At 30.3% G+C, this 144,179-nt stretch overlaps 9 protein-coding genes, 4 non-coding genes and 1 pseudogene across 13 annotated transcripts in view; 3 read left to right on the top strand and 11 right to left on the bottom strand.

Annotated features, from left to right (window-relative positions):
* Positions 1-8,695, top strand: part of LOC124912631 (protein transport protein Sec24-like At3g07100) — an 8,955-nt gene extending 260 nt beyond the window's left edge. Inside the window, exons 1-14 of the mRNA XM_047453274.1 lie at positions 1-91; positions 1,266-2,318; positions 2,390-2,528; positions 3,565-3,755; positions 4,189-4,296; positions 4,388-4,591; positions 4,729-4,960; positions 5,852-6,001; positions 6,079-6,235; positions 6,334-6,461; positions 6,652-6,974; positions 7,058-7,240; positions 7,828-8,075; positions 8,158-8,695. The exon at positions 1-91 is cut by the window's left edge and continues 260 nt beyond it. Coding sequence (XP_047309230.1) covers positions 1,314-2,318; positions 2,390-2,528; positions 3,565-3,755; positions 4,189-4,296; positions 4,388-4,591; positions 4,729-4,960; positions 5,852-6,001; positions 6,079-6,235; positions 6,334-6,461; positions 6,652-6,974; positions 7,058-7,240; positions 7,828-8,052 — 3,045 coding nt within the window. The 5' untranslated portion in view covers positions 1-91; positions 1,266-1,313 and the 3' untranslated portion in view covers positions 8,053-8,075; positions 8,158-8,695. The remainder of the gene's footprint in view (positions 92-1,265; positions 2,319-2,389; positions 2,529-3,564; positions 3,756-4,188; positions 4,297-4,387; positions 4,592-4,728; positions 4,961-5,851; positions 6,002-6,078; positions 6,236-6,333; positions 6,462-6,651; positions 6,975-7,057; positions 7,241-7,827; positions 8,076-8,157) is intronic.
* A 27,135-nt stretch (positions 8,696-35,830) lies between these two features.
* Positions 35,831-39,550, bottom strand: LOC124912854 (annotated as a pseudogene).
* Positions 39,551-45,696: 6,146 nt separating this feature from the next.
* On the top strand, positions 45,697-48,131 carry LOC124911404 (purple acid phosphatase 23). The gene is made up of 8 exons (XM_047451880.1): positions 45,697-45,994; positions 46,087-46,278; positions 46,366-46,702; positions 46,779-46,996; positions 47,085-47,275; positions 47,358-47,639; positions 47,725-47,847; positions 47,948-48,131. Exons 1-8 carry the CDS (start codon positions 45,733-45,735, stop codon positions 47,966-47,968), a joined length of 1,626 nt encoding a protein of 541 aa, XP_047307836.1. The 5' UTR covers positions 45,697-45,732; the 3' UTR covers positions 47,969-48,131.
* A 4,064-nt stretch (positions 48,132-52,195) lies between these two features.
* LOC124912669 lies at positions 52,196-57,071 on the top strand. Its single transcript, XM_047453314.1, has 9 exons — positions 52,196-52,349; positions 52,430-54,884; positions 54,955-55,041; positions 55,217-55,369; positions 55,777-55,940; positions 56,039-56,186; positions 56,256-56,378; positions 56,457-56,544; positions 56,768-57,071. The coding sequence occupies exons 2-9, from the start codon at positions 52,641-52,643 to the stop codon at positions 56,944-56,946; spliced, it is 3,186 nt and encodes a 1,061-aa protein (XP_047309270.1). The 5' UTR covers positions 52,196-52,349; positions 52,430-52,640; the 3' UTR covers positions 56,947-57,071.
* Positions 57,072-57,425: 354 nt separating this feature from the next.
* Positions 57,426-58,662, bottom strand: LOC124912446 (sm-like protein LSM5). Its single transcript, XM_047453066.1, has 4 exons — positions 58,556-58,662; positions 58,208-58,331; positions 57,742-57,814; positions 57,426-57,649 (listed from the first exon to the last, which is right to left on the bottom strand). Exons 1-4 carry the CDS (start codon positions 58,593-58,595, stop codon positions 57,617-57,619), a joined length of 270 nt encoding a protein of 89 aa, XP_047309022.1. The 5' UTR covers positions 58,596-58,662; the 3' UTR covers positions 57,426-57,616.
* Positions 58,663-62,394: 3,732 nt separating this feature from the next.
* Positions 62,395-62,466, bottom strand: TRNAD-GUC. Its single transcript has one exon. It is a non-coding gene; the product is annotated as a tRNA-Asp (tRNA).
* Positions 62,467-65,955: 3,489 nt separating this feature from the next.
* Positions 65,956-66,037, bottom strand: TRNAS-AGA. Its single transcript has one exon. It is a non-coding gene; the product is annotated as a tRNA-Ser (tRNA).
* A 16,936-nt stretch (positions 66,038-82,973) lies between these two features.
* TRNAS-AGA lies at positions 82,974-83,055 on the bottom strand. Its single transcript has one exon. It is a non-coding gene; the product is annotated as a tRNA-Ser (tRNA).
* Positions 83,056-90,167: 7,112 nt separating this feature from the next.
* TRNAS-AGA lies at positions 90,168-90,249 on the bottom strand. The gene has a single exon. It is a non-coding gene; the product is annotated as a tRNA-Ser (tRNA).
* A 1,880-nt stretch (positions 90,250-92,129) lies between these two features.
* On the bottom strand, positions 92,130-94,585 carry LOC124912252 (integrin-linked protein kinase 1-like). Its single transcript, XM_047452820.1, has 9 exons — positions 94,083-94,585; positions 93,890-93,964; positions 93,718-93,822; positions 93,547-93,632; positions 93,312-93,432; positions 93,021-93,100; positions 92,824-92,886; positions 92,602-92,726; positions 92,130-92,442 (listed from the first exon to the last, which is right to left on the bottom strand). The coding sequence occupies exons 1-9, from the start codon at positions 94,497-94,499 to the stop codon at positions 92,204-92,206; spliced, it is 1,311 nt and encodes a 436-aa protein (XP_047308776.1). The 5' UTR covers positions 94,500-94,585; the 3' UTR covers positions 92,130-92,203.
* Positions 94,586-95,475: 890 nt separating this feature from the next.
* Positions 95,476-97,491, bottom strand: LOC124912235 (2-alkenal reductase (NADP(+)-dependent)-like). The gene is made up of 4 exons (XM_047452801.1): positions 97,143-97,491; positions 96,715-97,062; positions 96,095-96,177; positions 95,476-96,013 (listed from the first exon to the last, which is right to left on the bottom strand). The coding sequence occupies exons 1-4, from the start codon at positions 97,371-97,373 to the stop codon at positions 95,635-95,637; spliced, it is 1,041 nt and encodes a 346-aa protein (XP_047308757.1). The 5' UTR covers positions 97,374-97,491; the 3' UTR covers positions 95,476-95,634.
* A 4,996-nt stretch (positions 97,492-102,487) lies between these two features.
* LOC124912853 (type I inositol polyphosphate 5-phosphatase 12-like) lies at positions 102,488-107,393 on the bottom strand. The gene is made up of 11 exons (XM_047453495.1): positions 106,571-107,393; positions 106,240-106,492; positions 105,323-106,163; positions 104,568-104,692; positions 104,421-104,505; positions 104,154-104,338; positions 104,053-104,059; positions 103,714-103,981; positions 103,444-103,567; positions 103,007-103,367; positions 102,488-102,835 (listed from the first exon to the last, which is right to left on the bottom strand). Exons 1-11 carry the CDS (start codon positions 107,391-107,393, stop codon positions 102,488-102,490), a joined length of 3,420 nt encoding a protein of 1,139 aa, XP_047309451.1.
* Positions 107,394-108,578: 1,185 nt separating this feature from the next.
* Positions 108,579-111,079, bottom strand: LOC124912166 (selenium-binding protein 1-like). Its single transcript, XM_047452727.1, has 6 exons — positions 111,016-111,079; positions 110,128-110,323; positions 109,596-110,055; positions 109,389-109,496; positions 108,936-109,208; positions 108,579-108,860 (listed from the first exon to the last, which is right to left on the bottom strand). The coding sequence occupies exons 1-6, from the start codon at positions 111,062-111,064 to the stop codon at positions 108,579-108,581; spliced, it is 1,368 nt and encodes a 455-aa protein (XP_047308683.1). The 5' UTR covers positions 111,065-111,079.
* Positions 111,080-136,304: 25,225 nt separating this feature from the next.
* Positions 136,305-138,465, bottom strand: LOC124912011 (selenium-binding protein 1-like). The gene is made up of 6 exons (XM_047452565.1): positions 138,238-138,465; positions 137,911-138,106; positions 137,382-137,841; positions 137,197-137,304; positions 136,812-137,084; positions 136,305-136,718 (listed from the first exon to the last, which is right to left on the bottom strand). The coding sequence occupies exons 1-6, from the start codon at positions 138,392-138,394 to the stop codon at positions 136,437-136,439; spliced, it is 1,476 nt and encodes a 491-aa protein (XP_047308521.1). The 5' UTR covers positions 138,395-138,465; the 3' UTR covers positions 136,305-136,436.
* Positions 138,466-144,179: the final 5,714 nt, after the last annotated feature.

Below are 144,179 nucleotides of genomic sequence, written 5' to 3'. Positions count from 1 at the left end.
TCATTTTACGGATCGATCGCTCCGCTGAGTGCACCTCGAAGTATATCGCATCGGGGTTCAGCGGCAGCTGTTGCGCGATTTTGATCTTGTGGTGAGTTTTTTGTTTTATTATACACAAGAAGATTTGATCTATGTCGTCAAGATTGTGTCTTTGGATAGCAAATTGGTTTTGTTTTTTTAAGTGTTTTATACCATCAATTTCTGGTTGAAAATTCAACGGTTACTGTAGTAAGATCATCATGCCTCTTGTTATGTAGATGTAATTGGTATACATGAAGCAATAACTTGACTATGCTTGATTCTCTCAATTTTGTTGTGATGATTTTGATCTATGCAGTCAGAGAGGAAATCCTTTAGACAATTCTGGCTATAGTTGCTTAGTAAAATTTGTACAAATTGATTGTATAAAGTGAGAGACTTTGACCATTTGGTAAACTTCACTGGAACCATGTTTTTCTGGGAGTTGTTTGACATATTTCGGGTCTAGCAATGCTCCAGTTTTGCTATATGTGAGGCATCTGACCTATGGTTCATTCATAAAGAAAATTGACTGCTCTCTTAGGAAAGACCAAATGCATATAAAGGTAGTTCAAAACATCCCAAAGTTTTTTGTAGACTTTGCAATGAACAAAGAGGTTAATTACTAGTTCTTTATCACTATTGTGAAATGTTTATATGTGAGGCTATTGGGCTATAGTTACATTTTTAGGTACCTTTTGGGTTTGGGTTGTGGTGGCCATGTTGCATTTTTCCTAAGGTACATATAGTCAATATTCTGACATGCATAGAGGATCTGCATGTCCAGGCATTAGTGTATCCACTATAAACATGCCTTTTAAGTAATCTTATTTTAAGGTTTGAAACCTGATATTTGTCACTAAGGTTTCCAAGATTAGGAACCATATTTTGGTATCAAGGCTATCAAAATCATAAGAAATCCTTTGTTGGAGCAACCATGTTACACGTTTTTAAAGTTTTTTTTCTCATTTCAATGTGCAGCTTTGATTTCTTTATTTGTTTTTGACATAATAAATCAATGTTCACATGGAATAATGTTGCAAACTCATTTAATTGGTTCTCCACATTGTAGCATCTTTGATGTATCGTTTTTGTTACTGTGCCGTATAAATCTTTCCAATAATATAACCTGATATGCTTTTCCTTTATGTCAATCTTATATTTCTATCAGTGGATCTGCATTTTAAGTATTTGTACGAAGACATAATACATATCTTGATATAATTCTTAATCGCATGATCTAACAGGAGATTTTCATGGAAGAATAGACCTCACAAAGAGATCAATTGTGAAGTATGGAGTCTACGGGAGCCGAAAATCCTAACCGTGTTAACTTCTCACAAAGACCTGTCCCTCCAGGCATGAGACCTTTTACCCCTTCTAGTCCAATGGTTGGATCAGAGCCCCCGGTGAGCAATCCTCTTGCACATACTATTCCCCAAACTTTCATGCCCCCGTTATCTTCTGGACCTGCTGCTTCTCAAGCTGCACCACCAGGTGGTATGTATCCATACACATCGATGCCTCCTATGTCCTCAGTACCATATGGAAATCCAAGGCCTGCAGGAACCCCATTTCAGCGGTTTCCAACTCCACAATTTCCTCCAATTGCTCAAGCATCTCAAGCAAGTACTCTGCCTACACCTACACCCAGTTCTTTTCATCCTCAGCCTCAGGCACCATTTGTATCCATGGGTTCTCCACCACAAAACATAAATCATGCACCATCTTTCGCAAACATTCCTCCACCTTCAAGTTCGCCTTTTTCAGGTCCTTGGACAACATCACAACCAGCACGACCATCCTTTTCTGGATACCCCTCCAAGGAACCTAATATGGTTGCACCTACTCCTCCTGTACAAACTACTCCTTTTAATCAAGGAGGCTTTATACCCAACCGTCCACCTGTAACTTCTGCTCCTTTTCCTTCATATCAAGGAAGCCATATGGGTCCTCCACCAATTGCTGCTTCATCAGGGCCCTACTCAAGGGACCAAATGCATCATCAATCATATGGTCCTCCTTCAGGAACTCTTCAGGGCTTACTAGAGGATTTCAACTCTCTTACAATTGGCTCAGTTCCTGGATCACTTGATCCAGGCCTTGATACTAAGTCACTGCCCAGGCCTTTGGATGGTGACGTGGAACCAAAGGCATTTGCCGAGATGTATCCCATGAATTGCCATTCTCGATATCTAAGACTTTCAACCAATTGTCTACCAACTTCCCAATCCCTGGTATCTAGATGGCATTTACCTCTTGGAGCAGTTGTCTGTCCACTTGCTGAAGCTCCTGTTGGGGTGAGTATTTTGTTTTCCATTTGGAATATGCATTTTGTGATCGTCTCCTGAAATTTTTTTCCTCACTTCAGGAGGAGGTTCCCATACAAAACTATGTATCAACTGGAATTATTAGATGCAGAAAATGTCGTACTTATGTGAATCCGTATGTGACATTCACTGATAGTGGAAGAAAGTGGCGATGCAACATATGCGCTCTGCTGAATGATGGTAATCAGTGGTGTATACTTAAATAATTGGGTTGCTAATTGCATCAGTTAACATGTTCTTTACCTTACCGACTTCATATGTGTATTCTATTCCCTTGAATGTGAGCCCATAATTATTTGACTCATCATACAATACCCATAGGGCCTTGTTTGATCCAGGGTTATTTGGGTAAAAGGTATTAACGGTATAAATATGTAATGAATTATTATTTTTTTATTTTAAATAATAGAGGGTATTTTCAATTAATAATTTGAATGATGTGATTGATGAATAGATAACTGATTGGATAGTGGGTTTTTGAAATTAATCTCAAATAACCCACATCAAACAAGGCCTACTTTGACTGATCATGACATTTAGAGCTATAAGCAAAGTTACAAGGATATCTAACTTCTTGTTCAATTGATTTAAACTGTCTCTATTTTGTAGTACAATGTTCAGATTATGTTCATGTTTCGAGGAGAAAAATGTCTGATTCATTAACATGGGAGAACTCCCATCACTAATAAATATATGTGCTCACTTTTAGTCAAAAGGTTATCGCATTTTTTTAACAGTGTGAACTTAAATTGTAAAGGTGTAAGTATTGTTTTCTCCTAGGCCTTGTTTGATGAACCTTATCTCATTGTCAAACACTTCATGAATCAAATTAATTCAAATCCTTAACCAAAATATAAAATTACCCTTACATTATTTTCTATATCATTTTTTATATTAAATACAAAGATATTTTTAGTCATTTAACCCAAATAATCCACATTTTCATCAAACAAGATTTTTCCTAATACCAAATCAGATTCTTTAGACATATTGATTTCACTATATGCTTTATTTTTTAGTATCTTATGGCCCTTTTATAGTTTTGATAGTTTTCAATTAGATTAGGACCATGAATTTTTTGTCACCCCAAAGTCTTATGATGAGCATGGACCATAGTTGCCATGCTTCTTGGATATCTCTCAATTGTACTTCTATACAAATAGCATTACCACATGCTGTTGACATGTGTAAACTGATATCTTTTTATCATATCCAGTCCCAGGTGAGTATTTTGCTCAGTTAGATGCTAGCGGAAGGAGGATCGATTTAAATGAAAGGCCCGAGCTAACTAAGGGTAGTGTGGAGTTTGTGGCTCCAACTGAGTACATGGTGCGACCTCCAATGCCACCAGTATACTTCTTCTTGATTGATGTATCAATTTCTGCTGTGCAAAGTGGGATGCTTGAGGTATGCACTCTCTCAGCAATCATCTTACATCTGTAGAATTGCTGTGCATCGATCCGATTTCTCAGTTTAGATCTCTCACTATGAATATATATGTCTGATTGTCTCATTTATGCATCTTAGGCCTTGTTTAATCCAAGTAACCCCTTTTCTCGTCATCAATCACTTCATCATTAAATCATCAACTAAAATAGTAAAAACCCTTATTTTATTTTTTTATAACATTCTAAAGTATTAAATACAAAGGATATTTTAGTTGTGTAACTCAAATAATCCATTTTTCGTCAAATAAGTTTTTTTCCCCAAAAGAATCTGATTATGTAATTAAAAAAACTACATCAAATGTGCTCTTACTCGTTCTTATGAAGAAAAGGTTATATCTTAAGATATGGTATAACTTGATTTTTTTTATCTTTATTTTCAAAAAATTTTGCAGGTTGTGGCTGAAACTATTAAGTCTTGTTTGGATAATTTCCCCGGTTCTTCTAGAACACAAATTGGGTTCATAACATTTGACAGCACTATACATTTCTACAACATGAAGGTGACGAATTTAATCTTTCTTTCAACTAATGGAGTTTCTCAATTCATTTAGACTTGTTGCTAATAAATTTTTGTTTTGGTTGTTGTCTCAGTCAAGCTTGACACAGCCCCAAATGCTGGCAGTTTCTGATCTTGATGACATATTTGTTCCATTGCCGGATGATCTTCTTGTAAACTTGTCTGAGTCAAGAGCAGTACTCGATGCTTTTCTAGATAGCTTACCCTCTATGTTTCAGAATAATTATAATGTGGAGTCTGCTTTTGGCCCTGCTCTTAAATCCGCTTTTATGGTTATGGTATGCTGATAGAACTTTTTTGATTTATTTATTTTGTAAATTTTAGATCGTTGCAATTATCCAAGTGGTTGCAGAATGTTGTCAGTTATTTTTCCTTGTCTACAAACTTGGTCTTATTTTGATCTCTCGTTTTACAGAGCCGATTAGGTGGTAAATTGTTGATATTCCAAAGCACTCTTCCATCACTTGGTGTTGGCCGTTTAAGATTGCGTGGAGATGATGTACGTGTTTACGGGACAGACAAGGAGCATTCGTTGAGAATATCAGAAGATCCTTTCTATAAACAGATGGCTGCGGATTGTACCAAGTACCAGATAGCTATTAATGTATATGCTATGAGTGATAAGTACACCGATATTGCCTCTTTAGGTATGGTTACGAGTTCTTCAACATATGTTCACTCGAGCCCAAACATGAATTTTGGCTCATCTTTTTTTCCCTTAGTTGATTATTGAACGAATTCAAGATTAAAATTCTACAATAAACAATCTTAATATGGTAGAAAGTAAGTCTAGAATATTGGTACCCACCTTGGATAGCTAGTGGCAAGAGTCTTGGACTAAGGAACTTACTACCCTCATGTCTCATTGAAAGCACCATATTGAAATGGGAGGTCATTATGGTAGGTTGTTGTGCTAGCTTTACCCACGGATTTGTCAAGGTGGGTGAAAAGTTGACTCAGAGATCCTGATTACAAATTAAAAAAAAAGTATTGGGTGCAAAATTTTCACTACCACAGATATCATGCCTGTGGCGGTGGTCAAGTCATATTTTGTGTGAGACTACAAGTGATAATTAAGTTTATTTGACCATTGTTATTTAAAACCACTTAATTATTTAGATTAACTCAAATTATTTAAAATAAAAAGTTAAAGTCTAGCTTGCTTTGATAAGCTATGGAGGAATTAACTGTAATATAGTATGAGTTCCCAAAACACAACTTTAACCCTTGGAAAATAATCAAACTATGTCACTATAAGGGTTAAATAGTTTTTAATGATTTTTCCATATTAACTCCACATTTTTCAAATAAATTTACATATTAGTTCATTTAACAATTCATCACTTATTTTTCACACTTAGCTCATTTAACACTTAAAACTTAGCATCAGCATTAACAATTAATTTTCAGTTTTATCAATCAAACCCAAATCGTTTTCTTACATCAATGTTTCCTTCTTGAGTTATTTGTTGCTTTCATCAAGCTTCCCATCTATTGAAGATCACTAAGAGCATTATATTATTTCTTTTGGTGTTTAGGAACCTTGGCTAAGTATACTGGTGGTCAAGTATATTACTATCCAGGTTTCCAATCAGCCATTCATAAGGAGAAATTGAAGCATGAGTTGGCCAGAGATCTTACAAGAGAAACTGCATGGGAAGCTGTCATGCGCATAAGATGTGGAAAAGGTTAGTAGTCTGTTTGATATGTTTGGTCAATTTTTGAGAAATTTGATATACTCTATGCTAATTGTTTTTTGTGGCAGGCGTTAGGTTCACATCTTATCATGGAAATTTTATGCTAAGATCAACTGATTTATTAGCACTTCCGGCTGTAGACTGTGATAAAGCTTATGCAGTTCAACTTTCCCTCGAGGAGGCATTGTTAACTACTCAAACAGTATATTTCCAAATCGCATTGCTGTATCCTATCTTTTGTGTGTAGAAATTTATTATAATATTTAGTAGTGTATCCTATCTTTTGTGTAAGCAAATGGATTTTTCTTTAACAAATCAAAAAGATATACTTCATCGAGTGGTGAAAGAAGGATCAGAGTGCATACGGCGGCGGCACCTGTTGTTTCGGATCTAGGAGAGATGTATCGTCAGGCAGATACGGGCGCTATTGTTTCTATATTTTGTCGGTTAGGTAAAAGTCAACCATCTCCCTCTGTTCATTTCTTTTTCAAAAAAAAACAGAATTATTTCAGAGTTTTGCGTCTGAAATAATTTGCTTACATTTTCTAAAAGCATGTCCTTAGTACAACCACAACGACAATCTGTTCATTTCTTGTACTATATATCGTAACTAATTTTTCTTTTTATTGAGTAATCTGCAGCAATAGAGAAAACATTATCCTATAAATTGGAGGAGGCTCGAAACTCCGTTCAACAAAGGATAGTCAAAGCACTGAAAGAGTACAGAAGTCTCTATTCAGTTCAGCATCGATTGGGAGGCAGGATGATATACCCGGAATCACTAAGATTCTTGTTGATATACGGTTTGGCATTGTGCAAGTCAATACCTCTTCGTGGAGGGTATGCCGATGCCCAACTGGATGAACGATGTGCAGCAGGACATACCATGATGACTTCACCAGTTACGAGTTTGTTAAAGATTCTTTACCCAGATTTGATTCGAATTGATGAATATCTTGTGAAGGTACTAAAAACCCTGAATTTCCTTTCTCCATTTATGTATATTTGTCCTGTTAAGAGCTTTTCAGTTGCATTTTTTATTTGCAGTCATCTCCTCATGAGGTGAATTTCAACTTTTCAAGGCTACCACTTACGGCTGATAGCTTGGACTCGAGAGGGGTTTATATATATGATGATGGTTGTCGTTTCATTTTGTGGTTTGGAAGAATGGTTTCGCCCGACATAGCTATGAACTTACTTGGAGATGACTTCGCCACCGACCTTTCTAAGGTATCTATATTTTTTCTATGGATGTATTAATAATTTTTTTAGAGGGTGAAACGCATCAATAGGGATCGAACCCTCGAATTTCGCTTAAGAAGTCACTTTAACCACTGAGTTACACTACATTGGCCGGATGTATTAATAATTTACTTTTAATGAATGAAAATTTCATTAAAACTTTGGTCAACGCGAAAGTCGCATTGTCTATTGAAAAAAAACAATGTACAAGTCATGTGGTCATGAATTCATGAAAATACATCAAAAGGTTTGATGAAACTCGCTTTTAACAGAAGCTCTCACGATGTCTCTTATAACGTCATAGTTGACAGAGAAAAAAATAGTTTATACTTTCTTTCCGATTGCGTAATCTCCTTTTTCTTTGATCTAATTTTATCCTTTTTGTTCTGTATTAGTTGATCGTATTAATATTTTGAAAACCAGTTGCTGACATTTGGACTTCTGAAGGCATTACTGTCTAGTTATGATGCTTGGGGCTTATCTATACTTTCTTGATTCAAAGAAAATATTTTGAAATATTATGAAATAAGTTTTAAAATTTACTAAGCATTTTTTTTATGCTAATGGTAAAACAGGTTGCCATTCATGAGCGTGATAATCCGATGTCGAAGAAGCTAACAAAGATACTTGAGAAGTTAAGGGGCTCTGACAATTCATACTACCAGCTATGTCATCTCGTGAGGCAAGGGGAACAACCCCGAGAAAGTTTCCTTCTCCTCTCGAACTTGGTTGAGGATCAAGTCAGCGGTATGAATAGCTATGCTGATTGGATTATGCAAATACAACGACAACTGCAGTAAAAGAAATGTTATTGTTAAAAAAGGTAAGATTTTAGCCTTTTTTTAAGGAAGGTTAGTTTGGTAGCACACTTTATATGTTATTCATTTCTCTTGTCTTGTTTTTAGGCAATATTAGATGGCTCAAACCGAACTGGGATTATGACTTTGGAGCATTGTGTTGGGACAAGTACAAGAAAAATGCACGATACAGGATGAATTCAGAGATTTTATTTTTTTGTGGAGATGTTTCTAAAATGGCTGACTTTTGAAGTGAAATTGGGTAAACAGTTCTGAGAGGGTGATTTGGTTTTGTTTTTGCTACTTCCAGGTGATATTTATTTATTCCTTTGAAGAAATAAAGATGCAGCTGATCCTCCCCTTAAAACACCTGGATGTTGAAGTTGTTCTGAGACTCGAATTTGTAGAATAGATTTCGGGAGATGGATTTAGTCAAGTTTTGCGTCTCATTTGAAACAATCTTTTGTTGTTGTCTTTGCAATTGAAAGGATTTTTTTTTTTTTTTTGGCTTTTCTTGTTTGATTTGGTGGTATGATTGGATCTAAGTGTGTTTCATAAACTTGATCATAGATCATCAGTTAGAACTTCTTTTGGAGGTTGTTTCCAAATAACTATTTTTTCATAGTAAACATCTATGAAGTTTTCACTAATTTTCTAATTTTTTTTCTTTCTAAATTCATTGTTTTTTGTCATTCTAATTCATTTCACATAAATTTGACCTCAAAATAGTGCATTTATTGCTTTGAAGATTGAACACATTTATTCATTCGATATCATCATCGAGAATTCATGTTTGAAAATATTCGGTAGAAAATCTTACATAATTAACTACGAAAACAAACACTTCCCTATTTTCAAAACGAAATTATTATTCTGATTCCCAATCAGCAACTTTGGTATAACTTCCCTTATGATCATATTGAAGAAACAACCCATCATCTTTTGCCTTCCATAATAGGCTGAACTTGTTGGCATCCCTCTTGGGGTCAAACGAGGTGATGCCGCTAAACATCGGTCCCCGTGTTAGCGTGCATGTGTACTCGCGATGAACATCGGTCACCACCCATTTGAATGTTTCTCCGACCTTGATGGACCTATTGACTGTGATCTCGGGGCCCTTAGTGATCCTGCAGTACAGGCTCACTGACTCCTTATTTGACACATCGTTGATAATGCTAACCGTAGGAGATAAGGCAGCCCCGAGAGTCGTGAGGGAGAGGAGAACGACGAGACAAAGAGAGGACATCTTGGCAAATAAATGTACATTATGTACTTAGCATTGGCAAGTATAAATAGGCATGTTGAAGAATTGAGAGATTGTTACTTCTTTGTTTGAACAGGGATAATTATAAAACAAAGATTTCATTAATTTGTAGATCATATCTTCTTTTACAAGTTTAATTTCTTTAGGTAATTTTCCTACTAGAATATTGATGTATTCGGATTTGATGGATATGTTAAAGTTAGGGAAAGTGTCAAATATTAATTTATTTGTATGTTTTGTGATATTTTTTAAGATGGCTAGAATCATTCAAATCAGGGAGTCCTTATTTCACTTGAACTATTATGGATTGGAATGAAGTAATCCTTCCTGTGACTTTAAAGAACTAATTACCTGCATTTTAAGTGGCTGTTTTTTTTTTAGTTAATTTTTGTTTTTTTAAGAATATTGTGGATTAATTTATGTGATCCCACCAAGGTAGCACAGTGTTAAGAGTCGGCTTAAGAGATTAAAAAGTTACGAGTTCGATTTCAACTGAAAGCGCTTTGAGTTAAAGCGGAGGCGGTGGATGTCAAGTTCTTAGTCAAAAAAATAAAAAATAAATAACTTTAGTTAATTTGCAATCCTTCTTATGATTCTATGCATATTTCTAATGCTTTTTTAGACAATTTTTGTTTTAGAATATATTGGTGTAATCTGGATTCTATGCATATTTCTAATGCTTTTTTAGACAATTTTTGTTTTAGAATATATTGGTGTAATCTGGATTGGAATGGCCTTAATTAACGTGTAATCCTTCTTTTTATTTTAAGCATATTTGTAATGCTTTTTTTTAATTAGTCTTTGTTCCAAAAGTTTTTTTTTAAAAATTTAATAGTCGATTTAATTATGCTAGTTTTGAGTTTGTTTAGTCGCTACGTAAACCTAAAATAAAAAAATTGTTTTTGCGTGAAACACATCTTTTAAATTATGTTTCTTAAATCGATGTTTGTTACCGTCTCTACTTTAATTTTTTTTCTTCTCATTTTTTAAAATATTGATTTTACACTTTTTATTTATAATTATCAAAATGCTATTTAATCATTTAAAATATTTAAATTCGATTAATTTAAACACACTTTTAAGGTAATGGGTCGAGCTTGTACCTGAAAAAATACCAATAATAAAGTTAATTTTCAAATAATCATAGGTTTTCATTTGAAAGTATGAGAGTTTTTTTTTTTGTGGATATATTTAAATGTCACGTGAAAATAAATAAAAGGAGCAAAAAAAGACATAAAATATTTTTTTTGTTTCTGTTTTAAAATTATTTGAAGGCATTTTATATATTTTTAATGATTTTTAAAAATCAAAAAAACGTTAAAAAATTAAATGGTAAGCTGGAAAGGAAAAAGGGCCATTAGGCCATTTGGATCGGGCATGTCAGTTTGCGGGTTTCATGCGGGCTGATCAGGAGTCATTGGGCCAGTCATCTCGCGAAAGGCATCGATCGTGAAGATGATCGAGACACGCAGGAGCTATGGCCGCTAAGTGGGCGCTTCGGTCAGATTGTAGGTTGAAAGGCTAGATCGATGCACGAGCCATCATTCAACGTGAAAAGGGTCGTCGACGAAAAATCGAGTTTTGCAATTTTCGAACCCCAATTGGATTTGGAGCTTATAGAATCCTTCCTTATACCGGTACAAAATAAAATAGACCCAACCACATTGCACAAACTAACCATAAACTAAACACCAAATTGAAAATAGAGAATTTTAATGATTTTTTTGAATTCGAGTAAAACTTAATGAAATCAATGGGGGATTTTTTCGAAAGGAGCGAATATAATTATTCTTGAAATTTGACGAAATGACCCTCATAATAGGGGTAAATGAGCTGGTGACCAACACATAATTTTAAATGTCCTGGTGATCACTTCATATTTTTTGATGAAATTATCCATGTCGCGAGACGCAACCAGATGCCATGTGAAAAGTCCACAATCGCGAGACGCACCCCAGTTGCAAGAAGCAACCGGCATTCGCGAGACGCAACCGGCATTCGCGAGACGCAACCGGCATTCGCGAGACGCAACCGACATTCGCGAGACGCAACCGGCATTCGCGAGACGCAAACGAAAATCGCGAGACGCAAACGAAAATCGCGAGACGCAACCGGCATTCGCGAGACGCAACCAGCAATCGCGAGACGCAACCGACAATCCGATTGTGGACTTTTCACATGACATCCGGTTGCGTTCCGCGAAAGGGACAATTTCGTCAAAAAAATATGAAGTGGCCACTAACACATTTAAAATTATACGCTGGTCACTCGCTCATTTACTCCCCTTTTTAGGGTCATTTCATCAAATTTCCCCTTCTTGAGCTAAAGTTGAAGAACAACAACTCAATTATTTTAAGTTTTAAAATTCAAATTTAGTTTTTTATTTATTTAAGGTGAATGGATTAATTCCGACTAGACAAAAAAAAAAGTTCTAATACGGAATATAATCAATTCTCAATCACCAATTTAAGGAATTTAAGGAAGAACTCAGCATATAAGAACACACAAACTCAGATGTGTAAAATTTTAAATTGTTTATAATATATATTACAAGGTGATTGGAAGCTTAGAATAGACTAAAAACAACTTCTATGAACTTTATAAAGCTTTTGACTTGATCATAATAACTTTTGATATCCTCTTTTGAAAATTCATACAAATCTAAAACTTTTGAAGGTGACCTTCAATTGAAGTTCGTCCGTTGTCTGAATTGCTCCCATGCGTTATGATGATGATCTTCTTTTAAAGAGGTCTTGTGATAGAGATTAATCCCCTCGTTATTATTGATAAACAATGTTACAATATATACTAGTCAAAAGACTCTTAATAAGGTAAACCACTAATCTAGGAATCTAAACAAGGTAACCCACTAATCTAGGAATCTAAACAAGGTAACAAGATATATACAATATACTAATACACCCCCGCAGTCGAAACGGGAGATTCTCGGACGCTGAGACTGTCTCTGAAATCTTCAAATAGTATGCGCGGAAGTCCTTTGGTGAATATGTCAGCGATTTGAAAACGAGAAGGCATATGAAGAATGCGAACTTTACCTCTATCTACTTTTTCCCTTACAAAGTGTATGTCCATTTCGATGTGTTTGGTACGTTGATGTTGGACCGGATTTTGGGAGAGATAAATCGCACTTATGTTGTCGCAGTAGACCAGTGTGGCTTTGTCCAATGAGATACGAAGTTCTAACAATAAATTGCGAAGCCAACAGGATTCGGAGACAACATTGGCAACTCCTCTATATTCAGCTTCAGCACTAGAACGAGAAAGTGTGGATTGCCGTTTTGACGACCAAGACAGAAGATTATCGCCTAGGAAGACGCAATAGCCAGATGTAGAGCGACGGGTATCTGGACATCCTCCCCAGTCTGCATCAGTATATGAAACGAGTGTAGACAGTGAGGATTTGTAAAGATGAAGGCCATAGTGCTTTGTACCCTGTAAGTATCGAATGATTCTGTGTAAGGCAGCCAAGTGAGCCTCTTTCGGATCATGCATGTGGAGGCAAATTTGCTGGACTGCATATGAAATATCAGGACGTGTGAAAGTAAGATACTGTAGTGCTCCGGCTAAACTTCTGTAATGAGTGGGGTCAGAGACTGGTGGACTAGTTGATTTTCCAAGTTTGCCATTTGTATCGACCGGCGTTTGTGTTGATTTGCAAGTAGACATTCCAGCACGATCAATAATTTCTTCAGCATATTTCTTCTGACTAAGACAAAGTCCATCCTTAGTATACGATACAGCAACTCCCAAGAAATAGCTTAATTTACCTAAATCCTTCATAGCAAATTCTGCGCCTAAGCTTTTCATGAGAGTCTGACGTAACTGATCAGACGAAGCCGTAATGATAATGTCATCAACATACAAGAGTAGATAGGCAATTTCGGACCCATGTTGATAGATAAAAAGCGAATGATCAGTCGTGCTGTGTGTAAAACCGATTGTAGAGACAAAATCTGCAAACCTTTGATACCAAGCACGAGGAGCTTGTTTTAAGCCGTATAAAGATTTGCGCAATAAACAAACATGGTCGGGAAAGATTTTGTCTCTAAAACCGAAAGGCTGATGCATGTAAACTGTTTCGTTGAGATTACCATGTAAAAATGCATTCTTGACGTCCATTTGGTGAATGGACCAAGACTTCGATAAAGCAATGCTCAGAACAGTTCGTATGGTGGCTGGTTTGACAACAGGACTAAAGGTTTCTTCACAATTGATTCCAATCTGCTGAGACCTGCCATCACCAACAAGACGGGCTTTATGCCTCTCAAAAGAGCCGTCAGAGTTAGTTTTATGCTTAAAAATCCACATGCATCGTATAATATCAACACCCTGAGGACGCGGAACCAAGTCCCAAGTCTTATTACTAATTAAAGCGTTAAACTCATCGTCCATGGCGGCTTTCCAATTCGGGTCTGATAAAGCTAACTTTGGGTTTTTGGGAATAGGCGATGGAGATGTGAGTGTGTTTAGATTGAAAATGCGTTTTGGACAGACAATCCCATCCATTGCGCGGGTTCGTATTGTCCGTGTTGGATTGATGATGGTTGGTGAATGATTTGGACGGTTTGGTCTTGTGGACGGGCTGGTCGTGTTTGGGTTTGGGCCTGGTGAAGTGGTGATGGGTGATGGTGGGTTTGGTGGAGTGTGTTGAGTTGATAATGGGCTCGGTAATGGAGTGTTGTTTGGTGGGGAAATGGACTCGGTGATGGGCGGGGTTTGGATGTGTATTGGGATGGTTATTGGTTCGGATTGAGATGGGTGAGTTGAGTTTGGGTTTTGGACAAGAGAAAAGGGAAATTTTGTTTCGTCAAAAATGACGTGACGAGAGATGATAAATCTTTTTGAGGCTGGGTCGTAGCATTTGTAGCCGCGATGATTAGAGGGGTATCCTAAAAAGACACAAGGGGTAGAGCGTTTATGAAGTTTGTGAATAGTGGTTGGAGGAAGAAGAGGATAGCAAAGACAACCGAAAATTTTTAGGTGAGAGTAAGAAGGAGTTCGGTTATATAGAAGTTGAGTGGGTGAGAAATTTCGAATTTGTTTATTTGGAAGAATATTTAGGAGATAAGTGGTCATTTCGAGGGCGTGATGCCAAAAATTTAACGGGAGAGAAGCATGAGTAAGCAATGTTCGAATCATGTTATTTATGGTGCGTATTTTTCTTTCTGCTTTACCATTTTGAGGAGAAGTATAGGGGCAAGAGAGGCGAAATTGTAGACCATTTTTGTCACAAAATGTACGAAATTGACTGTTGTTATATTCAGTTCCGTTGTCACATTGGATTGTTTTAATGGGCTTTTGAAATTGTGTTTGAATTTGATTTTGAAGTGTAGAGAAGACGGAGAATACTTGGGATTTGTTTCCAATTGGAAAAGTCCAAAGGAAATTTGTGTAATCATCAAGAAACAGAATATAGTATTTATGTCCATTTGTACTTAGCACAGGCGACGTCCACAAATCACTATGAATAATATCGAATGGGGAAGTAGTATAAGAGACAGAATTGGTAAATGGTAACTTAACTTGTTTACCAAAGATGCAAGACTCACAGAGTTTAGACCCTAAAACGGGCTTACAAGAAATAGAATTTGATTTATTGAGAGAATGCAAAATATCGACACCGGGGTGTCCTAATCTATTATGCCATAAATTTGACGAAATTGCAGTAAACGAAGAATTAGTTGGGGGTTTTTGGCTTTGGCTCGACAGAGAGAGTGGGTAGAGATCCCCCGAGCTATTGTTCCTCATGATAACCTTCCCCGTCTGGAAATCCTTTACAGAAAAACCAAGTGAGTCAAATTCTACAGAGACGTTGTTATCACGAGTAAACCGACGAATAGATATAAGATTTTTAATGAGTTTGGGAGCATGTAGAACATTGTTCAGAAGTAAGGGTGGTAAGGGTGGTTTTAAGTTAGTTTTACCAATACCGCGAATCGGGATTTCCTGTCCACTCCCAACAATGATATTTTTAACACAATTTAAATTAGAATAAGGCGAGAGACTACCTGAGTTGGGTGTCATGTGTGAAGTTGCTCCCGAATCCATGTACCAAGTATCGTCAGGCGGAGTAAGGGATAAAGTGTGCATCGCCTGATTGATATCGGTTGCAACGTAACTTTGGGGCTGCTGCTGGCTCGTCTCAGCCATGTAGGCCTGCTGTGGCCGAGAACCGAGTACGCCTGCTCCTGCTGTCCGAGTGTGTTGCTGCTGATAGCCAGAACCGCGCCAGGAGGCGCCTTGTTGCTGTTGACCAGATGCGTGCCAGGGGGCGCTTTGCTGCTGCGGCCAGATCTGTTGTGTCGGGTAGGGACAAGGGGGTGCTGTCCAGCCCGCAGGCGCCCACTGTGCCCATTGCTGTTGGCCAGGAGGTGCCCAGAATTGCTGCTGCTGGTGGTATGTGCGGCTGGTGTTGCGACCGCGTCCTCTGCCGCGCTGGCTGCGTCCTCGGCCCTGGCCGGCCTGTTCCTGCGCGCTAGAGGTGCCCTGCTGCTGCTGCTGGCCGGTAGCACGGGCTGATTGGCTAGAGTTGTTTCCGCGGCCTTGGCTACGATCGTCCGAGGCAATAAAAGAGGTGTTTGTGTGGACGAATTCATCCTTCCTTGTTTCAACAAGGAGCAAATCAGATCTAGCATCGTAGAAAGATGGGAGAGGCTTCTTTTGACCTATTATGGTGGCGATTGTTTCGTAGTTTTCATTCAAACCCCCAAGTAGACGCAACACCAGTCGATTTTCAGAAACGGGGCAATCAACATTAGCAAGTTGATCCGCAATCATCTTCAATTCAGTGCAATAAGCACTCATGTTTGGGAAATCATTGAGACGAATTTGAGAAAACCTATTTTCAAGATACATAGCGCGAGAACCTGTGTTATCTTGAAATATATTCGCTAAACGTTCCCAAGCCTGAGCAGCCGTCATACCAGGTTTTTGGATCGTGTTTAGTAGATCCTTGGATATTGTTCCAAATATCCATTGCTTGACAAGGGCGTCAAGGCGTTTCCACAGAAGAGAGTCGGTCTCGGAAGATGTTGAAGGTGTTTCGGAGGCGTTGGGAGTTTTTGGTTTGAGATGTTCGTAAACATTGTGAATCAAGCAGTGGTTTTCGAGAAGGTCTGCCCAAGAGAGATATTCCTCGCTACCCATCTCTAGGGTGATAGGAATTATGGAGCGGAGATTGTTAACAGAGAAAGCAGAGTGGTATTGAGAAACAGACATGGTGGTGGGCGTCTGACTTTGATTGGAGGAGGAGTCTGAATTAGTAGGTGGGACAGACATTAGAAGTTTGTGCGTGAGGCAGCAAGGTGGGAGGAAGAGAAAAAAAAAAAAAATTCGATTGATGATCTTGAGAGGATCTTTACTCTGATACCATGATAGAGATTAATCCCCTCGTTATTATTGATAAACAATGTTACAATATATACTAGTCAAAAGACTCTTAATAAGGTAAACCACTAATCTAGGAATCTAAACAAGGTAACCCACTAATCTAGGAATCTAAACAAGGTAACAAGATATATACAATATACTAATATCTTGGCCTCAATATTTCCAACCTACGTCCGTCCATTCAGTCGAAAACAGTTTGTAACATTATCTCTTCTAGCGCTGAATTCCTTTTTGTCGATAATTGTGACGTCTCTTAGGGATGGTGACATGATCACATCGTGTTTGTGACCATTTTCATTTTTGAATAATGTAATTTGGTGCTCTATCCAATAAAATATGATTTATGTTTTTTTAAATGATCGACGTCAACAACGCGTCGTGAAGAAGAATATAACCTCTCAAACGAAATATTATCGGTTTTGACTCAGTCAGAGGATAAGGCAACCTATACAAATAAATAGGACCTACATTTTAAGGGCCCAAAATTTCTCAAAAATATAGTATTATTAATTAATTAATATAATTTTATATATTATAATTTTTTTATATAATGGATATTTTATTTTTTAAAAAGGTTAATGTAAATTAAAAATGAAAAAAATTGTTTAAGCAAAATAACAAAAAATTACAATAAAGAGAAAATTAAAAATAAAAAATAGAAAAATGTACTAAATAAGTTATCGAGCTCGTAAATTCTCGAGAAGAACGATTATCTCTCCAACAGACTCTACCGACTTACCTGAACAAATCTAAAAAAATGTCAAAATAATAGCATTATGAATGATATGCATCGAACTACTACGATCATTGAAAGTTCGACGATTTTTCTCCAACCAGATTGTCTACCAAAAAATAATTGGGATGGTGGCCCAAATATATAGTCTTGTCATATCAGTCGCATCAATTCAAACTTTACAACACCTATCTACAAACTCGGGCATCACCCAATGAATCTCGATAATACTATATAAAAGACTCAAAATACTAGTCATCACTCGACAATACAAAAGTAAGTGAGTTGTAGATTCAACCTCTTCGTGACACATACAACAACTACTAACCATAATACAACATTTTTTCATGCACATATCATCCGTAAAATTTTACCATGAATAACGCTCCATACAAAGAATGAGGATGAACAAATCTAAAAAAACGTCAAAATAATAGCATTATGAATGATATGCATCGAACTACTACGATCATTGAAAGTTCGACGATTTTTCTCCAACCAGATTGTCTACCAAAAAATAATTGGGATGATGGCCCAAATATTTAATCTTGTCATATCAGTCGCATCAATTCAAACTTTACAACAACTATCTAAAAACTCGGACATCACCCAATGAATCTCGATAATACTATATAAAAGACTCAAAATACTAGTCATCACTCGACAATACAAAAGTAAGTGAGTTGTAGATTCAACCTCTTCGTGACACATACAACAACTACTAACCATAATACAACATTTTTTCATGCACATATCATCCGTAAAATTTTACCATGAATAACGCTCCATACAAAGAATGAGGATGAAATCTTTGACTCACGAAGTTTTTCTCAACAAAAAGGTATATGAAATTAACATTAGTGAACAATTTATAGCAATACCCTGTATAGAATCTATTCATATATTGTCAACACAAAACATCTTGTTCAGACGGGAACACTTGATTGCGTCATACCAAAAACAAAACTCTTATATGGGGCAAAACTCAATAATGTTTAATTTCCTTCTATATCTAATCCGGTTAGCGAATTACTAGACTGGTGATCAAACATGTCCTTAACTGTGACATTTCTACTTATAACAATGGAAACAAGCTTAGGATACGCCGTAGCTAGAGTCTTGATACTACACTAAATATCGTCCCAAAAACTAATCGAATAACCATCCCCCACAATGAATCTAGACTGCTTAGAAAAACTTTTCAATAAAGAATAAATTCCCTTAAATGCTACACGCCGTTGGATAATTAGACATTTTGGTGAACCATTTAGACCAATCATGACCATACATACATATGATTATCAATGCCCAAAGACTATTTGGTTCCATTGTAAATCTACTATACTATTTAGAAGAATCTTATTAAAAGAAATAAGATTTCGAATATCCAGACTTTCTCGATCTTTACAACATTTAACTTTATCCCAAATTAGATGACAAACGATGAGTTAAAAGATCCTCATAAAAATTTACACGTTATTCTCTCTATTTTCACCGTCACACTCTTAGGGAGAATAAATAACAACATCATATATGTGGGCATAGCTGACAACACATTCTTAATGATAATCGGGTTTCAAGAGACATTGGATTGTATTTTAGCACTCAATGACATAAGATATGTTGACGGAAGACCACAAATTCTGAACTCACCATTTTATCCTTCCATTACGGGATAAAAGAGATGTTATTTTTAAAAAAGGTAAGATTTTAGCCTTTTTTTAAGGAGGGTTAGTTTGGTAGCACACTTTATATGTTATTCATTTCTCTTGTCTTGTTTTTAGGCAATATTAGATGGCTCAAACCGAACTGGGATTATGACTTTGGAGCATTGTGTTGGGACAAGTACAAGAAAAATGCACGATACAGGATGAATTCAGAGATTTTATTTTTTTGTGGAGATGTTTCTAAAATGGCTGACTTTTGAAGTGAAATTGGGTAAACAGTTCTGAGAGGGTGATTTGGTTTTGTTTTTGCTACTTCCAGGTGATATTTATTTATTCCTTTGAAGAAATAAAGATGCAGCTGATCCTCCCCTTAAAACACCTGGATGTTGAAGTTGTTCCGAGACTCGAATTTGTAGAATAGATTTCGGGAGATGGATTTAGTCAAGTTTTGCGTCTCATTTGATACAATCTTTTGTTGTTGTCTTTGCAATTGAAAGGATTTTTGTTTTTTTTGGCTTTTCTTGTTTGATTTGGTGGCATGATTGGATCTAAGTGTGTTTCATAAACTTGATCATAGATCATCAGTTAGAACTTCTTTTGGAGGTTGTTTCCAAATAACTATTTTTTCATAGTAAACATCTATGAAGTTTTCACTAATTTTCTAATTTTTTTCTTTCTAAATTCATTGTTTTTCGTCATTCTAATTCATTTCACATAAATTTGACCTCAAAATAGTGCATTTATTGCTTTGAAGATTGAACACATTTATTCATTCGATATCATCATCGAGAATTCATGTTTGAAAATATTCGGTAGAAAATCTTACATAATTAACTACGAAAACAAACACTTCTCCTATTTTCAAAACGAAATTATTATTCTGATTCCCAATCAGCAACTTTGGTATAACTTCCCTTATGATCATATTGAAGAAACAACCCATCATCTTTTGCCTTCCATAATAGGCTGAACTTGTTGGCATCCCTCTTGGGGTCAAACGAGGTGATGCCGCTAAACATCGGTCCCCGTGTTAGCGTGCATGTGTACTCGCGATGAACATTGGTCACCACCCATTTGAATGTTTCTCCGACCTTGATGGACCTATTGACTGTGATCTCGGGGCCCTTAGTGATCCTGCAGTACAGGCTCACTGACTCCTTATTTGACACATCGTTGATAATGCTAACCGTAGGAGATAAGGCAGCCCCGAGAGTCGTGAGGGAGAGGAGAACGACGAGACAAAGAGAGGACATCTTGGCAAATAAATGTACATTATGTACTTAGCATTGGCAAGTATAAATAGGCATGTTGAAGAATTGAGAGATTGTTACTTCTTTGTTTGAATAAGGATAATTACAAAACAAAGATTTCATTAATTTGTAGTTCATATCTTCTTTTACAAGTTTAATTTCTTTAGGTAATTTTCCTACTAGAATATTGATGTATTCGGATTTGATGGATATGTTAAAGTTAGGGAAAGTGTCGAATATTAATTTATTTGTATGTTTTGTGATATTTTTTAAGATGGCTAGAATCATTCAAATCAGGGAGTCCTTATTTCACTTGAACTATTATGGATTGGAATGAAGTAATCCTTCCTGTGACTTTAAAGAACTAATTACCTGCATTTTAAGTGGCTGTTTTTTTTTAGTTAATTTTTGTTTTTTTAAGAATATTGTGGATTAATTTATGTGATCCCACCAAGGTAGCACAGTGTTAAGAGTCGGCTTAAGAGATTAAAAAATTACGAGTTCGATTTCAACTGAAAGCGTTTTGAGTTGAAGCGGAGACGGTGAATGTCAAGTTCTTAATTAAAAAAAAAAATAACTTTAGTTAATGTGTAACCCTTCTTATGATTTTATGCATATTTCTAATGCTTTTTTTAGATAATTTTTGTTTTAGAATATATTGGTGTAATCTGGATTGGAATGGCCTTAATTAACGTGTAATCCTTCTTTTTATTTTAAGCATATTTGTAATGCTTTTTTTAATTAGTCTTTGTTCCAAAAGTTGTTTTTAAAAATTTAATAGTCGATTTAATTATGCTAGTTTTGAGTTTGTTTAGTCGCTACCTAAATCTAAAATAAAAAATTGTTTTTGCGTGAAACACATCTTTTAAATTTTGTTTTTTAAATCATGTTTGTTACCTTCTCTACTTTAATTTTTTTTCTTCTCATTTTTTAAATATTGTTTTTACACTTTTTATTTAAAATTATCAAAATGCTATTTAATCATTTAAAATATTTAAATTCGATTAATTTAAACACACTTTTAAGGTAATGGGTCGAGCTTGTACCTGAAAAAATACCAATAATAAAGTTAATTTTCAAATAATCATAGTTTTCATTTGAAAGTATGAGAGTTTTTTTTTTGGATATTTAAATGCAAATTGTATTTAAATGTCATGTGAAATTAAATAAAAGGAGCCAAAAAGACATAAAATATTTTTTTTGGTTCTGTTTTAAAATTATTTGAAGGCATTTTATATATTTTTAATGATTTTTAAAAATCAAACAAACGTTAAAAAATTAAATGGTAAGTTGGAAAGGAAAAAGGGCCATTAGGCCATTTGGATCGGGCATGTCAGTTTGCGGGTTTCATGCGGGCTGATCAGGAGTCATTGGGCCAGTCATCTCGCGAAAGGCATCGATCGTGAAGATGATTGAGACACGCAGGAGCTATGGCCGCTAAGTGGGCGCTTCGGTCAGATTGTAGGTTGAAAGGCTAGATCGATGCACGAGCCATCATTCAACGTGAAAAGGGTCGTCGACGAAAAATCGAGTTTTGCGATTTTCGAACCCCAATTGGATTTGGAGCTTATAGAATCCTTCCTTATACCGGTACAAAATAAAATAGACCCAACCACATTGCACAAACTAACCATAAACTAAACACCAAATTGAAAATAGAGATTTTTAATGAATTTTTTGAATTCGAGTAAAACTTAATGGATTTTTTTCGAAAGGAGCAAATATAATTATTCTTGGGGAAATTTGACGAGATGACCCTCCTAACAGGGGTAAATAAGTCGGTGACCAGCACATAATTTTAAATGCGCTAATGATCACTTCATATTTTTTGACGAAATTGTCCCTGTCGCGAGACGCAACCAGATGTCATGTGAAAAGTCCACAATCGCGAGACGCACCCCCAATTGCGAGAAAGCATTCGTGAGACGCAACCGGCATTCACGAGATGCAATCCAATCGCGAGATGCAACCGGCAATTCGATTGTGGACTTTTCTCATGGCATCCGGTTACGGTCCGCGACAGGGGCAATTTCGTCAAAAAAATATGAAGTGTCCATTAGCGCATTTAAAATTATGCGCTGGTCACCAACTCATTTACTACCATTTTTAGGGTCATTTCATCAAATTTTCACCTTCTTGAGCTAGAGTTCAAGAACAACAACTCAATTATTTTAAGTTTTAAAATTCAAAATTAGTTTTTTATTTATTTAAGGTGAATGGATTAATTCTGACTAGACAAAAAAAAAGTTCTAATAGAGAATATAATCAATTCTCAATCACCAATTTAAGGAATTTAAGAAATTTAAGGTGATTTTATGTAATCCTTCATGTGATTTCATTAATATGTAATCCTTCATGTGATTTTAAAGATTAGTATGACCTGCATTTTAATCTTTAAAATCACATGAAGTATTACATATTAATGAAATCACATGAAGGATTACATCAATATTCTAGTAGGAAAATTACCTAAAGAAATTAAACTTGTAAAAGAAGATCTCAACTACAAATTAATGAAATCTTTGTTTTATAATTATCCTTATTCAAACAAAGAAGTAACAATCTCTCAATTTTTCAACCATGCCTATTTATACTTGCCAATGCTAAGCACATAATGTACATTTATTTGCCAAGATGTCCTCTCTTTGTCTCGTCGTTCTCCTCTCCCTCACGACTCTCGGGGCAGCCTTATCTCCTACGGTTAGCATTATCAACGATGTGTCAAATAAGGAGTCAGTGAGCCTGTACTGCAGGATCACTAAGGGCCCCAAGATCACAGTCAATAGGTCCATCAAGGTCGGAGAAACATTCAAATGGGTGGTGACCGATGTTCATCGCGAGTACACATGCACGCTAACACGGGGACCGATGTTTAGCGGCATCACCTCGTTTGACCCCAAGAGGGATGCCAACAAGTTCAGCCTATTATGGAAAGCAAAAGATGATGGGTTGTTTCTTCAATATGATCATAAGGGAAGTTATACCAAGGTTGCTGATTGGGAATCAATAATTTTGTTTTGAAAATCTAGGAGTGTTTGTTTTCGTAGTTAATTATGTAAGATTTTCTACCGAATTTTTTCAAACATGAATTCTCGATGATGATATCGAATGAATAAATGTGTTCAATTTTCAAAGCAATAAATGCACTATTTTGAGGTCTATTTTATGAGAAATGAATTAGAACAACGAAAAACAATGTATTTAGAAAGAAAAAAAATTAGAAAAATAGTGAAGAGTTCATAGATGTTAACTATGAAAAAATAGTTATTTGGAAACAAATAACAAAAAGAAGTTCTAACTAATGATCTATGATCAAGTTTATGAAACACACTTAGATCCAATCATACCACCAAATCAAACAAGAAAAGCCAAAAAAAAACAAAAATCCTTTCAATTGCAAAGACAACGATACGCAAAACTTGACTAAGTCCATCTCCTGAAATCTATTCTACAAATTCGAGTCTCGGAACAACTTCAACAAGATTGTTAAAAAAGGTAAGATTCAGGAGATGTCAATATAGCTTCAAACCATTCCGGTTAGCAACTCAAACGTATGTGACCGTTCGGACCGAAATTCACCCAAAATTGAGTTGCTCACCGGAACGATTTTTTTATCATTAGTTATAACTAATTATTGATTTAGAGACAATTTTAAAGTGGATACAATAACACTATATATTGAAAATGTTCTACATAATTATTATTGTTTATTAATTACTGCAATATTATTTTATTTATTTTTTAATAAGATGAAATTTGTGATAACCAAGTAAAATTACAAAAAAAAATAAATACAAAATTAAAATCTCAAGCAAGTAAAAACAAATCAAATTAAACATGTAATGAAAACTAAATTGATATTAATCATAACATGGCAAAATTTGCTTTTACAAATAAACAAACATCATTAAGATAGTTCACATAATTAATATAAACCTTCTATGTTTTTATTTAGATTTAAACTTATTCTAGGTCTTTAATCAATTTTATTTATTTATCTACTATACACATGTTTATTGCCATTATTACTTATAAGTGGATTTGTTTTAATTTATATTAGAAAGATTGGAGCATGTAGTTAAATATTAATGGACATAGAGAGATTTTCTCCGACTTATATGCAATTTATTATATACTATTTTCTCACTTTCTAAATTTTAACTTTTTACCCTAACCAACAAAACTAACCTCAACAGTAAAATCAAATATTTAGAATCAAAAGTATTCCAAAGAGAAAAAATTTAACCACAACAATCATGAAAGCATTCAAAGTTACATCAAAATTCCCCAAATCCATTGAGGCTGCCCGAAAGGCTAATTGCCATAGGGCTTTAGTCTCGGCTTCAAATTTAAAATCTATCGAGGCTGCCCGAAAGGCTAATGGTAGGGCATTTGTCTCGCCTTCCCATCCTAAATTTAAAGGTAATTTTCCTACTAGAATATTGATGTATTCGGATTTGATGGATATGTTAAAGTTAGGGAAAGTGTCAAATATTAATTTATTTGTATGTTTTGTGATATTTTTTAAGATGGCTAGAATCATTCAAATCTGGGAGTCCTTATTTCACTTGAAGTATTATGGATTGGAATGACTATAATTAATGTTTAATCCTCCCTGTGATTTTAAAGAATAGGATGACCTGCATTTTAAGTGACTGTTTGACTTTTTTTTTTTTTTAGTTAATTTTTGTTTTTTTTAGAATATTGTAGCACAGTGTTAAGAGTCGGCTTAATAGATTAAAAAGTTATGGGCTCAATTTCAACTGAAAGCGCTTTGAGTTGAAGCGGAGACATAGCGGTGGATGTCAAGTTCTTAGTTAAAAAAAAAAAATAATAGACTTTAGTTAATGCTTAATTCTTCTTATGATTTTATGCATATTTCTAATGCTTTTTTAGATAATTTTTGTTTTAGAATATATTGGTGTAATCTGGATTGGAATGGCCTTAATTAACGTGTAATCCTTCTTTTTATTTTAAGCATATTTGTAATGCTTTTTTTAATTAGTCTTTGTTCCAAAAGTTTTTTTTTAAAAATTTAATAGTCGATTTAATTATGCTAGTTTTGAGTTTGTTTAGTCGCTACCTAAATCTAAAGTAAAAAAAATTGTTTTTGCGTGAAACATATCTTTTAAATTATGTTTTTTAAATCGATGTTTGTTACCGTCTCTACTTTAATTTTTTTTCTTCTCATTTTTTAAAATATTGATTTTACACTTTTTATTTAAAATTATCAAAATGCTATTTAATCATTTAAAATATTTAAATTCGATTAATTTAAACACACTTTTAAGGTAATGGGTCGAGCTTGTACCTGAAAAAATCATATCAGATCTTCTGCTACCGAATAGGGTGTTCCTCTGTTGCGGACCAATCAAAACTCAGCATTATTATTATATTAATAAATTAAAATTGGGTTGAAAGGAAGAAAAAAAACCCGGAACACGTATTTTATTCCGGGTTCAGCAGAAATGGAAATGAGTGAAGCTTCCTTCGCTTCACTCTGTTTTACATGACCATTGAAGAGACAATCTACACTGTTTTACATAAGGTTGTCCATGTAAAACTGATTGATATATATTCACTGTTGAATGAAGCGAACTTCAATTGACTCTGATTTATAAATTATGTTTATATTTATTTGTGATGTATTTAAATGATTAAATAATAATTCATATAATTTTATTTTTGATATATATAAAATAATAATTATGAATTAATATAATTTTATTTAAAGATCAGTTTAAAATAATAATCATAAATTATGTGATTTAAGATATTTAAATTAATTTTTATGAATGATTATAATTATATTTTATAATTGTGATATATTCAAATGAATTTGTACAAATTATTTCATAATGTATATATTTAATATGCACAAATTTCTTTATAATGTATTGAAATATATTTTGACAAATTATTTAAAAATTTATAAATTATATAATTATATATAAAATATATACATATAAAAACATATTTTTAATTATTTTTGAAAGATATTTAAATTATTTTGTAAATATATTTAAATGAATTTGTAAAACAAAAATATTTTTTTTGTAATATATTTAAATAAATTAAAATATTTAAAAATTTATTTTTAAGATATTTGAAAAATATATTTTAATTATTTTATATTGTATATAATTATATATTAAATATAAATAAATGTTCATGTAAAACCACTAACACATTTATGTAAAAACATTTATACGTTAATGTAAAACCACTAACACATTTATGTAAAAACATTTACATTTATACAATAATTAAAATAAATTAATTTAAATATCTTACAAATGTATATATCAAGTGAAGTTTGCTTCACTTCTATCAGCGCTGTAAATATTAAGTGAAGCAAGCTTCACCTGGTAGTGCTTGTTTCACTCATTTGAGCGCTGTAAATACCCAGCTTCACCTGGTAGCGCTTGTTTTTTTTTATTCTTTTGTAGACTTACATGAAAACATAAATGTTTTTACATGAACATATAAATGTTTTTACATAAATGTATTAATGATTTTACATGAAAATTTATATATATTTAATATATAATTATATAAAATATAAAATAATTTAAATAATTTTTTTTTAAATATCTTACAAATAAATTTAAAAATATTTTGTTTTACAAATCTATTTAAATATATTACAAAAATTTTTGAACATGTTGTTATATATATATTTAATATATAATCATATAAAATAAATAAATAAATTAATTTAAATATCTTACCAATTAAAATATCAATTGAAGTTTGATTCACTTCTATCAGCGCTTTAACTATTGAGTGAAACAAGCTTCACCTGGTAGTGCTTGTTTCACTCATTTGAGTGCTGTAAATACCCAGGTGAAGCAAGCTTCACCTGGTAGCGCTTGTTTTTTTTTTTTTATTCTTTTGTATACTTAAGTTAAAGCATAAATATTTTACATGAACATATAAATGTTTTTACATAAATGTGTTAATGGTTTTACATGAACATTTATATATATTTAATATATAATTATATAAAATATAAAATAATTTAAATAATTTTTTTTAAATATCTTACAAATAAATTTAAAAATATTGTTTAACAAATTTATTTAAATATATTACAAAAATTTTTGAAAATGTTGTTATATATATATATTTAATATATAATCATATAAAATAATTAAAATAAATTAATTTAAATATCTTACAAATGTAAATATCAAGTGAAGTTTGTTTCACTTCTATTAGTGCTGTAAATATTGAGTGAAGCAAGCTTCACCTGGTAGTGTTTGTTTCACTCATTTAAGCGCTGTAAATACCCAGGTGAAGCAAGCTTCACCTGGTAGCGCTTGTTTTTTTTTTATTCTTTTGTAGACTTACATGAAAGCATAAATGTTTTTACATGAATATATAAATGTTTTTACATAAATGTGTTAATGGTTTTACATGAACATTTATATATATTTAATATATAATTAAATAAAATATAAAATAATTTAAATATTTTTTTATAAATATCTTACAAATAAATTTAAAAATATTTTGTTTTACAAATTTAATTAAATATATTACAATTTTTTTTTAACATGTTGTTATATATATATTTAATATATAATCATATAAATAACTAAAATAAATTAATTTAAATATCTTACCAATTAAAATATCAAGTAAAGTTTGATTCACTTCTATCAGCGCTGTAACTATTGAGTGAAGCAAGCTTCACCTGGTAGTGTTTGTTTCACTCATTTGAGCGCTGTAAATACCCAGGTGAAGCAAGCTTCACCTGGTAGCTTGTTTTTTTTTTATTCTTTTGTAGACTTACATTAAAGCATAAATGTTTTTACATGAATATATAAATGTATTAATGGTTTTATATGAACATTTATATATATTTAATATATAATTATATAAAATATAAAATAATTTAAATAATTTTTTTTAAATATCTTACAAATAAATTTAAAAATATTTTGTTTTACAAATTTATTTAAATAGGATCCTTGTGGTTCCGGAGTAAATAATTAAAATAAATTAATTTAAATATCTTACAAATATAAATATCAAGTGAAGTTTGCTTCACTTCTATTAGTGCTGTAAATATTGAGTGAAGCAAACTTCACCTGGTAGTGCTTGTTTCACTCATTTAAGCGCTGTAAATACCCAGGTGAAGCAAGCTTCTCCTGTTAGCGCTTGTTTTTTTTTTTTTTGTAGACTTACATGAAAGCATAAATGTTTTTACATGAACATATAAATGTTTTACATAAATGTGTTAATGGTTTTACATGAACATTTATATATATTTAATATATAATTATATAAAATATAAAATAATTTAAATAATTTTTTTTAACATCTTACAAATAAATTTAAAAATATTTTGTTTTACAAATTTATTTAAATATATTAAAAAAAATTTTGAACATGTTGTTATATATATATTTAATATATAATCATATAAAATAATTAAAATAAATTAATTTAAATATCTTACAAATGTAAATATCAAGTTCACTTCTATCCGCGCTGTAAATATTGAGTGAAGCAAGCTTCACCTGGTAGTGCTTGTTTCACTCATTTGAGCGTTGTAAATACCTAGGTGAAGCTAGCTTCACCTGGTAGCGCTTATTTTTTTATTCTTTTACAGACTTACATGAATGCATAAATGCTTGTATATTAAAGTATAAATGTTTTTACATAAATGTGTTAATGGTTTTACATGAACATTTACATATATTTAATATATAATTATATAAAATATAAAATAATTTAAATAATTTTTTAAAAAAATATATTACAAATAAATTTTAAAATATTTTGTTTTTCAAATTTATTTAAATATATTACAAAAAAATTTGAACATGTTGTTTTATTTATATATATATTTAATATATAATCATATAAAATAATTAAAATAAATTCATTTAAATATCTTACAAATTTAATATCAAGTGAAGTTTGTTTCACTTCTATCAGCGCTGTAAATATTGAGTGAAACAATCTTCACCTGGTAATGCTTGTTTCACTCATTTGAGCGCTGTAAATCTCCAGGTAAAGCATGTTTCACCTGGTAGTGCTTGTTTTTTTTATTCTTTTGCTGACTTACATAAATGTATAAATGCTTGTACATGAACATATAAATGTTTTTACATAAATGTGTTAATGATTTTACATGAACATTTATATATATTTAATATATAATTATATAAAATATAAAATAATTTAAATAATTTTTTTTAAATATCTTACAAATAAATTTTAAAATATTTTATTTTACAAATTTATTTAAATATATTACAAATTTTTTTGAACATGTTATATATATATATTTAATATATAATCATATAAAATAATTAAAATAAATTAATTTAAATATCTTACAAATGTAAATATCAAGTGAAGTTTGCTTCACTTTTTACAGCGCTATAAAGATTGAGTGAAGCAAGCTTCACTTGGTAGTGCTTGTTTCACTCATTTGTGTGTTGTAAATACCTAGGTGAAACAAGATTCACCTGATAGCGCTTATTTTTTTTTATTCTTTTGCAGATTTATATGAAGGCATAAATGTTTTTACATGAACGTATAAATGTGTTAATGGTTTTACATGAACATTTATATATATTTAATATATAATTATATAAAATATAAAATAATTTAAATATATTTTTTTTAAATATCTTACAAATAAATTTTTAAATATTTTGTTTTACAAATTTATTTAAATATATTACAAAAAATTGAATATTTTGTTTTACAAATTCATTTAAATATATTTACAAAATAATTTAAATATCTTACAAATGTAAATATCTAGTGAAGTTTACTTCACTTCTATCAGCCCTGTAAATATTGAGTGATGCAAGCTTCACCTGGTAGTGCTTGTTTCACACATTTGAGCATTGTAAATACCAAAGTGAAGCAAGCTTCACCTGGTAGCACTTATTTTTTTAAATTCTTTTGCAGACTTACATGAAGGCATAAATGTTTTTACATTAACGTATAAATGTTTTTACATAAATGTGTTAGTGGTTTTACATGAACATTTATTTTTATTTAATATATAATTATATACAATATAAAATAATTTAAATATATTTTTTAAATATCTTAAAAATAAAATTTTAAATATTTTAATTTCTTTAAATATATTACAAAAAAAATTAAATATTTTTGGTTTACAAATTCATTTAAATATATTTACAAAATAATTTAAATATCTTTCAAAAATAATTAAAATATGTTTTATATGTATATATTTAATATATAATTATATAATTATATAAATTTTTAAATAATTTGTCAAAATATATTTCAATACATAATAAAAAATTTGTGCATATTAAATATATAAATATATACATTATGAAATAATTTGTACAAATTCATTTGAATATATCACAATTATAACATATAATTATAATCATTCATAAAAATTAATTTAAATATCTTAAATCACATAATTTATGATTATTATTTTAAACTAATCTTAAAATAAAATTATATTAATTCATAATTATTATTTTATATATATCAGAAATAAAATTATATGAATTATTATTTAATCATTTAAATACATCACAAATAAATATAAACATAATTTATAAATCAGAGTCAATTGAAATTCGCTTCACTCAACAGTGAATATATATCAATCAGTTTTACATGGACAACCTTATGTAAAACAGTGTAGACTGTCTCTTCAATGGTCATGTAAAACAGAGTGAAGCGAATGAAGTTTCACTCATTTCCATTTCGGCTGAACCCGGAATAAAATACGGGTTCCGGGTTCTCTTTCTTCTTTTTAAACCAATTTTAATTTATTAATATAATAATAATGCTGAGTTTTGATTGGTCCGCAACAGGGGAACACCCTATTCGGTAGCAGAAGATCAGATCTGATCTGTGAAAAAATACCAATAATAAAGTTAATTTTCAAATAATCATAGGTTTTCATTTGAAAGTATGAGAGTTTTTTTTGTGGATATATTTAAATGTCATGTGAAAATAAATAAAAGGAGCAAAAAAGACCTAAAATATTTTTTTTTGTTTCTGTTTTAAAATTATTTGAAGGCATTTTATATATTTTTAATGATTTTTAAAAATAAAAAAAAAAACGTTAAAAAATTAAATGGTAAGCTGGAAAGGAAAAAGGGCCATTAGGCCATTTGGATCGGGCATGTTAGTTTGCGGGTTTCATGCGGGCTGATCAGGAGTCATTGGGCCAGTCATCTCGCGAAAGGCATCGATCGTGAAGATGATTGAGACACGCAGGAGCTATGGCCGCTAAGTGGGCGCTTCGGTCAGATTGTAGGTTAAAAGGCTAGATCGATGCACGAGCCATCATTCAACGTGAAAAGGGTCGTCGACGAAAAATCGAGTTTTGCGATTTTCGAACCCCAATTGGATTTGGAGCTTATAGAATCCTTCCTTATACCGGTACAAAATAAAATAGACCCAACCACATTGCACAAACTAACCATAAACTAAACACCAAATTGAAAATAGAGATTTTTAATGAATTTTTTGAATTCGAGTAAAACTTAATGGATTTTTTTCGAAAGGAGCGAATATAATTATTCTTGGAGAAATTTGACGAGATGACCCTCCTAACAGGGGTAAATGAGCCGGTGACCAGCACATAATTTTAAATGCGCTAATAATCACTTCATATTTTTTGACGAAATTGTCCTTATCGCGAGACGCAACCAGATGTCATGTGAAAAGTCCACAATCGCGAGACGCACCCCCAATTGCGAGAAAGCATTCGTGAGACGCAACCGGCATTCACGAGATGCAATCCAATCGCGAGACGCAACCGGCAATTCGATTGTGGACTTTTCCCATGGCATCCGGTTGCGTTCCGCGACAGGGGCAATTTCGTAAAAAAATATGAAGTGTCCATTAGCGCATTTAAAATTATGCGCTGGTCACCAACTCATTTACTCCCCTTTTTAGGGTCATTTCGTCAAATTTTTACCTTCTTGAGCTAGAGTTCAAGAACAACAACTCAATTATTTTAAGTTATAAAATTCAAAATTAGTTTTTTATTTATTTAAGGTGAATGGATTAATTCTGACTAGACAAAAAAAAAAAGTTCTAATAGGGAATATAATCAATTCTCAATCACCAATTTAAGGAATTTAAGGAATTTAAGGAATTTAAGGTGATTTTATGTAATCCTTCATGTGATTTCATTAATATGTAATCCTTCGTGTGATTTTAAAGATTAGTATGACCTGCATTTTAAGTGTTTGACTTTTTTTTAAATAATTTTTGATTTTAAAGATTAGTATGACCTGCATTTTAATCTTTAAAATCACATGAAGGATTACATATTAATGAAATCACATGAAGGATTACATCAATATTCTAGTAGGAAAATTACCTAAAGAAATTAAACTTGTAAAAGAAGATCTGAACTACAAATTAATGAAATCTTTGTTTTATAATTATCCTTATTCAAACAAAGAAGTAACAATCTCTCAATTTTTCAACCATGCCTATTTATACTTGCCAATGCTAAGCACATAATGTACATTTATTTGCCAAGATGTCCTCTCTTTGTCTCGTCGTTCTCCTCTCCCTCACGACTCTCGGGGCTGCCTTATCTCCTACGGTTAGCATTATCAACGATGTGTCAAATAAGGAGTCAGTGAGCCTGTACTGCAGGATCACTAAGGGCCCCGAGATCACAGTCAATAGGTCAATCAAGGTCGGAGAAACATTCAAATGGGTAGTGACCGAAGTTCATAGCGAGTACACATGCACGCTAACATGGGGACCGATGTTTAGCGGCATCACCTCGTTTGACCCCAAGAGGGATGCCAACAAGTTCAGCCTATTATGGAAGGCAAAAGATGATGGGTTGTTTCTTCAATATGATCATAAGGGAAGTTATACCAAAGTTGCTGATTGGGAATCAGAATAATAATTTCGTTTTGAAAATAGGAGAAGTGTTTGTTTTCGTAGTTAATTATGTAAGATTTTCTACCGAATTTTTTCAAACATGAATTCTCGATGATGATATCGAATGAATAAATGTGTTCAATCTTCAAAGCAATAAATGCACTATTTTGTGGTCTATTTTATGAGAAATGAATTAGAATGACGAAAAACAATGAGTTTAGAAAGAAAAAATTAGAAAAATAGTGAAAAGTTCATAGATGTTAACTATGAAAAAATAGTTATTTGGAAACAACCTCCAAAAAGAAGTCCTAACTAATGATCTAAGATCAAGTTTATGAAACACACTTAGATCCCATCATACCACCAAATCAAACAAGAAAAACCAAAAAAACAAAAAAAATCATTTCATTTGCAAAGGACAACAACAAAAGACATCGGTATCATTTGATGCGCAAAACTTGATTAAATCCATCTCCCGAAATCTATTCTACAAATTCGAGTCTCGGAACAACTTCAACAAGATTGTTAAAAAATGTAAGATTCGGGAGATGTCAATATAGCTTCAAACCGTTTCGGTCAGCAACTCAACGTATGTGACTGTTCGGACCGAAATTCACCCAAAATTGAGTTGCCAACCGGAACGATTTTTATAACATTAGTTATAACTAATTATTGATTTAGAGACAATTTTAAAGTGGATACAATAACACTATATATTGAAAATGTTCTAAATAATAATTATTTTTATTAATTACTGCAATATTATTTTATTTATTTTTAATAAGATGAAATTTGTGATAACCAAGTAAAATTACAAAAAAATAAATACAAAATTAAAATCTCAAGCAAGTAAAAACAAATCAAATTAAACATGTAATGAAAACTAAATTGATATTAATCATAACATGGCAAAATTTGCTTTTACAATAACAAACATCATTAAGATAGTTCACATAATTATATAAACCTTCTATGTTTTTATTTAGATTTAAACTTATTCTAGGTCTTTAATCAATTTTATTTATTTATCTACTATACACATGTTTATTGCCATTATTACTTATAAGTGGATTTGTTTTAATTTATATTAGAAAGATTGGAGCATGCAGTTAAATATTAATGGACATAGAGAGATTTTCTCCGACTTATATGCAATTTATTATATACTATTTTCTCACTTTCTAAATTTTAACTTTTTACCCTAACCAACAAAACTAACCTCAACAGTAAAATCAAATATTTAGAATCAAAAGTATTCCAAAGAGAAAAAGTTTAACCACAACAATCATGAAAGCATTCAAAGTTACATCAAAATTCCCCAAATCCATTGAGGCTGCCCGAAAGGCTAATTGCCATAGGGCTTTAGTCTCGGCTTCAAATTTAAAATCTATCGAGGCTGCCCGAAAGGCTAATGGTAGGGCATTTGTCTCGCCATCCCATCCTAAATTTATTGAGGCTGCCCGAAGGACCAATGGTCATAGGGCATTTTTCTTGCCATCTCATCCTAAATTTATCGAGGCTGCCCGAAGGGCTAATAGCCGTAGGACCTTAATCATACCCTCCAATTCAAAATCTTTTGAGGTTGTCCGAAGAACTAATGGTCATAGGGCTTTAGTCACGCTCTCGAATCCAAAATGTATTGAGGCTGCACGAAGGGCTAATAGTCGTAGGGCTTTTGTCTCGCCATCCAATTCAAAATCTTTTGAGTCGACTGCCCGAAGGACTCATGCCCGTAGGACTTTTGTATCGCCCTCCAACCCATTGTCCAAAGTTAGTTTCTTTTTTCCTCCAATGTTTTTAATAAAGAAAATTCGCAATTTTTGAAATAATATTAATGGTTTTCGATCAATAATGTAGTCGAAGTCCGAGGATAAAAAAATAGAGGCCTTTGAAAAGGTGACCGAAGCTGCGGTGGCGGTGAAAGATGGGGCGGTGGCGGTTACCCAAACATGCAATGTCGTCACAGAGAGCGTAAGTTGTTCAACTCGCGATTTTATTTATTTTTGTTGTTGAAAATTAATTTTATTAATTGAAAAACATATAGGTGAAAACTATTACCAAAGAGGTTGCTGGTAAGGCCACAGAAACTCTTGTGGAGAAAGTAACTGAGAAAGTTAAGGAAAAATTCTCTGATAAAAAGTAATTTTGATTATTATTAACTCTTTTTTTTGTATATTTATATTTTAATTTGTTATAAGAACATTGATGGTGTGTTGTATATATATGTCAACATCAAAATTCAAATCCTTAGAAATATAGGCATATAAGTTTATTATGCCTTTTTCTTACATATGTAACATATTGTATATATACTCTCTAGTTGATAAAAATCATATTATACTACTTCAAATAAACTAATAAAGTTTATTTATCTTATTTGTAACTGTTATTTTATCTTAATTCTATTAAGAAAATAGTCAAAATCAAAATTTTAAATGACTTTTTTCATTTAGTATAAGAATTTTATGGGTCATGATTTCGATTAAATTATGATATATTGATTAATTATGATATATTGGTTAGAGTCCGTATTTATAAAAAAAAAAAATAGATAAAATTATTCAAATATATATTCATCAACAAAGTCTAAACATAACCAATTAATTATGATCCTAAAACACAAAGAAACAATTCACCAATAAGTTGGTTGAAAGAAATCAACATTTTCCTTCTTTATATACACAATCAAACTAACAAGTACAAAAATCAACAAAAAAACATACAAGTTAAAAAAAAGTTAAGCTATTGTACTAGGAAGAAGACAAGCTTGTTTTACCACTATAATGATTTGTCGATTTCACCGGTTCGGACGAGGACCCAGTCAAAACTTCGGGGGAGTTTATGTTTTCGCGGCAATGATTTCTAGACGAACCCTTCATGAGCAAATACTCATCTCTTCCGAGTCTAATTTCTTCGAGCATTGCAGCTATATCTTTCATAGTTGGTCTATCGTCGGGTGAAGAGTTCACACATAACATAGCTACGCCTAGTGCTTGTCTCATTTCATCGGCTTCTGACTCGGGTTGATCTTCTCGTAAACACGGATCCAAAACTTCAACGCTTCCTTTATTCTTTCTAACCCAATCCACCACATGTAGACCATCTGGGATTGTTGGATCGATTGGTTGCTTACCCGTTAACACTTCTAACATAACCACACCATAGCTATAAACGTCGCTCTTCTCGGTTATCTTCATCATGTATCCATACTCTAAACAAAATAATTATTCAAAATTAGTGCTTTACATAATATATTGATAACTTAGCACCTATTAGAAACCTATTTGGTAGGACATCTTGTTTTAAAAGACCTATACACCAATCATTAAAAATAATTATTAAGATGAAAAATTGAAAACAAAACAAAAATTAATTAGCTAAGTTAGTAACAACTTATAACAAAAAAAAAAAAAATAGTTAATTTTCTACTTCAAATTCAAATCTTCAATTCATTATAAAGGTTATTCTACATTTTCAAATATGAAAGAATTTTTTATCATTTAATCTAAAGGCTTATTAACGAAGGTTAATCAAAATAACTTAAATTTATGGGTCATAAATCAAATTAAGCCATTTTACTCAAATAATTCATCTCTTTTATATCAATTTTTTCTCTAATAACTCTACATCAAACAATCCTAAATGATCCACTTTTTTAAATAAGTTTTTTTCTAAACCATGAATATATATAACAAAAAGAGTAGATCAAGGTTTAGCTTACCCGGGGCAATGTAGCCATAGGAACCCGCAACCGTGTTAGATGAACGAGCAAAGTCACCACCGTCAACGAGTTTGGCTAAGCCGAAGTCGGCTATGTAAGCCTCAAACTCGAGCCCGATAAGAATATTATTGGCCTTGATATCTCGATGTACAATAGGAGGAACACAATCATGGTGCAAATAAGCTAGCCCTCTAGCGGCTCCAAGAAGAATTTGGTATCTCAATTCCCACACAATAGGATTACTTCCCATTCCTCTCATGTAGAACACTTCCTAAGCTTCCATTAGGCATGTAATCATACATTAAAAGCCTAGTCTTCCTATTCCAACAACAACCCAAAAACCTAATTATGTTCTTGTGTCGAATCGACCCGAGTGTCTTCACCTCGGCCGAGAACGAGTCACGCACACCACACTTATTCTCAGACTCGTCCTCGGCCGAGGTCATCGGCCATAGCTTTTTCACCGCGATAACCTCTCCTCCGTCCATCTCAACTCGGTACACCATTCCCGAGCAACCTTTCCCAATGACATTCGATGCCACGAGACATCTCGAGACCTGATCGATCGAGAAATTCAACTTTTGAAACGGCGTGAATTGCCACGGGTAAGAGGAGGAGTCGGTCTCCGAATCGTCTTCTCCTCTAACCGTTCTACGTAACCGGATAACCGCCGCGATACCGACCATCACCATCACGACCGTGAGCGTGATGAGCAGCGCGAGCGATATTTTAACCGCCCTCGAGCTCTTAACCCCTTTCGTGTTTCGAGGTATTTTACTTGCGAAACACGAATCGGGGTCGGAACATAGGCCTCGGTTTCCGGTTAACTCTTCCGACGAGAGTTGTCGGAACAGCTTGTTGTCGGGGAGTGGACCGGTGAAGTTGTTGTAGGAGATGTTTAGTGAGACTAAATTGTCGAGTCCGGTTAAAGAACCTAGATTGCCATCAAGATTGTTATGAGATAGGTCAAGTATTGAAAGCCGGTTCAGAGATGAAATTTGAGATGGTATTGAACCGGATAAATTATTGAAACTTAGGTTAAGAGCGATTTCAAGAGCTTCTATCATACAAAGCTCTACAGGTATATTCCCGCTAAACCCATTCCCGCTAAGATCCAGCAACTGTAGATTCGAACATTTTCCGATCGCCGGAGGTATCAAACCGGAGAACGAATTCCGGCATAACACAAGTTTGCTTAGCGATCTCAGACGTCCGAAATCCGTCGGTATTCCGCCGGAAAACTGATTATCCGACGCGTCAAGCACTTGGAGTTCAGACAACGATGATAACGAACCAGGAAGCTGACCTTGAAGATCGTTCTTACTCAGATCCAGCATTTGCAGCTCAGCGCAATTTCCGATCTCGTCCGGGATCGGACCGGTGAGACGATTACCAGACAAATCTAAGAAGTTTAAGTTTTTCAAACCCCCAATTTCCTTAGGTATTTGACCGGCGATTCGATTATCACCGAGCCTAACCCTAATCAACGAACTGCAACTCCCAATCTCCGGCGGGATATAGCCTGAGATATCGTTTGAGATCAAGAGAAGCTTGGTGAGATTCTGTAGAAGAAACAGGGGAGCCGGTAGACTTTCCGGTGAGTGAATTATGCGATAAATCGAGTGACTGAAGATTGATGCAACGGGATAAAGTTGAAGGTATGCTTCCTTCAAGATTGTTATCCCAAGCAGAAACACGATTAGATTCGATAAATACCAATCTCAACTGGAATCAAACCGGAGATCTGATTCGTATCAAGTTGTAGTTGTATCAAACTGTTGCGTTTGAAATTACAGATGGATTGAACCGGAGAGATTGTTATTACTAACATCAACTCTTGAAGCTTAAACAACCCACCAAGTGACTGAGGAATTGCGGCCAGAGAGGAAATTCAATGCAACGTCAATTGATACAATATTTGAACAGTTCCCAATTTCTTCAGGTATATTACCGACTAAATTGTTCTGCCATAGTAACAATTTCTCAAGCTTCTTTAGTTTACCGATTTCAGGTGGGATTGAACCAGAAATGTCATTTTCATATAGATATAAATCGACAAGTTCAGAACAGTTTCCTAAATCAGGAGGTATTTCACCAGATAACATTGTCGTGTAGATTGAAAGAGTTTGAAGTTTTCTGAGATTACCCAATGAAGTCGGAAGTGAAACCGGAGATATGGGTATCTGCTAAACCCAGAACCGTCAGATTTCTGCAATTTCCAAGCTCGATGGGTATTTCTCCGGCGATGTCCTTGTTACCGCCGGCACGGAGTACTTCGAGGCTAGATATCAAACCCATTCACTGGGATTATCCCGCTTAAGCTATTATCGAATAAAACCAGGTTTCTGAGTTTTCTGCATTGGCTAATCTCGGCAGGGATTTTTCCGGTTAACTGATTTGAGGTTAAGAATCAATTCTTCTAAACTGGGGAGGTTTCCGAATTGAAGGTGGGATGGAACCAAGTAGACTGTTGAAGCTTAAGTCGAATGAGACGGAGTGATAGACATTTGGACAGAGTAATCTGGATGTGGCCGGTGAAGGTTTGCGCCGGAGATGACTAGTTTTATGGATGGGATTTTAAGTAGGAAGATTTGTTGGTATTGGAAGTTGTAATGAGTAGGGATTGAATGTTGATTTTCGGAGATGCAGCCATGTGGGTTGCATGTTCAGGTAGGTCCAATTACAGGGATTGTCGAGTTAATAGTCCAGTTCGGAGAAAACTCGAAGCTTTGTGTCGGAGGATTGTAGCCAGAGAAAAGTACAGAGACCGCGGTGTTTGGCGGCGGCGGCGGTGGATAGGAGATAAGAAAAGTGGAGAAGAATGAAGATGATGGAAAGGAAGAGAGAAAAAGATGGTTTTGATGAAGTGAGAAAGAGATTGTGGGTCTGGTTCAGGAATCGGGGAACCTCGAGCTGCGGCATCGACATTTGCTCATTTCCAAGCTTTCCTTCTTGGTTTGCACCATTTGAGGTACACACTCTCTCCTCTCTCTGTTTCTTGAAAGTTTTGAATTTAAGAAGAAAGGAGAAATGAAACCCAAGGAGGAGGAAGAAGACCTAGAGATTTGCGAACTTCCTGCAAAATTTTATCACCACCACACACCTTCACCTAGGATCTTGCTAGCTCATACATATTACTTACATACTTAAATATAAGGGTCCGGTTTGGTTTACCCTCTTTATGCTCCATTTTATTATTGTCATATTTAACCAAGAGGTTGGTCCCATTAAAAAAAAAAAAAAAAAAACTGAATTGAAGCACCTCACTTTCAATAAACCATGTTTGGATAAGGGTTTCTAATTCAAGTCACTTTCCTTGTAATCCCCTAATGTATCCCCTAACCCGGTTAGGTTTCTGAACTCGAACCCAATGTTAAAATGTCTGAATTTGACAATCGACGAGTACAACCGATTCAGGAATTAAAGTTGGGATGGGCTTGAAAAGGTTTAGAGTGGTTTTGAAATTTTGTTTGGAAAATTATGACAAGATGGGTAAGTTAATTGTAGTTTTTATTTTATTTTTAAGAATTAAGTCAATAAATAATGAAGTAAATTTTTAAAAAAATAGAAAAATGAATGAGTTATGTAACATTTTTATTGTAAATCCATGCTAGTATATGGTTACCAAATTGTCATAGTTAGGGTAGATTGTTTTTCTTAATTGAAATTTAAATTTTAAATTGGTACTAATATTATTAATTGGGTATTGTTTTAAAATACTAAAACTAAAGTATATTCAGGGTGGAGTAGTTAGCTTGGCCTTGAAATCTTGTTCATACTTAGGACTATTTAATCAACAATTTGTCTCATAAAAACATTGAATTACTCCCACAAACTTTATGATTCAAAATAAACAAATTTTGTAATGTGGATCAATGATTAGAATAATTGGAACAATGAATTGAAGTCATGATTGTACAAACTACTTGATTTAGTCATATTCATAACTATATATAGTCTATAAATAGGTTAAACAAATTTTCAATTAAATCATAATTGTGTATAAAAAGTCTTTTATATGAGCTTTCTTAGGATGGACAATTATTGTGATGGATGGATTAATTTACTAAAATTTTAAAAAAATAATACACAATATTCAAAAAATGCCCTTCACATAAAATAATATTTGTAATGGTACTGGCTGTTGAAACTTAAAAGAGAGAATCTATGATATCTAGTCCATAATGCAGCACAAGAATTTGTTAAAGATCTCATTAGCTAATTGCCTTTCCTTGTGGAATATGCAAGAAACTTAACAAACTGAAATTTTAATTGACTTGAAAAAAAATTGTAAGCATGTAAGTTTTTTATTTTTAAAATTTAAATATAATTATATAAAGTAAGTAATATTTATCCCGAAGTTTGGGATGTTGTAGGAAAAAATAAATTATTTTTTAATTGTATGTTATATTGAAAATATATAATAATTTTATATTTAGATTAATAAAAACAATTAATCTAATTTGTTGTCTAGCAGGTCTCACCCTAAGATCGACCGATTAAAATTTCTATATCCGACATATATCTATTGTATCAATTATCTGGTCGATTCGATAATATTTTGAATATTATTGTAACATTAATAAAAATTTTGAGTGTGAATATGATTAATTCAATTATTTTAAATAAATATTATATAAGGATCTTAATCAATGATTTTTATTATAAAATAATTATATGCACGAAGATGTTTTGATTTGAATTGAGTAGGTATAAGGATGAACAACTCATAATAAATACTTTATAATCAATCATATTAGTTTAAGACCAAATACTATTATATTTGAATATGTTATAATAATAATATTATTATATAGATGAGTGTAAAATTTTAATTAAATAAATTAAACAATGTACATTATTTTGAATATAGATACAATTTTTCATAAAAATTGTATGCTGGTCCATGCCTCAATGCATTAAAAGCAAATCAATAAAAGTCAATGAAACTTAAAAAAAAAAAAAAAATGTGATCAGTTGGATCAATTATAATAATCACATAAATTAAGTACTTTGTAATGCATAACTGCATAGCATTATATAAGTGGAGTTCCGTTTCCTCGTAAGAGGGGTTATGATCCATATGTTTACCAATTTTTAAATCATCCAATTGTCATTCTAAATTTTTATTTATTTGGAAAATGTAAACACAAGTAACATAAGATATACATTATTTTTGAAAATTATTTTTTCTTTCAATAATGAAAGTTAAGTACAAATCTTTGTAATATAATTTTTTTCAACTTAATATGTAATGATTGTAAGACTTGTATACTTTAATGTTAGAAATAGTTAGGAAGTGTCAGTGTTTATTCTCACACCAAGGCCTTGTTCGGTTGGGTTATTTAAATAACCCAACTTACTCAACATTTTTTCACTCCACATCTTATTAATCACATCATTCAATTCATTACCCAAAATAATAAATACCAATTTATTTTAAATTACTATTTATTATTTTATTATTATATATCAATACCCTTTAGTAATTTTATCAGAATATTCTCATCTCCTCCAAATCATCACCGATCTTACTCAATTTTCCCCTTCTAGGTTATTACAATAACCCCAATCCGAACAAGGCCTAAGGTTCTGGGTTCGAGCCCGTCAAGCAACAAATTTTGCGTCTTGATTAATTGTTAAGTGTGTTTGTGGGCTCACATGCTTAATGCGTTGTCCTACTTTAAATCCTCTTTTCTAGCCTAGCGGCAATAAGAAGTGGATATTAACCCTAAGTTCTTGGGTTCGAGCACGTCAGAACAAACAAATTCTGGTCTAATTTAATTGTAAGTGTGTTTGCGAGTTTACATACTTAATCTGTTGTTTCATTTGATGGTAGACATAAGTCTTCTTTATTTGAGTATACTTTTTTTTAAACATCATTTCACCCCTCAATCTAGTATATTATATCACTTAATTTTATTATTAAAATATTAAAATATTCTTAATTTAAAAAAATATATATTTTATCATTATATATTATACTATTAAATATTTTTATAAATATTTTTACTAAACTCTTTAAAATCACCACAACATAATCCAAATTATTTAAATAACCAAGTTCATTCCAAATTATTTAAATACCAAGTTCATTACTTTTAAAATAGTTAAGCAAGTCATTTTAAATAATATTTTTCAAATTAAACATGACTTGTTTATGCTGGTTTGATATTGGATATTTGAGTATATTTGAATTAAATCCATTCACAAAAAACATCAAATATGATAAAGTAGTATAAGATAATAATTCAACTTGACTTGATATTTGTGTTTTATTGAGATGATTTAAAATAGATAGAGAGACAAAGGTTGTTGTTTATTAAAAAGAACATGTCCCTGATTTTGAGGCTTTGCACGTGACAAGGGAAACCAACCCAAAATTTCCTCAAAATGTAATAATAGGACCCCACACATACACCACCAAATTATAATTATATAATTAATTAAGTTAAAAGTAGAGAGATTAATAAGATAAACGGCGGTGCAGCAGCTTTCCAAAAACCCTAAACCCTAGGTGGTGGGTGTGGTCCTCGTCGGAGAGAGCTCTTTTTTGGATATTTTCCCATGTTTGGGTTGTCGTTCCTCAATGCTCCCATTACCCCTTGTTCTTTATGGTTTTATTTCAAACTATAATTTCTTATTACTATTTTTCATATTCATAGACAATTCCTAGTTACCATGTTAATTAAAAGTTAAAAAAAAAAATTGGACAGAAGTTATACGATTGTAGGTCACAAATCCACGACTTGACTTGACATGCCAAACGTACATAAAAAGAATTTGTCTTTAAAAAAAAATACCATGTTTGAGAGAGAAAGAAAAAATTTGAACAAAATTGTCATGTTATGAGATATTTTTGTCACAAACATAGTAATATTTTCGAGAGTTTTTTTGTCCCGAACTTGGTAATTTTCGGGAGGAGGATATATATATATATTGGAAAATGTTTATGTTCGCGAGATTTTGTGTTGCCATGTGCAGGAGAGAATATATATATATTTTTCGGGAAAATTGTAATGTTCAGGATTTTTTTTATTTCTCTCTCATGTTCAAGTGATAGAGCACATTATATTCGTGACATTACTTTCGTTCTCAACTTTGTTGTCTCTATACTACCCTTAAAAGTTTTAGTAACGATTATCCATATTTTCAAATAAATAAGTTTTTGATTGTTTGAGTTTTTGTTTAGAAGATCCTCACCTATTTTTAGCTTTTATGTTTTTTTTTCTTTGCTATGACCTATTTTTAGAATTTAATTTAGAAAGGTTGTCTAATATTGTTTTACAAATGTAAACTTTAATAATGGGGTAACTTCTAGTATTTATTTACAAACATAAGAAGTAATATTTGATCCTATGCATTTAGTTTAGGTAATAAATTTAGATTCTTTGCCTATATGTTCAAAGAAGCATAGACATTATACCATAAAGAAAACTTGTAATTCTTTTGCTTTTTTGGTAGTAAAAAATTGGTTCTTTCTTACATATTCGAGCATTGTCTGAGCATAGTTAGTAATTTGTATATACAAACTTGTAAGAACAAATTAAGGAACAAATTTGAGCTACATAAATATTTAGTTTAAATTTGTTTGAAATCTAACTTAAAACTCAACTATGTATTTTATAAAATAAAAAATATATTGTTAATGGGTCATACTATTAGCAGGCCGAAGTTGCCAGCCCAATCAAATAAACTTGTAGCCTGTTTCTACATAAGATTGTATCAACAATATTTTCAAATATTTTGTTTGAAAAAAAAGATTTTTACACATTTGGTAATTCTACAGTTTCGTGTGGTTAGGTCCTTCATTTAAATTTTTTTTTTTAAATCCATGCAATTATATTATGAAATAGACATATATTTGGGAAAAAAATCACACAAATAATACAAAATTAACGTGTACGGAAATCTTCTAAAGAACAATGAGTTCTCCGATTAATTTGTCGGCTTCCCATATCGAACCTCATATAATGTTAGGATGATAGCAATGGAAATGATTTACCAGGATCGTTTGAGAATGTTGAAAGTTCATTCAATTTTCAAATTTAAATAACATATTTGTGATATAAATTTATTTTTAGGGACATGATCTTCCACAATCACAACTCAAGACAAGTGTTCTGATTAAGAATAAACATAAAATCTAGATTAAGACATTTTGTTGACTCACTTGTTAGGTTTTAACATATTTCTTTTTATTAAGCAATTATTAATTGTTCAAGTGGTTTTTTTCCAAAAATATCATCCCAAAATGCTGAAGTGTTTTATAAAATTTCATTTGTCAGTTTACGGTTGAACAATTCAATTTCATCCATTATAAAAGGTCGGTTTTGATGTCATGAATGATGTCGAAAATAATGTGATAAAACGTAAATTTACTTGAAAAATGAAATTTCTCTACTATTAAATTTAAGTTCTACCTGAGACCTAAACAATTTTTTTCTCTTATAGTCACTCTTTTATTATTTAAACTTTCAACTTAACTAAGTTAACTAGAGAGACTGAAATTCTGAAATGGGATTCAATCAGTTTATAATTGTTTTGTTTTTCATTGATTGATTCGGTTGGGTGGTTTGATAGTGTCGTAATTAACAACTCTTATTAGAAAGTTGGAAGGCAGTAATCCTGTTGTATCTTAGAATATTCGTTTATCTTTCTTGCATCATGGTGGAATGGAATGTAATTAGCCCATAAGGGCCATCTTCACAATTCTCTCTTCCTGTGTTAACCTGCCATCTTTTCCCAAAACGAGCATCATGAACTCTCCTCGATTGTGCGGAGCTCTAATGATTCTCTTGATCACATCAAACATTGTGGCGACTAAACAAAGGATACCCACAACGTTAGAAGGCCCATTTGATCCAGTCACTCGTCGTTTCGATCCATCACTTCGTCGAGGCAGCAACGATTTGCCCATGGATCATCCTAGGCTGAAGCGAAACGTGACATCAATGTTTCCAGAACAGATTGCTCTGGCAATATCTTCGCCAACTGCAATGTGGGTCTCTTGGGTAACAGGTATTTAGTCATGTTCTTGTTGTGTTTGATGAAATTCATGAAAGTTCTTTCTTTGTGAACTAGGGTTTTGGTTTTGTGATGGTGGTTTTCAGGGGAAGCTCAGATTGGTTCAGATGTCACACCGCTTAACCCTTTAACAGTTGCTAGTGAAGTTTGGTATGGGAAAGAAAGTGGAGAGTATACTATGAAAAAGACTGGAGATTCATTAGTTTATAGCCAACTCTATCCATTTAAGGGTTTGCAGAATTACACGTCTGGAATTGTTCATCATGTGATGATTGATGGTGAATGAATCTCTCTTCTGTTTACGGGTTTTCATAATCGTGTTAATTCCATGGAGCTAAGATGAAGAAGATATAGTTTTCTTGCAGGGCTTGAACCAGGGAGAAAATATTACTACAGATGTGGAGATAGTTCTCTTTCAGCCATGAGCAATGAGTACTTCTTTAAGACATTACCATTGCCTGGCCCCAATTCGTATCCTCGTCGAATTGCAGTGGTTGGAGATCTCGGTTTGACGCATAATTCTTCAACAACTATTGATCATCTGACTAGAAACGACCCTTCAATCATTTTAATGGTGGGAGATATGAGTTATGCAAATCAATACCTTACAACCGGTGGCAAAGGAGCTCCTTGTTTCTCATGCTCCTTCCCTGATGCACCAATAAGAGAGACATATCAGCCTCGCTGGGATGGATGGGGAAGGTAAAACTCAGAGTAAAATGATTATGGTTCCATTTTTAATTTTAGCCAATCCTTAACAATAAGCCTTGTTCTTCAGGTTCATGGAACCGCTAATATCCAGAGTTCCTATGATGGTTATAGAAGGAAATCACGAGATTGAACCTCAAGCTGGTGGGATAACTTTCAAGTCATATTTGTCAAGATTCTCTGTTCCATCCAAAGAATCCAAATCAAAAAGCAAATTCTATTACTCGTTTCAAGCTGGAGGAGTACATTTCATCATGTTGGGTGCATATGTTGATTACAACACTAGTGGTAAATGAATCTTCCCAATTATTGATCGAGCTCAAACACAATAAACATAACTCAAAAAACTTAAATTATGGAAACAATTATATTTCAGGTGCGCAATATGCTTGGCTAAAGGAAGATTTGCATAATGTAGATCGCAGTTTAACGCCTTGGCTGGTTGCTGCATGGCATCCGCCTTGGTACAATAGTTATTCTTCACATTATCAGGAATTCGAGTGTATGAGGCAGGAAATGGAAGACCTTCTGTATCAATATGGTGTCGACATAGTTTTTTCTGGCCATGTTAGTAAAAGCACTATTGGTTAAGTTTTGTTTATTCGTTTGGACTTTCCAAAAACCTGATTTTGTTTTTTCATTAATACAGGTTCATGCCTATGAAAGAATGAATAGAGTCTACAATTATAGTTTAAACCCGTGTGGGGCAGTTTACATTACAGTTGGAGATGGAGGAAATATCGAGGAAATTGATGTGGATCATGCGGATGATCCTGGAAAGTGTCCTTCACCTGGAGATAATGTACCAGAGTTTGGAGGAGTCTGCCACTTGAACTTCTCTTCTAGCTCTGCAAAAGGTAAGTTTTGTTGGAGTCAACAACCGGAATGGAGTGCTTATAGAGAAAGCAGCTTTGGACATGGAATACTCGAGGTATATATAATACTACTAAAGCTCGCGTTTCTTTTTATATTAAGTTGAGACTTTCATTCATTTCTAATATGTTGCATATGAACAGGTGATCAATTCAACATATGCATTATGGACTTGGCATAGGAATCAGGACATTTACAAGGAACACAAATATAATGATCAAATCTACATTGTTCGACAGCCTGAACTCTGTCGCCTTTTTTCAAGGGTGAGTTTTATTATACATTATCAGCATTCCGCTAATTTGGAAAATATCATTTCTTTTGTTTATTAATCGGAAACCCATTTGGATTGTCTTATGTCTGTAGGATGGAAAGAACGAAACATGATCTTGGTCGTAAATTGGTCTTCTTTCAGATGCTATTTTTGACAATGAGATCTGAGGAACATTTCATTGTTGTTGTCTGTCTGTTCATTGTGTCTTATCCTGTTTGTTGTATCTCAATTTTATTCTCATAACAGTTACATATCCAACTCTCAAGTAAGTTATATTCGATTCTCAATAAAAGTTTGTTTATTGTAACTGTAAATAATGATTTTATCTTGTTTATTTTTGTTGGTTTAATTTTATTGTTCAATTTAGGAAGCTAAACTACACATGACATCAACACGACTTCGACTTCTTCCAAGCAATTAAACTCGAGACTTTTTATCTCTTGTGCAACTTGAATGAGTTAATTTTTTTTTATTTTCTATAACTAAATATTTTAATTTAAACAAAATAATTCTTTTGTTCTCACCTTTTACATCATGATTAATTAAATCAATTTGCAATATTTCATTCTCTTAATGAAGTTTTTTATTTAAGAATATTTTATTTCTATATCCTTGCACCAATAAAATTATTTTATAAACTTATGGTCTTGATTAAAACACCATAAAAAGGCATTTGCCTTAATATGCATGTGTCCCTTTAACTTAATTGGTACACAACTTTTATTATTTTTTATTTTTTCGAGTAACGCAAAAGAAATAAACAATCTAACCATTTAACTATAATATATATTGTTTCATTCTTGGTTTACTCGTCCAAATGTCCCTCGATTGCTTCCAAGTGACGTTTATGATACGAAAACATTATAATAATCATTCTAAAGAGCAATTAATTAATAAGTGGGATAGTAATTAAGTATTCTATTATTTATAAGAAGAAATAAAATTTAAATAATGAATGAAATTATGAAGAGGGTAAATATAGAAAGTCTCCTTTAGACAAAGATGTGATTGCCACAAATTAATCCTATTTTTATGTATAACCAATACTACACATACTATAAAATTGGCCTCATACAAACTTTCTCTCATTTTCCTTCTTTCCCTTAAATATTGTATCAAATTGTTTGTTATTATTATTATTGGCCCTAAAAGGCAAGAAATGACACCTAAAATGGGACTAAGAAATGACTTCATGATCTTGATCTCTAGCTTCATTCTTATATCGATCTCTTCTATAGCATTTGCGGATACTAATAATCTTCATCCACTTATTAAGAATATATGCGACAAAACAACAAACCCGGGTGTTTGTTCAACTTCCATCACACCATATCTCGATGGAAAAACCGATGCTAATGCTGTCTTTCGCATGCAGGTATCATGAAATATTAAAAATTGAGAATTGTTTAAGGACATTTGTACAAAATTTAGTACATCACAACATGAAAATTATTTCCAAGATTCTAAAATATGTACATTATCCTTTTGTGTATTTGATATTAATTTTCTAAGATATATACATTTTTTTTATTCGATAGGCAACTGCAGCAATGCACGCTATTGAGGACGGGGTTGCGCTGGCTAAGAAGTTAGCGAATGAAAAAAAAGATAAAGATAAGGCTGCCGCAGAACGCTTGAAAGGGTGCGCAGATTCATACAAGTCGGCATTGGATGACTATAGAGATGCCCTTAAGGCCTTGGATGATAAGGACCCCGGAAATTTGGGTGTCCAACTCTCCGCAGTCGTGGCCATGTTATCGACATGCGACGATTCAATTACCGAAGATGAGAGTATGCCCGAAAGCACCAATCCGATGACTCAAGTAAATCTAAAGGTCAACAAAATGAACGACAATTGCTTTGATATGCGACACATTATCTTCCCTCAAGTCCATGATCCATGATATATTTTCTTCATAAAACACTAGTTTATATAGTAAATTTAATAATGTCCTCAAATGGTGTCCATTTGGGAAAACCTCAATGAAAACAATAGACCGAATTTTTTATTTTCTAGTTTAAAGAAAAGGCCCAAAGTATTTTTTGTAATTCTTAATTTTGTTATGCAACACAATTTTGTTAAATCTTATTAGAGAATAAATGCAACTTGTTTGTTGATTTTCGTTGTTGAATTCATGCTGCTTTGTTTGGAAAATATTTTGTCAATATTCAAATAAGGACATTTTACTTATTTTTAAATTTATTTTTTAATTTAAAATCGTTCAAGTGAAAATCAAACTCGTAATATTTGATTTATTGGAAATCACCCTCAACATTTTAAATGTTGAACTATCTTATTGAATTCTATTTTTTTTATTTATAAAAATCAAAACATTCGAAAAAAAATAATAAAAAAGAAAGAAAAAATTAACAAAGACTTAGAAACGTGTTCTTGATTGTGTGATTAATGATATTATATTTTTGTGGTTTTGTGTTAGATTATTTAGTTGAAGTCTAACCGGAATACATTTAACACCTCCAAATGTTCTATTATTTTCTTTCATAACATTACTTTTGTGAAGTTTTCTTATATGCGTTCTGAGCGCATAATTCTAATCGGGGTTAATCGATCTTTTGGTTAAATATTTTTGTTCATTTTTATATATTATTTTTGTTTTATTACTTGTATATATCCACTTAACAATAATAATTATTATTAATATGAATCATTAAAAAAAAATATAATTTTAGTTGTGTTACGATAGTGTGTATATTTGAATAGTCTAATTAATTACACCACTCTTTGTGATTGAATTATTAAATAAAGTGTAAAAAAACAGTATCTTCACATTATATAAATGAATTTATTTATTTAAGAAAAGAAGAATAAATTTAATTTGATATATAGTAATTTATATTTGACCTATATTAATTTATTTAAAAAACAATAATATAACAAATAATACTTTACACAATCCACTACATAAACTATTTTTTTAATAATAATAAAAATACGGTTTGGTTTTGAGTAATGAAAAATAACTAAAATAATGAACTACTATTATTCATTAAATGCACATATCTAAAAAAAATAGGTTTATAAACTAATCATAAAAAAACTAAGTGTTTTATCATCTATTTTGATTAGTTGACTAGAAAGAGGTTATTTAAAATAAGAATCATATTATACATATACATTCATTAATTAAATTAATTAATTTATCAAATAAAATATTTTACTAAATATTGATATGTTAACATCTTTTCACCTATTAACTCAAGTTTAACAAGATTATTTAAAAAAACTAAAAATTATAATTAAAATTCAAAATGGTTTAATTAGATGTTGAAATAACTAAAAATTAATTAAAATCAAAATGACTTAATTAGATGCTGAAAGGATCTTACTTGTTCCTTACACTATGTATGTACAAACAAATTGATTATATTATTGGAAGATTTTTACCTGGTGGACTAATATAATAATAATATATATATATATATATATATATATATATATATATATATATATATATTATTTTTTTATCAAGTAGATTTTAAAATTGGTTTATTTTTATCATTTTGACAAAACATGATATCATCATTTGCTCAATATTTATATAAAATGGTTACATACATTCATTAATGCCTTCTAAACTAAATAAAGTTGTATTTTTTATTAATATTTTTTCGAAAGAGACAAAAAAAAGTTCGTTATCTTTATTTTAACGTATCATTTTTGTTTTTCTAATTAATTTATCATATCATCGGGATTGACATGATATCGGGATTGACAAACAAGAAAACAACTATTGCTATCGATACCATATTAAACAAAAAAACAAATAAACTCAAGGGGAGACATTTTATCAACCGTATAGGCTTGCTTCAATTTTGAGACGAGAGAGAAAATGCTTTAATGAGTAGCTTTCCCGGTATGAAAATAAAATTTCCTAATAATCTGAGTTGGTCATAAAATAAAGCCCCCTTCCCTCACATAAGGGGCGGTAAGGAGATTCGTCAAGGTCAAATCCGAAGACGATCAACCAACGGTGAAGATCGATGTAATTGAGCTCGACCTTTGGGTACATAGTTCGATCCACATGAAATACCTTCTGTTTGGTATTTATTAAAAAAAAATCATAACGATATAATTTGTCTACGGTATACCAATTTGAACTATTTATATTTTAAATTAAGTATTTTTTCGAAATATATACTTTAAAAAAACTGTCGAATACGATTTGACTGACATTTAATTTTCGTAGTAATTTGGAAAGAATTATTTGAAAAAGGGAAATGGATTCATAAATCAGTTACAGTTGGGTCCTTTCTCGCGCAATTTCGCCCTCTCAACGCCATCATCTCCAATTTGCCCCCAAAAAACGGATGCCATATTTGCACCTCACAAACAAAATACCTAAATTCAGAAATTCATCTTTTGAGTCTTCCTTGTTTCCATCAGGGATTTCATCTCTCCTACAGCTCTGCAAAATCATCCAACCAGAAGAAGAAGAAGAAGAAGAGAGAAGAAGAACGGGAGTCTGATTACAGGTATTGATGCATGCACCTTCAAATCTCCTCGATAATCTCTCTTAAACATCGATATTGATGCATGCACCTTCAATTCTCAGGTTCTTCGATTTATGAACCATTTTTAGAAAATTCGATCCAAATCCTTCTTGGAAGGATCAAAATTCTCTTGGATGAATGATAGAAATGTTTGTTTGATCTAAGAAACTACTTTCATCTGGATTTGCAAGATAGTGTGAAATAATAGGGTTGAGGATAGACAGATAGTATATTTTGGATTGGATTGGATTGGATTCGATTACCGTCCTGGTCATGGCAAATGAAGTTCCTGGAACTTCAAGCCAAAAATACATGAATAATCTTGCTGCTGCTGCTCAGAATGTCGCTCAAGTTGAAGATTTCTTCTCTGATAAAGGTGTTCATAACATATCTTTACAAACTGGAGAAGAATTCTCAACAGAGTTTCTCCGTGATCGTGTTCTCCCAAGACGAGCACCTGTTATGGCTAATCCTAACGAACTTAATCATCATCAACAACACATGAGAGCCGGTGGTTTTAATCAGGCGTTGTCTTACGAAGATCTTACCGTGATTCAAGGGATAAGAAGAAGAGATTCGGAAAACAGCAGCAGCAATCGTAATGGACTTGGTGTAGAATTAGAGCCAGGTTCATCTGCACATTCTGAAATTACAAACAGATATTACAGGGATTATGGAAGAACTGAACAAACTACTCCAGCTACTCAGTCAGGATCACCAAGAGATCATGATCATGGATCTTTAACTTCAGATGTTTCGTCTTTCTCGGGGAAGGTCAAGCTGTTGTGCAGCTTCGGGGGAAGAATATTAGCACGACCTGGCGACGGGAAACTCAAGTATGTAGGAGGTGAAACGAAGATCATTTCTATAAGAGAAAACTCGAGTTTTAACGATCTAGTGAAGAAAACATCTGCAATATGCAATCAAATGCACATGATCAAGTATGAACTTCCTGGTGAGGATCTTGACGCACTTATATCCGTTTCATCAAATGAAGATCTTCATCATATGATGGAGGAATGTCATGATTTGGCAAGAGCATCACAACGGTTGAGGATATTCCTCATTACACCAGGCGAATGCGAGAGTCCTGATTCTATTGACGGAAGAACATCTTCACAACAGAACAACGATAGCGATTGTCAGTATGTTTATGCTGTCAATAGCATTGAGACGGCTCCACAGAGGACTTTGAGTGGACAGAGTTCTCTTCAAAGAGAAAATCCTAGTATGCTATATCCATCTGAGATTAGAGAAGGATCAAACTCGCCAAGACTAAATTTCAAGCGATCAAATCAAGCCGCCTCTCAATTAATGTCTGCACTCCAAATCCCATCTAAAGGTTATAATCAATCTCCTCCTCTTTCTCCAGCCACACATAGAAATAATAGAGAAGCAAAACCTTCCAACCTTGTGTTTGATGATCGTGGGAGAAAACCCAACTATTATATAGACCAAACAATGTATGGTGAATCTAACCCAACTAGTCATCTCTTTCACAAACAATTAGATTCTGAACCACGATTTCATAACCATAACCATAATCCTAGCCAGGACTTTCTATCATCTGGTCTATATAGTCAAAGTGATATTGATCTAAGTAGGCACATCCTTAACGAAACACAATTACCTTCAGATGATTCAATGGGTCAGTTCCACAGATTCGGCATTCAAGTGGGTCTCTCCGGAAACAAACTACCTCATGCCATCTCCGACCCACAGCTGCAACACGATGAAAGAGCCGGTCCTCAGCTCGGTGATGCCAAGATTCCTAGACATCTGTCGAATTTCGAGGCTGAAGCATCGGTTCCTTATATTTCAAATATGTCAAGACCATCTGGCCACAATAAGGAACATATAGATTGGAGTCAGGGTATGTCGAATTGGACAGACAATCCTCACTTGCATCAAGATTGGAAGCAACAACAATATGATGCAGATGAAAGTGCTATACAAAATGCTCACCAAAATAAATACTTTTACCAATTGGAGACATCTAACCTTCTTGGTGATGGCCAAAGAGTTACCAAAGAAGACACTGATGGGATAAACAAAGGGGTAGTGAAAGGACAGAAGGTTTCCAGTGGATCTCCTAGAGAACATACAGAAGAAGCAAACCGGACAAATCTCACTGGATTTGTACATAATGAACCCGAGTTTCTTAGTTTGAACTCACACCTAAAGAACCCTTTTACTGATGACCGTTCTTCAGGCTTCCACCAAGAATCTGTTACTTTGTCCAATAAAAATGCATATCTCCATGAGGGAAACCCGTTTCAAAGTCCTACTAACCTTGATGGTGGAAAATTGGAATATAGAGGAGACTATCTTGACGTGCCAAAGTCTATAGGTGAGAATAACCCTCCCAAGCTTATAGTTGAGGATGTAACAAGCCAACTACCTACAGGAATCCCGTCTTCATCCACAGTTGTTCCGATTGTACAAGAACAGTCTGTAGATGAAGACAAATTTGCTAGAAGAACTAATGCCGAAAGCTTCCTGGGATCTGACCCTCAGGTAATTCTGTTTCCTTATTTGAATTTTGCTTTACTGGGAATTCTAAATGATCGCTGCATCTTGTTTTTAGTTTGTTAAAGGTGGGAATGGTGAACAAGATGAATCTATCAGTGATGCTGCCTTAGCTGAAAGGGAAGCAGGAGCCTATGGTTTGCAGGTTTGATAGACTTTAATCTTTTGTTTATAACAGGATTTATTGATGATCTTAGAATTGATGAGTTTCCATAATATAAAATATCTTGTTAATCAATCATACTACTTTTTCGGGCATGTAATAAAAAAATTCTTTCTTGAATCTATAATTGATATGTTCTGAATTCAATTTATCACAGATCATAAAGTATGCTGATATTGAGGAGCTGCAAGAGTTGGGTTCTGGTACATTTGGGACAGTTTACCATGGTAAGTGGAGGGGCACTGATGTTGCCATCAAGAGAATCAAGAAAAGTTGTTTCGCTGGGAGCTCAACTGAGCAAGAACGGCTGGTGAGTCCTCAAATAATAAACCAATACACTCTTATTATTTAACTTTTCTTTTTGAAATGTTTAGTATAATAAATACACACAATGTTTACCAAGTGTTGAACACACGACCTGATTTGAACAACTCATCCATTAGGCCATGTAAAATTAGTGCTACAAAATGTTAATAATAATAAGAAAAAATAAGAATATTTGTATGTAGTGTAGGGCCTTGTTTGATCTAGGGTTATTTGAATAACCAAGTGGTTATTTCCAAATAACATTGTTTGATGTAGTTTACTGAAAATCAGGTTACTTGGGTAAAGAATATATAATGAATTGCAAAGCTACATCATCCAAATGTGGTAGCATTCTATGGTTACATAGAAATAAGTCTAGATTTCTTTTAACATTGCCTTCTTCTTTTGCAGGCCAAAGATTTCTGGAGGGAAGCTCATATTCTTTCAAAGTTACATCATCCAAATGTGGTAGCATTCTATGGTGTGGTTCCCGATGGGCCCGGGGGTACACTCGCTACTGTAACTGAATATATGTCGAATGGATCGTTGCGAAATGTACTCATAAGGAAGCATAAGTAATTTTATAAACTCTGGAATGCTGCTGCCTGTTCCTTAGAAACCTCTCATGGGAATTAGGAAGTGTTTAAAATAATATTGGAAATTGTTTTTGCAGAGTTTTGGATAAACGTAAAAAGCTTCTGATTGCCATGGATGCTGCTTTTGGCATGGAATACTTACATATGAAAAATATCATTCACTTCGATCTTAAATGTGAAAATCTACTAGTCAATATGGGAGATCATCAAAGACCAATTTGCAAGGTATTTATTTTTATAACAACTTGAGTTTTGTGAGAATATTCACGAGCTTACTAGTTGTATGATTTTCAGGTTGGAGACTTTGGATTATCAAGGATTAAAAGAAATACACTCGTGTCTGGTGGTGTGCGTGGGACATTGCCATGGATGGCTCCAGAGCTACTAGATGGAAACATTAACCGGGTCTCTGAGAAGGTCGGTTATGGTTTAAATTCTGAAATGATCGATACGGAAATCTCATTGTGCCTTATTTCCTAACTATATCTATAACAGGTTGATGTATATTCATTTGCCATCACAATGTGGGAGATCATGACTGGTGAAGAACCTTATGCAAACATGCATTTTGGTGCCATCATAGGTAACCATTCTTGTCCCCAATAGTACTTGGTTTGGCTGATCGATCTAGAAACATAATAAACTCTGGTTTAAAGAAAACAAAATTCAAAACTGTAATCTGATTCAGATTGTGTTTTACAAAGTAAATACTGCTTTAGAACCAACCAATATTATTTTGGCAACATTGTTGTTTGTGAGACTAAATTTTTGTTGGCATTATTAACTGTGAATACAAAAAATTGAAGGTGGGATTGTGAGTAACTCTCTTCGACCTCCCATGACTGAGGAGTGCGATCGAGAATGGAAAGAGCTGATCGAAACTTGCTGGTCACCTAATCCAGCTGCCAGACCTTCTTTCACAGAAGTAGCAAACAAGTTACGATTAATGTCAATGGCACTCCATCCGAAGAAAGGAAAGACGTGAGATTTTATGGGCACCCGAGAATATGTAAGTTTTGTAAATAATAGTATGTAAGGTTGTGTCAATGAAAAATGCTACTTCTGGTGTATGTAGTAAGTTTTATTATAGTTGATGATTCATTTTTAACATTTATATCTTACAACATCAGTCACTTTCAGTAGTTGTAATTTTGTGTGTTATCAGCAGCAGACCATCATTGATTGGAACATAATTATAACAAAATCAACTTACCTATCTATTTTCTCATAACTATTTTTTTTAAACAAGCTCATTTGGGTAGATAACAAGCTGAATTTGAGCCAAATCAAAATCTGTAAACTAATAAAATTGGCAAATCGAAAAAAGGCGAGTTGAACAAGGCGGGTATATTGTGTTGATATTGCAAAATGGTATCTGGTTTATAACTAATGCTAATAATCTAAGCGAACAAAAGCCGGGTTTTTGCTTGCCAACAAGAAACATTAGACATGAACAAGAAGGTGTTAAGCAAAAATATCTTAAAATCATTAAAAACGGGAAACATTCATAAGAAAATACATTGAGAAAGAAAACAGATTCATTATCCAATAATGCCTATAATAAATTGATACACATATTTCAAAAGACTGTGTTTTTGCCTCTTCGTCTCTAAGGTTAGACTATAAAACCACCTCAAAAACGGCGTCTAAGGATCTCATTCCGGGTCGGGAGAGCCACCAGGAACCAACTGTAACAAATAACAAGATCACCGGATTAGACAGACAAAAGAAAATGACAGAGGTTCATATATTTTATCAATGGATTCCACTCTACACTTACAATGGCAATGTTGTTACCATTTAGCAAGATCTGATCAAGCTTTGTGATCCGGCGTCCTTCAGATGTTATTTCACTGAAAAACAACAAAATTAATTTGTATAATCAAAATACACTCAAAGGAAAACATAACTTAATGACAAGAGAAGAAATTTGAGTAGACCAAACATAAAACAAGTTATCATCAACAAGGAAACACCCTTGATATGGTTTTCTAGTCTGGGTATGGATTCAGATGAGATTTTTAGTGAAAATCGAACCTAAGATTACAACCCTGTTAGGATATGAACCATGTTGATTCCCTGTAGGATGGTAACATTACATATCACTGTCATACCCAACACTTGGGGATCAATGTGTTCTTAGTGAAAATCGAAACCTAAGACTTTAGCATCTTAGGATATGAACTAGTATGGTAAACAAGTTATGTTTACTAAATGGGTATAGGGGGAAAAGGGTGATTACTTACTATTCAGTGACATCTTCAAGAACCATATTGACATAAACATCGAATCCTTTGAGTGTTCCAACAAGCTCTTTGTCTCCCTTCATTATAACCCATATCTTCGACCCAATACAACGATCAATCAGCTCTGCAAAACCCTAATTCAGTCAGAACTTGATTCAACAGATAAAAGAAGAACGAACACAGATAACTCCTGCCTGAACATGTGAAAGAAGGAAAACCAGATACAACTTTTTTTAGGGTTTAGGGTTTTGAGAAAACAAAAAGGGAGAAATCTTAGTACCAAACTACAAAGATCTATGCTTTTTTCAATAAATAAGAAGAATTTGAAAGAGAGGAGAGCACAAGCACCGGATGGAAGGAGTTGTGATGGGTTGTTGCTCGTCGACATTGTTTCACCGCCGCCGTGTAATGTGTTACGTTTAAGTCTTCCAAATTTATCTTTGCCTTATAAATATATATATATATATATATTTTTCCCACTAATTAATGATATATATATATAACATTTTATAACATAATAAAAATAATTAAATTTTTTATCCTATTTTTTTTCTCAGTATACTATATAAATTTATTTATAAAAATAATTTTTATTTCCATTCTTTTAATATATAATAAAAGAATAAAATATTTATATAAAATTAATAATCATAACTATTTTTCTTTCCTCTTAATTTTTATTTTATTTTATACATATAACTAAAATTTTAATTTTTTTTATTAATTAGTCCTCTTCATTTTAATATATTTATATTAGAAATATATCACAAGCACCGGATATAAACCTGAAAGAATCCATCGATCAGGTTCCAGAATTATATATATATATATATATTCACCTAAAAACTCTAATATAAACTCTAATAAATATGATTTGATATGGGGTTATTTCAAAATAATTTAGATTTATTTGAAAATTTATATAAATAAAAAATAATAAAATTTATTATCTTAATTTTTTCTTAATATATTATATAAATTTATTATTAAAAATATTTTTATTTTTTATAATAATATATATACATATAAAGAGAATAAAATATTTATATAAAATCAATAATAATAAAGAATAATTTTTATTTTCTTTCTTATCTTATCTTAATTTTTATTTTATTTTATTTTATATATATACTTAAATATAAATATATATATATATATAATTAAAATATTATTTTTTTTCTTAATTAATTATTTTTTCACTTTTATCATTTTAATATTTATATCTTGTGATCGAATAGCTGGATGAACCTGACTCTATAATTCTACACCTGAATAGCTGGATGAACCTGACTCTATAATTCTACACCTGAGGAAAATCAAAGGCGACCTCCATCATAGTAATAAAATATAAATATTTTATATAATTATATATACAATAGATAAAAAAAATATAAAATATATACTATATAAAAATCTATTTCAGATAAAAAATATATAAATTATTAATTTTAAATTTTAATATATAATTAAAAAAATTATATCTGAATATATATATTTTATATGTTTAGAAATAGAAAAATTATTATATATATAATATTTATATAATAAAAATAAATAAATAAAAGAAATTATATACTATATACCAATGAGTTTTTTAAAAATAATTATAACTAAAAAATAAATTTAATTAGTAATGAAAAATTATATATATATATATATATATATTTATATATATTGGGAGAGAAAGTATATAAATTAATTAAAGCAGATAATAAATTTGAATAATATTTTTATCTATATAAACAAATTATATCTGAAAATAAAATTATATATATATATATAATATTTATAATAGAGTAAATAAAAAATTATATTAATAAGTGAAAAATATATATATTAGTCAGGAGGATATAATCTATTTTACCTACTTTCTTTATATATAACAATTTAGGAAAGATAATTAATATAAATTATAAGAATTGATTCATGTATAATAAATCTCCAAAATTTTCTTGTTAAACATTATTATTATATATATATATATATTTATTTTATGTTAGGTTATTAATATTTTTGGATTATTTGAGTTTTTAATTGGTTTAGTAATTATAATATTTTTAATATTTAAAATTAAAATTTTGTAAATATAAAAAAAAAAAGTATTTTTACTTAATAAAATAATAAAATAAGTATTTTAATGGTTAGAATAATGATGTGATGGAATTTTTTTTTATAAAAATTACATAAAATCCAAAAAAAACTCATATCAAACTAGCTCCAATAAAGTTTTAATATTTTAACAATTGAATTAATATTTTAAATTATTATTTTAACATAAGTTTTAATATTTTTAGATATTATAAGAAAAATAAAATAATCATATTTAGTTGTTTTAATTAATTATTTGATTAAAAAAAAGAGATATTGAATTATTTAGACATTTATAATTTTATACTGAGATTAAATTAAAAAAAATAAAAAAACATTAATATTAAATAAAGTAATATTTAATGTTATTATCATTTAAAAAAATATATATATTTTTTTAAAACAATTTATATATATTAAAAATGATATAATCATTTAAAATAAAACATTACAATAAAAAAAGATATAATACAATAATGTTATTCAATTGGTTATGATATAATCATTTAAGATAAAAAAAATATTAAGAAGAATATTAACTCCCTGATCGACTACACTTACTTTTGAAACGAATCTTAAAAAACGTCATAATAATAATATTATGAATGATATATATCGAATAACTACAATAATTGAAAGTTCAACGATTTTCTTCGATTAAAAACTCTACTAGAAAACAATCATAATGATAACACAAATACGTAGGCTTGACATATCAGTCGTTTCAATCCAAACTTCTCAACAATTATTCAAAAATTCAGACATCATCTAGTGAATCTTAGTAATACTTCACAAAAGACCTTTCATATATTAGTCAATATTTAACAAAAACAAAAGTAAGTGAGTTGTCGATTCAAACTTTTCGTGACACATACGACCTACCATAATACAATATTTTTCGTAAAATTATACTGTGAATAGAGATTCATCAAAAGAACAAGATTTTGGATAAAGTTTTTGACTCCCAAACTTTTCTCAACAAAAATCATATTAAATCATCTTAGCGAACAAATTGTAGCAATGTCCCATAAAAAACTATCAATTTATTATCAACACATAACATTTTCTTCAAACGGGAACACTTGTTTGCATCTTACAAAAACTAAATTCTGTTATAGAAAAATTTCTAAATAATAAGATTGATGACGAAAGATGTCCTTAACTGTGTCATATAGAAATAAGCATAGAATATACTAGACTATATTCTAGACTTTTGACTCTACTCGATTGTGTTCAAAAACTTATCAAAAAATCAATTACATAATGAATCTGTACGGATTTTGAAAACTCTTCCACAAATAATAATAAATAGGTTGTATATTGAACCCAAAATAATAACATTTAACTTGTTTTAAAATAATATAACTAACCGTGTCTTATTTCTACTTTAGATTCTAGAGATATTTTTATTTGAAATATAAATGATTTAAAAAAATGTGTAAACCTTTAAATATATACTCAAAAAACATCAAACTATTTATCTTTGTTAGCCAATGTTCTTTCACAAAATTAATTTTAGATCCAATTAATGTTGGATCCTTCAATTCTTCTAAGAGGCATTTAAATATCATTATTATGAATAGGAGTTGAAGATATTGAGTTTTGTTGTGTGGTCTTGTGTTCATTGTCACATTCTTATAAACCTTAGTAATAATATGCATATAAATTCATTTTTGGTATATAAGAATCATAAATTTTAGTCATATTTCATCAAATATGTTGTGAATAAACCAAGAATGGATGGGGTTTTCATTATAATTGTCTTAATTTCAAATGTCTTCAACCAAGTCATAGAAACTTGAGCAAAAGTTAACATTGTTCATTGTCACATTCTTATAAATTAACCATAGTAATAATATGCATATAAATTCATTTTTGGTATGTAAGAATCATAAATTTTAGTCATATTTCATCAAATATGTTGTGAATAAACCAAGAATAGATGGGGTTTTCATTATAATTGTCTAAATTTCAAATGTCTTCAAACAAGTCATAGAAACTTTAGCAAAAGTTAACATTGTCATCTATCCTAAATGACTTATCATTGTACATACAACTCACAAGGTGCTATAAAATTTAGCTTAAAAACAAAAATTTAACGCCGTTGCCGGGGATCGAACCCGGGTCACCCGCGTGACAGGCGGGAATACTTACCACTATACTACAACGACTTGTTGATGATATTTTAAGTTTTAATTTATATAACTACTATATCAATTCTTTTTCTTTTTATATTTATATTGACATGATTATTTTGACCTCGAATTATTTAGTCTTCTTATATTATTTCATATTTTTTTTCAATGAGTATCAATCATGTCTTTACAATTTTGACTCTTAATTACAAATAATTCAAGCCATGTGAGACCCTTTTGTAAAATCCTACAAATGCATTAATACATTCTTGTAATTTCATAATCATCATTCAACTGGAGGAATGAATTTTTGTGGAGATTCTTGTAATGTGATTTTTGATCTTTGACTTGTCATGCTTTTGATAGTAATTTAAGTGGAAAGTCTCCCTAAACAGCAAAACGACTCATATTCGATTTCATTAAAAATGACATAAATTAAAATAAAGTGATCGAAATGCCATAAATTAAAACGAAGGATTATTACCGTGAAGATCTTAAAAACTTGTTATAGAGAATAAAAAATATACATTTGTTTAATTTGGTAATAGATTATTTGCTTTGAGTTATATTCTAAAAATTCCTTAGATGGTAAGACAATAACTACTATACAAATAGGTTAAAGAAAACAACTAATGTTTTAAGGTATATGTATAAAAATAATGAAAGAATAAATATGTTCTTCAATAATAATACATATAATATACTAGTTCTAACTATCTTATTACTAAGAAGATGTTTCATATTGGAACAAGTTCCAATCCATATCATCAACGTCCTCTACCTAATGTAAAACTCAAACTATACAAAGAAAGAAATAAAAAACTGTCCTACAATAGAGTAAAACGAAGCCTAAAATAGAGACGTTTCGCTAAATTAATGAACTATAAACGAGATGGAATGATGTTGGTATTTGATTAGAGACATCTAATACCTCCACACGCCGATAAGAAAATAAGGAAAACTAGGAGCACAACAATTCCAAAAACAGCCAGTTTCATCTTCATGTTTTCTACCCACATTTTCCTCTTCATCTTTGTTCCTTGTGCCTTGAAGTCTTGTGCCTGAAAATCACTCAAACATGAACCAATCCAAATTTCAAACAACAATGATAAAGAAATGAAGATGGTGAACTTTTATCAAACAATAAACAAGGCTTCATCATTTCATTTTGTAAAAATTAAAATAAACAATTTCAATTGTTAAATGCATTAGTTTTAATTACTTTAAATACTAGAAGTTCCTAGTAATATTGTATCCAATATCTGTCTTTGTGGCATTGAGGCATGTGATTTTTGTTTTTAAGCTTAAAATAATTGTTATAAGGTGTATATATCTAGATACCTTAGAAATTGGAATAAGATGATCTCTGAAATAGAATGAAGTTACAAATTACATAAGTTTTACCAACACAACCTACACCTCAAAATGCATGTGATAAAAAGAAGTAAATATGTGAGTTATTTTATTTTATTTTTCATTTTAAAAGGATAGTTGTACTCCCCAAACACTTATGTCCCAACTTCAACTTAAAATGTTATTCATGTGAAGAAGTAAATTGAGAATATTTGAGATTCTTTATTTGTTTATAAGATACAAACAATCACACACTGTTTTGTAAAAATAAAATATCACACAATTATCTCGTACAGTTGATAAGAAACAAAACGATATAAAAAGACTCAATGTACTTACTTGAGATCGCAGGTCATCAGTTTTGTCTACCAACAACTCAATCTTCTCTCCACGATCAAGAACCTGCGTAGAACGGAAAATGATACCTTTGGTATTTTGATCATTTAACTCAAATAATCTATTTATTTCTAAATAATTCGAGATCAATCCACTTATATAACTTTTTGAAAAGAAAATATAAGGGTAAAGGTATGAGAATGAGATATATGACCACTAAAACCAAGTTTTGGTTTAGAATTTTGTGATCCAAAACTACCTTCTCAATGTTTTGCATCATGACACCCTTGACTTCTGTGACTTGAGCTTTCACTTTTGCAAGCTTGTTCATCTCTTCTGGATGATCAATGCAGTATTGCATATGACCCTTTATTTTAGGCCTATAAAAAATAAATATAGTCAAGACAAGTTACATATATATATCTAAGAGAAGCCAATAAAAGAAAAAAAGAAATAGATCATACCCAAACTCTTTGGTGAGACTTTTGGCTGCAGCACCTAAACCTCTTCCTCCACCATATTTCTTACTAAATTCATCCTTAATTCTCTCAAGAAACGCAATCGGAATCTGACGTCCAGCAGCATCAACCGCGACCACACAATAAGCTATCATGTAATAATTGAATTGATAATAATAAAAAAAAAATCAATATGGCTTTCTTTGTGGATGATACTTGAGCCCATGCATGCATGCATTAATTGTTTGTTGAATCACATGAAATAGAATTATAAGAGCAACTTACTAAATCCATTTTCAACAAGGTAATTGAAGGTGTGGCCATCACAATTGTAGGTAAACCTATTGTTGCTGGCCGGAAGCTTTTGTAGGCATTGAAAGGCGACGGTGGTGAAATTGCCTTTGAATTCTGAATATTCGGCGAGGATGATCGTGCCTCGTGAGAGGAAGCTGTAGATTAATGACTGTTGGCCCATTCTTGTCAAGGAAAGAAAGCCAGATCCTAAAAGAAAGGAGAAACTCGTCCCAAATTCATAATCACAGATTATTGGAGAAGAAACACCAGTTGGATAAGAGGTGCTATTTTTAGAGAATTAATGATTGGCATGAATTTTGAATTAATTATTAGTTTGATTGAGCTTATAAACTAATATAAATTATATACATACCTCTGTTTACATAATAAAACAGAAAAAAAGATAGCACATATATAAGTTTTATAATGACTAACCAAATAGTGTTATAACAACTCAAATTGAAGGGTAAGTTAGTAAGGTGAGATGACAATAACTTTCTAAATTGAAACATAATAAATTATTTGTAATTAATTGATAACATTATATTTAATTGTTTTATACTTTTATATATATACTTGAAAATTAACTCTACTAAGGTAGTCCGGTGTTAAATATCGACTTACGAGACCAAAATATCACGGGTTTGATTTTATCTGATTTCATCTAGAAACGATCTATTTAGATGTAAAAATTAGAATATGTTATGAATATGGAATTTAGTACAACCGAATTGTTTTAATTAGATACATGTTTTGGTTGAAAAACAACCAACAAATACCCCCTACAACTAATAGTAATTAAGCAACTAAACAACTTGATTTTTTTTTTGGCTTAGTGAGATTTTTGGAGCATAAGATCAAGTTGTTTAAGGGTTACAATAAAATCAATAAATGCCCATACTATATAAACAAACAGAAAAAAAAAAAAAACTACTATATATGAACCTTGTGATTCTTCTTTGATCTAGTTCTAATATTGTGGGATGTGCATTCCATATGAACTTGAAATATGAAGTCTCTATAACTAAGAAATTATATATTAAGATTTTCATAGTTATGAATAATTAAAAAAAATGAATATAAACGTGGTCGGCAGGATTCGAACCTGCGCGGGCAAAGCCCACATGATTTCTAGTCATGCCCGATAACCACTCCGGCACGACCACCATTTGTGAAAATTATTTAGTTGATAAAATTACATTCAATATTCCCTTTTAACATGTGTATTATAATAATACTTGTTTTTTTGTGTGGACAATTTTATTTCATTAATCAAATTCTCGCATCACGTTTTTATAAGAGAACGTTAAGAAAAATGATTCATTTTACAAATTTAAGATGAGAAATAGAGAAAACATGTAATGAATCAACACAAGTTCATTGAAAGAATTAACTTTAAGAAAAAAAAAATAGATCCCTAAAGAATGCAAGCCAAATCACACAAAATGGCCAAGAGGGGTTCAAGTACTGTCTCCCAAGTAAAGTTCTAAACATATGCTTGATCAATTGTCATGCGGCGATGTCCTACAAGATAAACCTACATGTGGTCATCAGTATTCGAACCTGAGAGGGCAAAGCCTACAAGATTTCTAGTCATGCCCGATAACCACTCCAGCACGATCACATTTATGTTTTATGAATTTTATAGTTAGTTTAACTCTTGAATTTGGTCATTGTATCTTTTGGGTAATTTCATAATTAATATTTGTTTTTCCAAGGAGACTAGTCCATGTAGAACTCCAAATGTTGTCTGCTCTTTATGATTGCCTTGTTATAAATCTATTGATCATTAAAGATAGTGAAGACTCAATTGACCTTGTACAACCTATGCAAATTCAGCTTTAAGGATTACTATGCTGGGATGATTTCGGGGAGAGAATGACATGACCTTCACATGGGTTGATCCATAGAATTAGCACCCAATTATATTATAGAGGTGTGATAGGGGAGAGAATTTAAAGGAGGGAATGTGGAGGGAACGATGTGTCACTACATCACTGGTTGGAAAAAAAATAAAAGGTGAGAAGAGAGAGAAATTTTGTTATTTTTTTTTGGCTAATAAAATTATGCTACATCATTCTCTCTCATATTCTCTCCTTCAAATTTTCTTTCCCAATCATTTATCTATATTATAATACTGAATGAAGAAATAAAAAAGATAAAAATATTATATATATATATATATTTATATTTGATATTAAATGAGAAAAAAAAAGAAAATAAATAATATAATATATAATTAAATCCTATTAAATATTAAAAATTTTGGCCTTATATTTAAACAATTTTTTTACTTTTCGAGTTGGGCTTAATCCCTCTGGGCTTAATCCACCTGATCTCTTACATATGTCCGTCCCTCCGACCATATTATGTTACCCTAATTAACTAGTATAAAAAGAGACAGTGACAATAGAAACTATCATCATATCTTCTTCTTCTCTAGCCGCCTTCTTCTCTCTCTGTGTATATCGCAGTCTTCTTCTACCTCTCTCTCAAATTAGGGTTTAAGGATGTCAAGACAAGGATGAAAGTCAAACGAAACTCTGATCGGAAGATGAAAGGGGAGGATGGTGTGCGCCTACCAATAGAAAGAAGTTTTGAATTCAGAATGGAAAATGTAGGATTTAAATATAGTCAAAATGTAACTGGTAGAGTGAATGTCCTTGATGGCTTATATAGAGTAGTGCCTATTTTATCTTTATCATTTGGACCCGTTTTCCAAGCTTTTGAGTAGATTTATTCCATGAAGGGAAACGGATGGAAATTCAACCGTAGTAGCTGATTCATTGAACAGTATGTTCATTTGAAGACGGAGATAAAAATGTGTGTTTTGGTTATGCTAATGATGGTTTATATAAAATAATTAGATAGTTTCAGATTGAGAATTTGTAATTATTTATAATTGTATTTTTATTAATTATTGTAATGAATTTGTTTAATTTTAATGGAATTTTAGTTTTATATGTTCTGTATTTCTTTATAGATGAAGTTGGATTGATGTTATATAATTATCATTTCAATTGGTGAATCACGATAAAACTTGTGTTTCATATTTTTAAAGTGTAGATTTGAATTTTCTGAAATACAGAATTTGTGAACTCACTTGTTTGTATGATGACTTTCAAAGTATTGAGATTTTGAGATTAAAAAGGATTTTAATATTTGTATATTTAGAGCCGTAATTTGGGTTAGGCCCAACGTCGGGTTGGGTTGAAATATTAGCAACACATTTGGAAGTGGGCCTACACGGGCTAGTTCGTTCGGATCGCGGGCCTAGACCCGCTCGGCCTTGATTGGTCCGCGTGTTGGCAAAAAAAATATAATTTGATTTATAGCCTTAGACATATGACATTGAATGAAATTTCTATTATTTGAATTTATCAAAATTTAGTTACTTTGTTGTCCCGTCTAACCCGCAACCCACCTTGGATTGAGTTGGAGATTTTCAGCCTGCCGGGATGGTGGGCCGGTCTGCCGTCGACCTGTCAAACGATGAGTTTTAATGGGTAGGCCCGTCTAACCGCTTTATTTATATTCATCTTTTATTTTTATATTTTTAACATTTTCTAAAAGTAATAATTTATAATAAAAATAACAAAAATAAGTTATTTTAGTTGATTAGTTTAGTAACTATATATAGGAAAAGTTCAAACCTTGGAAATGCAAAAGAATCATTATCACAGGGTTGAGCATTAGTCATACCTTGTTCTTTCTATTGTTCAATTTTCAGTCTCTTCTTGAAATTTTTTGAATAAATATGATGATATAAGATAAATGAGATTAGGATTAAAGTTGTACTGAGCATAGGATGTGATATAAAATAAAATGATTATATCCTACATATGTGGTCAGTAAGATTACCTGCATGGGCAAAGTTCACATGATTTCTAGTTATGCCCGATAAATACTCCAGAGGATGAGACATTCCCATGTGGTTGATCTAGAGAATCGACATCCTTAAGAAAGTTTCATTATTTGGTTGGTGGTATTCCAACTGATGATAAACTTTGTATGTGATAGGATCGATGTTTCCAATAGAAACTAGGGTCTGACTATTATTAACAACTTATGACAAACGATTCGATATTAATCCGATTAAAATATGTTTTTATTTTTCAAAAAACCTTCGAACTCTTGAAACAGATTCAATGGAGGAAATGTTCGTCGGATTTGAAACTTGAACCAATGAAATATGAAAGACAGAAAGTAAGAACACAACAGGTTGTTTATTGATATTCAGAGCAAGCCCTTCTACGTCACCCCTTCTTCCACAACTGGAATGATTTCACTAAACTCTTTGAATCAAATACAATTTACTGAACTAGCTAACACTCTGTTGAACAGAACAACCTCTGTTCAACTCACAATATTAAGAACAATATTATCTCAGTTAGACAGTGTTTTGATTCTTTCTCTCTTGAATTTGGAAGATGATAGAAATCAGTAAATGCAAGAGTAATTTTGTTAGACAATAATGTGATCAAGGTGACCACTAATTCGTTCGTGTCCTTGAGCATCTATTTGTAGTAGGACACCAACAGTCGAATCTTCTTCATGGACACATGGCAAGCATCCATTGGAAGGCCGCTCATAGGACAAAAGTACAACAAACTATGAGCAAATGGATCGTGGTAATACCGAAATAGTAGTGCGTCGAATATCCTCTATAATATTGTCTTGTACTGGACAAACCGTTAGAAGGACATTTGCGTACGTGACGTTTATTCATTTGATACAATTAGCTGGCTTGTCAGACTGCACATGAGTGAGTGGAGCAGAGTAGCAGTTGATCGTGGGTAGACGCATGCTAACTTCAAACGGCTGCTGAAACGAGGCATTAGACATGCTCCATTAGACTGCCTAGTCTAAGAGAGTTAGACGTCAACGTCTAATCGCGTGTTTCATTAGACATAAAGTCTAATGGAGTTAGACTTCAGCGTCTAACTACGCATCCTTCCAGACTTGTCTAAAGGAGTTAGACGCCAACGTCTAACTACGTTTCCCATTAGACTACCACGTCTAATGGAGTTAGACCTCAACGTCTAACTACGTATCTGTTAGACTGCAACGTCTAACTACGTATTTATTAGACTTCAACGTCTAACTACGTATCTGTTAGACTTCAATGTCTAACTACGTTTTTGTTAGACTTTTACGTCTAACTACGTATCTGTTAGACTGCAACGTCTAACTACGTTACCCATTAGACTACCACGTCTAATGAAGTTAGACCTTAACGTCTAACTACGTATCTGTTAGAATACAACGTCTAACTACGTATCACTTCAGATTTGTCTGAAGGAGTTAGATGCTAACGTCTAACTACGTTTCCCATTAGACTACCACGTCTAATGGAGTTAGACATCAACGTCTAACTTCGCAACACTTCTAATTAGCTTGCTTAGAGCATGTCTAAGTTAGCCAAGTTTGATGCACCTGCATAGAAACAAATAGACACACTTAGCTTTATTCATATTTAAACATCCTCCATGCCCGTTAAAAAATGGTCTATACTACATAAATTTGATTATTTCTTTGAAATTTTGGTTTATTACGTTTTTTTAACCAATTATTTTTCAAGTTTTAGACTTGTATTGATTTTTGTTGAATTTAAAATTATAAAATAAGATTTAAATGCTAATATCTACAATCGATATCAAGAATTATTGAGGAAAGTAACTGAAAATATTAGTTTAGGATGTTAAAATTTATAAATAAATTAAAATAGGCTTTTATAAAAAAAATTATGAAAATTTTTTAATATCATTTTAAATTTTGTTCCAATTTTTTAAAAATAGTTTAGCACTTAAAATTGTTAAAATACGATTAAAATTAAAAGACCCAAATAAGCAGGTCGTTAGGCAAGTATCCAGGTCGTGAAACAATTTACACGCACAAATTTGAAGTTTATTTTGACATTTGAAATTTATCAACAACTTCCTTGTACATATTAGGAGTGATTTGAACCATAATATGAAGACCATCTATTAGTTTTACCAATTCAAGAACTTGTATTTTTATTTTTTTGGAATTTCGGTTTTTGAATTTTTGTGCTAGAGCTCAAAAACAAAAATTTAATGTTAAACTTTATTCAAATTAAATTTGGATACTTTTGATTTAGCTTAATTCATTCCATTAATTTCGATTAAAATTTTTGAAATAGTCTTAAGAACAAATTCAAATCAAAGAATTGAGTAATTAAGAAGTATCAAAGACTAGTCGAACTGAAATGTAAAAATTTAAATTTGAATTCATAAGTTGAATTATAACATGAATTAAAGCTTAAGCGAGTTGAAGAACACTCATTAACTCTTTAGAAAGCTTTATGATTATTTAGAACCGAGATTTAGAGTTTTACACAAAGCTTTTAAAATTTTCAAAAGCTTGTGAAAATTTCTATGGAGGATTTTGTAAGAGTTTGATTTGAGGCTTGAGATTGATCTCCTTTACATCGTTTTGGTCGGAGAAAGTTATTTATAGCCTTCATATCGAGTTCGAGACAAAACACCATTAATGGTTTTTTATGTTTTCGAACAACTACATTCATTTATGCCATAATTGATCTTATGATTGTAGGCGAAATAATCACCAAGCTAGGGTGATTATTTAAACTTTTGAATCAACTTGTTTGGTTGAGTATCGACCGAGTTCCACTTTTGAAAATCAAAAGTTTCGGTTAATACTTATCTTGTTCATCGCGAGGAAGAAGATGATCCGAGTTTGAAAAGATGTTGTTTGATCCTTCCTCGTCTAAGCGTTGGGAAGGTTTTGAAATTGTGTTTTTTCGGGTCAAGGTACAGACGTATGGGCGTTTCGTTCACGTTCTGTTTGGCTTGAGCGTTTCGTTTAGTTTGGGCGTTAGTTGATCCGCTATTGTGTGGAAGCATATGACTTCCGTTGTAGCGGGCGATGAGATAAATCTATATCCGTTGGAAGGAGGGCAACGCTACATTAGATGGTTGTGTGGTCTACTACAACGTCTCTTCTAGTTTCGGCTATACCAGATCATGGTCCTTTTTCAGCCTTGAAATTTGTTTGAAATCAAATTTTCTTCTCTCTTTTGACTTTATTTTATCCTACAAAATATACAAAATTATTTTAATAGACATAAATATTTATTTTGTTTATTTTTTTTGAGACATTATAAATAATTAATTTAGGATTTAAATTGATATAACATTTAATCTAAATTAACTATTTAATTTATTTAAGCCTTCTTAAATTTAGTTTTGGATAAATGAGTACAATATTTATCTCAAATTATTTATATTTAATTTATTTGTGCCTTAACTTCATTAATCATGATTAATTAATAAAATATTTATCCTAATTAATTTATTTTTATTTTTTGTCTTAATTTTAATTATTTTAAATTTATTTATTAAAATAAATGATTTAAAATTTATAAATTAGGCTCTAAAATTTTAGTGTTTACATATTTAAAATTATGATTTTAGTATTTATTATTTATTTTACTTTTTAAACACGATGTCATGGTACTGTTATGATATTGAGTTGTAGTGTGTGAAAACAAAGTCGGCCCGAGGTTTGGGCTGCTCTAGCCTCGGTAGCTCTAAGTCTAGTTTTAAAAATTAATAAAAAAAATTTGTTTTTGGTGAGATTTGAACTTATAACCACATTAAAATTTTAAATGTATATATTGAACCACCAAGTTACAACCATTTATGTTTAAAATTATAATAATTACAACTAAATATTTTGATATTTTTAACAAATGGGCTGCCTTGGGGAGTGGGCTGTCCTAGCCCGAAGGCTTGCCGGGTTAACCCAGGCCGAAGTATTTAATTATCTAATTTAAATTGAAAATATTTTTTCAATAGTTTAAAAATATATTGAAATTGTGTGATTTTTGTTATGTGAACAATGTTCAAGTGAATTTATTTTCTTCATTCAGTTAACTATAGCTAAAAAAAACAAGTGCTGACTATTTTTACTTTTTTATATAAGTTTGAGATTAATGTTAAATAATTAACAAATGATTATACCATTCTAAATATAAAGTTATTTAGAGACTTAAATATATTATAGTTGTTGTCAAGGGACATATCAGGCTTGAGATGGGTTAAAATAATTTGTGATAGGTTTAAAAAAAATAATGAATAAATAATGAAAAAAACTAGTGAATAAAGATTTATATATTTTATTATTTTTTAAATAATTAAATAACAGTAAATTATATTAATAGTTTTTAAGAAATTAGATAAGGTTTGATAGGTATTAGTTATATTTATATATGTATTAGTGGTAAAGTGTATAGATTATAAAAAAATATTGTAAAAGTATAAATTATATAGGTATTTGTATTTGATTGGTGGTATATAAAAAATATAAAAGTCTATTTTATTTTTATATTTTTATATTTTTTTTAATATTTATCTTATATATAGTTTGTATTATTATTTATATTGAAATTAATAAAATTAATTTCTAATTATCATATAAATGTATTTTCAAAATAAAAATGTTATTATATGATTTATATATTTTTATAATTTAATTTATATAATTAAATAAACAAAACTTATTTATATATGAATTAATATTTAATAATTATTTTTAAAATTTATGTATTATTATAAATATTTGTATAAAATAAAATATTAATAATAATAATTTTATAAAAAATTAATATTTGAAATTAAATGATATAATTATAAATTATTTAAAAAATAAATTATACAGATATGAGTTATATTAATTAATAATAATATCACTAATTTATTAACAATATAATAAAATTTTATTTTATAAATTAACTGTATATATGATTATATTTCTTAATTAACATTATTAATTTTTAAAATAATTTTATATTTAATTAAATATAAAATTAACACATTTAAATTTTTTATAATATAACTTTTGTTTACATAAATATAAAAATATATAAAAATTTAAAAATCAAACATAAGTAATTAAGTATTTATAATAATTATTATTTAAATTATAAAATTAAACTCATTTAAATTTAAATAAATATTTAGTTATAATTTATTATTATTATATTTCAAAATAATAAAAAAAATTATAATTTTAATAATTTTATAAAATTAAAAAATTAAAAAATATATATTAAAATTTATAAAAGTTTATACATTTTTTTGTAACAGGTTTGAATAAGTACTATATATATATATTATACCATTTTGAAAGTACTTTATATATATATTTTAACCAACCAAACAACCATTTTAATTTATTATAGTTTATTTATATACAACTTTCTTATATCTACGGTCTTATATCTTGCACCTAAAGAATTGGAACCAAGCAAATTTAAATTTTGTACTTAGTAAATAATTTATTTTTTATTATTTTTTTAATATTAATAATATAAAATGTGATATAAATAATTAATATATTATAATGAAGAGATAAAAAAGGGATAAAAATGTTATTAATATAAAACAATAAAAAAAAGATTAATAATATAATATATAATTAATAATCCTATTAAATATTAAAAAAATAGGCCATAAATGTAGGGCTCTATGTAACTAAATAGGTTATCTTACACCGGGCTTGTACCAAATGTGGCAAACAATTTATTTTTTCTTTTCGAGTTGGGTTTAATTCCACTCCGATCCTCTACATAGATCTGTCCCACCACCATGTTGCCCTAGTTAACTAGTATAAAAAGAGACGGCGACAATAGAAACCATAATCATATCTTCTTCTCTAGCCGCCTCCTTCTACTCATCTTTCTATATCGCCTTCTTCTTTCTCTCTGTATACCTTCTACTCCTCTCTATATAGCCTTCTTCTATCTCTCTGTATACCTTCTACTACTCTCTATATAACCTTCGTCTCTCTGTGTGTATATCACTGTCTTTTTCTACCTCTCTCTCAAATTGGGGTTTAAGAATGTCAAGACAAGGATGAAAGGTAAACGAAACTCTGATCGGAAGATGAAAGGGGAGGATGGTGTGCGCCTACCAATCGAAAGAAGTTTTGTATTCAGAATGGAAAATGTAGGATTTAGATATAGTCAAAATGTAACTGGTAGAGTGAATGTCCTTGATGGCTTATATAGAGTAGTGCCTATTATATCTTTGTCATTATGAGTAGATTTATTCCATGAAGGGAAACTGATGGAAATTCAACCTCTTAGTGGTTGATTCATTGAACAATATGTTCATTTGAAGACGAAGTTATAAATATGTCTTTAGGTTATGCTAATGATGGTTTATATAAAATAATTAGATAGTTTCAGATTGAGAATGTAATTATTTATCAATGTATTTTTATTTATTATTGTAATGAGTTTGTTTAATTTTAATAGAATTTTAGTTTTATATGTTCTGTATTTCTTTATAGATGAAGTTGGAGTGATGTTATATAATTATCATTTCAATTGGTGAATCACAATAAAACTTGTGTTTCATATTTTTAAAGTGTCTTAGATTTGAATTTTCTGAAATACAGAATTTGTGAACTCACTTGTATTTATTTATGATGACTTTCAAAAGTATTAAGATTTTGAGATTAAAAAGGATTTTAATATTTGTATATCTAGAGCCGTAATTTGGGTTAGACCCGAGTTGAATTGAAATATTAGCAACACATTTGGAAATGATACGGGTCAGTTCGTTTGGATTGCGGGCCCGCTCAGGCTTAGTTAGTCCGCGTTGGAAAAAAAAATTTAATCTGATTTATAATCGTAGACATATGCATAGCCTTAGACATATGCCGTTAAATGAAATTTCTATTTTGCGCTTTTTTCAAATTTTTGTTACTTTGTTGAATTATTGTGTCAATTAATATGTAAAGGTAAGACTCTTGTTTGGTGTATTATGACTATTTAATTATATTCTTGAACTCTTATCTTTTTAGAACTATTAATGATTTTTATTTGTAGTGAGACAACCGCGGGCTGATCCGTCTAACTCACAACCCATCTTGGGTTGGGTTGGAGATTTTCAGCCCGCCAAGATGGTGGGCCAGCCAGCCGTCGACCTGTCAAACGATGGGTTTTAGTAGGTATGCCCGTCTGACCCTCTATGTATATCCATATTTTATTTTTATTTTTATATTTTTAACATTTTTTAAAAATAATAATTTAATAATAAAAATAACAAAAATAAGTTATTTTAGTTGATTAGTTTAATAACTATATAGGAAAAGTTCAAACCTTGGAAATGCCTAAACTGTATCATCACAGGGTTGATAATTAGTCATACTTGTTCTTTTTGTTGTTCAATTTTCAGTCTTTCTTGAGAAAATTTGAATGAATATGATGATATAAGATAAATGAGATTAGGATTAAAGTAGTGAACATATGATGTGATATAGAGTAAAATAATTATATCCTACCTCTGTGGTCAGTAAGATTTACCTGCGTGGGCAAAGCTCACATGATTTCTAGTTATGCCCGATAAATTAATACTTAATGAGACCTTCCCATGTGGTTGATCTAGAGAATTAGCATCCTTAAAAAGATTTCATTATTTGGTTGGTGGTATTCCAACTGATGATGAGCTTTGTATGCATGTCTTTGATTCGTCTTTCATATTATTGTATATCGAAAATGTCTCGTATATTTTTTTTTTCTGTATTTATATTCTGAAATGTTTGTTTTCATGTCTTTTAATTGTAGACTTGACCGTGAAATTTGAGTTTTTTTCTTAACATTCGATATTTTTTAATATTTGTTAATTTCTTTGATTTCTACTAGAAATTACCCATATAATATTTTCATATTAGAAGAAACTGGTCAAATGGAGTAGTACTAAGGTGGTTTTAATTAGCCAAGTTAAACCAGATGAATAAAAGAAAACATTATTGTTGTTAGATTTAAAAGAAAATAGATAAGATGATAAGAGAAAAGCTCATTAAATTAGAACTATGCAAAAATTGCATTGCACCGACAATAACAAACTATGCATATCAAGTTAAATCTCTCACCAAACTTAAAAGAACATCATAAAAGATCACAACTTGTACCCACAAAAATATAATTTTTTTTTTGAGTGAATCATGAATCTCAAACTCTTTAATCAATTATTTAGAATTTATGTTATTATGGTCAGCAATATTCCAACAAGTGCGGTTAAAATCCAAATGATTTTTAGTCAATGTCCGATAATCACTCTGATAAGTATTTATTTGAACAAATTTTTTTCCGTCTCTGTCGCTTATGTTTTTTTTTATTATTTATAAAATATATACAAACATTATTTCAAAAAAATTCTTGTTTTTATATTATGGCCTTGCTCGGTTTGGATTTTTAAAATAACCCAAACAAAATCAAACACCACTTTACTCTCCTCTTATTCATCACATCACTCAAATCAAACCTAAATACAAAAATACCCTATATTTTAAAATTATTATTTTTTATTTTATTTATATATATCAATACTTTTTAAGTCTTTTACTAAAAATAATCATTATCTCATCAAAATCATAATCAATTATTTTTTTCCTTTAAGCTTTTTAAATAACCCCAATTTAAACCCACTCTATATTTTATAACTAGGCCTTATTTAAAATTATCCTGTTATTTAGAGTTAATTTGACTTGATTGACAGGACGAGTTTTAGATTAATTCTTATATAATATTGTGTAATGTCAAAGTAATATGTTGAGAGAACAGTTTCCCAAACTAACCTTGTTTGGCGTTCACTTTTCCAAACTAACCTAGTTTGTTCATTTATTCCTAAACTAACCTAGTTTACTATTCAAACTCAGTTTTATTATTATTATTATTATTTTTTTTTATTTATTTAATTTTTTTTTTACATTTCAAATTTATTATATATATAGATATATATATTTAAATTATTATTTATATTTTGATATATATTTTAAATTATTATTTTTATAAATTTGATTATTTATATTTTGATATATAATTTAAATTATTTTTTTATAAATTTAATTATTTATATTTTAATATATATATATATATATATATATTTACATTTTAAATTTATTATATATATATATTTACATATATATATATATATGGGGCTATGATTTTCATCCCATAAATTTATTTTTTTTACTATTCAAATTATTATTTATATTTATTGGGTTGTTTTTTATTAAAATAATTTTGACAACTTTTCATTCAAATTATTATTTATATTTATTGGGTTGTCTTTTATTAAAATAATTTTGACAACTTTTCATTCAAATTATTATTATATTTATTGGGTTATCTTTTATTAAAATAATTTTGATATAATTTCACAATAAAATTATCAATTTTTAATGTGTTGTCTTCCTAACTTAAGGGTCCTAAAAAAATATGTCTTAAACTAATGAACCATTAAATATTTATATTAAAATATAAATAATTAAATTTATAAAAAAATAATTTAAATTATATATTAAAATATAAATAATTAAATTTATAAAAATAATAATTTAAAATATATATCAAAATATAAATAATTTAGTTTATATAAATAATAATTTAAATATATATCTATGTATAATAAATTTGAAATGTAAAAAAAAAAAAAAAAAATGAGTTTGAATAGTAAACTAGGTTAGTTTGGGAATAAATTAACAAACTAGGTTAGTTTGGGAAAGTGAACGCCAAACAAGAAGTTAGTTAGGGAAACTGTTCTATATTGAGACACCTTATTAAAGAAGTATAGATAAATAAATGTCCTTCAATTATTTATAATGATATATTTAGATATTTGTTTGTTTATTTTGCATATATATTTATAAATCTCATCAATGATAAACAATTTATTAATTTAATAGAAACTCAATGTTCTTGAATTATTAATAATCGATTACCTGAATTCTCTTTGAACTTATCAACAGTCAACATTAACACTTTTTCATATTGAAATTCATTATATCTGTATAGTCTTTTAAACGAAGGTTTAAACTGAAACAAAAAATTGATAGTACAATTAAATGTCATCAAGATGGTCTTGTTACGAAAAGTTTTCATCAATAATTTAGAATTGACTAAGAAAAACCTTTTTGTGTGGTATATAGTAATCTACAACTATTTGAATAATTCTCTCATTGGTTGTTGCACGTGATTGACTCTTTCGTCAATGGACTCATTCGATCAATTGAATGTAAGCAGAGGTAAATTAATGTATGGGAGTGGGCTGAAGCAAACTCTAAAAATTTTATTTTTTTTATGGTATAAATTTCACATAACCCACTAATTTAAAAAAATAAAAAATTAGTTTAATAAACTATGTTTTTCTAATTCATAAAAAAAATTAGGGGCAAAACCTACTTTTGATCGATCTTTTATTCCTAAATTCTCTATTATTTTTTTTTTAAATCCACCTAACTCAATTTTTTTTAGATATGTCTTATAAGTAATATATTTCTTCATATTAAGGAAGTCTACTCAATCACTCAATCACCTGATTTACATATCCTAACCTTTCACATCATGTGTGTCAATTGGAGGTAGGTAGGGGCGGCGGATTTATGTATAGGTTGAAGCCAACCTCAGAAAATAAAATAATATTTTTTTTAAAATATAAATGACATAAATTCATAATTTTAAAAAAATTCAATTTAGTTCACTAATTTTTATTCATTCATAGAAAATTCAGACAACAATTTACTTTTATCCACAAATTATTCATAATTTTCCTGTTATTAAAAAAAAAATCAATTTAATTCATAAAGAAACAAAACTTACTTTTATCCACTTGTTTTATTCATAATTTTTCTATTATTATTTTAAATCTATCCCAACTCAAATTTCTAAATCCGTCCATAAAACACAACGCTAAGTAAGGAAGTCAATATGACTGAACCACCATGATTTACACATCCTTACATTCTACATCATGTTTGTTGTAAAAAAAAATGTTATTTGTAAATTTAAACAAGATCCACAAAAAAAATAATGTGGGCTTTGTTAATGTGGGCTTTGATCGGGCATGATTTCTAGTCATGCTTTGTTAATGATTCAATCCTTACTTCCTACACATGATTCAATCTTTGTATGAATGTCTTTGATTATTTGTCTTTGTTACCTATGTATAGCTTTGAAAATGTCCCTTATGTTTTTCTTTTTTTTTTCTGTATTTATATTATGAAATAGTTTTTTATGTCTTTTAATTGTAGACTTGACAAATGAAATTTGAGTATTTTTTCTTTCTTAATAATCTTTTTTTTTTAATATTTATTAATTTTTTGATTTTAATTAGAAACTACATATATAATCTTTTCATTATTAGAAGAAACTGATGAAATGGAGTACTAAGGTGGTTTTAATTAGCCAAGTTAAACTAGATAAACAACTTTAGTTTGAGAAAACATTGTTATTGTTAGATTTAAAAAATAAATGTAGATAAGATGATAAAAAAAATCAATATAATAAGAGAAAAGCTCAATAAATTAGAACTATGCAGGAATTGCATTACATAAACAAAGTAACAGACTATGCATATGCAAAAAAGTAATTTTTATAATTTTTTCTAAAAAAATCAAGTTAAATCTCTGACCAACCCTAAAAGAACCTCATAAAAGACCATACAATTGTAACCACAAGAATATAAAAAAATTTGAGAAAACAATTGTATTTTGTCTCCAAACTCAGGTGAACGTCAATGAGAATCATGAATCCCAAACTCTTGCTCTTTTGTCGGTAATTTTTTTTATGCTAAGTGGTCGTTAGGATTTGAAATTACGCGGACGAAATCCACATGATTTCTAGTCATAACCAATCTGACACGACCACAATTTTATAAGAGAAAGTTAAGGGAGAAGGATTCCTTTCACAAATGGAGGACGATAAAGAGGAAAAAATACATCATGCATGGAGAAACACAAGTTTTTGTAATTAACTGACAAAAAAAATTAAATAAAAAACAGAGCCTAGCAGAATGCAAGCCAAACCACACAAAACAGGCAAAAAAGGGTCAAGTACAACCTTGACTTCAAGATAGTAATTCAAGTGTTAATTATGTATATTTATAAATAATGTTTTTATATTTTTAATATTTTACTATAACTAAACAAATTAATAAAGGAAATGTTATTTTATTTATAGGACTGCTATATTTATATTGGAGTTAAAATTAAAATATTAATTTGTAAGTTAGTAACTATTCATCCTCTACTTATGTCTATATATTATTTTTGTTTCAAAAGATAAAATATATTTTATTGTTATACGACCAGTTTTAGATTAATTCATAATTTTAATATAGTGTAATGCCAAAGTAATTTGTTGATACACCATTTTTAAATAGGTGGCTATATATACACCTATTATTATAGAAGTATTAATAAATAAATGTCTTTCAATTATTTATATTGATATATTCAGATAATTTTTTGGTTTGTTTATTTTACAGATATATTTATGTAATATCATCAATGTTAAACAAATTATTAACTGAATATAAACTCAATGTACACGGAATAATATCGATTACCTAAATTCTCTTAGGCTTATCAATATTCAGATTAACTATTATTCACATTTTTTTCCTAAATTAGTGTTTAAACTCAGAACGAAAGGTTAACGGTACAATTGAATGTCACAAAACTCTTATTGCGAAAGGTTTTAACGAACAATTTAGAATTGAACATACAAGACTTTTAGTGTGGTAGTCAACTTACAATTTTTCGTGTATGTAAGGTGTCAAATTAGTTTTCTTTTAATTAAAAAAAAATTTACAACTATTCCGACAATTCTCTTGTTTGTTGTTACATGTCGTTGACACATTCGTCATTTGATGTAAGTAATGTATTTTTCTTCATGGCACACTACGACTACGTAAGGAAGTCTATATGACAAAACCACCATGATTTACATATATTGACATTCTACATTACGTGTCGTCTACAAAAAAAGTCATTTACGAACATGCTCCATGCTCCACATACACGACACTCCACTCTCTGCATAACACTACTATATCTTGATTTTATTGAGTACTCATCTCCTTATTTACCATACGGGGATGTTTCAGCTTTTATATATATATATATATCCATAGTTAATTCTCCTTCTCACATTGACTCTATTATATAAATGACCATTTAAAAAATTAAATTATACACGGTCCAATTATTATTGGATATTTATAAGTCATATGAAACTTTTATTTTTTTTAAAATTTTTTCTTTTACACCTTTAAAAAAAAATATAGAGATGTAATATTTTTTTATTGTGACTCACTGACCTTATGCAAATGCATAAACGCCTCTATGTAAATACATAAGTTACATCACCATATGTCCAGACTGACTTGTTGTCCAACATTTAGTATCTTTTTAAAAAAACAGTGATATGTTGAATTTTATATGATCAATGAGATTGTGATTATGATTAAAACTATATTGTATGCATATGCATGGATGGATGGATTTATGTAGGGGTTCGGCCTAACCCAAAAACATAAATTACGATATAAATGTGACATTACCCACTATTTAAAAAAAAAATTAATATAATTTACTGTTTTGTTTACCCGATTCTTAAAAAAATAGTAAAAACTTACCTTCACTCGTTTTATCTAAAATGTTATCGTTATTTATTTAAGTTTCCTAAGATTTTTTTAAGCCCACCCCAATTTTGAATCCTGGGTCCGTCCCTCAGTATATGTCATAGGATATTTGGATAAGTTGAATCGCCATATGATCGGTCTTTAGTCATACATAGTTCTTCCTGCACCAATGCAAATAAATAAGTTACATCATCATATGACCGGTTTGACTTGTTGTCCAACATTTAGTATCTTTTTGAGAAAATTTATGTTCTTAAGTGATAAGTTGAATTTTATATGATGAATGAGATTGTTATTATGATTAAAACTATATTGTGAGAATGTCATAGGATATTTGCATAAGTTGAATCACCATATGGTCGGTCCTTAGTCCTACATTGTTCTTCTTGCTCCTATGCAAATACATAACTTGCATCACCATATGACCGGTCTAATTTGTTGTCCAACATTTAGTATCTTTTTGAGAAAATTTATGTTCTTAAGTGATAAGTTGAATTTTATATGATTAATGAGATTAGGATTATGATTAAAACAATATTGTGAGCATATGTCATAGGATAAAATGAGTTTGTATATGATCTTTAAACAATGAAAGTTTATAAGCCAAAAATCAAAAATATTAATACGTGGTCGGCAGGATTCGAACCTGCGCGGGCAAAGCCCACATGATTTCTAGTCATGCCCGATAACCACTCCGGCACGACCACACTTGTGTGTTATTATTTCTTTAAATAATTCAATTCTTAAAATTGGTCATTATATGAAACAAGCTCTAAGTCTCTAACCCATATTGTAATGCCGAATAAGCCCCATTAGTACCTGGCTATTTGCACTTTTACACTCAAACTTATTAGTATTGAGCTTATTAATTAGATCTAAATATCATACTTATTGTTTCCAATATACATAAATGAAGGAAAAGTATCACTCTTTCTCGAAAAAAATGCGCAAACTATTCATTAAGCAACTCAAACTAAAAAGATACCCATAAAAATATATTTTTGATATAATTAAATTAGTCATTTATTTGGTTGGAAATTCTTACTATCTTATAATAAACTAGCATGTATCTCGTGCAAAGTAATAATATAAAAATCGTGAAAAACATATTACGGTAAAAATGTGATAGCATTTTTAATTTTATTTTTAACCGTTTTAAGTTTAAGAGCGGGTCAACTCACAATCCAACCCAAGTATCCATTTACCCTCACATTACAAAACAATCTCTAAAACAATTGATATACTTTGATTACTAAACTCAATTAGTTTGACTTCTAAAGTCCACTTCTTCCTCATATTACGAGTGAAAGTGAAAATGTAAATACTACCATTAAAGTAGCCTAGGCGAGACTTATGATATCCATATGAATTATGTCCCATATCTCTATAAATATGACAGATTTTTTCCATTATTGCTCACTAATAATAGTGAAATCTATAGCGCAGAATCAAAAGAGAATCATGACCAATTAAAAACTATTGATGAACCATCGCGTTCATCAAATTTGATGTTGAATTTAAAATATAAAGTGTTGTTAGCCTAGTTGGTTAAAGAGTTGTATTTGTTTTGTTAGGTTGCAAGTTTAAACCATACCTATAACATTTTTAATTTTATTTTTAACCGTTTTAAGTTTATGGGCGGGTCAACCCATAATCCGACCCAAATATCGATTTACTCTCACATATATATTCAAATTAACCACAGCTCTCAACCCGGTAATCCGGACACTTTAAAAATTAAGTATCATTATATATATATAGATTAGTTAGTTAAAAAGTTGAACTTATATTGTTAAAATGTCCCGCGTTCATCAAATTTGGTGTTGAATTTTAAATATAAAGTGTTATTAGCCTAGTTGGTTAAAGGGTTCCACTTGTTTTTTTAGGTTGCAAGTTTGAACTATACCTATAACATTTTTAATTTTATTTTTAACCCTTTTAAATTTATGAACGGGTCAACCCACAATCCAACCCATTTATCTATTTACTCTCACATATATATCTAAATTAACCACAACTCTCGACCCGACAATCCGAACACTTTAAAAATTAAGCATTATATATATATATATATATATATAGATAAGTAACATATGCAATATAAGCTTAGACACATTATTAACCTTATTTATTTTAATTTTATTTATAACACTTTCGGATTTTAACTAATTCAAAAATTGGTCGATATAACTCTTTTTTATCAGATTAATTATTTATTTTTAACCTCGTATAATTAGACCATATATAAATTTTATAAAATAATAAATTTTGAGGGCATAAAAAATAAATGTTTACAAATATATCTTTTAAGAGTTTTTTTATACAATGATTGTTTATTCAAATATAGCCTTTAGGATTGTTTGGAAATTATGACCTAGTTAAAAAGATGTAAAATCTATAGATGTTTGTAGGAGTAGAATTGGAAATGAAATTGACATTAAAATTTTAATTCCAATTTTATGAGAATTAACATTGAATTACAATTCTTATGTTTGAAAAAAAGAATATAGTAGACCCTCGATAAAATAATATTCGAGAAAATTATAACCTCAATAAAGTAACAAATTATTACAGTCCTGACTCGGGACGAATAGCTAAAGTAATAATTTCGATAAATTTATTAAGTAATATAATTTTTTGACGCATATAGGTTCCAACCGATATATAAAGTAATAATATACTATTTTTTTTAATAATTCAGAGTGTTTTAGTGAGATATGAGTCCACTGTTATCTATTTTGTATGAAAATTTATATCCATTTGAATCTCATCCCTCATTTTTTGCAAAACTTTATAAAGTTGTGGAGTGCTTCTACCATATTGTAAGAGAAAATCACTAAGTTTCATTGCTACTCTAATTATTTCTTTGTGAGAAATAGGGTCCAAAACACGACTATCATCCTCATTGTCTTCATCTTGATTATTTTCTCTAAGACCCTAAATGATTTCTTTATCAGTTAAAATCTCGTTTGTGTCGTTTTCACCTGGATAATTCAAGAGTTGATCCACATTCATTGCGTTACGATATTGTAACTCCTTTATTGTTGACCATAATTCCCTAATGCCTTCTTCTTCTAAAGGTTGTGAAACCACATTTTCTATCGAACGAAGTTTGCAATGTTGAAAGCAAATTGCAATTGTGGTATTTTTAACATCGTTCATTCAAGCTTAGATAGCAATGTTGATTGCATCTAAAACATTGTTCTTCTTTGGATTTGTTTCTCCAACCTCAAAACCCTCTAAAATAGAACGACAAAATCTGCGACGATAATGCATCTTAAATACTCTTGTAATTCCTGCATCACATTGCTGAATTTTTTAAATCGTGTTGGGCGGTAAGAAGAACAATTCAACATTTTGTTACACTTGAATTACCTTTGGATGGGCAGGACAATTGTCAATAACCAATAAAACATTCGTTCATCCATTTTTTGTCGAACCATTGAACATATTACACAATTTACAGTACATATTAAATGACTTTGAGAATAGAAAAGATTTTATAATTGATTATACTTTAACAACTTATACAATAAATGAACCCCATGGTATAGAATTTGAATTTTGAAATTCAACAACATTCAATAAAATTATATTTTATTATTATACATATAAAATAATAAATTATTAATTTATCGATTAAATAATATTTTGATAATATAATATTTTTTAACTAGCTAAACGTTATACTTTATAGAGTATTATAAAAATGATTTTAATATATGTTATCTATTTTATTAAAATATTGATCTCACATAACTAATTATGATAGCTCAAATGTTAAAAAAAAATTTAAATTTCGAATTTTATTAAAAAAAATACCGTTCAACATGTTAACTCCGTAGATTTAAAAAATATCAGTTCGATATTTTAATTTTTTAAATTCAAAACAAAATATCGGTTCAACATGTTAACTTCTTAAATTAAAATATATATTAGTTCAAAATGTTAACTTACTTAAAAAAAATACATCGGCTCGATATTTTAACATTCTAAATTAAAAAAAAAATATCCATTAAAAACATTAATCGTGTTTTAAATGATAAAATAATAAGTTATTTTTCTTAAAAAACATAAAAAAAAATTAAAATTAAAATTCCGACCTAAAAATAATGGAATTGAGAACTATAAAATTACACTATATTAAATTTTATTCAAATTATAATTTCAACTTCAATTTTTTTTATTAAAGAGTCTACCACTTGTAATCGAAAAATTTGACTAAATGACCCTAAAGATGCTCATATTTGGCATTTTAACCAGCGCATAAAATTAAATGTGTTGGTGACACCTTTATTTTTTTTGGACGAAAATGCCCCCGTTGCGAGACGCAACCGGCAATCGCGAGACGAAAAAATCTTTTTTTTTTTGAAAAAATAAAAATTGCGTCTCGCGATTGCCGGTTACGTCTCGCGAATGCCGGTTGTGTCTTGTGAATGCCGGTTGCGTCTTGCGAATGTGAACGTCTCGCGACAGGGGCAAAATCGTCCAATAAAAGAAATGTGTCACCAACGCATTTAATTTTATGCGCTATTTAATTTTATGCGCTGATCAAAATGTCAAATAAGACTATCTTTAAAGTCATTTTGTCAAATTTCTCCTTATAATTAAACACACTCTAAAGGTTATTCAACCGTTTCTTTTTGTAAGAATATTTTTTTTCTTATTTAAATTAACAATGATTTGTATTATTTAATTAAAATTGATTTAGAAGAGGTATTAATAATTTTAAATATTATAGTTATATAGTTCAAAATTATGATTTTACTATTTATTATGTTATTTTACTTGTTTTCCCTACATTATTAAAACATGATGTTGCACTTTGAAGTTTCTTTTGAAGATAAAATTAAAAAAATATAATATAAACTTCAGTCTAATGTGTGAAAGTGTATCGTATTTAAATTGAAGATGTTTTTTTTAATAAATAAATTTAAATATGTAATTTTTTATTATATGAACAAAGTTAAAGTTGAAATAATATAAGCTAAAATAAAGTGTTGATTATTTTTATTTTTATTTATATAAGTTTGTGGTCAATGTAAACTAATTAACATATAATTGATATAATTGTAAATTCTAAAGTTAATGAAGGACTTAAATATATTATAGATGTTGCCCTAATTAACGAGGATAAAAAGGACAGAGCCGCAACAGGAACCCTAACCTAGCCGTTTTCTTCTTCATTTCTCTCCGTATGGTTTAAGGATGTCAAGACAATCTCGGTAAACAGAACTTAATCGAAAATGAAAGACGAGGATGATGGAGTCATAGGAGGATTTAGTGAATGTCCATGATGGATTATATAGGGTAGTTAGTAATCCGACCATATATCATGCATATATTGGTTGTTGATTTTGCCTGTTGTCTTCTTCATCTGCTCCTGATTCCAAGTTTGAACCTAGAGTTACTCCATGAAGAGAAATGGAGTCAGTTGAATCAGAAAAGGTAGATAATCGTAACAACATTGTTGTCACTAGAGACTATATATAGTCCTTGATGGTTTATATAGAATAACTAGATAGTTTAAGATTGAGAATGTGTAACCATTGATGAAATGGAATTAGTGGATGATGAGTTGTATGTATATTTATTCATAATTTTAATGAAATAAAGTTTCATAAGTTTTGTGTTTTTTAGATGAAGTTGGGTAAATATCTTATAATTTCAATGGATGATTGTCATTTTAATTTCAATTGCTTTAAAATTTTGTGTTTTATGATGGTATAATTTGATTGTACTAAACCAATTTAGATTCAAGTCAAATCATTTTGAAGTGTCAAAGTTTCTGAATTTTTTCAGAAATACAGAATATATGAACTCACTTGTTTTTTATGATTTTGTCTTGAATATATTTCGTCGGGACAAAAGAAGATCTTGCAAGATATGATTAACTGAAGCATGAATAATATGCAGGTGAGAAATGTTGGTTCAGAAGTATCTTTTGTCGTTAATAGTTAAAAAAGAGAGTCTGAAAGCACGTTATCTTTGGGATTATATGAAAAGTTTGATGGGTCTTGTCTTGAGGTGCTTTTCATTAACCTCCTGATTCTCAAATGGGCTCACTCTATGTCTGTAGTAGTATGTATATGTGGAGCTTGAAAAGTTCATAAATTGATGTGTTGAAGACGTCGTGCTTAATGTTGAAGCTCCATTTTGTGTTGATGACCGAAAAGAGAATAAGAGGAAATCGCGGAATTAGAAGAATCAGTCGGGTCGGAGGGCGGGGAGGAAATGAATAAGAGAAAAAAAAGAAGAAACTTAGAGAAAAAAATAAGGGCAAATAAGTAATTTTACTAATGAACTTTTGGCTAAATCATAGAAAATCAAGAAATTTTACTAATTTTGTAAGTGTTTAAACCTTCTACATTCATGTGTAACACTTCAATTTTTTAAAAATCTAAATTTGAAGAAAAATGTCATTTGGATGATTTAGCTTTTCATATATTGTTCAAAGTTATGATATAGCTTAGTTCTAAATGTGTTATGTAATAAATGTCGATTATTTAAATGGTTGAAACTATTTAAAACCGAAACGTGCAAATTCAAAAAATTGGAGTTTCCGTTTACAAGTTTTGTTTTTTACCATGAGTGTACCTAAGATATTCTAAACCTTACAAACATGTTTCAAATATGGTTTAAGAACGCCCAATACAAAAAAGGAAAATCAGTCAAAGTCTCTGTTTTAAAAAATGACATATTGGGTTGTTAGAAAATTTCGATTTTATTATAAGTTGCTATGATTTTTGGATTAGCATAGAAAAGTTGTATTTTGTGTTGAATGTTGGTTTAGAATTGAGTATGTAGTTAGTTGGGATTTGAAAAAAAAAGTGTTCTAATGGGGTGTTGGCTTGGTAAAGGAACGGGAATCTCGATTGTGCCGTGGTTATCGATCGAGAAAACTAGCCAGCGACCAGGATTCTGGCCTACCATCCGACATTGAACAATGGGTAGCCAGTTGAATGATAAATCAAAGGACCCGACCGAGAAGAGTAGTAGCCAACTGAGGAAGATCTGTCACCCGATGGCCTTAGGGCCAGATTGTTTTTACAGATTTTCATAAATTTTGTATTTTCTGTATTTGAATATCTTAATTATTTTTAAAAAAATATATAAACACCTAAAAAATAATGTTTACAACAAAATGAAAAAAAAATATATTTAACCTATTTGGGTTTAATATGTTTAAAATTAACTTTTGACTCTATTATAGGTACTTGTTTGTGTAGGTTTATATCTCATTTGTATTCATTCGTTTTTTTTTTATCACTTTTATTAATATGATTGACGATATACTTAGACACGTGTTTATGAATGGATTATACCAACTTAGTAGCATGCTTATGTTTGGATTCAATTTTAGATGCATGTATTAAGACACAATAAATAAATAAGGTATAAAAAAGTCATTCGACATGCATGAAAAGCATTGTGTCAAACTGTCAATGTCTTTTATCAAGTGTAATCCAGCACCAAGTAATAGCAAAAAAATCTCTAATTAGTGTTTGAACATGCAAAATTATTAATCTTTTTTAATTTTTCGATGAGTAAATTAGGTAGAGATTATAAAAGTAAAAATAAAAATCAAAGATAGTCCAAATCAACTCACTTAAATGTACTCAAATCCCGCCTACCATTTTCGTTCCCATCTCACTCGATCTTGGAAAATAATGTGAGTTTTGGGGCGAAGATCATTGATCTTCTCGAGTACCAACCCAACAAACAAGAACTATTTGGTTGAAAATTTTCTAACACTATTTTATTGGTTCATTCGGTTTTATTTCATCACTCTAAATGAAAAAATTATATTTTTTTATTACGTGGTCGGCAGGATTCGAACCTGCGCGGGCAAAGCCCACATGATTTCTAGTCATGCCCGATAACCACTCCGGCACGACCACATATGAAATCAATGTTTAGAAATTATCTATTAGATAAGTAATAATCATATAAGTTGAGTAATAATCTAACTATAAATTGAGTAATAGTCCTATAAGATATGTTCAATTTGTATATGATTTTATGAATTTCTATGTTGAGCATATGTCACGTGATGAATAATCCTAAATAATAAGCATTTCTCTTTAACGAAGATGAAGAAAATTGAAGGTTTTATAAGTTATAAAAAAACACTAACAAAATAAAATTCAAAGTCAAACCATGCCCGATAACCATTCCGTTACGACCAAATTTCAAGGGTCGTCATTTTTATAGTTAATGCAACTCTTAAAATCGGTCATAATATCTTTTGGGTAATTTCAACCTTTGGTTTTGGCAGGAAGTTATTCCATGTAGATCTCCAAATGTTGTCTACTCTTTTCAGATCGAACCCATTATTAAAATAAGTGACTATATCCATCTATAACATTTTAGAGCTTGTTTGACGTGGGATTATTTGGGTTATGGGTTCACAAGAACTATTTTGAGCTTTGGTTATTTAATTTTTCAATAAAAGAAATTTCTGCAAGAATGAACTTTTTCACCATCAAATTAATCACTTCTTTAAAAAAATATTATAAAATTTCAATTTAAAATATAAATAGACACTTTAATAATTTATTGAGGATGATGTCAAAGAAACAATTTTTTCATCAAATTAGTTTTTTAATTCAAAACTCATGTTTTTTTTTCAAATAATCCAATATCAAACAAGCTCTAACCCATATTGTAATGTCAAATAAGCCACATTTGGTGTAGCTTTTTAGCTTTTTACCTGACTATTTGCACTTTTACACTCAAACTTATTAGGATTAAGCTTATTAGACTAAATATCAAACTTATTGTTTCAAATATACATAAATGAAGAAAAAATCACTTTCTCGAGAAAAATGCACAAATTATTTGATTAAGCGCAACCTAAACTTAAAAAATACCAATAAAAATATGGTTTTAACATAATTAGTCAGTCATTTCTTTGGTTTGAGAATTCGAGTTTTAATTTCTCATTTCAAATTTATTTTCTAACTCGGGTTTTCCTGCAAATTGATTTCACAATATTTACATACTTGGGAATTCATCTACATCAAGGAATATTTGGTGTGAAAGAAAAAAATGTATAAATCTCTCATCACATGTAAAATACTGGCAAGAACTCTTACCCTCTTTTCCATCACCCAAAATAAACAAAAATAGAAAAAATTATAAGACTTGTGTGACATAACTATTTATTAAAATCCCCCACTCACATTCAATTCAATACCAAGCAAGCAGCATGAAGCCTCTCCAAGAATCATTACTGCAAATTTCTTGCAAATTCTATGATCATCGAATTACCCTCCTCTTATATCCTGCGACAAACAAAATAACCTTTTTCTTTTACCCAAGATGTTCTTGTTTATTTTATGTTCTTCATAATTATGTTTTTCAAGATGATCTTCGGTTGAAACATACCAGGGTAGCTTATTAATGGTTTCTTTCAACCATCCATTTTTCGAGCCAGTTAGAATGATTTTGTCCAAACGAACGATAATCTCAGCAAATGTTGGTCTTGCAGCAGAGTTAGGATCCCAGCATGCTTCAACTAACCTATATATAATACAACATATATGCATCATTTAGCTAGGAAAATACAGAACAGATAGGTTTTGTCACTTTTGTGTATTGTTTTCATGTTTGTTTTGGTTTTTGTATGGTGGAAAATGGAATTCAAACAAACCATACATACTCTTTCATCGCAAAATTCCATTGATTTCGAGTAACCAACCAAAAATAGTGCACTACTACATGTAAATGTTACAAGATTGCAATTCAAAAGATAATTTTATATGATTGAAGGAACTTACTCTTTAACCTCGGGAGGAAAATGTTTAGATTTTATCTTCAAAGTTGGTCGTTTTCCCTCAATACACATTTGTTTTACAGCATCTTCAGGACTTTTGGGGTGTAATGGTTGAATTCCTTCGAGCATCTGAAAACAATAAGATAATGAAATAGTACCAAGAACAATATAACACAAATTGTACAGAAAGAAGCGGAACTATGACAAAAATTAAATAAATAAGGAAATACCTCGTATAGAATAATACTGAAAGAGTAAACGTCCACACTTTTGTCAAATTTCTCACCCTTAAAGATTTCAGGTGCCAAATAAACACCTAAATTGAAGTACATTCATATCAAGAACAAAGCCAGAAGCATTTGTTTTGTTTGTCGATATTGTTCATGATAAGCTTTAGTTTCTAGATGAATTTGTATTCAGTTCTAGATTCAAAAACAAAAAATAAAAGTATTAACACACAGGTAATGAAGCTCACTTGAACGGTCAATATGAGTTTCATTAGGCTGCATCAGTTTTGACTTGTCTGGTGCTATTTTACACAACCTTATCAATCCAAATCCAGCAATCTTTAATTGACCTCCACAGTCCAGCAAAATATTTCTGGCACCTTACCAAAATTTCAAATAATTAGAATGGCACACAGTAAAAATGTTCCAAACAATCACATTTGAAGCTAGTTTTGAATTAGTCGAATTACTTGGGCTTTAAATCACAGTGGATGACCGGTTCTGGTTTGCATTCATGAAGATAATTCAATCCTCTGTTATCAAGTAATGGATACAAGACATTATAAACTACATTAACCTGACAAATAGGTAATTTGAACAAAGGGAAAAACTTGAAGATTCAATAACTTTAGTGTAATTGATTCATTTTCGTAAAGCAGATACTTGCCTCGCAATATCAAGGGCAAATCTTAAAGCTTTTGACGGAGATACACGTCCTTTCTTTTGAAGATAGCTTGCTAGGTCACCCTGAAATTTGAAATACAAAAATATGAAATCATTCACACAAATGGAACTGCAAGTAGAAAAAAAATTGCAGGTTTATATTTGAACAACATTATGAAAACTTGAGTACCACTATCTCATTAGAAATTGGAAATATTATTCATTTGAAATGAAAACACTTTTGTATCTGAAATGTTATTCTAGATACTACATGGAAAAGCAAGTAGAGACTTGCCTTTGGATGATACTCGGAAACAATCATCATTGGCATGTTTTGCGTGACAGCTCCAACGAACTGAACTACATTAGGGTGTCGTACCCTCTCTGAAATTGTCAACTCATGTTTGAAAGCATTTCTGCATTATTTGGGTATCTCGAGTCAGAGTTCAAAAACAAAACAAAATAGCCAAGGATCTAAAATGTAAAAGTCTACATTATCTTAAATTACGTGAAAAGAAAAGTGAGCATACATGCTTTCAGGATCTGTGTAACTATTCTTATCAAGTATCTTCACCGCAACTTTCATACCATTCCATTTAGCCACTTGATACGTCCCCTGTTAGAAATAGTGGGATGCTTAATGTTCTAGCATCTGTATATTGTTGGCTCACATAAAACTCGTAAGAAAAGAATGAACTTACTTTGGCAATACCATCACATCTGCGAACTTGAAGCTCGAGGGGATTCAGCTCATATTCTGGAACTTCTTTAGGATTTGCAACTGACATTGGTGTCTTTTTTATGTTCTATGAAGAGATTATAAATGAAATTAGTTTGCCTTTAGCTAACAAAGAATGAATTTTTTGTAATTACCGGAGTCTTGGCTCCTCGGGCTTTCAAAATATTGTAGACCTCCATGTTCCCGTAGTATTTAGCATCAGCAGAAGCCTAGCATTACGATTAAACAAATCACATCTTATCAGAAAACATCATATGCGATTCCTTGATGATGTTGTTCAATGTAAGATAAGAACATATGAGAAAAGTTATATGAACAATGAGATACCGTACTGCCCCACCGATCACGAGCATCAATGTTGGCTTTCCGACTTAACAGAAACTTGACAACCTCGACATGGCCTTCGCAGGCAGCAACATGCAAAGCAGTCCGCCCATCAAGATCTATGCTATTCACATCAATCTCCTCTTCAAGCAAATCCTCGACTCCCTTCACATCTCCTCTACACGCCATGAACAGAAGTTGCATTGTGGAATCGAGGTTCTCCGGCACTGCTAGCTCGTCAAATTTTGGATGCCTGCGGATGGGATCAAGCGAGGATTGTCGTCCGAAGCTGAATCTCATGTTGTTAAGCCTCGGATCAAGAGAGTTTTGTCTCCTGAAACTACATTTTCCACTCATCCGCAACGAACCTGTCGATAGTTGTCGCGAGATCCCTCGCTTCAACTGCGCTGCTATCTCCATCCTAGAAATCAATTCTCAATCAATTTCGATACTCTGTTTTCACATATTCAAATTTTCAAACCATTCAATGAGAAATCTGCAGAAGAATCTGATCCACCGGAGTTTTATAGAATCGAATCTGAGGCGAGAAGGACAATAGATCAATTGATAATGTGATGGATGAAAAGACGTAGTCGTGCTCGAGAGCTTCCCGAAGCTCCCGACGTCGGGCGAGAACAAGGGGTAATACAAAATCGTGAAGGAATGAAACAGATGAAGGAGAGAGGGAGAGAGAGAATGGAAGAGAGATTGAGAGAGAATTCAGGGATGGTGTATGGTGGAGATATCTCTGTTAATGGAATGAAGAAGAAGGAGACCGTTACTACTTCTATAAAACCATAACCGCCAAACAATTTTTTTTATTTTCTTTTAAATGTTCGAATTTTCGCAATTACATTTGAGACATTGATATGTTTCTTAATTTTGTAGACATTGATATGTTTTTTAATTTTGTTGGGTGATCGAGACTCTTATTCATGACCGAGTTATGTCGAGCACAACAGTTTTACATCAAATTTCGGACCACACCATATTATTTATATTTATTTATTTTTCAATCAACTTCTCAAATCCATGATTCAACCCTTTTTTTTTAATTAAAGTTGAACTCTCCACCGTCTTTTAACTTAGAGCGATTTTAGATGGAAAATCGCAACTTAAATAAGGATAACTATGATAAGTGGTTTAGTTAGAAAACACTCTAGCTGAGATTTAAAATGACAAACCTGATCTCTCTTGACAGGGACGGATTCGGTAAATCGAATTGAGGTGAGCTTAATAGAAAAATTATGAGCGGTTAAAAGTATGTTTTCTCTCGTTTTTTATAATTAGATAAGTAAATAATGAATTAAATTGAAAAAAATTAAAGGATTAGGTCATATTTCTACCTTTTTTTTTTTTTTTCCTTTTTGGGTGGGCCGAAAGATAGATCCGTCACTTTCTACAAGTAGTTTCTTTGTAGATATTCTCCATGAATTTATAAACTCGAAAATAACACTTAAAATAAAATCTAATTTTTTATTATTCATTACATACTATTTATTCAATACAAATGGCCAACTCGAGGACACTTCACTTGGGACCAAGAATGGATGGATCATTCCGAAGAAACCTCAACCAATTGTTTGCCCATGTTGCACCCATTAAAAAGTCCCACAAGGGCACCGGGACAAGCATCAAGGCCATAGACAATATCTTCAATGTAGGTTATTTTTCCTTCCTTAATGAGGGGCAATACAATGTCCAAGAACTTTGAATAGTGGTGAAAGAAATCAAACACAAGTAGTCCTTGAATATGAACCCTTCGATATAGGGCCATCATCATGTTCTTCACTCCTTCGTAGCTGTCGAGATGGTATTGAGATATCATCCCACAAAGAACAATGCGGCCGTGATCCCTCATGTTGAGGATCGCGGCGTCTAGAATCTTCCCACCAACATTATCAAAGTAGATGTCTATTCCTTGTGGAAAACATCTAATGGTAGCAACAAAATTGTGATTTTCACTTTGAGATATTTCAAATAGTTAAAATTAAGAAGAATGTGTAGGTGCTAACCTTTTCAAAGTTACATCTAAATCTTGCTCTTCATTGTAATTAAAAGCATCGTCAAATTTAAGTTTGTTCTTGAGTAAGTCAACCTAGAACATTGACATAAAAACATGATTTAGATTAATTTAAATAATGTTCTTGATGTGTGGAGTCTTATATTTTGTGAAAAACATCCTTAGCATTTAAAAATATATATTAAAAATTAAGGATCACATTAGTGTTCTTTTAAGTCCAAAAAATCTTTCTCATTGTTATTTTTTTCATTAAATTATTAGTTATTAACTATGATATTAAATATATCTTTATTTTAAGATATTAATTATTAAAAACCATTTTAGTTATTTGAGTTAGAGCTAGTTTGATATGGATTTTTTATTTTATTTTTTTTAGCCTTGTTTCAATATATATTTTTTTTTTTAAATTTAACTATAATCAAATATCATTTCATTGATTCTCTCATCAATCACATCACTTAATTCATTAATCAAAATATTTTAAAAAAATATATATATATTATCATTATTTAAGAATATTTTTTAAAATATTTTTACTATTACAAAAAAAAAAATATACTAGAAGAAGAGTATTTTTAATATAGATATTAGCTAGAAGAAGAGTTAACTAACTTTTTCATTAGTACCGGCAGCTCCGACGACATAACAACCCATAAGCTTTGCAAACTGTCCGGCCAGATGTCCGACGGCGCCGGCAGCCGCCGACACAAACACATATTCACCTTCTCTCGGTTTACATACCTCATAAATACCGGCATAAGCAGTCATACCAGGCATACCAAGAATTCCAACATAATAAGACAAAGGAATATCACATTTATAATCAATTTTAAACAATGAATCTGGTTCTGTAATCAGACTGTATTCTTCCCATCCCGTTATTCCCCATACCATATCGCCTTTCTTGAAGTTAGCATTAGTAGAATCCACCACTCTACCAACACCATAACCGCTAATAACCTGCATGTATCATGTATCATGTATCAATGTAAGTTGTGTATATGATTCAAAACAAATCAATTTTCAAATAATCCACATACAGAGCCTGGAGTATAAGCTGGGAAGACACCAGGATTTCCAATCTTCATGCGAATGGAGATGAAAGGATCGCAAGACAAGTAGAGATTCTTCATTAGAATCGCATTCGATCCATTCTTAACTTTAGAAGGAATTATGTTGTTTGACACGATTTCCATATCTGATTCTTTTGGAGCTCCATTTGTGTAAGCTTTCAATATCACCTGTTTATTCAGGAATGATTCTGTTTCCATCTCCAAATTGTCTACTAGATTGGAAATGTCTATGGAATTATAAAGTGTGTGGAGAATTAAGTTGTTTGTAAAGATGGCTAAGAGAGGGTTGAATAGTAGTAGAGTATAGTTAGTGATAAGATTGATGATAGGATATGTCTGTTTTTGGACATATCTTTGTTATTTGAAAAATATGCCTGTTTAAAGGCTGATTTTGTGTTTGGTCAAGATTGGCGGAGCTCATACTTCCAAAAGTATCAATATGTACAACCTTAGGTAAATTGGTGGGCCTGATTTTCCGTAGACAACAACTAATTTGATCAACTTTGGGATCATACATTGGGACCATACAATGTATGATGTAGGGTTAAAAGTCTGTTTTAATCTCGTGTTTCAATCCACAATAGATTGAAATGTTTTGGTTAACTTTATATTTTAGAGAGAATTGTTACTAGTGAATAAACATGAACCATTAAACTCTTAATTTTTCTTATATCTAGGATAATTTCATGTCAAATTTATTTATTCTTTATTTCTTTTTAATTTATAAGAAATTAATTCTCAATAAATAAGAAATTTAATATAAAATATTAATTGGTAAATAGTAGAAAATAATATTTAATAAATCAAATGAACAAGTTATAAATGTTTTTTTTTTAAAATGATTCATTTAATAAAAATGATTTAAACACAACGATAAAAACATGACATGAAAGAAAAATTATGTACAAATTTATTACATTAAAATAATTAATTGACTCGAAGATCTTCAAAAAGGACAATAAGATCTCCACACAAATCCACGGGTTTTCCGGATTTAATCTCCGATATCGTCATGATAATGGCATTGTGAATAATTCTTAACGACATACTTTCGTCATTAAAAGTTCTCCGATTTCTTTCCAACCAGATAATCCACCAGAAAATTATAGAGATAAAGACCCATCTTCTTAGTCTCGCACTTTTAGTCGCCCCAATCCATGCCTCCAATAGCCACTAACAGTTGCCGGCATAACCCATTGTATCTAGTCAAATTCCACAAAAGACTCCATATACTTGCAACAACGTGACAATGTAAAAGTAGATGAGAAACTGTCTCAACCTTTTTATAACACATACGACTCACAATAATCATGCATTTTTTCATACATCTATCGTAAGTGCAAATTCCGCCGTGAATAACACTCCAACCAAAAAATGAGATCTTAGTAGGCATCTTAGACACCCATAAATTTTCCCAACAAAGATTAATCGGGCTAACCTTATTGAGCAAAGTGTAACAATGTCCTACATGAAAGTTATTCAGATCACGTCACAGCATAGAATCTTGAGAAGACATATTTAATCCCTTATTTTTAACCATTAACAAAAGTCTATCATTAAACATGTTTTTATCACGGTTCAATCCTCTTCTATATCTGATACAATTAGTAAAACTACTAGACCGAATGTAAAACATATCTTTGACCGATGAATCTCTACAAATAAAATAGAAGCAAGCTCGGGGAAAACCTTTGCCAAACATATACCACCACACCAAGTGTCATCCCCAAAACTAATCGAACTTCCATCACCCACAATAAAAATTGAATGCTCCCGATAAACCTTCAACATGGCATAAATACAACCATAGATGTTGCAACCCACAGGTCTATAAGAATTTTTGATGAACCAACCAGACTTATCTTGACCATATTTACATTTAATCAATTTAGCCCAAATACTATCTTGCTCAGTTGCAAATTTACTACACCATTTGGATAATAATGCTTTATTAAAGGAAACAAGATCGCGGATTCTCAATCCCCCATACTCTTTTATTAATTTAACTTTATCCCAACTCACTAAATTAGAAAATGAGGAATCAGACGATCCCTATAAGAATTTATACATAATTCTCTCAATCTTCACTACCACAGACTTAAGGATGACAAATAAAGACATCATATAAGTTGACATTGAAGAAAGAGTATAAATTTATAAAAATTAAAATTTTAATGAAAATAATTCAAATATCAGGGGGAAATTTGATGAAATGACCTTAAAAAGGTTATTAAATGCGCTGGTTTAATTGCGCAAATGACCACTTCAAAATATTATGAAGAAATTATCCCCGCCGCGTAACGCGAAAGACAGGATCGTCTCGCGAAGGAAAAACCTGTGAAAAGTCTAAAAAGATCGTGCCCTTCGCGTGACGATCGTGCCCCTTCGCGTGACGATCGTGCCCTTAGCGTTACGCGACAGGGGTAATTTCACAAGTTTTCCCTTTGCGTGACGATCTTGATCTTCTCTTTACGCGACGAGAGTAATTTCGTCAAAATATTTTGAAGTGGTCATTTGCGCAATTAAATTTATGCGCTGGTCACCAGCGCATTTAATGACCATTTTAGGGTAATTTCGTCAAATTTCCCATATCACGCAAATATTTTAGGGTGACTCCAAATACGAATTATTTGAATTCATTAATAATGAATGATGAAATAAAATAAGCTGATCAAGCCAATTTAACGGTGAAGGAAGAATCTCTACCTAAAATTCAAATTCTAAACGACAATGAAATTTATCTTTATCCAATGGTTAGTAAGCAGCGCTAGAAGAAATTTTACCATATAGTAACTCATCATATACAAATATTGTTAAAATAGCGAGAAACTCATATAAATTATTATAAACTACTTGTAAAAGAATTAAATGAAATATGAACTTCAAAAACTCTCTATTAGATAAATAAAAAAGAAACTCCAGCAACATCATTTTTTTGTTGTAAAGAAGGATACAACTATAAACTCGAGAAATGATCATCAAATACAATTGAAATGTATAAATAACAGACGACCCATCAAAGATTAAAAATATTATTTGGATTACAAAAATCCGAACGATAAATCCAATCTGACTAAACAGAATACTGCACCGAATAAAACACAACACTAACTCAAATATGAGTGCCGTCAATTTTTTTTTTTTTTTTCTCGTTAGAGTTATATCTCCTCCTACTCTTCCCATCCTCCTCTATTTTTTATTTTGATTATTTTATTTTATTTTAAATTTATAAATTAATGTTCCTAAATTATATATAAACTACTTTTCTTTGGATGTCTCTAGATCCATACTACCTCCATTTTTAAATTAATATCCTAGAGGCTAGAGCTAACTAAATTCATCATAGCTATTTCTCGAGCTTTCTTTCTCTAAAATTGGGTTGAATCATAATTTTTCCTTCTAAAAAAAATCATTTTCAATTTTGTAACTTGACTTGTCTTAGGAGTTAGGACAAGGGAAATGAGTCAAATGACACTAATTGTAACTTTTAAGGATTCTTTTAGATGGAAGTAAAAACACGGAAAATTTATATTTTATACGTCAGGCAATTTAAGTAAGTTTATTTTTTCGAACATAAAGTTCATTTTTTTCAAATATAAATAATAATTTATTATTTGATAATAACAATTTGCTAGTTGATAATAATAATCTTCGATTACTTGGTTTTGTTTTTTTTATCTTTGTAAAGTTGAATATGGAAAAGAATGTTATCAGAAAAAAAATCATTCTTTTATAAAAGATTAATTGATCCATTTCATTAATAATGCAATTGAGTTGAAAACTCAACAAAAATTCATTAATAATTCAAAATAAAATTTATCATGCATAACAAAGATCCAGAAATACAACTCAGAAGCTGGTATTAAAATAAAAACATTCTCAATTAACTTTCTCGGGAAAAAAACTGTGTAAATAAATTATTCCTGTAAGATGAAATTCACGTAAAAATGACATGCATTAAAATGCAAGGATTTTCTTTTTTTTTTTAATTCAGAATTTAATATTAATTAATTATTTGACTCATAATTCTTTTGATTAAGTCCACTTGTTACTTACTTCAATGTCATGCATGATGCATGACGTGTTGATTTTTATTGATGTCCTTGTTATTGATTTTAAAAAGTGTACTTTTTATTTTTCTAAAAATGGAAAATAGAATGTAATGGTTGATAATTGAATTTTCTTTTAATAATTCTTTTTTATAATTTAGTAAAATAAAAAATTATTGCACCTCAACTTCCTTGACTTTTTAATAGTTATAAATAAGGATGATAATTTGAAACCGTTACGCGGTAATTGAACTTAATTATTTCTTTTAGGACGATTTTTTCTCGGTTTGACCGGTTTGACCGGTAGTTGACCGGGGATGATATTTATGTTCCCGCCCCATCACACCTCGATTCTGCCCCGAATACTATAAACACAATTAAATATATAAAATCATAAATTTATTTTATTTATTCATTATATTTTATAAAAGTTTTAAGTATTTTTTAAAATAATACAAAATTTCAATATATTATATAAAAAATTCATTTATATAATTTTATTATATAAGTTTTTTTTAGAGAATATAGTATAAACGAACTGGACAAGGATAGTAGTAAAAAATCCTTGAAGTAACAACAGTGCGGGGATGATAAATATATTTCTCGCTCCGAACCATCTTATTCTCATCCCTAGTTATAAATTGAATTTTATATAATTATTTTTTTATTTATAAATTTTAGTATTTACTTTTTAAGAAAAGTGAGATGTTTTTTAATTTTATTGATAGTTGAAAATTAACTAAAATTGCAAAATAAAATATGTTATCATATTAATCAATTTACCGACACTAATTTAGCGCCAGTAGAACACCTACGCTACATTAATCGGTACATTTATGCCAGAAGTACTTGTGACGCTTATACGTCGGTAAATATATTATTTGTTTTCCTGCTAAATGAGTATATAGTTTAGTTATTATCGAAATAAAAGGATATCTTTCAATTTGTTTTGTATTTTCAACATCTATAATATGACACTTAATTACAAAATAAAAAATATTAGATAGATAGTCATTATAAGAACCTCATTACTAGCATTTCCCAATTTGATTATTTGAACTTTACATGATCTTAAAAGTAGTTGGAGTATGATATATATATTCCAACCTAAATGAACCAAAAATAATTGGCATAACTGTTGTTAATCAATCTCTAACAAATCCAATACTATTTACAGATATGAGTAATGGGTGGTTAATTTCCATTTGCCAATACCTAAAAATTTAGGGTTTACGACGGTTCTTATATACGGATTCATATTTTTCAAGAACCACCGTCACCACCACCACCACGAAGACTTTGGAGTTCTTCGTCATTACCAGATTGCTTAAGCGAGGTCCTTTGCTGGTAACTTCCTTGGCTTTTTTTATTTTTTGAGTCGGGATTTTGAGGAGTCTTCGAGAAACTGTGGTGGACACTGATCCGTTGACACTTTGACTCGCTTGAGCAGCTTCCTCGTATATTCACCAACAAAATTAATTCCTTGTCTCGATTATCTTCGGACCACCAACTCGGTGGAACTCCATCGGCATGTTCTTCATGCGGTTCTTCGTGAGCGATCGATATCTCCATGGTTTGATCAGGTCCAATCAGACCAGCTGCGGGCAATACCTAAACACAAAAATAAAAATGAAAACATTTAAAATAAATTTATTTATTTCAATTAAGAAATGAACAAGCAAATACACCATGGAGTTTTGAGATACAACTTTATTTTGTTGAACTTTTGACAACTCTTTTTTATGTGTTTTTGTCACGGAAAATGCAAGTAACAACTTTTACCTGAAGCCAACGAGGGAACCCGAAGGAACCTCTTGGGCGATATTCTGGTTCGCCCTCATCCTCTTTCGCGATAGACAAACCCTCACATATGATTTGGAAGGCGACATGATCGTTTTCACTTTTATTAGTAATTTTTAAAGGGAAGGCTTCTTGGTTTTGAAGGGTAATGTTTGTTGTGTCTATGATTGTTTCTGGAACAGATCGTGTTGCTTCTTGTAACAATCTAATTTCTTCGTTGTTCTTAACGATATTCCCCACTTCTTTCCTTCTCACCGATCTATCGACGTGTGCCATCTCGAGATTCAATTTGCATCTAACTGGCTTGTGGTCGCTTTCCGTAACATCCATACAAGCCTCGTACCTATGATTTTATGTGGTAAAAAAGGTAATTAAGAAGTTTAACTATATTTTGAAGAGGTGAAAAAGAAGTAACATACTGTAATATAGAGCAAACAACGGGGCATTCTAAGCCACATTGTGATGTTGGAAGTAGTCGATTATCGCGGTATAGTATCCTATCACACCATGCCGGTATGCGTTTCTTCTCTCCAGAATCATATCCTAGGTAGAAACAAGATCATTATAGTGTTAAAGAGTGTTTTGGAAGATCTAGAGAAACCGGTGAACAAATATAGAAAACGGTTGTCACATTTGTAATTAGGAATATCAATATCAATCGGTCACAATATAACACAATATATATTTACCTCCTAAACCTGGTTTTCCTTTTTCAAACTTGTAAGTAGGGGGGAATTTAATAATTCCTTCATGCATCCCTTGAAAAACTTTCCCCGCTTTCATCTCCCCCCTTAGCTGATCTTTCTCCCGCAGCCAATCAAAGCTTCTTTGAGAAACAAAATCCCTCGCCTCATCATACGATATGCCAAAGAGTCGATAGTTGAAATCGCCAAGAAATACAACAAGATCCGCTTCGGCCAAATCCGGCCTCACCTCATCTTGAACGATCCCCTGTGACTATTGAGTAACAAAATCATTAGATTAGGTTGGAGAAAACCTCGGAGTGGAGATTTGGTTAGGCAACATACATTCGTACTGCGAGCCATTTGAACCGCAGTTGAAACACCGGCTACATAAGAAAATAAATTACATTGAGAATTATTAATTTACGACAAATCATGCATGTTACATGTTGTGTGACATCTTACCTGCAGCCGCGTTAGGGATGTGAGTCGAGCGGGTGAACACCATTGATCGATAAATATGATCGAAATCAGCATTCCTACGATTGACTGCTTCCAAATGTGCGGCCAAGTGACAATTAACGAAGCACATAATACGGTCATATACTCTCAACCTCAAACCTACACCTCCCTATCATCATATGATGAAAATAGAATAAAAATATTGTTAACTAGAATAACATCGAAGAGAATGTAGGGAAGGAACAACAAACCTTGTTGCCAATGGCACGACCCAAGCCACAAGCAACCGCGGCTACATCGAGGTCTCCAACATGCGTCCTAAGGCTCTTTCGAACCCTAAATTTTGATAAACAAGTTAGAAATAATTAATGAGAATGTAATTAATTAAACTTTGTTACCATATGCCTATAAGCAAAGCTGCTAATTGTCTTGAACCAACACGTTCAAACGTGATTCCTTCCTCTAAGGCCTTGCCAATGGCATCTTGCCACCATTGTCCTGTAGAACTCCCTTCAAGTCCTACCTACACAACGTTATAATTACCAAAGTAGACTTCAATTAATTCAATTTTGTGTTTTATTATTAATACAATATCCACACAAAATAATAGGATATAGTCACATTGTTTCCACCTGCAAATCTCAATCCGCGTTTCCCAACAAACATCAATATTTTCCGACATAACCCAATATATACGTACTAGTAATGCAAACATCAATAGTTTCCGACATAATCCAATATATACTAGTAATGCTCAAAAAAAAATTCCAAATATCAATTGCACCAATATAAGAGCAAATGAGCGGTCGTCTCCACTTTCTTGAGGCACAGGCACAAACGAGGTCGACTCCCCAAAATAAGTCTCTTACGCATTCATTTATCATTAATTAGAATCACATCTTGGATCGCATCTCATCCAAAAAAGTAGATTTTAGTGGACATACTAGACTCCCATAATTTCTTCTAAACAAACCTAATCAGAGTTTTGACATTATACGAGGTTTGATCTAGAAAACTGACAAATTTGGTGAGGAATCCCATTATCCTTTTGAAAGATCTTCGCTAACATTAAATAAATTTTGTTTTCCAAAATTGTTACGTTTTTATCATCTATTAAGATAACATCATTGCATAGACCATCTAAGAATCTTACCGTTTCTTTGGCGGCAGACATGGCTAGAAAACCAGCACCCATTTCAACTTCTTGACAACCGACAACAACAATGCCGACGTCGGAAATAGCGGAGCCTAACCACGTCATAAGAGCCTCATGAGAAGCTCTTCCCTGAGCAACATTCCAAGTTCCAATCAAAATCCTAATATTCTCCTGTTTAGTATACATCTCTTCCTTTTCTGATACTTCCAATCGCAAAATATTGTCAATTGGTCCCGGAGACGTTATGTTCCATCCACGTATTCCACCGTGAGTAGCCAAACTGAAAACAAACTCACCCCCAATAACTAACTTTATCACCGGACCATTATGAGCCACCCAACCGGCGATCAAGTTTCCGTCAAGATCCAATAATTGTACAACGCCACTAACATATCCGACCCATATCCGTGTACCCGTTGTACAAAAACATTGAATGGCGCAAGGATGGTGTTGAAAATCTTGTAAACGAATGCCGTTTCCATCCCATTGGACGAGTATTCCGTTTGCGCATCCACTCCATATCATACCGTCGGCAGTCATAACTAAAGCTTCCGTCCGTTTAGCATCTTCCACGAACGCACCTGTTCCCTTTGTCGCCACTCGTCGGACTGCGTCCGCAGCTCCCATGATCGCATTACGTGAACGTTGCAAAAAGCTCCCTTGAGATTTTTCCTTCTTCGATTTGGAACCGCTCTTAACGTTCATGTCTTTCATGTCTTTCATGTCTTCATCCACCTGTTGTTGTTCTTGTGTTGATGCATTGGTGGGCATATCTACTCTGTTCTCAATGTTACCCTCGACATTGTATACTTTCAAGAGTTCCCTCGTACGAGCATCCCTATCGAATGATGAATGATTTGTTATTTCATTATTTCATGGAATTGAATGAAAATCTAATTCAAGAAATGACATACCATAGAGAAAAGGACAAAGCTCCGGCAGCCCAAACTTTAGCTCGAACGGTGTCGGCTAACAAGGATCTGACTTCGGAAGAAGATATATTGCAGACGCCATTAACAGTAACTTGACTCCTAAGATCTATGCCTGATCTCTCCACCAACAAACCAGCCATGTGTCTTTCCTCTGAAGAGAGCGATAGAGATTTTTCAATGGCTTCCCATGACCATATCTTTATAACACCACCTTCTGAACCTGTCCATATATCACCTGCATGCATGCATGCATGGCCAACCCGATTAACAAAAAAATATGACAATGACGGTTTGTGTTAATACGATTACGTACCGTGAGAGCTGACGGCCATGCAAAGAACAGGACCGCGATGAGCTTGCCAAGAAAGACCATCTTTAAAAGGATTATCATCCATAGCTTGATCTGTTTTCCAAGATCTAATCTTACCATCCTTATGTCCTGACCAAACCAATTTATTACCCAAATCTATAACCAAACACATCGTGGGAGACGTGGAAACGGATTCATAAAAAGGAGACGCGTCTTCATCTCCACGTCTAGCTCTTCCACCCATCCCTAACCCGGGCTCATGAGCATCCAACAAGTTCCAAACTCTCAACCCCGATTCCTGTCCCGCCCAAAGCTGACTCTCCGTGCACCCAATCGTCCTCAAAAACTTCCCCACCTGAGTCTCCCTCAGAGGATGGGGTCTCAATTCAAGACAAGGAGGACGAGTAGGGTGTACAGCAGCACGAACCGGGACCTTAAATATCCCGGTTCCTCCACTCGCCACGAACTCGGGTAGAGAATACCCTCCGCCTCCGCCTCCTCCTTCATTGCCTCCCACTTCATAGCCGCCAACTTGTTGATCGAGACGATATTCATACCGGTTACTTCCGCCTATGGCGGGAGAAACGTGGTCTATAGCGGCTGAGGCAGAGACGGAGGCGGAGTGGTGGTAGAGATCGTCGTCGGAATCTCCTCGTGTCTGCTCCCTTTCGTCGAGGCTGTGTTTGCGGACTTGGTGGTGACGTTTACGGAAGACACCGGTGCTTGTTCGGAGCTGTTGGCTGTGGGAATGAGACTTTCGTGGAGTAGGCTCGTTCGAAAGAGATGCTAGGGCTTCTTTGTCGTCGTCTTCGAGGTGTTCGGCCATGGTGGTTTTAGAGAAAAATGATAAGAAAAACAGGATCAATGTGATAGAGAACAAATCATGCAAATTAGATTAGTGGGAGAGAGGAGTCGAAATGGAGGAGAGAGTTGACAGTTGGGGTGGGTGGCAGTTTTTACGGTTGAGAACTTTTGAGTTCCGCTTAATCCTTTGGCCCACATCTTTTCTTTACTTAGATAACTGCAATTTGTTAATCATAGTTACTTAGTTTAACTTCATTTTTATTTACAATTTATTAGTTTAAATAATAGTTATTTTGTTTTTTAATGTTTATAAAGTATCCAAGTTATTGATATTTTTCTTTTTGTTAAATGGTTCATGAAAATGAAAGTTTCGATAAAACAACGACAAGAGTATTAAATGAGAAATGCATAGGAAATTGAAAAGCAAAACGAGAAAAAAAAATGTTAAAATTACCGAGCACAAAGATCTTTTAAATGAGTAATGAGATCACTCGTCGAGTCCACATTCTTATTAGATCTCACCTCAGTCAGCGTCATGATAATAACATTCTGAATGGATCTCATTGGTCATCTATAGTTGTCGAAAGTTCATCGATTCCGCTCAAGCCATATAATTAACGTGAATAAAAGCCCACCGTTTTAAACCAGTCAACTTGACTGCCTCAATTCAAAATTCTCAACAACTAACAACTAATTTAGGCGTAACCCATTTAACCCCGGTCAAAGTCCAAAAAATACCCTCTAAATCACAACCACGACTGATAATGCAAGAGGATCGTTTCCTCCGCCTTAAAACACATTCGACAATGACTTGCCAAAATAAAGAAGTTTGTGCTTCATTTTGTCATCAATTAAGATAATAACACTCCAAACAAAAAAAACAAAATCTTACTAGAAACCTTAGACTTCCATAACAAGTCTCAACAAAAACTAGACACGATGGCTTTATTAAATAACAAACAACAATATTAAATGTTTCCATATCACAATATGGAATAACATCACGAATCCAAGTTATTGATACTCAAGAGAGAATTTGATAGAATTTTAAACACATAATATTGTGTGCTCGCATTTGCGCGGACTAACATAAAGATAATAATAATGATAAATTTAATGTGTTATTATTGGTTCACACTTAATGCATTAAATAAACAACTCTCACAAGTCACAACATTAAACCAAAATCACAATTCGGTTGTAATGCTCAAATCCATATATCTGAAGTGCAATCACCCCCTGGATACCTCGTCTGATGGGCTAGCGATGGACCATCAGGTTCAGTCTCAAAGTCGACAAAAAAGTTAGGGTTTATTGCTAGGCCACCTTTCTCGGTGTCACAATCGATTTGTAACATGTGTGAACCCTTTTCCACAATCTCGGGATAGAATTGCTTGTCCCATGAGCTGAACAAAGAGTTGGTAATGTAGAGTCGCTTCCCATCCAAGCTCAACTGCATCATTTGTGGCCCTCCTCTCAATCTTGTTCCCTAGTAAACCAACTAGCATTATTTTTTGTTTTTGTCAAACAAATTAAAAGTGATTGTAATGTAATTGGTGCCTACCATAATTTCCGGAACATCGGATTGATAGGTGGTCCCGTCTTCAGCTACCGCTAATACGGGACTACCTTTTTGAAAGAGCCCGCCAACCCATACTTGGCCCGTGAGAACAAGTTTCTTAGGATCCTCGATGTTATATTGTCTAATATCTCCGTGAAGCCAATTTGAAATATATATGTATCGATCATCAAGGGATATGAGGAAATCTGTGATCAGCCCTGGCATTTCAGGAAGAATCCAATTTTCCACCTTCAATGGTTTCACAGATTCTACAACCTACAAGCCCAACTAAATTGTTTAGGATCTTAATTGGACATTTATAATTGCTAAAAATATATTGTTAAAAATAAAATTACATTTAAAAGGAAAAAAATACTAATATGAACTACAACTTAACACAAATGACATGTATATTATTTCCACATTTCAGATTCATAAAATGACAATTTAACTTACTTCATGGCTCCAAGATTCATCTTGGTTCTTGAAAAACCGCACCATGGTGCTCGACAAGGCACATCCTACGTATCCGGTGTCTTTTGTAGGATCGTGCAAGAATCTAATCTGAAGTTGCATGAAAAAGAAAATTTTAATAAATGACAATAAGAAATTAAATTGTTATGATATATATAAGACTATTTCTTTTCATGTATAATTAATTACTTCAAGAGGAATAAGTCCTGTAGATCCAAGATCAAGTGTCTGTTTCAATTCACCACCCGGCCAGCTATAAACATGCAAATGCTGTCCATAAAGACCATCTGCAACATGCTGAAGATCAAACCCTTTCGTAAAAGCGAGAGGCGCTCCCCACGAAGTACTGATCATGGTATTATGCCGAGGTTGGTACCAGAAATCATATCCAAACAACGGACTGTGTCCTTCTTTTTCCCATCTTCCTTTAACATTGAAATCTGAATCGAGAAGAAGAAATCCATTTCCTTCCGCATTCCCATTCTTATCACCCAAACACGAAACCAACATATCACCGGAAGCAAGACAATGGGCAGTGTGGGGATAAGCTAATCCAGTCTTGGATATTATATCTTCAGGTTCAACAGTTTTATGCAGAGTTGGCGCTCTCGGATCATTCAATGTGTCAATTGCATAAATCCGACCAGATCTATTAAAAATGAGATTTAATTTCTAGTTAATTCTCGAGAACATATGATGTATGAAATGAGTAAAAACTTACACTAGAGCAGGCAAGACGAGGAAACGACGAGATACTTCAGCATCTTGGTGACAAGAACTGCAAGCATTCCAGCTAGAATGATGTAATTCGTCGCCTATGTGAGGCATAGGAAGCCTGTGAATGACTTTTGAATAAGTTTCTGATTTTGGATCCACATCTATGGTTGCCAAGTAATCTGGCTTTTCCCTTCCAGTTCCTGTAAATATACAAAAAGTTCAATCGAGACGGAAATTAATTAGAATAATAGCAACGGAAAGAAACGTCTCTAATTATCAATCTTTAGTAGCTAAGATAATAGCGACATATTAGAAACCGTCTCTATTTATAAAAAAGTAACAATTATCCCTCTTTTCGATTTTTTTCCATTACTCCCACACATTAACATTTTCTAATACATTCAAACTACGTTCGATAATTTAGAATGCGTATATTTCAAAATAAATACTTAATTTAGTACAAAAATATATCAAAATTGGTATACTGCAAACAAAGTTATGTTATTATAAAAGTAATGTGAAAAATAAATACAAAATTCATATCTATAAATTTTCTGAAATATTTTTTTAGGTTAGACATTTTTCAGATATCCAAACCACTTTTAACAAATTAGGATACGCAGATATAAAAAAAATACTCGATTTAAAAACAGTACGTTCAAAACGTGTGTAAATATTTTTTCATTTGTAAACGTGAAAAATTAATTAGAAAAACGAAAAATGATATTTAGAATAAGAAAATAGGCATTTTGTCTATTTAGAAAAAGTCTTAAATGATTAAAATTGTGATAATCGAGTTTTATATGACAAAATTCAAAGTTTTAACCTCATTTGAGCTATTTATACATTCAGAATATAAACGGATGGATATGATGTTGGTTTTAGGGTTTACCTGTGTAGAGACAGGTAACATATAGGATAGATTCTTTTGGTCCAGACATGGCGTCTAAAGGAGATCCATAGCCAGGGCCGCCATTCTTGCAGCATCCGTTAACTTCAAAATCCAATGTCGTCATCGATACGTTCCTCTCTTTCTCTACGGATTTACTTGCAGCTTAAGAAGTTTGGCATCTTAAAATGGAGCAAGCAAGAACATATTTATAATAAGCCATTACCATAAGTATGTTGTTTTTAAGATAGAATATAAAAATAGGATTTAGGACAGAGAAAGAACAACCTTTCCCGGCTCTAGCCTGGATTTCTGACGCTACTTGCCGGCGCTTAAATAATCATTGATTTATTTAAAAGATGTTATTTTGATAAAGTCTTTTTTTTAACTAATATTTTTAAATAAAAGATATTTTGATTAATTAATAAATTAATATTTACAGCATATATCTCAATCTTTATTAGAAATTAAATAATTTAAAATAGTAATTATAATTAAGATAACTTTATTTAAAATTTAAAATGATAAAATTTCATGTTATTTTAATAAATAAAAAACAACATGCCAAAATGTCATGATTTGTAATAAGTGAAATGTCAACCATTGAGAACTAATCCGACCGTTGACAAGGTTTATTCACTTTAGAGCTTGTTTGGTTAATTTTAATCATTTGGAAAAAGAAAAAATACTTTTTAATATTAAAATTATTATAAAATTTTGAATAAAAATATTAATATTTTAATTAATTAATTAAATTATCTGATTGAAAATTAATAAATAATATGATAAAAACAAAACTAGCTATTTGAATTAAATCTAAATTATCTCATAAATATACAAGTTCATAGGTTTGAGTTGAAAATAATCTCAAATAATATATATAATTTCATCTTATAATGTTTTGTTTTATTAATCACACTATTTTTTTTAAACTCATATCTCAATTTTAAAGTGTAATGACTTGTTTTTATTCTCGAACCATTTATAAATAAATAAAAAAACAAGTAAATTTTCTTATCAAATAATTATTAGTAAAGTGTAATGTCTAGTTATAATTCATTGACAAATATTAAAATGATCAAGGTCAAGGTAAACGTGATGACTAAATCAACTATGTTATGAAAATCCCAAGTAGATGAACCAATAAAGAAGTCCGATTCAAGCCCACAACTAATTCGTATTTTAAGTAATTGATATTTAGAGTGTTCTTGAGTTTTTTTATGGTTTGTTGGTAATGTTTTGATAAATATTTGAATTGACCATAAATAATTATATCAATAAATTGAACTGGATTATTTTTAATAAAATTTTCATCATTTAATTGCGCAATTACTTAAATTAATAAAATAAATTGTATCGTTAAATATATATATATATATATATATATATATATATATATATATATATATATATATATATATATATATATATATGTTATATATTTATCTCTAATATATTTTATCAAATTATTATAGTGTACAATGTGCACTTATTAATTGTAAATATGAAAAAAGTAAAAAGATAATTAAATCACAAGCCAATAACATCAAACTCACTAAAGAAAGTTAGAAAACTTATTAAACAATTAGAATACAAATATTATGAACTAAACATAGATAAGCATGTTAAACAAATCCACAGCTATTTACCATCTGCATAATAAAATTAAAAAGAAATATAAAAGACAAAGTCTCTTGTTTGATTTTTTTTAATTTTTTTTAAATAATTAATGAATGATATTTGATATTATGAGTTCGTTTAAGCACAACGAAAAATAGATATATTAAAAATTAATGTGTGCAAATATTTTCTAAAAAATAATTTGATCATTGACTGATTATATCAGATTCTCATATCCAACCTCATACAATGGCATTGTGAAAGATCTGTAATGATCGTTTATGATAATTGAAGTTCTAAGATTCATAGTTACCTAACCAAATTATTCACTAGAATTGTTAAAAAAAAAAGAGAGAGAGAGAGAGAGGTGTCTTTTAGAGCATTTGTTTTAAATAAAAATATGTTTTCTTGAATCTTCTTGGTGTGAATGTAATCTAAGATGAACTCAAACATCTAAACACGTCATGAATAACATTAATATTTTCTTTTTATTATTGATGAAGGAATATTACAATTGACTTCCTTTGTATTTCCTTAGTCTATGGATTATTTTGAAAATTAACTCCCTTAGATAAATCAATTAAAAACACGTTATATAAATTCATCATCCTCCAATAGCTTTGAAGATGAGATTATGCTTTCCCACCAACTTTTGGCCATTTTTTTAGACTCTCTATATATATGATTTAGATTTTTATACTGATTTTACTTTTTCTATTAATTTAATTTGTATATATTTTTATGGGATAAATAAATGTAGAAAGAAAATTAAACATGGAAATTTGATATCTATGTTTGAAGAAATTACAAAATCTTCATTTCAAACTTTTTTTTTTTTTTTTTGTGTGTGTTATAACACTCAATCAATAAAGTAAAATATTATCATTTTTTTTCTTGTAAAGCGAAACTTTTTATATTTCCAGGATAGGGACTAGAAAAGTGAATATATTAACCTATAGAAAATCAACCACAAGTTGTACTCATTGCACAAAGTATGTATCATTCCAAGAATGCCTTGAAATCAAATTATATATCTCTCAAACCTACCAAATGAATCTACACTACCTTTTCAAACTTGCAAGTAGGGTAAGCCCCTTAAAACTACTGGGAAAGGCTTTCCCAGCTCATTTAATTAATAAAAATAATAAAGTTTTTTTAAAAATTTATTAAAAAATTTAACATAAAATTGTGTATTTTAGTGATTTAGGATAAAAAAATCTAAATTTTATTTGGTTATACTTTCAAATCCCACTAAAAGCACTTTGTTTAACAATTTTTTAACAGAAATTAGAATAAGCATAAAAAAAAATTGGGAAATTTGACGAGATGACCCTAATGATTTATTTATATGACTTTTTCACCCGCGCTTAAAATAAAAAGCGCTGGTGACACTTTTTTCTTTTTTGGACGATTTTGCCCCTGTCGCGAAACGTCCTCAATCGCGAGACGCAACCGGCACTCGCGAGACGGAAATTTTTTTTCTAAAAAAAAAAAATTCACACGGCATCCGGTTGCGTTTCACAACGGGGGCATTTTCGTCCAAAAAAAAATGTCACCAACGCATTGCCAAAAAGTCAAATAAGCTGATCTTTAGGGTTATTTCATCAAATTTCTTAAAAAAAAAATAAGTTTTTCTACATAGGATGGGGCAGCTTGTCAGGACCGGCACTACTTACAAGGATAAAAATCTCCCCATGGGGAGGTCAATTGAAAACAACATATCAAAATACATATTTTAATTGTGATGTAGAGTCACACCTATTTAAAATTTGACTATGTTCCATCCAAATCAACGTCTTGATAGAGGGTCAAGGTGTCTCGATCCAAATTATGACACTCAATGTCTTGATGGAGGGTCAAGGTGCCTCGACTTGAGATTCAAATTATGACACTCAAGGTAAAGCGAGTAAAGCTGGTCGATCGAGAAAAGTAAATAATACATTTATGTTCTTTTTATATTTTATAGAAGTTATGAATGGATATTAAATAGAAAATAAAATTTTGGGTCAAAATTAAATAATGTGAAAAAATAAGGGGCTAATCTTATGACAACAAGGCAAAATCGAACAAAATTAAATTTAGGAACAAAATTGCATATAAGGGGCTGCTTTGGATTTTATTTTTATAAAATTGTTATTATATAGAAGGAAGAAAGTCAATAAAAGAAAAAGGAAATGTAAAAAAAAATTACAAACAACTGCACACACAAAAGGAAGAAGAACAAAACTAAGCAAGTAATTATTACTTAATGAGAGTATAGAAAGTAAGGAAATGGGCTCAACTACAACTTCTATTGTTTTCAAATGATACACGTAAATTTAAATTTTGGTCCCATAAAATAGTAATAAAAACCAAGTAGACTGCAGTTCATTTTCTGTTTCTGAGGAGGCTCTGTTTTGCGAGACTCAAAAACCAAACAATTCTTTCTTTGTTGTCATTTGTAGCTAAAAATATTATGTTAGACATCAACGAAGGTCGAGTAAAAATTATTCTTCCTCGTCCTCCAGATTTGATCAAATAAGCATAAAGACAAGAATATTACAAAAACACGAGTATCATCAATTATAACGAGATTAAACAAACAAAACAACAATGAAGAAACATAATATGAAATATAATTAAAGGGATTTAAGCATATATTGATAAGTTGTTGTAGCAGAGCATTACTAAGCATATATCATAATCATCATCTTTTAGTTGTAGGAATGTAAAGAAAGACATATGTATTATTGATAGAAGTTGCTGCAGCAGAGTTCCGAATAATGAATTTCCCCATTTTGTGGCGCGCTTCGTCGACAACAACCGGTTTCTCTTCTTGCCAATCTGCTACTATATAGTTCGCCTTTGGCAATTCAAATATCCACAACACTCTTAAGCATGGAAACGAGATCTGCATACAAGATTAAACACATTCATTTACATTTACATTTACATTTACATTTACTAATTTTTAATCAGGGAAATCTCCATATTACAATTATTTCTTACTTTAGTTTACCTTACCCTCACCCCTCCCATCCCATCTTCCATTCATTTTTATCTAATTATACACTCTACTAATTGTTTTTCTTATGTATCACATTTCAGATCAGATCAGATCAGTTCAGATCCTCTCTTTGTATAATACACACATATATAATCCTATAAATTATATTATTATTACAGTTATTCCCAATTTAAATTATACTACCCTTCAATTAACTAATTAAGAACAAATTTTCACTTGCTATTTTACCTCATCATCATAAAATAGTTCCCTTTGTTGCGGTTTTTCCTTTTCATCGTCCAAATTGTTGATGTCCATGACCAAACTCGTGAATTTGTCTAAGAAACGAAGATCCAGTCTCTGTAAAGTAGAGAATTCAATTGATTTTTTCCAATGCTCTTCTACACCCATCGATATTCCTATTAATCCCTTCAACATTTTGCAACTTCTATTAATCAAGAAATACTCATCAAGAAACTCCCCGAGAAGACATATATCAAGCTGTCACAATATTCAATGGACAACTTTTTTAAGGATGGAGCCACAAAGCTGCACAGAGCTTCAATATTTGGAATAGAAGAGATATTCATCTTCTCCAAATAAGGCATTTCCAACTACAAAATAATAAATAGAATTAAAAATTACTCACACATTTCCATAGATAGAATATGTTATTCTTTTCTACTTGAATTAGTTAGTTGATCATTTTCTTTTATAACTAAAAGTTGTGTACAATATAGTAATCATGAAATTTAAAAATGCTCATACCTTGGTTGATGAAAAGATAGATTGCTGCAATCCTCCTTCTAGCACCAATATTTTTAGTTTACGAAAATTATTCTCGTATATTCCTTTGCAAAAATATTTCAGTCTAGGCAAGTCACGAAGCACGAGAGATTCTAAAGTATTGAACTCAATTTTCTTGAGTTGCTCATCCTCATCGCAAACATTAACAATCTCTTCCATCGTTTCACAATTTGTAAGAACAAGAGTTTGAAGATTTTTCAGATTTTTCAGATGCCTCAATGTAGAACATAAATTCCTCATTTGATTGCATTCATATATTTCGATACGCTGCAAATAACGCCCAAGTTCATTGGAGATCTGCGATTGTAACGGTGGGAGAAGAGTAACGATTGATCCACAATAATTAAGAACAACTTCTCTCATTGATAGAAAAGTGTTTAAAGGCAGTTTCTCCCACATGCCAGGATCATTGTTTATACCTAAACTGATAATGTCTTTTTCTATTAAGACCCCAAGTTCAGGCAATAAACTGGTGGTATTGTCTCCAACATTATCCCAATACAGATCTCTTCCTCCAGTTCCAATTTGAGCAGTCCTCAGAGCTTTTCCTATTCTTATACTGAATTGTTCTAACAACGTTGAAGAAGAAAATAGCCTAACACCTCTCGGCACTTGTTCAATGTTGAGTATCTCCAATTCCAATTTCCACAATTTAGGTAAGCAATTTAACTCATCGAGTCCTGCTGCACGATTCTCTCCACCAATATTAATGTCTTCATTTTGTAGCCTCCAATCATTGAATTGAAGATACAATTCTTGTAGATTAGTAAGCTTCGAAAAAAAACCACTGACTATGAAACCTGGGCACCTCAAATCCAACCATCTTAAGTTTGTTAACTCACTTATTTCGCATGGAAAATCTTTAATGGGTGAACCTTGAAGGCTAAGAACTTCCAAGCAACTAAGATGTCGAATAAAAGGTACATTGACTGTCATATCCAAACTCAATCCCTTTAAGGATAACATCTTCAAGTTGGCTAAGCGTGGAATATAAGACAGTAATGGAAACTCATTACTCATGCTGTGAAAACTGATATCTAGAACTTTGAGATTATCCGCCCCTTGAAATAAATTTCCTGATACTTTAGGATTTGATCTGTAAGAAGATGAACGAACCATCCAACCGTATGAGTTCCAATTTTGAGTCTGGAAGTTCCATTCTATCATGGACTCTTATATATCTCTCTCTGCTGCAATACTATAGAAATAATCTTCACGTGTGGACTAAAGACAACCTCTTGGTCATGTAGACCATGGCACTCTAGAAAACAAAAACCGTTTTGGTCTTGTTTTGCAATTGAGATTCCCACATCTCTCACGACATCATGCATCTTCACTGCAAATTCTTTGACCTTTATTAGCAAATTTCTTCTTGTTAGGTCATCTAACAAGGAAGGTGAATCACTTATACGTCGTAGGTCATTCATATCTTTGAAGAGTTGCAGACCCACTGAATAACGATAGACAGGAATCTCTTTGTCTTCTTCGAAAAAGCAGCAAAACAAGAACAAGCGTCGGGCATGCATCGGTATCTTCTAAGAAGTCATAGCTCGTCTGCACGACCTTGTCTATCTTGTCATCGTGTAGTTGTTGACTCTGCAACCTGGAAAGCATGTCGTTCCACGCAAATTTGCTCTCTTATTTACGAGAGCGCCTCCTACAACCTCAAGCAAGCGCGAGGGGCAGTCCTGCACATTCTTTCAAAATCTGTCTTGCTATTTCATTCTTGGAACGGAAGTCAATATCATCATCAGTCAGATTGACTCTTGTATTAAAAAGAGTCGAGGCTTCTTCATCTGACAAAATGTCAAGAGAGAATTCTTGTTTGGTGATGTTCCGTTCACCTGACCATAATAAATCATTGTTTCTAGACTTCTAGTTGTGTAAATGATTTTACAGCAACCAACCCCCAACAGCAGCATTTGATTTGGTTATTGGAAAAAACCAAGAGCAGTTAAATCAAACCCTTTCCAAACATCATCCAACAAGACAAGAACTTTTTTGTTAGTAAAGGTTTTTCGTAAATGTTCTTTCTGCTCTCAAGATCTCATTCTCTATTTCTTTAACCGAAGACCCTAACATCTCCGCGACTTCTTGTTGGACAGACTACCGGAGACAGTCGAAATAACTTGAACGTCAAATAAAGACTTATAGAAGAAGAAGAAGACTGAATAAGGAACGAAGAGTGGTTGAGAAGTGGAGTGTACTCAAAACATAAAAAAAAGTCTAAAGATTTAGAATATGATTAGTTTTCTTTAGGCCTTTTCTTTTTAAAATATTAAATTATTTATTTAATTTAATATTTTAATCAGATAATTTTTAATAAATTATTTAATTGGTTTTACTAATACGTACGTACGTACTCATTCGTCAAATTTATTCTTAAGAATGCTTATTATATTATAAATTTAAGTAATAAAGATTAAGAATATTGAGATTTTCAAATAGATTAATTAATTAATTAATTAATTACAAAATCAACTCATACTTTAACAAATCACTTTTATTATGTTGACAATTTGTCATCCTTTGACTGAACTTTGTTGTTGTTTTTGAAATAAAACACTCATGTACTGTCCGACAAAGCAAACCCATCATTTCATATTCTACCATTTGAATAGAATTAGAATGTGCGAGTATTGGTTTAAATAATAAAAAATAAAAATCAGTGTCCACGTTTAAGTTTAACGAGAAAAATATTTAAAAAAAATAAACATAATGAATTTAAAAAAAAAAAACAGCGATACAAAAATGTTCACCAATTACCAGAAAAAAATACACAACGAGAACAAACTTTAACGAACACGGAGTTTCTCGAGAAAATTATATATGAGTTTTTCGACCGTCTCAATCGGTTTCCCCAATTAAACCTCATTGATTTTTATAATAATAGAATTATGTATTAAATGAATTGGTCGACAACAATCACACTGAACATTATACGATTCATTTCATGTCAAATGGTCCATCAAAAGATAAGTGAGATAGGGGCACAAAGGCTAAACAATTGAGCACACCGTCTTTATCCACATTTTCCAACATCTAACGATAGATTCCGACATAATCCACTAAATAAATTTCAATCGCAACCACTCCATCACAGTGTAAAATCAAGTGAGGCGCCGACTCCGTCTCTTAGTAACAAATTCTACAATGACTCGCCCTAATATACTCTTTTTCACGCATCTACCATCTGTCAAAATCTCTCAATGTGTTACACTTCATCCAAAAAACGAGATATTCGATATAAACTTAGAGTCCCACAATTTCTCCTATATGAGATCGTAAAGAGCATTCTCCGCAATTAAAGAGTAACAATATATTGTTAACTCAAAATATTACACGACGAAAGATTTACCTCTTTACGCTCCACCAGGTTCAATCCCTTATCATGTGAGATTAACTCTTCAATATTTAGTCTTCTACTATATCAGATTCTCAATTCAAACTCATTAGAATACACGTCAAATATCACATTGACTGTAGCATCTATACATATATTGATCGAGTCAAGAATCGGAAATGATGAGGAACTTCTGGCACGTCCTAGAAATTGATTGAAGAGTCATTGTCAACTAAAATTTGTATTATTCACGAAAAGACTTTCATATTGTTATGTTGTGTTGTGAAAACTATCACCCGAAGAATGAAAAGCAAAAATATAGTAATCGTAATGGATGTAAAACAATAACGTAAAAGAAAAATAAATAAACAGAATAACGACACAAGAGTTTTACCCAGGTTCGGATCAACAATGTCCTACATCCTCTCTTCGGAGAATCGATTCAATAGAGTTATATATATGTACGTAATAGAATCCGTCGCTATTTATAATTATCTTAATTTTGGTTAATTAACCTTTGTTATTTTAAGCTCTAACTATCACAATTTTAGTAATATAAAGCTTACAAACGGACGAATAGTACGTTTTCTTTAACGTAATATTTTCATTTTCTTAATTAGTTTATCATATTTATAAAAACAATTAACAATTATCTCTCCTTCAATTTTTTTTCAATTACTCCCACATATTAACATTTTTTAAGGCATTCAAACTACATTCGATAGTTTAAAACGCGTACATTTTAAAATAAATACTTAATTTAATACAAAAATATATCAAAATTAGTAGAAAACAAACAACGTTATGTCATTAGGAAAGTAATGTGAAAAATAAATACAAAATTTATATCTTTAAATTCTCTGAAATATTTTTTAAATCAGACATTTTTCAGTCACCCAAACCACTTTTAATAAACTAGGATGTGCAGATATAAAAAAAAAAATACTCAATTTAAAAACAGTACGTTCAAAAAGTGTGTAAATATCTTTTCATTTATAAACGTGAAAAATTAATTAGAAAAATGATACGTTAAAATAAAAAAAAAAATAAAAAGATTTTGTCAATTTAAAAAATGTTATTATAATAAATAAAAACAGCATGCCGAAATGCCATGATTTGTAACAAGTGAAATAAATATCTGACGTGATAGACTCAATTGTCAACCATTGAGAACTAATCCGACCGTTGACAAGACTTATTCTCTTTAGAGCTTGTTTGGTTAATTTTAATCATTTGGAAAAAGAAAAACTACTTTTTAATATTAAAATTATTATAAAATTTTGAATAAAAATATTAATATTTTTATTAATTAATTAAAATATTTGATTGAAAATTAATAAATAACATGATAAAAAAAACTAGCTATTTGAATTAAATCTAAATTATCTCATAAATATACAATTTCATAGGTTTGAATTAATTATTTGAAAATAATCTCAAATAATATATATTTCATCTTATAATATTTGATTTTATTAATCATACTATTTTTGAAAACTCATATCTTAATTTTAAAGTGTGATGACTTGTTTTTATTCTCGAACCATTTATAAATAAATAAATAAGTAAATTTTCTTATCAAATTATTCAAATAATTATTAGAAAAGTGAAAGGTCTAGTTATAATTCATTGACAATTATTAAAATGATCAAGGTCAAGGTAAACGAGTTGACTAAATCAATTATGTTGCGATGTTTAACTATGTTCTGAAAATTCTGAGCATATGAACCAATAAAGAAGTCGGATTCAAGTCCACAACTAATTCGTATTTTAAGCTATTGATATTTAAAGTGTTCTTGAATTTTGTTTGGTTTGTTGGTAATGTTTTGATAAATATTTGAATTGACCTTTTCCTAAAAAAAAATATAAAAACAATTGAATTTACCATAAATAATTATATCAATAACTTGAATTAAATTATTTTTTATAAAATTTTCATCATTTAATTGCACGATTAATTGAATCAATCAAATAATTGTATAGCTAATATATATATATATATATATATATATATATATATATATATATATATATATATATTAATGAAAATACTTTCTATTTAATATAAAATATTATTCTAGGAATACAATGAATGTAATGTTGTGTCTTATAGATAATATCATCATCAAGGACTCAGAGGAGAAGGGTCATATTGGTCATCTGAATCATCTAAGACATCCAACATTGACTAATGTATTTGTGTAATCCGGTATTAACTAATGCATATGTGTCATATTAATTTTTCTTATTTGATTTTTTAGTGAGTTCTTGATTTTGGTTTTACACTTGTTTGTGCATTTTATTTTGGTCAAAGATTGTCTTAATCTTATTTATAAAATTTACTTGATCTAATATTATAAGTTTTACTATTTGAACGATTCTAAAATGGTTAAAAACTAGTAATTAATTTTATAATAAATAAAAATCTCTCTTAAATTATTTTTAAATAATAAGATAATATTATAATTGTACAAAGAGTCCGCGGGCATGTATAAACAAAACTAATTAGACACCACATTTGAAATTAATTATGCTAAACTCAAAACTATGTCCCCGGATAACACTTTCCTTAACCATTTGTGAGAAGAGTTGGTACATGGTTTTGTTAAATTTATCAAAAATATATATATATATATATGCCTATCTCAATTACGAAACTCGCTACAAGAAAATAATTGATATATTTGACAAAGTTTTGTTAAATATTTGTCAGCAATACTTCGACGAATGGATATTTAGTCGAAAAGTGTTTGCGACGTTTTATCCGATACATATTTTTGCACAATATTTATGATTACATTTTTCGACATTTTTTCCATTCCATTTTGTTTGGTCGATAAATATTGGCGATAGTGCATACAACGTTATTTCTGGAAAAAAAAATTTACAAAATAATTATTTTTTATTAATTTTTAGCATATATTTTATTTTTAAATATTTTACAAATAATAATTAAAGAAGAAAAGAAGAAGACTGAATAAACAAGGAAGAATGGTTAGAGTGGAGTGCACTCAAAACATAAAAAAGTTAGTAACATCACCTAAAGATTTAGAATATGATTCGATGGGGGTACATAATAATAATTAAAGTAATATGATTAGTTTTCTTTAGGCTTTTTCTTTTTAAAATATTAAATTATTTATTTAATTTAATATTTTAATCAGATAATTTTTAATAAATGATTTAATTGGTTTTACTAATACGTACTCATTCATCAAATTTATTCTTAAGAAGGCTTATTATATTATAAATTAAATTAATAAAGATTAAGAATGAGATTTTCAAATAGATTAATTACAAAATCAACTCATACTTTAACAAATCAATTTTATTATGTTGACAATTTGTCATCCTTTGACTGAACTTTGTTGTTGTTTTTAAAATAAATCACTCCTGTACTGTCCGACAAAGCAAACCCATCATTTCATATTCTACCATTTGAATAGAATTAGAATGTGTGAGTATTGGTTTAAATAATATAAAAAATAAATAAAAATCAGCTTTGACCGATTAATCTTAACGAGAAAAACATTACAAAAAAATGGACATAAAAACAAAAAAAAAAAACAACGACACAAAAACGTTCATCAATGACCAGAGAAAAATACACAACAAGAACAAACTTTAACGAACACAGAGTTTTTCGAGAAGATTAAATATGAGTTTTCGACCGTCTCAACCGGTTTACCCAATTAAACCTCGTTGCTTTTATAATAATAGAATTATGTATTAAATGAATCGATCGACAACAATCACTGAACATTATACGATTAATTTCAAGTCAAATGGTCCACCAAAAGATAAGTGAGATAGGGGCACAAAGGCTAAACAATTGAGCACACCATCTCTATCCACATTTTCCAACATCTAACGATAGATTCCGACATAATCCATTGAATACATGTCATGTTCCATAATAAGTTTCAATCGCAACCATTCCATCACAATGTAAAATCAAGTGAGGCGCCGGCTCCGTCTCTTAGTAACAAATTCTACAATGACTCGCCATAATATACTCTTTTTCATGCATCTATCATCTGTCAAAATCCCTCAATGCGTTACACTTCATCCAAAAAACGAGATATTCGATAAACAATTGGAGCATTTTATAAGGTTTTACAAGAAATTTGATTTAAGTTTTTGGTTTTGTAAATTTTTAAGATGTTGAACGACAAGGGAGAATGACCAATTAATTGCGAAACGAAGGATATCGAAATTGTTCTTAATGTAAATGTTACGTAAATAAAAAGTTAATAGCATTAAAATAATTAAATCAAAAACCTCGTGTTAGGTATAACTTTAACAATAATAATGTGAGGTTTGATCTGAATTGGACCCAATAAGGATCCCAAGTTACCAACCAAATACAAATATATAAATAAGTGATATTTTATTTTTATTTTTTTTACTCAAACACACCATTTTTTACAAATAATTAAATTTTTGTATTGATATAATTATACATAGTACATTAAACTCAGTCGTTATATTTTAATCAGCAATATTGAAGGAAGTATTTTTTATATTCTAAAAAATTCAAGATATTTCGAATTTTCGGTTGACACAGACAGCGTTAAGAAAAACCTCTTAAATTATTTCAATATTGGATCTTGGATATATAATAGTTCCGAATCTATTTAGAAAAGAAGATCTTTATCAAACAATTTCATTGAGTATAATCGAATATACTTGTGTGTGAATATATTCTATGTTTTGATTCTACTGCCTTCTCCAAGCATTTTAAAGGGGATATTAAGTTAACTAGTATAGTCGCATTGATGATGCAAATTATGAAGCATTGATATAATATCGATTTGAAATTAATAATCAAGATCACCAATTTCCAAAATCATTTAATAATAGTTTTTTTATATTTAAGATATTTTTATATTTATTTTAAAGTTTAATAGCTTTTAACAATTTTATAATTGTTAAAATAGTAAGAGTTATAATTTTAGGTCAAATAAATAAATAAAAATTTACTTAAGATTAGAACAATATTTTGATATAAAATGCAGAAAAAATATGAAACAAAATCAAGAACTCCCTAATCAAATGACAAACATGAAGGGAAAAACATGTATTCTCTTGTTGGACTTTATCTTTGCCTTGTTTCTAGTTGTCTGAGTCATCCTTTTTTAATGGTAAAACATTATTAGCTTCCAAAATTTTTAAACATTTGTTTGGCTCTACAAAATGGGATAAAGTTAAGGGATTTGATTAAGTCAGAAATTATCTTTTCAAAATACGGTTATTTCGGTCCTTCCAAGGTTGGTCGATACCAAACGATTCAACCTTAGAGAGACTGATAACCATATTTAAAAAGATAATTTCTAACTTGATCAAGTCCTTTAACTTTGTCAACTTTTTTTTAGTTCAACAAATGTTTCACAAACTTGAAAGATGATAATGTTTTATCATTAAAAGATAATACTTGAACAACTTCAAACAAGACCAAAACATAGACTAACAATAGAATACATGTTCATGTTTGTTAATTGATTTTTTTAATGAGTTCTTGATTTGTGCTTCAAATATTTTTCCGCATTTTATATACATTTTTTAGATTAAAAGATTGTCTCAATCTTATGAATAAAATCCACTTCACCTAATATTACATCTTTTACTATTTTAACAATATAATACATACCATGCATTGATATTGTGACAATTCATCAATATTTAGTTTTTGATATCTACTATAAGTCTACAACATTTACTTTTCTTCTTTATAATGTTTCAAAATCTAAAATTTGTAATATTACAATAATTGAGATTTTTTAGGGACACAATTAGAAAAGAAAAAAAAGTGTGAAGGAATAATTATAACTAAAATTATACCCCTCAAAAATATGTATTTGATCAATTAAATTTTGAACAATAAATATATATATATATTTTATTCAAAATTTAATTTAAGTTCACTAAATATTTTATAAAAGATCAATAATAACCCATCAAAGTCTTTTTTACTGTTGTTTTAATATGGGACTAGTGTTGTAACAGACAAATTCTGAAAAATATAAACTAGTCTGACTTTTATTTTGAAGAATCTCTTATTTATTTTCTATCCACATTTTCCAACATTAAGGATATATATATTTCCTTAATTGATTAAATACATTTTTTTGAGGGGTGAAATTTTAGTTAGCATTATCTCTATCCCTTCTTTATCTAATTGTGTCCCAATATTATATTTATTAAGTTGTTTGTATATAAAACAAACTATTCAATTGTTGTAACAAATTTTAGATTTTAAAACATTAAAAAGAAAATAAATAAATGTTGTAAACTTGTAGTAGATATCACACTAAATGTTAATAGATTATCACAATATCAATATTTTTTTTAAAACGATGGGTTTTGCTTCTTTTATGGAGTGCGACTAATCTTCGCGGTTTAAGCATATAGCCCGCAAACACACTTAACCACCTATCCAGACGCAGAACTTGCCGTCTGACAAGCTCGAACTTAGGACTTCAGGGAGACTGGGGATATCCAAATCTTGTTACCGCTAAATTAGAAGAAGCGATCACAATATCAATATTAAAAAGGTCTGAAATAGAGTTTTTGGAATGCAGGAGTCTGAAATATAGTTATTGGATTTAAACTTAATGTAAAAAAATAAAATCCAAAAAAGTTAAGAAGATTTAAACTTGATGTAATTTATTTACAAAATATACATTTAAAAAAAATAAAAACAGAGTAAAATATGTATATTTAGTTTCTTTTACAAATTAGTACCATATTATTATGATTTTTTCAATATTATGATATTTTATAAGTAATGTTTTTTTATTGAGCTTAAACTCGTTACCACAATTTGTTCGTTAACCAATGAATGACTTGGTTAGAAAATAAATAAGAGATTATTCAAAATAAAAGTCAGACTAGTTTATATTTATATTTTTTAGAATTTGTATGTTAAAACACTAGTCCATATTCAAAACAACAGTTAAAAAGACTTTGATGGATTATTATTGATCTCTTATAAAACATTTTAGCGAACTTAAATTAAATTATGAACAATATATATATATATATATATAATTGATCAAATACAATTTTTTGAGGGGTGAAATTTTATTTATAATTATCCCTTGACACTATTTTTCTTTTCTAATTGTGTCCCTAGAAAATCTCTTATTGAATTGTTATAATATTACAATTTTAGTTTTTAAAACATTAAAAAGAAATATATAGTAGATATCAAAGACTAAAGTAAATAATATTAATAATGGCTTTTGGAATGCAGGTTAAACTTGAATTTATTTATTTTTTAACACGACTTAACGTCATTTTCTTACTAATCCATAAAATGGTAAACATGGAAGTGTAGTATATGGAATCTGAAATAGTTATTAGACTTACACTTAATGTAAGCAAATCTAAAAAAGTTTAAAGGATTTGAAATTAATATAAAAGATTTTTTTTTTTTAATTTAAATATACATACACTTGAAAATAATTAAAACCATGGTAATATATATATATATATATATATATATATATATATATATATATATATAATTTATCTTATGAATCACTACACTAGATAATTAGTATGTCTTATTATTTTTAGAAGATTTGGTAAGTAATATGTTTTTGGTTAGACTTAAGTTTAGTAGTTAATTATCTATTTATTATACTATGAATGTCTTGGTTGAGAGGGAATAAATGGTTTTTTTAAAACAAAAATCGAATAGATAATACTAGTCGATATACAAAATAAGAGTTAAAAGACTTTGATGGGTTATCATGAATTTCTTACAAAAGACATAGTATATTATTATTCATGATGTACACTCCAGACAAGTCTCACTAATGAACAATATGTTTTCGCAAAAGTTTTTTTATTTTGCATTTTTCTTACCTTTATCATTTTATTGGTTTTGTTTTGTATTATCTTGTCATTTAACTTAAACAACTTATTTTAATGAATGAATTTGGTTCAAAACAAAATAAATTTATATTTTTCTTCTTTGCCAATAATATGATATCTATGCACAATCTTTGTCAGCTTAAATATTCTAAAGAAAATAAATTGGACTAAAGAATTGTTAATTGTTAGATATTCTAAAAGGTTTAGAGACAAAATTAGTCTCATAAGTACTTCAAGATTAGTCTTGAAAATAAATATATGCATAATACTCTTTAAACAAGAGTCTAATGTATGCTCTAGATTATATGAATTAAGAAATTAAGTGCATTTATGATGTTGGACAAATACTTGAAGGATCTTGGTTTTGATCATTAAGAAAGCAACCAAACAACTAATGTGATAGTTTAAGAACAAAACATTACATACTCATATAGTGAAATCGAATTGGATAGAGATCATTTGGTATATTGATTCGAATTTTGTTGGATACTAAAACAGTTGAAAATTCGTGCCACATCATTTTAGTTTAAAGAATTAATTTTTGGAAGAGTGTTAAGTAGACACTCGAATTATTTCAAGTTGATGGCAGAATTTATTAGGTATTTTGTGACATCCAATTAAAAAATCTGACTGCAAAATTTTATCACAGGGTTGCAAATTATGAATGATATAGAAAGACCACTAAAGATATTACGTGACAATAATTTGCAGTTCTTTTACTTTAAGAGTAATATGAGTTCGACTAAGTCGAACTATTTAGAAAATAAAGAATTCATAATGTTTACTTATCTATTGAGCATATTTGGACAAACTCTAAAATTACGGACCAGTTCTCTAAATATTTGCCATCTGAGGTCTTTTATGAACATATTGTTCATATGGATATTGCATATTTAGATGATATACAGTTTTAGTGAGAGTTTGTATTGTGATGCTTGTATAGATAAAATTTAGAATTTATGTGCACATTAAAGAATCAGTTTATAAAGAAATTAAAGATTTAGTTTTTAAAGTTATTCAAATTGATCTCTATAAGGAATAAAGGAGGACCAGTTGGTATTAGACATGTTAAAGATCACACTACATGTTAATTCACACTACACACCCATGTTTAATCTATGTCATTTGATTGTATTGACATATGTGACTATTGAGGGTTTAGTTACGAACTAATGTAACAAAAATCGCTTCAATCCTATGTTGATATAATTGATGGACGAGATTGATATAGATGTATTTGGAAATGATAACAATATATTGAGCTCTTAAGGTTATAATATACAATTGAAGGAAATATTATATGACCCAAGTGGGAGATTGTTGAAATTATTTCCAATATTTGGGTACATATATTATTTAATAATTATATATTAGTTGTTACCATAATAAAGATTAAAGCCCAATTAAAGTGATCTATTAAAGTATAAAAGTTATGGGCTTATTTAGACATCTATAATAAATATGGGGGCATATTTGTGTAGAAGCAAAAATACCATTTATTATTTCGTTGATGAGTCGAATAATAAATGGGTATATTAGGGATAGGTCCCCAACCCATATAGATAGTCTACCTAATTTTTTTCTCTCATCGAACAATAAGGTTTTAGGTTCATCTCACCAGAACAAAAAAAGGGTTATCGATATAGGGTTGGAAGACTTAAACCCCACCCACATCAGACATTCCGATCTAGGTCCAGATATAAAACAAGAAGATCCACGTTCCGATCCAGGTCCAGATTCAGAACAAGAAGATCCAAGATCTAGAGAAGATCAATAAGAAGAGAATAACGAAGAACGACTTAATGGACCGTTCTTTATTCAAGATCCAGGTATGTTTCCGCAATTACAATTTATCTCAATTTATCGACATAGAGTATATAGATTATAGACTTAAGGATTAAAGATTTAGATTAAAGAAACTAACATGAACTCCTAGCTCACGACAGTGACTATCAAACACTTCGTTGCAAAACTCTAACCCATTATCTGTTCTCAGGGTCTTTAACTTTCTATTTGTCAGATTTTCAACCAAAGTCTGCCATGTTTTGAACTTCTCCAAAGCATCACTTTTGTGTTTCAGAAGATAAACCCAAACTTTACGAGAATAATCATCTACGATTGACAAGAAGTACGAGTTACCTTCATGCGTCGATGTTTTCTCATGACCCCATAAGTCTGAATGGACATACTCCAACACGCCCTTAGACTTGTGAACCGTGGTCTTAAATTTCTATCGATGTTGCTTGTCTAACACGCAATGCTCGCAAAAGTTTAGACCCTTGACTCTATCTAAGCCTAATATATTCTTGTCACTAAGAATCCGCAAACCCTTTTCACTAATGTGACCGAGCCTCCGATGCCACATCGTGGCCTTCTTGTCTTCATCTGAAACTACCAATGCAAACTGTCTCAACACAGTTTCACCAATCAGCTGATACAAACTTTTTTGCTTGCTACCTTGCATCATTAACCTGTTTTCCTTCATTATCTTCATCTTTCCCGACACTATCTGATTTGTGTATCCCAAATCATCAAGAATCCTGAGAGAGACGAGGTTTCGTGACAGTTGAGGCACGAACCTGCTGACATCTCCAATTCCTTCCACTTGACATGCATTGCTATTTCCCATCAGCACCTTGAAACCACTCAGTTTCTGGAAATTTGAGATCCAATCTTTTATGTACGTCATGTGGAAAATACAACCGGAATCAAGAACCCAATCCCTCCTAGCATCTTCCATTGACGCCATTAAGACCTCTCCACTATCATAGCCATCACCATAATTTGCAGATTCTTTAGTCTCCACTTATTTTTTCTTGTTATCTTTCAGCCAACTATAACCGTTGTTTCGAAGATGACCAACCTTTCCACAATGATATCATTTTCTTGTTTCCGTAGATTCCGACTGTGATGTTTTGCTTTTCTTATCTTTCGATTTGTTGTTGGTGTGAGGTTGCCCTTTGTAGAAGTTTTTCCCTTTGGCCATGTAATTCTCGCCATTCGAACTTGCTTTCTTTTCTGTCCTTAATTCTAACTCTCTCGACTTCAATGCTGAAATCACATCTTCAAGAGTGATACTTGTTCGTCCATATTTGATCGCATTACGGACTTCCTTGTAGGATTCGGAAAGAGAGTTGAGGATGATTATTGCCTGGTTTTCATTGCTCATTGCTTCGTTCTTTCCTGAGTTTGCCAACTCGATATTGAGTTTCAAGAACTCATCAAGATTTTGAGTAATAGTCTTTTCTTGCATCATCTTGTAACTGAACAACATTTCCTTCAAGTAAATCTTGTTGATCAAAGACTAGATTGGAACAGGTCGTCTAGGCGCCTCCACATCAATGTTGGAGTCTTCTCATTGTCTATCAATCGGATTACAGAATCTGAGAGATGAAAAATGATCGTGCCAATCGATGTCTCTATCATCTCGATCTTTTGATCTTTACTCATCTCCAGTGGCCACGAGACTGGTTCTTCTTGAGTTCGCAGAAGATGCTGTTGTGCCAAGAGAGCCTTGATTTTCCGCTGCCAAATGCGAAAATCTCCATTGCCATCGAACTTGTCAATGTCAGTCTTCATGCTTGAGATGGACTGCCACTGGAATTCCCAAGGTGCAGATTTATGTGTTGATCTCTTTCTTGAATAATGTTGAACCTTGTCAACTTTGTCTCTACCTGCGCCTGAGCCGGAATCCTCCTTATCTGTATCACTAGCCAGCATTAAAGACCTTTCCAAGATTCTTCAAGATTTATTTTAATCTTGCCCAAACCGAGCTCTGATACCACTGTAGGGAATTTCTCTCCTAATCAATCAAAGAACTGAAAAATCTAACAACAAGAAATCAGAAAAACAACACAAGATTTGATATCGGAGTTCGACCCAAAAAAGATGGTCTACGTCTTCGTCGAGCTCTGTTACGAACTCGATTCCACTATCACAATTAAACGTTTCGATTACACCTTGTTCTTTATATATATCACTCACACATATAAAATTTCCCTCAATCTTGTGTGAATTACTCATCTATATATAAACAACTTGTCCTAACTAACTTAACAAACTTAAGCCTTGGACACTTTATTTAATTGAGCCTATTTAATTGGGCTCGACTCATCAACTCAATATCAACAATTATTATAATTTTATTCTTTTAGCAAGAATAGTCTTTTATACATACATTTTAACACACAATATCCTTTTAACATAATTGAAAAAATTTATCAATTCCTTTTCCTGATAGTTCAACTGGATTGGCAACCAATAGTTCTGTATCAGCCAACGGTTTACAGTAATCACACGCAATGGATGAAGCATCTCGTTTTTCAACCCCTTACACAATGTATTCTGCTTCTTAAGATCCACAATCTTATCGTCGTTCTTTTGTTGGATGAACAAGTCAAGATGATCACGTGCACCTTTCTTTACTGGACATAATCGATTGTAAGAAACTTGTTTAAACAAAATCAGACCTTGGCTGATAAAGAGTTATTTGGATACATGTATATATATACATGTACATTACTACAATTTACAAATACAGCTTACCAAATTCTAGACATTTTCAAAATTGTACAAGAATCATATAACAAATTTGAATGAATATTAACAGGGTCATATAGATTAACAGGGAATGGACGAGGAAACATGGAGTCGGCAAATCCCTTATGAAATTCGGAATCAAAGGAGGATGAAAGATACTTACTTTATCATAAGTAAATATAATTGAATTTATTTTCTAGTTTTTGAATTTTCATAATGTAATTTAATTTGAAAGATCATTTTTTAAGGACGTATATAAATAATATTATTTTATTAATTTGGTATTTACAGCTATAACACAAATTATTTTGGATGATCTCGGATTACTTTTTAAGAAATTTAGATTTGGTCATACTAAGTATTTTAAGGGGAAGTGGTTAATTTGGACTTTTATTCAATGAAAGATTCATTTGATCAGTTAATACTTTTTAATTATTCAATCAAATAACAAAATAACAAAATATATATTATATTTTTAAAAAGGAATAAATTAAATAATAAATATATTAGGTTTAAATATATATATATATATATAAGAATAAAAAAAATTTTAATCTAATAATTATTTCTCTTACCAATTAATATTTAAATATATTTTTTTTGATTTAATAATTAATTTAGTTTTATGTATTTTTGAAATGACTAATAATAGGAAGAGTTAATAAATTAAATTAATGAAATATATATTTTTAGTATTAAATTATATTTTACTTTTACTTTATATTATATTTTGTTTATAATTTGTGTTAATTTGAAATTTAAATGGGTTGTATAAAATGACTATGAAGAGCCACTATTAACGGTTGAGAGTGATATTTTAACAACATTTAAATGTATGTTTTTTCAGTAGGTATATTTTATTTTTTTATAATATTTAATCCGAATGTTCAATCAATTGACTAAGATAGTAAATTAATAGCGAAAATTTTTAATTAAATATAATACAATTAACCATTATTTATTATAATTTAAATTACTTTTTTTTATTACTTTTTTTTAATTTTTTTCAATAAATAGGAGAGAATATATTATTGAACACAGCATGAAATAAATAATTAAAAAATTTATATTTTTTTCACTTTTTTCTATATATTAAATTAAAAATATATATATTCTTTTAAACTTATAATATATATATATATAACAAACTTAATATATATATTGATAAATTTATATATGTAATAAATATATATATATATATATAATTTTAAAAATATATTAATAAAATTTAAAAGCTTATTTAAAATAATTTAATAAAAAAAAGTTTAAAAGGAGAGAAATTATTATATAATTTTTTAATAATAAAAATTGAAAATAGATAAATTATTAAATGTTTATAGTGATTAGTACAAATTAAAATTAAATAGAGAAAAAATAGCTACAAGTCCTGATTTTAAGGGTCACATCATTTATTTTCCTCCAATTTTTTCTACCATATTATTACTTATGTATTAATAATTCAAACAAATTCCCATTTTAAACAAATACAAAAACTCGTTAATATATATTTATAATTTCTTAGTTAATTATAATATTAATTAATATATTTAGGATGAGATTAATTCGATTATTCAAAAAATCATATTATTGATCCTAATATATCCGGTCGTAGCAATAAAATATAAAGATAAATATGATATAAATTAAAAATAATTTTTCACATACTTTTTTTACATATTTTTTTATATATTTTTTTTTACAGTTGTAAATATAAAATATAAAGATAAATATGATATAAATTAAAATCAATTTTTCACATATTTAATTTTTAATTTAAAATATTTAAATATTTTTAATTCTAATTAAAATCAGTAATTAATGTCTTAACATTTAAGTTATTATAATTAGTTTAGTTAAATAATTTTTTTAAAACTAAAATAACATAATTTTAAATATAAAAGTAATCCTTATTTATTAAACAAATTAATAATTAATATAATTAAAAATATTTTTTATTTTTAAAATTTATTAAGTTTTGTATGTTTAAAGTTAAATATAACTTTTTATATTATTAATTATTTAAATATATGTATTTATATTTTTTAAATATATAATAAATATTTATTATTTTAATACAATATAATGAAAATTGTATTTATAAAAATTATTAATTCTTATATTGATATTGATATGAAGAAAAAAAGTTATTATATAATATATATATATATATATATAAATATAAATAATGAATGGTTAAGATTGAATATAACTTTTTATATTATTATATATTTAAATATATATGTATTTATAATTTTAAAATATGTAATAAATTTTTATTATTTTAATATAATATAATTAAAATTGTATTCATACAATTTATAAATTCTTACTTTGTAAGAAAAAAATATATTAAGAAAGAAATTAAGAGAAAATTATATATATTAGAAGAGAGAAATAATGATTAAATAAATTATGAAAAATAAATTACATAATGATGTGCACAATGATGTGCATGATTGTGGAGAAATCGTATTCTAAATTAAGAGTTATTATATATAGATACTATAAGACTATAACTAATCATATATTTTTTTTATTCGAATTAAAAATGCTTCCTACTATATAAATTCATCATCCTCCAATAGCTTTGGAGATGAGATTATGCTTTCACACCAACTCTTGGCCATTTTTTATTTTTAGGCTCTATATATATATGATTTAGATTTTTATACTGATTTTACTTTTTCTATTAATTTAATTTGTATATACTTTTATGGGATAAATAAATGTAGAAAGAAAATTAAACATGGGAATTTGATATCTATGAAGAAATTACAAAATCTTCATTTCAAATTTTTGAATTTTTTTTTTGTGTGTTATAAAAATCAATCAATAAATTAAAATATTATCAACTTTTTCTTGTAAAGTGAAATTTTTATAGTTCCACGACGGATTACTGGAAAAGTGGATCTATTAACCTAGAGAAAATCAACCACAAGATGTACTCATTGCACCAAGTATATATATCATTCCAAGAATGTCTTGAAAATTGAATTATATACCAAATGAATTTTATCCTCTTCAAACTTCTAAGGATAAAAATCTCCCCACCCCCATGGGGATGTCAATTTAATTTAATTGTATAGTAGAGTTACCACTTGTTTTAAAATCTCAACTATCAAGATGGCTTAAAGTTTTACTATGTTTCGGCCAAATCAATACCTTGATGGAGGAGGGTCACTCAAGGTGACTCGACTTGAGATCCAAATTATGGCACTCAGGTAAAGCGAGATAAGTTGGTCGATCGAGAAAAGGAAATAGTACATCTATGTTATTTTTATATTTTATAGAAGTTATGAACATAAATTAAATAGAATATAAAATTTTGGGTCAAAATTAAATAATCTGTAAGAATAAGGGGCTAATCTTTTGACAACAAGGAAAAATTGAACAAAATTAAATTTAGGAACAAAATTGCATAGGATGAAAAGTACAGAGGCTGCTTTGGATATTTTTATTTTAATTGGTCATTATATAGATGGAAGAAAGTCATTTAAGCCCAAAATAAAAAAGAGAAGAAAATACTTACAAACACCTGCACTCACAAAAAAGAAGAACAAAACTAGAAAAGTAAGCAAGTAATTATTACATAATAAGAGTATTGAAAACCTCACCCCTCTAATTTTTATTGTTTTCAAATGATACACGTAAATTATAAAAAAACAATAAGAATTAGTTTATACGCTATCAAACTCGTAGATCTAATCAAAGAACCGAACTGAATCTTAGAAAAAATAATTATAATCATTAAATGTTCAAACTCATAGATGTATAAGAAGAATAATTAACTCTTTAATCGACTCACTAAATCTAAAACCAAATATGTAAACTCCGAAATAGGTAAACTATCAATTTCAATAGTTTTTTTTCTATGAACATTATTACTTAATTAGTGTAGTTTTCAATAGTTTTTTTAAATTTTAATTTAGAAAGCTAGTTGAACCTTGTTTCTCTAATTAAGCCTAACTCTAAAAGAAAGTGTTAGTCTAAAAGAAAATCCACAAAAGACCAAATGTTCCCAAATTGTGGATATTAAATAACCAAAGGAGGAAGGGATTTTAAAGCTTTTGGATGATGATCATTTTCTTTAGACAGTTGAAACATTATTGAACATTCAATAATAATAAAAGGATACACTATATATATTATTCAATCCACTTTTAGTCTTATAAGTTAGACAATTTATGAATTAAAGTAACAGCTCCCTCCACAACATTATTCCAAATCCATAAAATTTAGTTGTGATACTCAAATCCATATATCTGAAGTACAATCACCACCCGGATACCTCGTCTCATGGGCTAACGCCGGGCCATCCGGTTCAGTCTCAAAGTCCACAAAGAAGTTCGGGTTTATCGCCATGCCACCTTTCTCAGTGTCGACATCGATTTGTAACATGTGTGAACCCTTCTCCAAAAGCTCGGGATAAAACTGCTTGTCCCAAGAACTAAACAGAGAGTTCGTTACATATAACCGCTTCCCATCCAAGCTCAATTGTATCATCTGTGGCCCTCCTCTCAATCTCGTCCCCTAATAAACAAACAAACCAACATTTGGTATACCTTAATTCTTGTTTATCTTCGTTCAAACAAAAGAAATTAAATCATTCCTTCCTTGGTATACCTTAATTTCTGGAACATCTATTTGGTAGGTGGTCCCGTCTTCAGCTATAGCTGAGACGGGACTACCTTTCTGAATGAGCCCGCCCACCCATACTTGGCCGGCGAGAATAGGTTTCTTAGGATCCTCGATGTTATATTGTCTTATATCTCCGTGAAGCCAATTTGAAATATAGAGGAATCGATCATCAAGTGCTATAAGGAAATCTGTGATCAGCCCTGGCATTGTAGGAAGAATCCAGTTTTCCACCTTCAATGCCTCAACAGATACCACAACCTATGAAACAAATCAAGTATTTAAGCTTAATTAGGCATATAATAAGTATGAAATGTAAATACCCATATCCAAAACGTGTTTCCAAATGGCAACAAATATGACATTAACTTACTTCATGGCTCCAAGATTCATCTTGATTCTTGAAAAACCGCACCATGGTGCTCGACAAAGCACATCCTACATATCCAGTATCTTTCGATGGATCATGCAAGAACCTGATCTGAAATAGCATGAAAAGGAAAAATTCAATAAACCGCAATAAGAAACTAAATTGTTGTGATTGAAAACAAAAATTACTTCGAGAGGTATAAGTCCTGTAGAGCCAAGATCAAGTGTCTGCTTCAATTCACCACCAGGCCAGCTATAAACATGCAAATGCTGTCCATAAAGACCATCTGCAACATGCTGAAGATCAAACCCTTTTGTAAAAGCAAGTGGAGCTCCCCAAGAAGTACTGATCATGGTATTATGCCTAGGTTGATACCAGAAATCATATCCAAACAAAGGACTGTGTCCTTCTTTCTCCCATCTTCCTTTAACATTGAAATCTGAATCAAGAAGAAGAAACCCATTTCCTTTCGCATTCCCATTCTTATCACCCAAACAAGAAACCAATATATCACCAGAAGCAAGACAATGGGCAGTATGTGGATAAGCTAATCCAGTCTTGGATATTATATCTTCAGGCTCAACCGCTTTATGCAGAATTGGCGCTCTTGGATCTTTCAAGGTATCAATTGCATAAATCCTACCAGATCTATCAAAAAAACAAGATTTAACTCCTAATTACATATGTAAGTAGAACAAGAATTCATTCATAACTTACACTAGAGAAGGCAGGACAAGGAAACGACGAGATGCTCCAGAATCTTGATAGCAAGAACTACAAGCATTCCATCCAGAATGATGTAATTCATCTCCTATATGAGGCATACGAAGCCTGTGAATGATTTTTGAATAAGTTTCTGAACTTGGATCCACATCTATGGTTGACAAATAATCAGGCTTTTCCCTTCCCGTTCCTGTATAACATACGAATTAATCATTTAAGACCCAAAAACAGACATGTTCTGTCCTGTTTCATGACCATTTTCAGAAAAAAAAAAAAACAAGAAAAAACCTGAAAACAGAGACAATCGGTGAAGTTGCTTACCTGTGTAAACGCAGGTAACATAGACTATAGATTCTTTTGGTCCAGACATGGCTGCCAGAGGAGACCCATAACCTGGGCCGCCGCCGACCTTCTTGCAACAACCGTTCCTCCCTGCCGGCGCCGGCACCGATGATTTAACTTCACAATCCAAAGCCATTGATCTGATCCTCTTTTTCTTTATCTCTTTCTTATCTCTAAGAATTTTGGAATGAATTGATGAACATCATGAGGAAAGCAACAAGATATTTATAATAATGCATCACCCATCGGTGTTACACACTTTTGCAGAGTGACCAAAAATCTAACAAGGGTGACAAAATCTTTATCCTATTACAATTGGGTACTCAACTTTATTTTCTAAAATATGAGTTGTAATGTCTTCTAACTTCATAATTAGTTTACAAACTTAATTTAAAATGTTTTAATATAGATGTTGTGTAATCGATGATGAGTGATATTTTGGGAAGTACTATTGGCATTAATTGGATGTTGAACGAATCTTTTGGTAGTTACTAAAAATTTTGATTGACGTTTCTATCCTATATATTTGGGTTATTATCTCAATTATTTTTTCGTGGATTGAAATAGTCGAACTTTCAATGATCGTAGTCAGAGACAGATTCAGAGTAGGGATGAGCTTAAAAAATAAATATAAAATTTTAAATGAAACGAATGTAAATTGTGAATTATATTTGATTTTTTTAAGAAATTAGGGGTAGCTTCAACCCACTCGAGCCCCTACATAAATCCGTCCTAATCGTAGTCACTCGATTCGTATCATTTATAATGTTATTATTATGACGTTTTCTGAAATTTGTTTCGAAAAGTCGATAACATTCGTCGTACAGTTAATCGTTCTCTTCGAATACTTACGAGTTTAATAAATTATTGAGTAACGTATTTTTTTTCTTCTTTAATGACATGTTTTATCATTGTGTTTAACGAATTTATATAACATTTTTCAAACAAATATAGTAGAAAGAATAAAAAATAATTATGATTATGATGTGAATTGATAATAAACTTAATAAATTAAGTTGTGTCTCATTTTTACATAATATGAAAAGATTAGGGCCTTATTTATAAAAAGATAAAAAGATAAAGATATGTGACGTGATAGACTGGAAAGACTGTCATATGAAGTTGTCATTAGAATCTGGTCTTATTTGCGGGTCAGATACGGTGATCCGCTACATTCGTCTAATATGGTATATAATCCATCGTAAAGATGGAACCGATCTGACCGTTCATCATTCCACCATCTTTATTTCTATCTTTATTGTTATCTTTATTGTTGACAACTATTTTCCTATCTATCCACTTTCCATTTTTTTTTATATATCTTCAATTTTTTATTCAATTTCTTAAAATACTTACTTTCTCTTATAAAATTTATTAATTAATATACTAATTATATATTTTTCTTATTAAACTTAATAATTAATTCATTTTATAAACATAATATATATAATTAAAATTAATTATATATAATTAAACAATTTAAAAAAATTAAAATATTATATATTAAAATAAAATACATTATATAAATATTAAAATAAAATGTATTAAATAAATATTAACATATTTTATCTTTATTTAATTTTATAAATATAATATGTATAATTAAAATTAAACATATTAAATTAAATAATTAAAATAACATATATTATAATAAAATAAAACTTTATTTATCTTTATACATGTTATATTATTCTTACAATTTTATTTTATCTTTATACATTATATATAATATATTTATTTAAATTATTCATTTTTATCCTTAATTAATTTTATTTTAAGACATGATTTCTTTTTAAGTAGTTAGAAAATAATTCAATTTTATTATACAACTTAATTTATTTTTAATACATTTAATTTTAATATTCATATAATTTATATTTATTTAAATTATTTAATTTTATAAATATATATAATTAAAATTAAACTTATAGTTATAAAAATTTTCACTCAATTAAGAATAAGAATTATAAATGTACTTTAAATTAAATAATTTAAATAAATATTATAAACTAAAATAAAATAATTTAAATAAACATTAAAATAAAATACATATTTTATCTATTTAGTTTAATTTTATTTATATACTTTATTTTAATGTAGAATATATATATATATATTATTTAATTCAATAAGTCAATTTTAATCATATAAATTAAAATTATAAAATTAAGTAAAGAGAAAATATGTGTAATTTTAATATTTATATAATATATATTTTATTTTAATGTATAATATTTAAATTTATTTTATTTAAATTGTTTAAATATTATTAATTTTATTATATAGATAAAATATATTAATATTTATTGGAGAATTTTAATTATTAGAAAATGTGTAATTAATAAGTTAATTATGAGTTTAATAAGTTAATTATGAGTTTAGGGAGGATGTGAATATTTTGGGAGAGTGAATAAAGTTAGGCATATTGAGAAAAAGTTAATGAAATTTATATAGTTCTAGTTTGATTCAGCTTATTGAAGCTCGCTTATAAGGGCGAATATAGGATTTTTTTACACTAGGCTGAAAAAATTATAGGTAATACTAAGGGTGGAATAAATTTATCGATATTAAAGGTATATCGAATATACAGTACCGCAATATATTAAAAATATCGATTTTTAAGGTATACCGAAAAAAGGTAAGGTATAAAACCATACCGAAATTTTTAGTACGGTAAAGGTATGAGATTTTTAAAATTTTGGTAAATCGAGATATACCGAAATAATATTTATAAGTTAAAATATATATACAATACTTATAAAGAAATAATTAAATATATTTGATATTAATTTAATTATAAAAATATAATTTTTGAATAATAATATCAAAATATAATTATACTTAAATATTATTCAATATATACAATCTCTACTTTATTGATGAGATTGATTTTTTTTTAAGTTAATATTTTTTTTAAGTATCAAATGTATAATATTGATACGGTACCGAAATTAAGGTAAGGTAATGTATGAATTTTGTGTATACTGAAATTAATGTATATTAATATCAAGGTAAGGTCGTATGCATTTTTACATACCAAAATTTTAGGTAAGATATAAGGTATGAGTAAAACACTAAGATATATCATACCGACCCACCCTATGTATTACACTAATAATACGAGTAATAAGTGAACATATTAATCAAACAGTTCTAAGAATATCCTTACTAAATTAAAATAAATATACGAAACCTATTAAAATATAAGAATACTCGATTTAAAAAATATATATATATGATAAGAAAACGTGAGAAATTAAATTAACTAGGTTTTAAATAATAACATGTTAACTATATAAATAAAAAAATATGAAAATCTAATTTAATGGATTTGAGCCTAGTTTGTGAGAATATAAAAAATATAAATATAAATATAAATAAGAAAAAAAAAATACAAAATCGTGGGAAACACATATTATTAAGTGAATAGACACTAGAGATTACAAATATAGAATATTAATACATATAAAAATAATATATTAAATTATTTATTTAAATACCAAACAAAATCAATATAACTATTTTAACTTGTTTATTAATATTAATTTATATTTTATATAAATTTTTTAAATAATTTAAAATTAAAAAAAATAATGTATAATTCTCTATACTTTAAAATTGAATTAATTTTAATAAATAGAAAGAGAAGCCAAGATTTGATCACTCCACCTCATTTATACCATTTAGTTAAATATATAAATATATATAATATAATGTTTTAAATATTATACACTGGGCTACAAAATATATGTCCAATTTATTTATTTTTTATATTTATAATATTATTTGTTAATTAATATTTTATATATATATATAATAATATATTTATTTAATTTAATTTTAAATATTAATAAATGATTAAAATTAAAAAATAGTATATAATTGAAAATAAATTATATTAATATATTAATTTGTATAAATTTTTGTTAATATATAGTTTTAAATATTAATAAATAACTTAAATTAAAAAAATAATATATTTTAAAATAAATGATATGAATAAATAAAGCAATTTATTATTATTATATATATTTTTCACTTTACAATCCTGGGCTCTTACCTCTTCATTATCGTCTAGTAAATAATAATTTCTGAAACTATAATTATAATTATAAATATATAGAATAAATGAAAGAAAATGAATAAAATATTAAAAAGAGATTAAATAGATGAGAGATAATGAATAAAATAATAAAAAATGAATGAAATAGATGAGAGAGAATAAATAAAAAAAAATTTTAAAATGATGTGAGAGAATTATAATCTTAAACGGATAGAGAGAAAATTGAGTTTAAAAACTAAAATTGTTTGAGTAGAATTATTTGCGTGAGTTTATTATGCAAAATTACTATAACAATTTATTAGGCAAACACCTATAAATAGCTTATAAACTCTAAATCAAACGGGACCATAATTTAACTATTTCCTATCCATCATTAATTAAAATATTCTACGTTTTATACAAAATTAAGAATATATTAGAGCTTGTCTAATGTTAGGTTATTAAGTATTTTTTAAAATAATTTAGTAAATTATTTAAAATTTTAATTTGTTAAATTATTATAATATTTTTATTTAAAGTTTATAAAAATAATATTATTTTACTTGATAATTTAAATAATTCAATTATAAAAATAAATTAATGGGTGTTTGTTAATAAAATTCAGAAAACTTAATCACTTGTAGTATTTTACTCTTTCTTATTAATTTATTTTTATAAGTTTAAAATTTAAAATATTATAATAATTGTGCTTGAGTATGGGACTCCATGGGCATGAGTTGTAGGATAGTGATACCTGTGTATTCTACTTTTCCACGGCAGAATTTCACACATTATCCAAAGTACAAACAAACAAAAACAAATTTATTTGAAAATTAAGTTATTTAAGTTTTATTTGTCAAATTATTATGACGTTCTTTTATATTAAAAATAGATTTTTTAAAATAAAATAAAAGTATTTTAATATTTTAATTAATAAAATAAGTGATTTAATTATTAAAATAATATTAATGTGAAAATAAAAAGAATTAAAAAAATATAAAAATAAATAAAAAACCGATCAAACAAGTTCTAATAGGTTATAATATTGAAAATTGATTTCTTCATTGGAACATAGCTAGTTTGACTAATGTAGTAGTGGTTTTTGGATTTTTTTCTTTCTAAAATTATAATATTATTATTCTAATAATAAAATTATTTTATTTATTAATCAAAATATTTAAATATTTTTAACATATATTAAAATTAAGTTTTATTAAAATGTATTTTAGCAATTCATTCTAAAAATATATTTTCCAATATAAAAAAAAACTGATCAAACTTGACTCTTAGATGTTTGTTATTTTCAGGTTTTGGAATGTATTGTTTTTTTAATTAAATTGGTATTGAAATATATTTAAAAAAAATATAAATTTTATAAATTGGTAACTATGATGAATATTTGTTCGGATTGGTGAGAAAAAATAAAAATTATTAATGATTTGAGAAGTTGGTGATTATTTAAAAAAAATAAAAATAAATTGTATTGATATATAAATAAAATAAAATTTAATAATTTAAAATAAAAAAGTATTTTAGTGTTTTTATCAATGAATGAAGATTTAATTAATAAGAGGAGAGTGCAGTTATATTTGATTTTATTTAAATTATTAAAATAATTTAAACTGGAAAAAAAATCATATATTGTATTTTCCTTTTTTAATCATTGGAGTGATTGTTATTTTTTCTTTTTTTTAAGGAAATTGGACTATTTTTTATTTATTACTTTATTGGTAAAGTTCACTTATAATATAAAAAGCTGTACAATAAAAATAGAAATAGTACCAAAACAAGTTCATCCAAATATAAGTGCGATGATAATCATGATACAAATCTTTCACACAAATAACAAAATCATTATAACTTTCTTTAAAAGTATGAA

This window comes from Impatiens glandulifera, chromosome 8 (genome assembly GCF_907164915.1).
Source record: "Impatiens glandulifera chromosome 8, dImpGla2.1, whole genome shotgun sequence".
NCBI lineage: Eukaryota > Viridiplantae > Streptophyta > Magnoliopsida > Ericales > Balsaminaceae > Impatiens > Impatiens glandulifera.
The sequence above is the reverse complement of the archived record's forward strand: the minus strand, read 5'-3'. Positions and strand labels throughout refer to the sequence as shown.

Bases quoted from the DNA above. Each gene is read 5' to 3' on its own strand.
- LOC124912252 (XM_047452820.1), bottom strand. From the start codon at position 94,499: ATGGAGATAGCAGCGCAGTTGAAGCGAGGGATCTCGCGACAACTATCG. The intron at 93,823-93,889 runs GTAATTACAAAA...ATCTCTTCATAG, and splicing joins CCCGAGGAGCCAAGACTCCG to AACATAAAAAAGACACCAAT. The intron at 92,887-93,020 runs GCAAGTATCTGC...ACTTGATAACAG, and splicing joins TTTGCCCTTGATATTGCGAG to AGGATTGAATTATCTTCATG.
- LOC124912011 (XM_047452565.1), bottom strand. From the start codon at position 138,394: ATGGCTTTGGATTGTGAAGTTAAATCATCGGTGCCGGCGCCGGCAGGG. The intron at 137,085-137,196 runs GTAAGTTAATGT...TTTGTTTCATAG, and splicing joins ATGAATCTTGGAGCCATGAA to GTTGTGGTATCTGTTGAGGC. The intron at 136,719-136,811 runs GTATACCAAGGA...TTTGTTTATTAG, and splicing joins TAGATGTTCCAGAAATTAAG to GGGACGAGATTGAGAGGAGG.
- LOC124912166 (XM_047452727.1), bottom strand. From the start codon at position 111,064: ATGTCTGGACCAAAAGAATCTATCCTATATGTTACCTGTCTCTACACA. The intron at 110,324-111,015 runs GTAAACCCTAAA...GTATATTTACAG, and splicing joins TGTTACCTGTCTCTACACAG to GAACTGGAAGGGAAAAGCCA. The intron at 108,861-108,935 runs GTAGGCACCAAT...TTGGTTTACTAG, and splicing joins CCGATGTTCCGGAAATTATG to GGAACAAGATTGAGAGGAGG.
- LOC124911404 (XM_047451880.1), top strand. From the start codon at position 45,733: ATGAACTCTCCTCGATTGTGCGGAGCTCTAATGATTCTCTTGATCACA. The intron at 47,640-47,724 runs GTATATATAATA...GCATATGAACAG, and splicing joins TTGGACATGGAATACTCGAG to GTGATCAATTCAACATATGC. The intron at 47,848-47,947 runs GTGAGTTTTATT...TTATGTCTGTAG, and splicing joins TCTGTCGCCTTTTTTCAAGG to GATGGAAAGAACGAAACATG.
- LOC124912446 (XM_047453066.1), bottom strand. From the start codon at position 58,595: ATGTCGACGAGCAACAACCCATCACAACTCCTTCCATCCG. The intron at 58,332-58,555 runs GTGCTTGTGCTC...AGGGTTTTGCAG, and splicing joins ATCACAACTCCTTCCATCCG to AGCTGATTGATCGTTGTATT. The intron at 57,650-57,741 runs GTAAGTGTAGAG...TATTTGTTACAG, and splicing joins ATGGTAACAACATTGCCATT to TTGGTTCCTGGTGGCTCTCC.
- LOC124912235 (XM_047452801.1), bottom strand. From the start codon at position 97,373: ATGGAAACAGAATCATTCCTGAATAAACAGGTGATATTGAAAGCTTAC. The intron at 97,063-97,142 runs GTATGTGGATTA...TGATACATGCAG, and splicing joins CAGCTTATACTCCAGGCTCT to GTTATTAGCGGTTATGGTGT. The intron at 96,014-96,094 runs GTTAGCACCTAC...TGCTACCATTAG, and splicing joins TTAGATGTAACTTTGAAAAG to ATGTTTTCCACAAGGAATAG.
- LOC124912853 (XM_047453495.1), bottom strand. From the start codon at position 107,393: ATGGCCGAACACCTCGAAGACGACGACAAAGAAGCCCTAGCATCTCTT. The intron at 106,493-106,570 runs GTACGTAATCGT...GCATGCATGCAG, and splicing joins CATGGCCGTCAGCTCTCACG to GTGATATATGGACAGGTTCA. The intron at 104,506-104,567 runs GTAACAAAGTTT...ATCAAAATTTAG, and splicing joins GCTTTGCTTATAGGCATATG to GGTTCGAAAGAGCCTTAGGA.
- LOC124912669 (XM_047453314.1), top strand. From the start codon at position 52,641: ATGGCAAATGAAGTTCCTGGAACTTCAAGCCAAAAATACATGAATAAT. The intron at 54,885-54,954 runs GTAATTCTGTTT...TCTTGTTTTTAG, and splicing joins TCCTGGGATCTGACCCTCAG to TTTGTTAAAGGTGGGAATGG. The intron at 55,042-55,216 runs GTTTGATAGACT...AATTTATCACAG, and splicing joins CAGGAGCCTATGGTTTGCAG to ATCATAAAGTATGCTGATAT.